The 123,241-nt window shown below is 53.0% G+C and overlaps 2 protein-coding genes across 12 annotated transcripts; both read left to right on the forward strand.

Annotated features, from left to right (window-relative positions):
• Positions 1-32,872: 32,872 nt before the first annotated feature.
• Positions 32,873-97,828, forward strand: MYT1 (myelin transcription factor 1). 8 transcript variants are annotated; one of them, XR_003524899.2, is made up of 24 exons: positions 33,219-33,517; positions 51,006-51,106; positions 59,044-59,098; positions 59,979-60,009; positions 65,541-65,603; positions 66,300-66,544; positions 67,872-68,726; positions 70,480-70,614; positions 71,127-71,217; positions 72,224-72,337; positions 75,111-75,325; positions 76,624-76,811; positions 77,506-77,763; positions 80,321-80,475; positions 81,470-81,532; positions 81,644-81,712; positions 86,368-86,430; positions 86,795-86,878; positions 90,686-90,907; positions 91,974-92,065; positions 92,690-92,793; positions 95,418-95,561; positions 95,906-96,188; positions 96,327-97,828. XR_003524899.2 is itself a non-coding variant. In XM_027623967.2 (23 exons), exons 3-23 carry the CDS (start codon positions 59,044-59,046, stop codon positions 96,044-96,046), a joined length of 3,387 nt encoding a protein of 1,128 aa, XP_027479768.2. In that variant the 5' UTR covers positions 32,873-32,966; positions 51,006-51,106; the 3' UTR covers positions 96,047-97,828. The 8 variants fall into 8 exon arrangements, 7 of the variants coding, with proteins under 7 accessions (XP_027479768.2, XP_027479766.2, XP_027479771.2 ...); XM_027623967.2 differs by lacking the exon at positions 33,219-33,517 and adding an exon at positions 32,873-32,966 and having other exon boundaries at positions 95,906-97,828; XM_027623965.2 differs by having other exon boundaries at positions 95,906-97,828.
• Positions 97,829-107,643: 9,815 nt separating this feature from the next.
• Positions 107,644-117,976, forward strand: PCMTD2 (protein-L-isoaspartate (D-aspartate) O-methyltransferase domain containing 2). 4 transcript variants are annotated; one of them, XM_035728973.1, is made up of 6 exons: positions 107,647-107,771; positions 108,238-108,328; positions 111,620-111,676; positions 112,518-112,848; positions 116,218-116,320; positions 117,767-117,976. In XM_035728973.1, exons 4-6 carry the CDS (start codon positions 112,542-112,544, stop codon positions 117,954-117,956), a joined length of 600 nt encoding a protein of 199 aa, XP_035584866.1. In that variant the 5' UTR covers positions 107,647-107,771; positions 108,238-108,328; positions 111,620-111,676; positions 112,518-112,541; the 3' UTR covers positions 117,957-117,976. The 4 variants fall into 4 exon arrangements, with proteins under 4 accessions (XP_035584864.1, XP_035584866.1, XP_035584865.1 ...); XM_035728972.1 differs by lacking the exon at positions 111,620-111,676; XM_035728974.1 differs by lacking the exon at positions 108,238-108,328 and having other exon boundaries at positions 107,671-107,771; positions 111,617-111,676.
• Positions 117,977-123,241: the final 5,265 nt, after the last annotated feature.

A 123,241-nucleotide genomic window follows, 5' to 3' on the forward strand; every position in this document is an offset into this window, starting at 1 on the left:
GTGTGCATCCTGCCCTGTGTTCACAGCATCTTGCTCACCCTTGCTCATGTGCAGTCACCTGGAGACACTTCCGTGCCCCACGTTGGGTCTGCACGTGGCAGCGGTACATGTCCCTGCTCCTGAGTCTCTGTGCGTCTGGGGGAACATTTCCCAGGGGCTCTACCCCCACTCTCGCCTTCTCTTCAGCCTCTGTGGCCAGTGACCATGGTCCTGCTGTGGAGGAAACCAGCAGGCCAGGTGTCTGCAAGGCTCTGATGCAGGGGGGTAGTTTGGATGCTGGAGGGGGGTTTGAGGAGGGGCTGTGCCTGGGTCTGGGGGAAGCAGTCCAGAGGCAGGGGGAGTGTGGGGAAGGAGGCAGGGCTCAGCTGGGGGGCGTTGGAGCTGGCTCCGGCCTCTCCCTCCAAATCCTTTTCCTCTGTGCAGGTCCTGGTGTTTTGGTCCACAAGTCAGTGTTGGCTGCTGAAGGAAGGGGGCCTCCAGGAGTGGAGGGAGGCACCTCAGCCTGGTGACTCCATCCATGGCTCTGCCCCACACTGGGCCTCCTGCTGATGGGACTGCCCTGGACTCCACTCACCCTTCGGCTCACTGGTACCTCTGCTGGTCCGAGTAACAGACATTGACATTGGCCTATGCATGCACCAGGTCCTAGACTTAGTAGTGGGAGCCGGATTAGGCTGTGACCTAGGTGGGTTGGGCTAGTGCCTCTGTCTAGGGCTTATGGGAGGGGCCTTTTGCTACTGCCCTGGCAGTGGTCAGGAGAATGGGCCGAGGCGGGGAACCCCCAGACCCAGCTGAAGATGGAGCAGAGCCAGGCCAGCCTGGGGATGGGGGATGGAGGAGATGAGGGGCCCAGGGGCCCAGTGTCACAGCCAAAGCTCCGGGTCTATCTTCAGGGTGGCCTCCTGCCCTGACCAGGGTCCCCTTCTTGTACGAGAGTCCCTCCAAGTGCTTCACTGGGGCTCCTTCTCTGTATCGTCCCTGGACCTGTGTCTTCAGGGCTGTGTCTAGAGCCCAGGCCTGGGTGTCCTTCCTTACCTGGCTTCTTCTTGAAGCTCCAGGAGCTGCCAGGTCTTGGAGGACGCTGTGTGCCCCACACCTGCCCTGGGTGAGTCAGCAAGGGCCCAGCTCCTACCCACCTATAGGCTCTCTAGTGGCCACGACAACCCTGTCCAGACAGATCATACCTGGTGTCCACTTTGGGTGTGCTCTCTCAAGAGCCCCATGCCTCCCCACCTGTGACCCTGTGGCCTTCAACATCCCATTTGTGGGAGGGAGGATGACCCGCTGTCCCGGTTTACCTGGGCCTCTCTGAGTTTTAGAACTGGACCTCTGAACTCCAGGAAACCCTTTGGCCCTGGACAGACCATTTATCCGTGGGGCCTGTCAGGGTATTTATGAGAGGGCACTTCCCCTGGAGGGAAGGCTGCCTGGTGTAGCCCATGGGGACCAGGCCTGGGCTCCGCCAGATGACTTTGTGTCCCCCACCTCCACACAGGGCCCAGGCACCTTTCCTAATTCCCTTGACCCGCCTCCTTCTGCTTTATCTGAATGCCCACTGTGGGCCAGGTAACACCACTGGTGTTTTCTTGGCCCACAATGACCCAGGAGGCAGTTACACCCCTAGCCCACTCTGGAGGTGAAAACAGGAGGCTCTGACGGGGCTTCTCCAGCATGAGCTTGCCATCCTAGTGCGACAGGACATGTTTAACTTCCAAAGGGGCTGCTGCCATCAGCATCATCCACAGGAGGGTACCTGGGGGCTGGCCCTGGTATCAACCAACGGCTGCTCCCTCAGGAACCTGGCAGGTGCCGGAGCAGCTGGAAACTCGGGGTCCCTGCTTCCTTCCCAGGGGTCGAGGAGTGTGGCTGTGAGCCAAGCTCACGCTCTCACTGAGGAGATCCTCAGAGCTGCTGGCTCAGGCCATGGAGGTGGGTCCTGCCGGAGGCCTCTGTCCACACCCCCAGGCAGTTGTCTGGAGTGCAGATCTAGAGCCAGCTGTCCTTGCTGTGTGACCCAGGGTGAGGTGCTCAATCTCTCTGAAGCTCCATTTCCTCATTTGTCAAGTTGGGATCATCATTTTCCTGCCTTGCAGTGTGGAGGGGATTAGGCTGAGATGGTGCCGGCCAATGACTCTGCTCATTGCCTGTACAAGTTGGGCCCAGTGCTTGTTGGTGCTGGAAGAAGTCTGCATATTCCTACCTGCCCATGCTGCTCTGGAGCCGGTCTGGGGTTTCAGCCTTGGGCTTGGGCAGCTCAGATGAACACTGGGAACCGATGGTGACCTCACATCGACTGTGAGTGGGACAGGAGGCTGCTAAGGGGCCATGAGCTGCAAGATTCAGGGGAACAGGGCTTCCTGGAGGTGGGTGTGGTGGGGGGATCATCAGCTTGTGCAGGGAACTGGGAAACCAGGAGGCTAGCTCCTGGCCCAAAGCATCTTGAAGCCCCCCTCTCCCAAGAGGCCTTCTCAGATTAGTTCTGTCCAACCCCAAGAGGGGCAGCTATTTTCCCCAAGTCTGGGGTCAAGGGCAGGATCCCCTCCATCTCCCAGGCCAAGGGGGTTCTGAGCAGTGCAGTCCAACCCTGACACCCAGTGGCCAGTTGTGAGCACTGCTGCAGAGAAGACAGGCCCGCTGGAACCCGGACAAGCCCTTTAAGAGGTCCGAGGGGTGGGACCCCAGACTTGGTGACAGGACTGCATGTGGTTCATCCAACACATCTGTGAGCTTCTGTGTGGGGGGCATGTTCCTGAAGATTCAGAGACACGTGGGTCTCACCCCTGGGGTTGATCTTTGTCAGGCTAGTGGCTTGTCTTCGATGGGCCAACGTTGATGGGGTCTTGACAGGTTTCTGAGAGAGGCTGTGTCTTGGCTGTTCTTCCAGGGGTGAGTAGCGGTACCTGGGGAGGGTGGAGGAACATGAGAGGGGGAGTAAACAAGACTGGAGATGGGGAGGGTGAGGCTGAGGGCAGGTGGGGCTGCAGTGAGAACATTAGTGGGTCTCTGTAGGCGTTGGGAGCTACAGGTAGTTTTGCGTCCACATTTGTGTTTCAGAGCAATCATTCTGGCTGCTGGATGGATGCGAGGGTTGAGGGTGGCAGTAGGTGGCCAGCCTCTGAGACGCCAGGCTGGTGGGGGAGTGGGGCCCTTGGAGGGGAACTGTGGGCTCCAGCGCCCTTGAAGACAGAAAGGTGGTGACATCTGATGTTGGGAGACCTGGGTTGGAGCCTCAGCTGCCAGCTGACCTAGGGATGGAACAGGTGCAGAGGGGTCCATGGGGAGGGGCTTACCCTGTCTCAGCTGCCTGGAGAAGTCTTAGTGAAGTCCCTGCCTGATGCTTCAGTCGGCTTTCTTTCCAGCTGGGCAGGGGCAGTGCAGAGCTCTGGCGGCAACACTGGTGGCCAAATCTTACATCTCCAGAGAGCAGAGAAGTGGGTCCAGAGGTATTTTGAGGGTGGGGAGGTGTCTGGGCAGTGGAAGGCTGCCTGGAGCCCGGAGGTACAATAGATGGGGCAGGGGCCTGGGGGCCTGATCAGGGACTTAGCAGCTTGAAAGCCTCCAGAGGTGTCCAGAGGGGCTTTGGGGACTTGATGTTTCTTTTCTTTTCCCTTTTTTAAAGATGACTTATTTATTTGTTTGAGAGAGGGGAGGGGAGAGTGCATGTGAGAGGGGGAAGGGGCAGAGGGAGAGAGGGAGGATCCTTAGGCAGACTCAGCACCGGGTGCCCAGCCAGATGCGGACCTTGACATGGGGCTGATCTCATGACCTGAGCCAAAACCAAGAGTCGGACGCTTAACCGACTGAGCCACCCGGGGTCCCTGGGGACTTGACATTTCTGTGTGATCTGTGTGAAAGTGTCATCCCTACATTGGTGTGGAGCTTCTGTGATGGGCAAGAGAATATGCATGTGTATATGCAGTGTTGTGAGCACGTGTGTAAACTGTGTGTTGTGTGTGCACGTGTGTGGTGTTTATACATAGCATGTCGTGTGTGTGTGTCTGGTGCATACACTGCACGTAATACGTGCGTATGTGTGGTACATACATGGCGTGTGGCGTGTGCGCATGTGTGGTGCATACACGGCATGTGGCATGTGTGTACGTGTGGTGCACAGCCTGTGTGTTGTGTGTGCACATATGTGAGGTGTCTGGGAGTTCTCCTTTCTGCTTCTGCTAGTTTCTTCAGTCCTTCTCTACTTGGCAACCAGACTGATTTTTCTAAAATCCAGTAGGATTATGTCATTTCTCTTTGAAATCCTTTAAAAACTACTCATTAAAATATTTATGAGTGAAATGATGTGATCATGTTTGGGATTTGCTTCAAGATAATCTCGTGAGTGTGGACATAGAATAAACAAAATGGGAGAGGTCTGGAACTGATCTTTGTTAGAGCTCAGTGACAAGCATGGACAATCCTTGTGTTCTTCTCTTTACTTCGGTGTATGCATGAAATTTTGTCAGGATAAACTGTAAGTCAAAAGACTTTGAGGGGCCCCTGGGGGGCTCGGTCGTTAAGCGTCTGCCTTCAGCTCAGGTCATGATCCCGGGATCCTGGGATCGAGCCCCGCATCGGGCTCCCTGCTCTGCGGGAAGACTGCTTCTCCCTCCCCCACTCCCCCTGCTTGTGTTTCCTCTCTCGCTGTGTCTTTCTCTGTCAAATAAATAAATGAAATCTAAAAAAAAAAAAAGACTTTGCAATGTCAAAACAATTACTGGGTGTCCTGTTGGCTCTCCCTTCCAGATTTTCTTTCATTATCTTTGAACTATCTTATAGCTCTATAATTGCAGAAAATTGATAGTAATGCAAATGTTTCTTGTTCACTGAAATGCAAATTAATTTTGTCTGGTGGAAAGCAACTGATGATTGCTCTTTGGTAGTGACCAGTGGTGCATCTACTTACTACAATTCATTGATTGCCTATATATACGTTTGTGGTTGTAGCATTTTATTGGTTTCTTCATCAATGAGTGTTGTGGGTTGAGCTGTGTCCCTTAAAAAGATAATGTTGAAGTCCTAACGCCCAGCATCTGTGAATGTGACCTTATTTGAAAATCAGGTCTTTGCAGATGTGATTAGTTAAGGTGAGGACATACGGGAGTCAAATCCTTATTGGAAGAGGGAAATTTGCACACAAACACAGAAGATACAGCAAGAGTGCCAGGTGGCGCATGATGGAGGCGGAGATTGGGGTGACGTGTGTCTATAAGCCAAGGAACCCTGGAGGCCACAGAAGCTGTAAGAAGGAAGAAAGTGTGCTCAGCTGGAGGCTTTGGAGAGAGTGTGGCCTTGCTCACACTTTGGTTTTGGAGTTCTGCCTCCCAGAGCTGTGAGAGAGTAAAGTTCTGTTGACTGAAGTACCCTGTGCGTGCCCACCCCTCCCAGTCTGCGGCAGTACTTCCATGCTGCTTGCTCTCTCCAGGAGCTCCAAATACAGGGGTCAGGACTCCAGGAAATGAGGTGGGTGGAGGGGAGGTCATGGAGATGAGTTTGTACTTTTTCCTAAAGGCAGTGGGAGGCGTTTGGGAAAAAAAATTACAAAAGACAAAAACCAAATCATTCTAAAAATGTTAAAGAATAAACTTTTTCAGGTAAGATCATGATTCTCACGTCCAAGATTTTGTTTTCTTTTTTAAAAAGATTTCATTTATTTATTAGAGAGAGACAGAGACAGAGAGCACAAGCAGGGGGAGCGGCAGCGGGAGAAGCAGGCTCCCCGCTGAGCAAGGAGCCCGATGTGGGGCTCGATCCCAGGACCCTGGGATCATGACCTGAGCCGAAGGCAGACGCTTGACCAACTGAGCCACCCAGGAGCCCAGATGGTCTTACTTTCATGAGTTCTCACTCCTGGGGTGGAGAACAGGGTGTGCAGCTTCTGCAGATGATGCTGGCAGAGGCCAGCCCACGGGACGGCAGGGGTCATGTGTTGAAGGTGGAGCACTAGCATGTCTGTCCTGGCTTGCTGACACTTTATCAATCAGTCCACAAATGACAGTGAAAGTGGCTCTGGCCTCGTGGCTCCAGATGTGTGTGTGCATTGTGTGCACATGTGTTTGTAGACACAAGGTGGATGCTCCCTGGGACCCATGCCCTGGAGGGTGAACTGCAGGTGCACCGCAGTGTAATACATTGGGGGTGGATACACTCTACTCTGTGCACTGCAAGATGGATGTACTGGGTGTAGTGCAGGGAGGACCCTCTGCAGTGTAGACTCTGTGGTGCAGAAGCAGCCCTGGGAGTGGACAGTGGGGGCCGACTATGTACGCTGCTGTTCTGAGGCACCTGGCTGGGCCAGGAGGCAGGGTGAGGATGGCTGCTGGGGCTGTGGCTGGGCTACCCATCAGATGAGGCTGAAACTCAACCCTGAGCCCAGGTCAGTGTGCCCTGGTGGGCGTCATGTCCTCTCTGACATGCTGCGGGGACCCTTGTCACTCGCTATCTGTCCTCACGGCCCCTCGGCCTGAGCTCTGTCTGTCCCAGTGGAGCCCTGGGAGCCGCAGGGGGGTGTCAGGCCACGTTTCTCCCCGGGGTCGTTGGGTCATTGGTCTTGGTCCACAGCCATGTTGGAAAGAGTCCCTGACACTTGCTTCAATAGCTTCTGTGGAATTGTATTAACCTCAGGACCGCACCCCACTGCCTAGGCAGGTCAGGGCAGGCCTGGCACCCGGGTTTTCTTTATTTTTATTTTTTAAGAGATTTTATTTATTTATCTGAGAGAGAAAGAGAGAGCACGAGTGGGGTGGAGGGGCAGAGGGAGAAGGAGAAGCAGGCCCCTGGGATCATGACCTGAGCTGAAGGCAGATGCTTCACTGACTGAGCCACCCAGGTGCCCCTCTTTCTTTATTTTTAACTGAAGCCTGACAAACACACTGATGCATTCAGATCCAGTGTGTGCCCCTGTGGGCCTTCACGGAGAGCCCTAGATCACACAGAATGTGGCCCCAGAGCAACCCACCCCAGGTTTAATAGGGCCCCCAGCCTGTGTCTCCTCCATCATCTGCCAGAGGGTGGCAGAGTCTCCTCATGTTTGCCCACCCGGACAGGTTCCAGGCATTCTTGGGGGAGGACCCCGTCTGTGGGGTGCTGGGAGTGCCAGAAGCTCCCATTAGACTCTCAGAGGGGCTGGCATCAAAAGGAGGGGGTGACTGTTGCCCCAGCCCGTGATCTCCCAGCACTCAGAATCACTTGGGGGTGGTCCCCAACCCTAGGCCCAGGGTCAGAACCTCTGGGATTGGCTACAGGATTGGGAATCTTAAAAAGTATATATAAATATTTTAATACATTCTTTTTCCTTTTTGGAGGAGGGGAATAAGTTATACATGCAGATGGTTCAAGCAGAAAAATGCACAAGGGAGGGACACAGTAAGGAGGAGCCCTCTCTCCCCTGCTTCTCAGCCACAGAGAGTGATCTGTTCTGCCATCAGTCTCTCACGGGCCCTTCAGGGCAGATCTGTGCTACACACACACACACACACACACACACACACACACACGTGTGAGCACTTCCATGGAGCCTGTCCACGTGGCCCAGTGTCTGCGAGAAGCCCCACATGGTCCACAGAGCTGCTGAGCCATTGTGGATGGATATTCAGGCTGTTTCTGATCTTTTCCTCTTGGATAGTGGTGCCAGTGATGTCTTGTCTTAGGCTGGGTTCCTGGAAGTCCTGGGCAAGAGTGTGCAATTGTAACTTTGAAAGATCTGTTGTCAAGCTGCCCTCCTCAGAGCTGGCCCTAGACCCCCGCCCCGCAGCACTGTGAGGTGCCCCGCCTGCACTCTCCCCGCATGTCTGTGCTAACAAGCCCTTGAATCTTGGCCAGTCTACGGGGTTTGAAAGAGAAGCCCCGTGGTTAGAGATCACATTTCTCCCCTAGCAGTCAAGTTGAACAACTTTTTATATGTTTAAAAATTATAATTTCTCCTTCTTCTATAAATTAATCCTTGACCCATTTTTTTATTGGGTTGTTGGACTTTGTCTTATTGATTTGTACAGCCGTTTTGCACAGTAAATCTTTATCCCTAAGTACTTGCAAATATTTTTCTTCATTGGTCATTTGACTTTTGTCTTTGTTTATAGTAGTTTTGCCTTATAGAAATATTTTTACTACGTGAAGTAGTAAAATTTTTTATAATTTGGGCTTTGTAAGCTCAAAATATTCTTCTTATGCTGTCTTCTAGTACTTCTTTGGTTATATTTAAATATCTGTATCTTTGGTCCATTTAGGATTTATTTTGGTATAAAATCCAAGTTAGAGATCTGTGTCAATTAGGGTCCAGGTAGGAGACACACGTCATCTCCAGCTGGGAAACTGAGGAGAGCTGAATAAGGGGATTAAGATGTGGGCAGAGGGACCACCCGGAGTAAAGTGGGGTCCACACTTGGATCCAAGAGGGCCCAAAGAAGGCCGCCCTACAGGAGCTGAGACCTGTGGGTGAGAATAAACACCTCAGTTCCAATCTCCTGCAGGGCTCCTCAGCCAGGAGGCAGGTGGCTAGCAAGTGCACCATGGCTCTGGGCAGAGGTGGGAGACGAAGTGTCGGATAGGCTGGAGGTTGGGCACGTCCAGCCACAGATGGTGAACCAGGTATTCAGTCAACACATTGACTTGGGAAGGGGGCTTTTGAGGCGCTCCCCAGGGGACTTGGACAGAGCCTCTAGGGTACAAGGTGGGACTGGGGTTAGGAGGCTCTGGAGGCCAAGGGGAAGGGTCTGTGTGGGATGAGCTGGCCATGGGCTGGCGGCCCTCTGGACGGAGCTGTGATCTGCCTCTCCAGCCCCGGGCTGTCTCTGCTGAGCTCGCGGGGCCTCTCTGGGGTGGCGGGAGGGTGATGCTGGACTGTGCGTGGAGCAGAGTCTGCGGGGATGCACAGTGCCGGGGAGGCCATTGGTGTGAACAGGGTCCCCCAACCTCCTCCCAGACGAGGACCCACAGGCCAGCGAGTGCATCGTGTCGCACCTCATTCATTCATCCACTCAGCAAGAGGTCAAGCCCTTGCCAAAACTTATGTTTCTTGACCTAAAATTCTATATTAAAACAATATTAGACTATAAATTGGTGTAGCAAAGTCCCAAACATTGATAATTTTCCTCAGGATGACTGTTTGTACACTTTTGGGGAAAAAAAGCCAAGGGGCGCCTGGCGGCTCAGTCAGTTAAGCATCTGACCCTTGGTTTCAGCTCAGGCCCTGATCTCCGGTTTAGGAGATTGAGCCCCGCGTCAGGCTAAGCGCTCAGCAGAGAGTCTGCTTGAGATTCTCTCCCTCTCCCTCTGCCCCTCCACCCCCTCTCTCAAATAAATAAACAAATACAATCCTAAAAAAAAAAGCCAATTCTTAAAACAGTTGTTTTTGGTGCTTTGCTTTGATAGTTCCTTAAACACTCGCTTTGACTGTTAGAAATCCAGTGCTCAGGTAGGTGGGGTCCCTGTGGGTGGAGCCTGGACTGTGCAGACCTAGGAGAGGGGAGTGGGAGTTTGGGTCCAGCACAGGCTGCCCCAGGAAGGGGCTTGGCTGTCGTCCTGCAGGAGCCGCTGCCGACTGCACCCTGGTGTGGGAGGGGCCAGAGCCACAAGGCCACCAAAGACCAGGGCTGTGGTGTGCGAGGGGTGGCCCCACGGTCCATGGCAGGTCAAAGGGGAAGGTGGGAAGACCAGGAGAGCTGGCAGGATGTTCCTCGTGGGGCACCTGGCAAAAGGGGTCCAGGATCCACAGGATGTCCTGCCCCACAAGGCTGCCAGCCCAAGGGCTGACTGGCTCCGCTAATGGCAGTTGAATTTGGGGAATCCCTAGGGGCCCAGGCAGGTGCAGTGTGGAATGGGCTGAGGGGCTGACCTGCTGCTTGCCTGACCCTGTGGCCCACCACGCGGTTTGCTTGAATGAGGGGGTTTCTAGGATTCTCGGTTTTAAAATCAGGACAGTCTGGGAAAACCTTGGCGAGTCAGCCACCCTGCTTGTATGTCTTTGTTCTTGATGTGGCTGAGCTAATAGGCAGCTGCCCCTGCACCTGAGGGGCTGGAGCCCTGCAGGAAAGAGGGAAAGAAGCCAGGTCAAAGTTTCAAGCTGCTTCCCCTGCCCCAGACCAAGGGAGCCATAGATGTAGAGGGCAACTCTGCTCACCACACTTACCAGCTCACACACGAAGTGTCCAGTCTGGTCCTGCAGCGTACTGCTGGGACTTGGGCCATCTGAGACCCCTCGTTTCCCTGTTCCTGGCAAAATCCTCTGTACACCCTGGATCTTGCCCATCCTGCGATTCCCTTGGTGGCCAGGGCCCGAGTATGTGTGGAAGACAGGGAGGGTTGCCAGGGCTCTGCTCACCTGGAGTGAGGTCATTTCTCCTTGTCTGTACAAGGCTGGACTGCTCTGCATTTTCATGGTAAATTTGTTTTCTGAGCCGTTGTTGAAATTCTGGAGGCAGAGAAAATGCATTTGCTCCATCACCTTTCCGGATGTGACAAGTCCTATAAAATCTATTAAAGCCTTTAATGAAATCCCTGCTCAGAGCTGCTTGGTGAATGAATGTGGAATCAGAATTTAAATTAAAATGTTGTTTTGTAGTCTGGAGGCTTTGCCTGGGAAGAAATCAAAGGGACAGTTCACCTTTCTACCATCGTTCTTAGGCTCCTTGGGTGATTGTGCTTGGTGGCCCTCTGACTGGGTGCTGCGGGGCCTTCCTCTGACCCTTGGTTGGGTACGGCATGGGATGGCGTGGCCTTGGCTGCCCTTATACCCAAGATTGTCCCCACCTCCGGCCCCACAGAAAATGCCATGTAGAGGGAAGGCAAGGTGCACCTGTGGGCCAGGTAGCCATTCAGGACTGGAGATAAATGCATTTACCTACAAGCAGGTGCAGTGTTTGTGTTCAGAGCCCACACTCTGGGGGGACAGACATGGCTGGAAGACGTGTCTGTGGCCCAAAAAGGGAAGAAGCGCAGGAATGGGGGTGTGGAAGGCCTGGTGCGGGTGCAAGGAACCGCACTTGGGAAGGTCTACAAGGAGTCAGTGAGGAGGCGTGGGGGTGTGCGGCCGGGCTGGGGAGGAGGTGCCCTCCCTGCAGGACCCCCTCTCTCCTCCGTGGGCGTCTAAGTCCTGCCCTGTGGACCTCAGACACGCTCAGCAGTCCGTCACTAAGATACAAGCCCAAGGCCTCTCTCCACCTCCCTCTCTTCACGGCCCTGGAGAGGCTGCTACCCTGGGGTCTTCTGCCGGCCTCCCCCCACCCGCACGGCGGCCCAGTGGGACAGACAGGTGCAGACACAGAGATCTTGTACTGCGGTCCTCTGCATGGAGGATAGCCATGGGAAATCACACTCAGGACACCAAAAGGGGCTTTTCTTCCTTATTTTCCAGGTTGGATTCTAAAAAACCCCCAACACATGTCTCAAGCACATAGCAGGGAAGTGCTGTAAGGCGTGAGAGGAGGCTGGGGGAGGAGGGTGGGTCCCGGACGGAGGCCCAGAACCCCACACTGTGGGCAAGGGAAAGCAGGAGCAGGCCCGGGCAGCAAGCTGTGCAGGTTCCGGGGTTGAGGTGCAAAGGGGCAATAGCCGAAGGAAAGTGAGGAGCCCCAGCTGCATGTGGAGGGTTGCACCATTCGCAACCAGCAAGGTTTATTCCCAGAAACATGGAAATGTTTATAAATCAATAAAATCATCACTGCCAAACAGAAACAAAGGGCAATAGGGGTGTGCACGAGTGGGGGAATGGGGAAATGGTTTGGGGGACGCTGTGTGCCGCCTCCATCTCTCCCCAAAACAGTGGCCCTACAGTGCTGAGCTGCACAGGAGAAGCAGGGTACCCACAACCCGTCCTGGGGCAGCCCGCAGTGGGTTTCCTGAGAGTGAAGGGCATGATGCACAGCTGTATGGCATGGAGAATGTTCCAGGCTCAGAGGTCCTTGGGAGCCAGACCCAGGAGAAGCCTCTCCTGCCCTTGAAGACCATCCTGAAGTTCTGTGTCATTGGCTTCCAAATTGGGAACTTGAGTGTGTGGTGCCTCCCGCGTGTCCATGAGTCACTACAGCCCCAAACAGTATGAAAGACACTCAACCTCCCTAGTCACCCAGAAAACATAAGAAGCTGGCAAAACCAAAAACTCAGATACTCTGAGGACAGGTGAGTAGAGGTGAGGTGGTGAACTTTATGCGGTGGCAAGAGAGCGACCAGCATGAACCATGGAGAAACGGATTTGAGGCATCGGCGTCCTCTGTAGCAGCAAGGATCAGCGAGGCAAGCAAGGACACAGGGTCACTGACAATATACATGTCATGACAAAATACTGGGCCCGCGTGTCCCTCACACGTGGTGAGGAAAATCCAGACATGTGGTGTACTCATTCATCATAATTCCACACAGGGGTTAAAACCAGCCGGATCAACTCTGAAACACCTCAAAAATAATGTTGAGCAATAAAAGGAAGCTGCAAAAGGTTTTGCTTGTGATCACATTAATGTAATCTGCAAAGAAGGTTGTGCATTTTTCTTGGATATGTATGTAAACATGCAGAGAGATGACGCAAACCAATTTTAGAGATGCTCCCTCTAGGAAGGATGGTGAAGGCCCAAATGTTTCTCATTGTCTTTGTTTTTGAACAATTTTCATGCTTAAAAAAACCCCTAAAACATATTATGGGAGATGAGATGAAAAGGCAGCATGCCGAAGGGCATTTACCCCCAGGTGGTGGAGGAGTGAGCAGGTGGAGGTGGGGCTGGGCAGAGAGACTCTGAGTGTTCCAGGCAGGATTTTGTAGCAGGAGGAGCTGAAGAGAAGGGAAAGAGTCCAGGACAAAGGCATCTGGAGAGGATCAGGGGTGAGGCAGGTGCTCAGTTTCTGGCCTCAGGGAGGGCTGGTGCCAAGCAAGTCACGTGGTCTCAGAATGACACTTGTGGGGCGCCTGGTGGTTCAGTTGGTTGACCGTTTGCCTTTGGCTCAGGTCATGATCTCCGGGTCCTGGGATCGAGCCCCACATTGGGCTCTCTGCTCAACGGGGAGTCTGCTTCTCCCCCTACCTCTGTTATCGCTTTCTCTCTCTCTGTCTCTCTCAAATAAATAAGTAAACCTTAAAAAAAATGACACTTGTGGGAACCTGGGGTCAGGTGGAGACATGCATCATACCGCAGAATCCGAACAGTAGAGGCAACGTGTGGCCCAAGGAGGGGTCACGTCCTCTCCATCCAGGCTTCTGGGGTCAGGTGGACAGTCAGAATAGGGCTGGGCAGGGAGGCATGGAGTGGAGAGGGCTGGAGGGCTGAAGAATGGCCTCTTGCGCTGAGGCTGAGAGCACGCTTAATCATGCATCACACAGAGAACGTCTCACACAGAGCATTAAAGGCTGGCTCAATCATGGAGCTGTTTCCTGTGGCTCAACAAGTTTGTAATAAACACAGTTAAACTTTTATTTACGGCACAGCTGCTAATTGCACCATAAACATTTTTCATCAAGCAATTGCTGTTTACTCATTTGCCAATCAGCTCATTATCCAACTACCTTTCTCCGCGCTCCCGATATTCCCACTTCCCAAATCCTGCTGTTTGTCATGACTGCCCCTGCAGCTGTCCTCTAGCCCCAGCTCCAAGGCTGTGCCCACCCACTTCCTGGCAGGTCACCCCTCCTCTGCAGCTTGGCAGGCACTCATCTGTCCTGCTGCCCCTGCTCTAGAAGCCTCGTCCCGTCTGTGGACAGCCCTGCTGACCGGTACTGGCTGGTCCTCCTTCTCTGGCTCCTGAACCTTGCAGCCCCCACGACACGCCTTACCTTGTCTCTCTCCTTGCTTTTGTCACAGCCTCTCAGCTTGCTTGGAGGTCTCCAGCCATCTCTCTACAACACTGGGGATTACAGAAAACTGCAACTTGGGATCCCTGAGGTTCATTCCTGTCCTTAAGCCAGCCGTGTCCCTAATACCCAGCTCTTGCTGTGTGCTTGTTGGTGCCCAGGATGGCTTCATCTCCTGGGAGGCTGGTCTCACACCTGTTCATGCCTTTTTTGTGTTCACTCACTCAACACTGAGCACTTCTTGTGTATGGGATGTGCTGGGAACTCTTCCCCCCAGCATTGCAGAAGCCCTCATCCCCTCCTCCCCACGTTCCCTCTGCAGGCTGGCCCCAGAGTGAGCCCACACAGTGGAGCCTGGGCTAGTGGATGGAACAGACTTTACACCCAGCACTCTGGATTCCCTGATGCCTGCCCCGCCAGACAGCAGGCCTAGGGCCTTGGCTTCTGAACTTTCTGAGAGTGACTGGTTAATCTTCTGGGTGGCATTTCTGGAGTCCTCTCTAGTCCCCCTCAGGACAGAGAAACGGGCTGAGCACTTCCTGTGGTCAGAGCCTCCCGAGATATCATTCTGAGGGCCTCCCCTCTATGCTGGGGGTCCAGCCATGTCACATGGTCAAGCTTGGGAGGAGGACATGTTTGCATGGGAGCCTCTTGGGAGGAAAGGGAGAGAGAACTACCCCATCCGACCAACCCTTTCTTTTCTTAGATCCAACACTATTAGAGCCCCTCCGATGGGTTTGAGTGTCCAGGCTAAAACCTGCTGGTAGGAAAGGCCATCAGGGCCCCTCCCCACAGGGGCTCCCTCCAAGGGGGAAGGGCAAGTCCAGGTTCCACACAAGGGCCTGGGGACCTGTGGGCAGTGCACAGGCAATAATGTGGGGAGCCTCAGGCTCATCAGAGTCAGGCGTCCTGGCCTCCCAGCAGCCTGCAGGGAGCGGCGGCAGAGGGCACAGTGTTCCCCGACCAGGGTCCCAGGCCCAGCGTTAGCAGAAATGAGCCCCGACCCAAAACTTAAAGACACAGGCAAAGTTTCACTGGGGTCACAGCTGCAGCTGAAGGGACACATGTTCATAACAAATGTGTCAGACAAGCTCCCTGAACAGTAGCCAAGGACAGTTTTAAAGGGGCTGAGGTGGGAAAGGAGTGATGTATAGGGCGGGAAACCCCAGGGAAGTGGGTGCACAGGCACAGCGACAGAATGCATTTCTTCATACATGGTGGGTTTCATCCGCTGGGCATTAAAATGAGGGGAAAAGTTGGGAAAGGTAAAATTTGGTGACTATCCTGTCTCAGATCCGTTTGAACCGGTCAGGGCTTGCTCCTTGGTCCATGCTTCCCTCTGCAAGAACAGTGGTGACAACCAGCAGGAAGGGAGTGCCCTGGGGTGCCTGGGTGCCTGCTGCAAGCGCCCCGCGGGCCCCACCCCTACCCCAGGCGAGAACCATGCTGCAGGCCTGTGCAGGACACGGGTTCCACAGTGGTACCTAGTGGCCGTGACTGGAGCAGCACTGCCCGCTCAGCGGTGGGACTCCGAGTCTCTCCCAGGGCCAGGGGCAGGAGGGGCCCCCTTTGGGCTGAGTATGCATGTTGGAGGAGGAAGTTTAGGAAGGAAGTCATGGACTTTGTGCTAATCGAGGGTTTGAATACTAATTGCACACAAATCAGCGAAACAGAAGCCCACATCTGGATTTGAATCTTGAGCTGGTGAGGGACCATTATCCCCACTCACCTTCTCAAATGTTTCCTGACCCCTTCTCTTGGGGTCCAGGGGAGGATCTGGACCAGGCCTGCTTTTCAGGTCTCCTGGTCAGGTGGAGAACAAATCTGTCATAGCCACATCAAAGTGGGACAGGCGGGCCCTAGGACACTCTGTCTTTAGGCCTGGGCATAGTACGTGGGGACTGGTATTTGTCAAGTATATCAGCGGACCAGTGGGTTGGGCTGTGTGCAGCCCAGGGACCTGGCAGGATGCCTTGGACCAGCCTGTGGGATCTGCACATGTAGGGGAGTCTGTGGGCCCTGTCTTGTCCTGGGATTGGACACTCTCCGGCTCTGAGTCTGGCCCTTTCTCCCTGTGCCCACCAGCCCCAACTCCAAATCTGGCAGGGGGCTCAGGCTAGGCCTGTGGTCAGGAGACAAAGAGCTGCCCGGGCTGAGGCCCTGGGCAGCTGAGAGGCGTCAGCTTGGGCTGGGGGATGGGCTCCTGACTTCTTGGACAATACCCTTTCCTTCCTTCATACCCCTCACCCCGACTCTGTTTTCAATCAGTTCAATTAGTACAACTTTAAAGCAATTAGAGAGAATTAGCAGCCGGGCTGCTGCAGGCATGTACCCCTGGCCCCACCTGCCCCATCTCCCTTTGTCCCCAGCTGGGCAGCTGCCCTGGTTCTCCTCAAGAGCCAGCTCAGGCCTCACCTTCTCTACAGGGTCTGTAGAGGGGAGGGCAGGCAGCCCCGGGGAGACTCGCAGAGACACGGGTGCTGACACTAGAAGTGGGACAAGTAAGGGGGACAAGGAAATGAAAATCCATGGGGTTGCTTTCAGAGAAGACAAAGAGGGAACATGGGTTCAAAGCTCAACCCCTGAGCCAGGGTGCTGAGTGCGAATTCAACCAGAGCCAGCCCCTCCTCTGTGCACCTCCCCTCCCTCCCCCACCTCCCTCCGCTTCTCCCTCTTCTTCCTCCTTCCTCCCCTCCCTTCCTCCCACTCACTGACCTCCTTGACCTCTCTTGCAGGGAGAGGATTAAACCCTTTCCCTCCCTGTGCTGAGGGCACTGGGTGTTTGTGACTCTCCTGCTCAGATAGCTGCTCCCACTTTTGTGATCTCAGAGGAAGAAAGGGGTGTGCAGCACTTTTCTGGGGAGGGGGAGATGTGCCAGGCTCTGCCTCCACTCTGTGTCCTCCAGGGGGCCCCAGGTGGGACCCCTTGCACTCCTTGGCCAGGTAGGAAGTTGTGCCTCAGAAGGAAACGTCTGTCTGGGGCTCTGGCGTCTGCATTCTGCATACCAGGGCGAGTGGGTGCCCAGCCCTGCTGCCCTGTGTGTGGCAAGGGCCTTCCGAGCTAGCTCCAGAACAGCATGGGGGAGGTGGTTCCTCTGTGCTGCAGAACCTCTGGTCGGAGGCCTGGGCCCCTCTTCCAGGAGGACGGATGGAGCGGGAGCAGGCCAGGTGCAGGCCCGACTTTGCAGACAGAACCCTTTGTACTGGGACCCACCCACCCCTCCCCAAGCCTTCCGGCCCTGCCCCTCCCCACTCCCCCAGCCTCTCAAAGAAGGCCTGTTCTCCAAGCCTCCTCTGGGAGACAACCCCCCCCCCCAAACCAGTGCAGCCTCCCTGAGATGTGTGTGGGCCTCAACAGGGCCCTTCCTTCTTTCACCCACATCCATACTGCTCTGAAACTCTTAGCAGGCCCTGAGCTGGGCGCTGGGTAAGGCAGCCCCACACTGTCCCTCATCCTCTCCCTGAGGAGTTGGATGCCAGGCAAATGGTGGTACAATGACTGTGCCAGTCCATCTGATAAGGCTGCCAGGAGGAGAGGACCAGCAGAGCTCTAAGGACACCAGACCTAATCTGGAAGCTTCCCAGGGAAGGCTCAGCAGGAGGATCCAAGGGGAGGAGCTGGGTGTGGCAAATCCTGGGAGGTGGGAGGGAGCAAAGCTGAATGTGGCTGAGCTCTAGGGAGAGAGGCCTGAGGCCTGAAGGGGGTCTGGCTGGCAGGTGGAGATCTGAAGCAGGGGGAGCAAAGGACTGGGTGGTTGCTGCTGTTGGGGAGGTGCAGGGAGGTGCTGGGTGTGTGTGTGTGTGTGAGGTCCCGTCTGTTCTCCAGTCTGGGAAGGGGCCTGCCTGACTCAGCAGGGATAACCTCATGCCCTCACATGTCATAGGGCCAAGCGAGGAAGGCCCACACAGTCCCCTGTGGATAGCTGAAATGGTCTGGGCAGGTCTCTGCGGGTATTTGCCCCTTGATGGCAGGAGGTGACGGGAACCAGCCCACCTCTACTTGTTAAACTGACACTTGGGTCTAGTCACCCTTGTCTTGCTCTGGCTGTCCCTGGCCATTCCTGGTGGCCTTCACTGGGCTCAGTCACCCTTGGCTCCAGTGCATGCAGGTATCCATGCTCCCTGTCCCCACAGCTGCTACTGAGCAAGTGAGTGTACCTGGGGAGGCCCCCCCCAGGAAGGGGTGCTGAGGTGTACAAGGCACTGGGCTCCTGACTTGCAGATCTCACAATCTAGTAAAATTCCATTAGAAATGGTGGGACCACCCACAGAGCCACTGTGACCCACTAATTCATGTCACTATCAGGTCAAAACAGAAAATGTTTTAGATGTTCCCCCACCTGAAAGGGCATCATCTCAAATCCAGGGTGACTTTTCACAGTTAGAGACAGTTTGCTTCATCAAAACCTCCTTTCTAACCTTGTGTGCCAGTTCCTGGGTTTGGGGGTCTCCCAGTAGAGAGGGGCTGCTTCCTGTGCCCCCCAGCCCCCACTCCACCGAGGGCTTCTGCACAGACACAGGATGAGTCCAGAGGAAGGTGGAGGGGTCCTCAAGTGATGCTTAATGGCCGGGACTTTCTCTCCCCGGGGCTCACTGTTCCCGCTACAAGTTTTCACTTCCTGAAGCAATTTACAGCATAACGGCCCCACACTGCAGGATAAATGTGAAAAACTGCCGAAGACAGTCAAGGGGATGAAGACATTTGGATGCCACCTGCAGAAGGCAAAGTAGCTGCCGGCAACTTGTGGTTGTGGTCTGTGGCCATGGCTCAGGCTCAGATCTGAAGGAGGACACTTGCCCCAGACCCGGCGCCTGTCTCAGGAGGCTCCCCGCCCAACAGGAGAGGCACAAGGAGAGGCACACCTATGCACCCACGGATGGGACAAGGTGCCGGGGGTGGGGGCAAAGGAGAGGGACCCCAGGGTGGGTGTGGTGCAGGGCAAGCCCCTGGAAGGAGGATGCAGCCTGCTCCTTTGGTGATGGACAATTGGAGAGTGTCTTTGCTGTGGCCAGCACGAAGAGAGCCCCCCGTGGGAGTGGGGGACCCAAAGGGCCTTGATCTGGAGGATGCACACTGACCCCCTCAAGGTATGCCTCTGAGCTTGAGAAGAGGCGTGTAGGGCAACATGATGGGCCTTGGGTTGAGAGAGAGGTAGACCACGGTGAGGATGGGCAGGGAGGCCTGGACCTTGTCCATGTCCGCTGCACACCCAACTAGATGGCAGCTGCTGGGGGGCTGGTCCATGCTTTGCCTTCTGGTGGGCGAGGGGCCTGTAGCTCTTATGCTTTCTCCACCTCCAGGCCCCTCCAGCATCCCCAGGGGTTCTGTCACACAGATGTGAGTGCGGACTCAGATATACACGTGCATGCAAAGATGTGCACATATATGTGCACGCATAGACATACAGATGTGCAAACACACAAATGTGCACACGCACAGATGTACAGATACACACAAAGACATGCATGCACACATAGACCCATGCACAGACAGGCGTGCACACACGTGTACACACGCACACACGTGCATGAATAACTGTGCAGTAAACCTGTACAAGATGTGCACATGCAGACATGTAACCACAGATGTCCTCACAGTGCACCGTGCACGCACATGTACACACAAACACACATACATGTGCAGTGAACCTGTACAAGATGTGCACATGCAGACATGTAACCACAGATGTGCTCACAGTGCACCGTGCACACACACATGTACACACACACATGCATGAATAACTGTGCAGTAAACCTGTATAAGATGTGCAAATGCAGACATGAAACCACAGATGTGCTCACAGTGCACCGTGCACACACATGTACACACACACATAAATGTGCAGTGAACCTGTACAAGATGCGCACAGGCAGATGTGTAACCACAGATGTGCTCACAGGTGTGCACACACGTGTACACAGAACACACACACAGCAGCCCCTCTGTGCGGCTCTGCTTTTGCAGCAACTTCTCCCATCTGTGGGTTCTCACTTCGAGACAGCAGAGCTCAGGGATGAGAGTGCAGTCTTTGGAGGCCTGGGTTTGAATTATGACTCTCTTCTCTGGGCCTTAGTTTTCCTGTCTGTGGACTAGGGACACTGGCAGCTCACTCACAGGTTGCTGGAGGGATTCAGTATGCTAGCATGGGCCAGGGGCTGGTGCTGGGCCATCAGCGATGTTAATTATTCCTGTAGGAGCAGTGCCACCCTGGTGTCTGTGCTCTGGGCCCCAGGCGTGGGGTGGGTGGGCTCCTGAAGAAGGGGAGGAGCTCTGTCCGTGTGTGTGGTGGGGGTTCATGGGAGGGCAGGTATCCCTTCCCTGCAGTGGGTTGGCAGTACTGGGTTCAGCCTCACCTGGAGCATGACACCTATGGCCCCCTCCCATGCTATCCTCCTTGGAGCCAGGCCCCTGCTGGGCCAACCCACTCGAGACCCTATATATTCTGAGGGACTTTTGGAAAACTTCTGGTCAAAAAGCCAAGTAACTGGGCAGAGTGGGGTCAGGAGATCCCAGTGAGCTGAACCCTGGTTCAAGGACAAAATCTACTGACCCATGGAGATCTGGCTGGGGTTAGGGGTTCTACCACTCTCAGATGGGCTCTGGGAGCCTACCCACCAAGCCCCTGAGACAACGGATTCACTACAGGTGGCTCTGTTGTCTTGCCCCTCTAGAGTGGCCAGCTGAGGCCACCGTGGTGTCAGGGCAGGAGTCAGCACTGGAGGGTCATGCCCCCGCCCACTGCTGACCTGGCAGCTGGCGTGGCCCCCATCCAGCCCGCTGGGTGCAGCATCCTCATGCACAGCAGCAAGGCGGCTGTCCATGTCCTGGCCTGGCCTGACCTGGCTACTCTTGTTTCTGATCCCAGGGTCATGGTTTTGGCTTTTCCTGCTGAGATGTGGGTGACCCCGAGTGTGGGTCTGCAGACCTCCGGGGGGAGTTGGGAGCAGGCTGTGAGGGAGCCACTTGGTTTGGCGCTACAGAGTTTCCTGTTGTGGGTCATGGCTTCTTTGCTGCTTCTCTCAGCTCCATGAAGGGCACAGAGACCCAGATGGCCCACAGCGAACTGGAAGCCAACTCTTTCCAGAGCAGGCAAGCTGTGTACCTCTCTTACTCTTGTCTTTGTATTCACTCATTCAGGAAACACATAGTGCCCCCACTGTGGAGACCAGGGCAGGCACCATGCTAGGTGTCTGGACGCTGTGGGGAGAGCGGGCAGGCCCTTCCCTGGGGGTGCTGGAGGAAAGGCGGTGCCATGGAGAACTGTCAGGCTGACACATGCACACGACGTCACCCAAACTGGGGAAAGTACGAAGTACCTGGGGTGGCTGGGGGGAGGTGTGTGTCAGCGAGGCTTCTCTGAGGAGGGGAGCAGCCCAAGGAGCCACAGTGCCATGGCTGGAGTGAGGCGTGAGGGTCTCCGTGGGCAGCCACTGCAGGGCCTGAGCTGGACATCACGTGACCTGGCTCGGGTAGAGACCCAGTGGGCCCTCAGTGTGTGTTCAAGAGTGCCCGTGAGGTTCCAGGAGCACTAACCGTCCTGTGGAGCTCAAGTCTCCGTGCGTGAGAGACAGCAACACACACACACCCACACACACACCACCTAGGTCTGTTCCACAGTCAGGGCTGGGACATCCGAGGCAGCTTGGGTTGGTCAGAACTGGTCTTGCTGGGGACTTGGAGGGATGCCCAGGCAGGAGGCTTGCGTGGCTGCGGGGGGGGGGGGGGCGGGGCCCCCAGGTGACCCGGCCAGGCTAAGGACAGGTCCAGAGTGGGCTCTGGCGTTGAGCCAAGAGGAGGATGTGGCCGCCCCAGCCCTGGAGGAGGTGTGGCTCTGAGCTTGGCCGCTGTGCTGCCCAGTCTGCGCCCTTCTGTCCACAGGATGCTGGTGGGCTGCCAGGGGCTTCCAAACCATCGTCCGTCCAGGATGAAGCTGGCGACAGAGGCGGCACTTAGGACCTAAAAGCGCCAGTCACAGGTAAGTCTCCTCCTGCTGGTTTTCCACTTGTGTTCCCCTTCTGCCTGGCACTGGGAGAAAACAGCATTTTTGCAAACATTGAAGATGAATGTCTAGTTGCACAAAGGGGAATGGTGGCAGTTTGCCGGCTGCCTTGTGGGGTCTAATTTAGAGCCTAATGTGGGGTCTGGAGTCTTCTTTGATTTAGAAGCAAGGGTTAGGATATGAGTTTGCAGGCTGCCTTGTGGGGTCTAATTTGGAGCCTAATGTGGGGCCTGGAGTCTTCTTTGATTTAGAAGCAAGGGTTAGGATATGAGTCAGGGCCGGTTGGTTGGGGGGCTCCTTGACAAGCAGTGAGGATGCAGGATGGGGCGTGTGGGGGCGTGTGGACGTCCAGTTGTCTCAGCTGCTTCGACTCGGACCCCAGGACTCTGTGTGTACACAGTGTGCACGCGAGGGCCCTTCCCCTGAGTTTGTGCCTGTGTGCTTCCTGTGAAGTCTGTGGAACATCAGTGCGGTTCCGGGCTTCCCAGTCTATCTTGGCTGATGGAGAGTGCGGTACCACACCCAGGCCTCCATTGTGGCCTGATTCTGTGGACCCCAAAGAAGTCCTTTAACTTTTCTGAGCCCACAGAACAGGTAGAATCACTCTTACCTGAAACGCAGGGACGATTCACTGTGGTAAACAGGTGCCTGCAAGGGGTTCCCTTAATGGTCACTGCTCTTCTTTCAGCCACTGTCCTGACCTCCATTATTGTTCTCTGCAAACCCAAGCCTGCAGTGTTTCCACGGAGATCCCACAGCTGTGTGAAGCTGCGTGAAGCTGCGTGAATGGATGTGCTGTAGCTTCAGGTTCGCGCAGGGTCCACCGCAAGCCCACGCTACTCAGGCACAGGGCTCCCAGCCCTTCCTCCCATGATCCTGCTCATCCCTTGGTGGGGGGGGGGCTATGGCCACCCCTAGCACATGGACATCTCTACAAGGTCACCAGGTTCCCCTGAGGCTGCCCTCCTCCCTGCCTCCTCTCTGGCACCCTGCTCGGGTCTGGTCCGCTCCTCTCTCCCTGCCCCTGCGCCCCGGGCCCGCCCCCCCCGTGGGATTTGCATACAGGTGCCCCTGTCTGGTGCAGCTGAAGGGGTGGGGGTGGGGCTCAGCAGCCCTCGCTGGGAGGGCCGCGGAAAGGGAGCACAGGTGGTGGGACAATGGCCACTAGCAAAGTGGGTTTTATTCCCCTGCCTCCTTCTCGGAGCTGTGGCCTCGCTCCCGGGCCAGTTGTGGGAGGCGGGCTCTTGTGTTGGGAGCGTCTGGGGAGCCCTTGTTCTGCCGTTAGCTCCCTTGGAGGCTTGTGCTCCTTAGTCACTGTCTGAGCTCAGTTCCTTGTTTATAATTGAGTTGGTTGGGGGGCACAGGGTGTGGCCCAGGTATGAACTTGCAAGAAGACTTTGGGGCTCCCTCCACATGGGGTGGGGCTCAGCACATCCATCAATAGACCTTGAGGTCACTGATTGTCTGAAATGTTTTTAATATGAATCCAGCAATTATCTAGCAAATCATCCAACTGTGAAAAGGGTTGGATTTTACAATGTAAATGTCGGACCCGCATCCCAGTTTTGGTGGTGCTGCTTTGGCAATCTTGGCTTTCTAGCACCCTGGAAGCCTTATGGATTCAGGAGTCTAACTCTCCTGGTCTCATGAGGTTCTGGTACCACCTTGGTGAGGGTTTGGGAGGTTCCCATCTCACAGTACCCACTTTCCGGTGACCTCTGGGCCCTCTCCCATAACCTCTCCCACATCTCCTTCCCTCAGCCTGTGCTCCTGGGGTGGAGGGTGGCCTGTACCTCTTTCCTTCCAGACTCAGCGATGCCTGGCATTTGGGTTGGGGCCAATGTTGTTATTCAGGCCTCTGGTTGTGCATGGGGTTGCCTTGCCTGGATGTGTTCAGGGCTCTGTGTGTGTGTGTGTGTGTGTGTGTGTGTGTGTGTGTGTGTGTATGTGTGTTAGGGGTCAAGTAAGCAGGGCGACACAGGGTTCTGGGCTTCAGGGGCATTGTGGATTATTTTCCTGGTGGCCTCAGTGAGCCATGTCCCTAGTGTCCAACTCTGGGTGTAGCCTCTCCCACATGTACTGACCTGCACTAGGAAACCTGATGCATCCATCTCCTATCCCCTATTCACAAACCCCCGCACTCACCCATCCATCCACTAATCCCCATCCACTCATCTACCCACCCATCCACCCCCCTATCTATCCACCTACCCACCCACCCATCCACCTACCGATCCATCCATCCATCCATCCATCCATCTACTCACCCACCCACCCACCCACCCATCCTCCATCCCTCACCCACCCACCCTCTACTCACCCATCTATCTATCCACCCTCCAACCCATCCATGCACTCATGGACGGCAGCGTTGGGGCTCTGAGGGGTGAGGGCTATTGATGGGCTCATTGTAGTCTCATCCAGGAGGTTCAGGACTCTGGTGTGTATGATGGGTGGGAGGGCTGCACAGAATCTGGAAGGTTCCAAGCTGCTCTTACCTGTGAAGGCTAGGATATCTAGAGATTGAATTGGCTTGGGGTCCAGGGAAAGGTGAGGCCTTGGGGCTCTGGGCAGAGCTGCTAGGTCTGGACTGGTTCAGGCAGGCAGCCCTGGGCTGACTCGGCCCAAGCCCTGAGGCCTGTGTTCCCTGTGGTTGTCCTTGTGGATGTGTCCTTCAGGCATCCACCCAGGGGCCCTTCAGACATCCTTGCTTACCTCCTGTCCTTCTGGCTTTGCTCATGTTCCCATCAGATGCTTCCTGCTCACTCCAGGGCTGGGACTAGCAGCTGAGTCTCATCATCCCCTTACCCCCATTCTACCTTTCAGCCTCTAGTGAGACACTTCCTCACCAGAGGCTTTCACTAAGAACCCGTTCCTAGTGAGTTCCCACTTGAGGAAGGCACCACTGAAGCCTCTCTTTGTGGTGAAGAAGCCTCAGCCCTTCTCAGTCACAAATACAAGTCAGGAACAACAATGTTGGCCTTGTAGGGCTCCATGCATGCAGGTGCATGGTACCTAGCATAGATGGAATGTCTCCTGTTCTTCCTTCTCAGGCGCTAGACCTGTGGATCAGGTATCCAGTGGGGACATACTGCCTGGCTCCTTTGGTGGGGTTGGTGTGTTTGTTGGGTTGGCAGGATAGCATGCACCAGGATCTGTCTCCCACTACAAGCTCTGTTGAGGTCCCCAGCTGCCCTTTCCCCCTGCTGGGCTCTGGGGCCCCGTTTGGGGTGGGGGGCTCTGGTCACCTCTGGCCCTCACCCCAGGGCACTGTGTGTGAGACTGGGTGTTGACAGTCCCTTCCCTCCTTTAGTCACTCAGGAAGCTGTTGCTGTCACATCCGGAGTGTGGTGTTGGCCCCTGGCTGGCTCTCAGGCTGCAATACTGGGTGTGGCTGGAACCACCCCAGGGTCAGTCTGTCCTGGGCATCTCAGGACAGTCTTGGGAGGGAGGGCTTCTCCTGAGGTGGCCAGAGGGCCACTCTCAGACCTCAGCCTGTGGCGAGTACCCACTGGCTCCAAGATCCGTTCCTGCTGCGGTGGGGTTGGGACATTCAGGCAAAGGTGTTTCCACTCTGCTGGGGCGCTCCCCTCTCCAAGAACCCACCTTGACATTGTGGGCTGTGCTCTCGTGGGCACTAATAAGCAGACGCCACCAGCCCAGCCTGCCATGGCAACCGCCCACAGCCTCCCTCTCTGTCCGGGCTCCGGGCAGCTTTATCTCTGAGGCCATCTGTTCTGAGCAGAATTCCAGAGCCATTTAAACAGAGCCTGGATCAGGGCAAGGAGCCGAGCCCTCTACCCTCCCACGTGTGTGCACACACTCAGGAACACAGGCACATGTCAGAACACAGCACACACACTTACGCCACACATAGGCACGTGCACGCACAGGCAGATGAGGCATGTTCCCTGCAGGGTGCAAGGACAGCAGAAGGACGAAGTCAGGGGAGGCTTCCACCCCGTGCTTACTTTCTCCTGGGCCCGGGCAGCCTGTCTCCTTCATAGCCCCTCCCTCCCCTTCTCTCTCCTCTCCTCACCTGTCTGTCTGTCCAAGCCCCCCAGATTTCTGCCTATGTCTCTCCTTCGTCCCCACATGGTCTCCTTTTTTGCTTGTCTGCATCTGTCTCTGTGTCCCCTCCCCTTGACCCTGGTCTCCAGCCCCTCCCCACTTCTCCCTCAGTGGGCTGTCCTCTGTCTCTCTCCCAGCAGCTCAGCTGCTCCCTTCTTTTTGCCTTCTCTGTCCTCAGGAGGCTTCCTGTCCAGGTTGGGCCCAGAACAGCTCGGCAGGGCCAGTGGCTTGCTCACACCTTGGGGCTGGACACGTTTGCTCTGCATGCTCCCTTTCCTCCCCTCCTGTGGCCCAGACGGCCGGGGTGGGGGACCATCAGACACTGCTCTCAGCTTCCTGGCTCCCCCAGGGTTTGGGGGAGCCTGGGGAGCCTGCCCACACCTGGCACCACGACCCTCGCTGTCTGGACAGGCAGCACCCAGCCTCTCTGGGACCACTGCAGTTCTTTCTCAGTGCTTGTGCTGTGGTGTGTGGGCCTCTCCCTGCTGGCCTGAGCTCTTGCTAAGTCTTCTGAGAGCTGCCCAGAGACAGGCAGGCAGGGGACCCGAAGGGGCAGACCCGAGGGGCTTCTTGGGCACACATATTGGACGGGGCTCTATTAAAATGCCCCTGGAAACTGGTGCAAGCCTGGACATCCAGTGGCCGTGATCTGAAATGCTTTCCCTGCCTGGGCACCCTGTGGCCCCTGAAGCCCCCGACAGGCCCCAGTGGGCGGACCCCAGTCTTGCTGTTCCTCAGGCATACAATGCTGAAGTCTCAACTAGGACTATACCTGGGTCAGGTCTTTCTTCAGCTAGGGCAGCCGCGCTCAGTGTTGTACTCTGGTCAGAGGGAGGGAGGTGCCGTGGTGGCACAGGGCCCCTGGGGAGAGCTAGGTGCTGTGGACAGCTAGAGCCACATCCTGCCGAGGGAGCTCTCCTCTCCCAGGGAGACTGTAGTCCCTGCGGGCTCTTGTGCTGGTCCCTGAGCACACCTTAAGTGGGGTGGGCTGAGGTGGGTGGTGGAGGGACCTCAGGGACTACCCCTTGCAGCCCCTCAGGCCTTCAGAGAATACATTCTTTGTCTTACCTCACATGGAACTTGTCCAAGTGGCTTCTTCATATGATGGATTATGAGGCTGTTTGGTTTTATTTTATTTTACTTTTAAAAAGATTTTATTTATTGATTTGTCAGAGAGAGAGAGAGAGAGAGAGCGAGAGAGCGAGAGCACAAGCAGGGGTAGCGGCAGAAGCAGGAGAAGCAGACCCCCCCCCCCCCCGGAGCAGGGAGCCCGATGCGGGGCTCGATCCCGGGACCCCGGGACCATGACCTGAGCCGAAGGCAGACGCTGTTTGGAACAGCACCAGTGTCCCCATACTCCTCTCATTGTGACTTTAAATAACCAGTCTCAATTAACTATATCCAAAGAATGCATTTTCCCAAAGTTAGGGAGTCCTAATCAGGTGGTGTCTGTGGTGCTGGGAAGAGGCTTTTAAGGCTTCTGGGGGGTCTCCAAGGTTGAGAGGCCAGAGGGTGTGAGGGGATGGCGGATCATTAGCAATGACCACCAGCCAATGTGTGTGGGCCCCATCGGAGGACCCCCAGGGAAGGTGTCCCTATTGCTCTCCCTTTGCAGATGAGTAAACTGAGCCACAGAAGTGTTAGAGAACTTACCTGAGGTGACTTCTCTGCAAGCACATCTGTCGCTGCAGACGAGGGACAGGGACAGCCTCTAGGGGACCTCCCACTCTGCCCCAGCAGAATCTGTAGCCGCCACCCCTATGTGCCTGTGCTCTGCTTCCAACCTGCGCATTTGCCGCATCTGCCTCTGCTCTCCCCACCTGCCCACACCCTCACCAGACTCTCTCAGCACCACCTCTAACCAGATGACTCACCTTTTATTTCCAGCTTGCTCTTGCCCCTGAGCCTCAGACTGGAGCCCTGGGGACAGCAAAACAGCCGATTCCCACAAACCTGCTCCCTACCAGTTCCCCCTCGCAGGAAGTATGCATTGCCCCCACCCAGGGGCTCAGGCTGCACCCTGGAGTCCCACTCTACGTCCAGACCCTCAGCAGCCCCACCTGGGCACTCTTCCCCTTGGACCACCTGGCTGTCCATTTCTCACCAGTTGACCTTACTGGAGGCTTCACTGGAGTTGTGGAGACGTTCAACCAGTCACAGGGCTGTGAGGGGATAGGGGATCTGCCTGGCTCAAGGACAGTGAAGGTTAACCCCACAACCTATTCCTCCAGCTTGGAAGGCAGCCCCTGAGTGCCCAGCACCCCTGCTGGCCTGAGCAGATAGATGGTCTTCACCACCAACAGGCTTTGCTTAAGGGAGAGTCTGTGAGGACAGACTGGGAATTCCTTTTCTCCAACCCTATCATCTGAAAGGCCAGCTCTGAGGCCTTCTGCTCTAGAGGAATACTCTGGCAGGCATGGGGTTTCATCTGACCCTCTCTCCTTGCAAGGGTCCATGCCTGGGGCCCTTCATGGCCTGGAGAGCCCCACCTGGCCTTAGCTTCCAGGCCTGCCCTAGAGTCAGTGAACCTAAGACCCCTGTTACGGGCCTCAGCTGCCCCACAGTGCACCCAGGCCTCTACCTGTAGGGGGTAGACACCTCCCAGAGCTGAGGATGGGATCTGACTTGCCTTGGGGGTGAATGGGAGCTTCCTCCCAGCATTGGGGAAGTCTGGTGGAGGGCATGGCCAGGTTCGAAGCTGGGAATGTCCAGCCAGGTCCGGTCACTTTTCCAAAGGGCACTGGTGGGCAGTGAAGGGTCATGGACATGGACATGGAATGAGGCAAGAGAGGTTATCCTAGAAAGGACTCCTTCACCCTCCACCCCCACCCCCAACCGCCACCCTGCCCTCCCCACCCCTGGTCTGGGGAGCAGCTGGAGGTCCAAAGCCAAGTTCTTCCCCTTGTCCCTGCAAGTTCCACACCTCCTAACCCTCCACCTCTGAGGGAGTGAGTTTCTGGACCTCCCTTCACCTTCCCCCACCCCTGCCCCCAAGCCTCCCGACCTGGGTGGTGGGTAGTCCATAGTTCAAGGGCACAGAGTTCTGTCCCCTTGGCAGCCATCGTGTTAGGTGGAGGCAAGGACTCCCCAGACCGGATCCCACCCCACCCCACCCAGGCTGGTCTCCCAACCAGGTTTCTGGCCCGACTTTGTCTGGAGTGCGGCAAAGAGAAGGGGAGGGGGGAGGAGGAAGGGGAGGGGGGAGGAGGGGAGAAAGAGTCCGGGGGAGGGGGAAGTGGGAGAGGGGAGGAGGAAGCATCTTTGGGAAGAGCCCCTCCCCTCCCTCATTTGTTTTTCCCCCAGTGAGAGGAGGCTACGCTTTCCCCCACCTGCAGGAGGGGCTCATTGTCTGGGGTCTCCAGGCCCATTGTGTGGGGAAGGGAGCCTCATTGGCAGGGCATCAGTTTGTGATTATCTGCTCCCTGGCCCTGATTGGCTGGATGAGAAGGAGCCTCCACAGGGCCCGGGACACGGAAGTTTGTGTAGCAACTTTTTCCAGCATGATGTGACTGTGTGTCCAGGCTTCGGAGTGAAGGTGTGCCCGCCCAGCCAGGATGACGCTCTGCGGGACCTTCCTGGGTGCGTACCTTACCCCAGCCCTGCACACCCCTTCCTGGGCCTGTTCACACATTTCTGCCAGGACACCAAGGGGACTAATTAGCTGTGTGTCCGTCAGCACTCAGCGTTCTTTTCTGGGCAGCCGAGGAGGCGATAGACATATGCTCCCTCCTGAGTGAGGCCAGGGTCTTTGGCCTGATGCCTCTCCTTCCAGCGGATTGTGTGTCTTGCAGAACTGTCAAGGCTGCCCCGTTTGTGGGCTTGGCTTCAAAGGTTGAAGGTGAGGACAGTGGGTGGGGCTGTTTGTGCCCCGATGCAGGGGCCATGAGGCTCTGGGGGAAGGTGAGGTGGAAGGAAGGCATGTGTGTGACCGATGTGCACCTGAGACTAGCCGTGGTAGAGAGGCTTTGACTGGGACTACTGCTGTTTGCATTCCCAGCACATGCAGAGTTGCTGTGCGTGTGTGTCTGTGTTTGAAACATTAACACAGTGTTAGGGCAAGAGTTAGTGTGTGAGCCCCACAATATCCTCCCAAACAGGTGTGTGTCTGAGAATGTGTGTTCACACAGTGTCAGAGGGCTGGTATGTTTGACGTCCCAGCATAAAACCATCCCACAATAGGGCCCAGAGCATGTGTGTGTGTGTGTGCGTGTATGTGAAAGGCTCACAACCCAGCAAGTGTGAGACAGGCACACAGAGTCAGCCCAGGGTGTTGGTAAGGGGCTCTCGGTTTTGTTTGCTCCATCTGCCAGAGCCTGCCTGGGGCAGCAGCCCCCTCGCACTCAGCTGTCCCTATACAATATTAATGCTGACCATCTCGGCTCCACACACAACGACCCTAATTGTCGTCTGCAGCTTTAAGGCGGGCGCCCATCTGCAGGGAAGCTTTCAGGAGGAAACAAGAAAACTCTCACCCCCAGCTGGTCACCGGAGAAGGTGCCAATTACAGATGCAGAAAGTTTAGACCAAAATTACTTGAAAGAGTTTTTATGAAGCAAATGAACTGACACTTGGAATGTCTGTGTGCAGATTTGCACAAGTAATTACATTTTATTTGAAATGATCTTACCAGCGAAGCAATCATGAAGCCTGCTTCCCCCAATTCCCACAAAGCAATTCCTTAGCAAGTGCCGCAGCACAAGTTTGGTTTTGCAAATCTCCCCCTTTTCTTCCTGTGCAGGGTTCTGGGGACCCTCTAGTCAGAGGCTGTTCCCCTGTGCATCTCCCAAACTTAAAAGTCACATGCAACTTGCCCACAGATTTTTATGAAATAAAGCTTAAAGGAACAATGTACTCCATTCTTAGTTATGGAAAAGAAAATATTTTATGACTAAAAAAATCCTGACAGCTTTTCACCTTGTATCGGAAAGTTTTCGCTTACACCTTGCTGTTGTCACTCGCCGGCACGGCTGGGAGCCTGGGTTTTAAAATCGCTTCTCCCAGCCCAGAGTCCTGACAAGACGTCAGTGTGTGGAGAACAAAGGGCCCAGCTCCGGGGGAGGGAGCGCTGTCCAAAGTGCTGATCAGACCGCAGGCGCGTCCGCACCCACTGCTCAGGCTGGAGCAAGAAGCCAGACCCCAGCAAGTTGCCAGCACAGTCCCTTCCCTGCTCCTTGCCTATAACCCCTCTTTGTTCCCTAGATGGAGTCGGCTAAAGATTTTGAACGTTTACTCATCAAAACCCATCTTCTGAAACGGCTCATTCAACTGTAACCTCCCAGTGGGAGTTCCCGGGGCTTCTCTCCAGGTTCTTGGAATAGGCACCAATTTGAAATTTCCAAGCACATTCAGAAATGCTCACTCAAGCAGCCTCAGGTGGAGCCCGATCCCAACCACCGGAGCTACACTCCTCAGGACGCTGTGCTTGCTCCATGGGGGAGGTGTGCAATGCTGAGAGGCAGAGGTTTGCACAAATACGATTTATGTTACCTGGAAAGCTAATTATGTGCACCAGGTCTGTGTGTTGTCCACATACTGATCTCTCCCTGTTGTCGCTTCTGTTGGTTGTTGTCCCCTAAGTTTGACTGTCACATATCTGAATTAAATACTTTCATGAAACACTGGGTATTGTTGGGGAATACGGCTGATTCAGCACCGGCCCTCCCTTTGATTCTATCTTCCTAGCAGAACAATGGCGTGCAGGGCTGCCTCAGCCTGCAGCCTGCCGATAAGAGTTTAATAGAATTTCTGAATGCCAAAGGTTTGGGATGTAAAATATCCCAGCACTCACAGCGTGTCCGGAGGAGACAGAAAATGGCTTTTCAGGAGAGCTCTCAACTGAATATGTCCTTCTATGCTAATGGATATGAGCTCACAAAAGAATAAAAACAATGGTAGGCAGTCATTGTAGGAGCCTCAAACTGTTCTCATTTGGCTAATTAATATTTCATCCTCAGTTTGACCAGTGAACGCTTGAGTTTATTTCCTTTTACTCAATCTAAAAGATTGCCCTGGGCACATTGTGCATTTTGTTTGTTGAGAAGAACGTGTGTGTGTGTGTGTGTGTGTGTGTGTGCAAGAACCGAACATACTTGCCTTTAGGACGAAGCTCGTTGGTTTGCATGGAATGTAGGCTGTAGCACTGCATGTTAAAAATAATTGCTTGTGGTGAGTTTCAGCTGATTTTCAAAACATGTTTTCTTAGAGGAAGCTAAATGTTCTAAGCCTAATTCATGCTTCTGGTGGCCTGAGCCATTTAGTGCTGATTAAGTTGGAGGGCTTGTGCTCCTGGATAACATAGCAGGAAATGATATTTACTGTGTTGAAATCTCTGCCCTGAACTTTGCGGGGCTGGCCTGCTTCTGTGCTGGTCTTAGACAGCCGCTCGTCACGGGCATCTAAAACCCAGCCTGTGTCCTGTCTCACGGCACAGTTTCTAACAACCTGATGACGATCACGGACACTGGTTTGCCTGATCTATTGGGAGGAAAAGGAAGTTTGGATAGTAAGCAAGAATACCCTGGCTCCTGGGTACTCTTGCTGAGGAGGTTCCTACATGTATTCCTGAAAGTGGAAAACAATTTGGTTGCTTGAAGTGTAGGTGGGCAGTTCCATTGTGTCTGCGATGCAGTTTAAAAAGACTCAAAAAGACAGAGCAGAGAACTTGAGCCGTGTGTTTCCCTCTGGCTGGGATAAACTAACTTAGTGGTTTTGGGCAATAGAGGACTTGTGCCCGAGATCTCACTGAGAGGATTTTATTATTTTAAAATTTAAGCCAAAAAGAGAATGTGTGATAAAAGAAAAATATCTTTTTCCTGATCTTTTCTTTGTGTGTATGACTTTAGTTTTGGGTCTGTGGCCATAGCACCTTTTACGGACTTTAAAAAATATATACCTATCCTTTGAAGTCACTGATACTTGAACATGCAGATGAACCAGTATGCACCCCTCCTGGTTCATCTGAGTAATAAATTCTGCAGTCCGTTCTTTATGATGGTAGGTCATATTCCTAACCACCAATAAATATTGTAAAGTACTTTCGCTGCAGCCGTGCTAACCCAGGGCATCTGTCATTCCGGTTGCTGCTATTAGGAATTATTGGACTGAACCACTGGTGGAGACAGCACAGGGGGGTGAGTATGGCGGTTGTGACGCTCTCTGCCCTTCTGTGTGTTCTGCATAAAAAAAACCCAATCATGCTGCATATTAATTATGATACAGTGTGGGCAAACACAGCCACCTTCTGTGGGCTGATGCTTGGAGCAGGAGACAGGGGCTCTGCCGGCCTGGGCACCTCTCACTTTCCAAGTCAGCAGATCCATCTTTCTGATGCTATACTGTAAATTTATTTCACCTCGGAGAGTAAACAGATATATTGGAGCCCCAAGGGTTCATGGGTAGCGTATTTACAAAGGAGCCTCTCCGCCAGCCCGTGCCACCGCTGCTAATGAGAGCGGTCATTAAGTAAATGAGACGTCGCCTTTAGCTGGCTTAGGAGTCGCACACTAAGGGGAGAAGATATTTAATTGAAACCCGCACACAGGCTTCCCCACATGTGACCGCTGTAAGGGAGGCAGCTGCCTCCCCTCTCCTCCCCCGTCCACCCTGCACCCCCCATGTAAATTTCATGATTGCTTTCCGTGATGTCATTTTGAAGGAGGACAGACAATAGCTGTGGGGAAAGGTAAGTCCATGTTATGCTCTTTCGCTGACAAAGGCAGATATCCAAGTGCTTGGCTCTTCCCCTCGGACCGAGACAGGGAGAGGGCGCGCGAGCAGAGTTAATTTCTAAGATGAAGGCGTTCTTTGCAGGAAAAGCAGGTCTGGGGATGGCTTTTTAAAGCTGCTCTGTTGGACTGAGCCTTTCTTCTCCTGCCGGGTCTGCCCGTGGCTGTTTTCCTTCTCTTCTTCTGTCCCTCCCCTGCTTGTTCACGCGCTTGGCCTCTCCGAGAGTCTAGTGGACATGTAGTGCGTCTGACAGAAAAGACACTGGGGGCTGTGTACCAAGACAAGAAACTTTATGTGCATTTCTGGACGAGGAACACAGATATATCGGCAGCCGTGGGACCCAGCAGCTATGTGGTGGGGGAAAATGCTGCCTCCTTAAGCAGAAGACCTCTCTGGAGCAGGGATCTCAGAGTTGCTACCTCGTGTGAGCCCCCCATCCAAGACACGGAAGAGAGATGGTCATGTGAGCATTTTGTCTTTGCGAGTCACGTATTTCTAAACTTAAGAAACAGCATTTAGGGTGCATGTGTCTGTGGGATAGGCGCACAGAACTAAATACCGGCTGCTCTTCTCAGCTGCTTTTCCTGCGGCGAGGGGGGCCAGCAGTGTGGTTGTTTATAATGTTAATGTAACTGGATTTGTGTATTTAAAACTAGAAATCAGGGTTGGCCAGGAAGATGGTATGAGCTTTGTGCAACATAATGCCGTGGCCTGTGAGATGATGTGTCCGGGGCTGGGGACTTTGCTCTGTCCCTTGGATTCACCTCTTCTTTTGTGAATCAGGAAATAAATACGCCTCGTGTGGCTCTGGTGTCGTGGTGGTGGGTTCTCACCACGAGGGTCCTGCTCACTGTCTCTGAATCACGGAGGGCTGTTGTGGTCTTACTGCCACCTTTGCGTCAGTGGGGCCTCATTCCTGGCCCCGTTGGGTATGTAATTTCTGAAACAAAACCTCTGAGAGGTGTGTCTGGTAGTGGGCAATCCTTTCCCTGTGTCATTCTGATGGTGCTAATGACAGTGATTATTATTATTATTATTATCCTTTCGGGAGGGGGAAGTGAGGGATTTTGCCCCCGGGGGTCTAAATAAGAACGACCACCACCACAACAACCAGAGCTTAGAGAAAGCTGAGGACACCTCTGGGGCTAGTGGCTGAGTGAACAAAAGGCAGGAGGAATGTCGGCACCAACCTGGAGGAGGTGAGCCTCAGTCTTGCTGAGAGGCTTGGACCCTGCCCCTTGAGATGCTGAGGGAGCTTGTCATGCCCTCACTCCAGCCCCGTGCCGGGGTGTCCTTGCCTGGGGCTGGGCGGGCGCTGGGGCGAGGCCCAGGCTCCTGGCCACCAGGGCTCCCTTCCCATTGGTCCTTGGCTGTGATTATCACCTCCTTCCATATGGCCCCGTTAATTCATGGTAAACAAAAGAGTGGGAGAGCAGAGATTGGAGTTCTGTGGTGCCAGTGGGGAAGGTGTCACCAACAGGGCAGGACTCTGCCTGTCTCCCCAGAATTCACTGTGCAGAGGAGGTTGGTCAGGTTTAGAGGTTAGTTTGTTTGCAAAGAGGAGGCTGCAGCTCCGTGACCCCTTCTGTGCTCTGGAGCAGGAGACTGAGGCCCCCGGCACCTGGGTAACCCCCTGATCTCACAGGATGTTGAAGGATCTAGGGGGCTCAGCGGGGGCTGTGAAGAGATTGACGTGGAGGCCTGTCCATCCTGGAACCAGCTGAGCTCTGACTTCCTTGGACCATAGGGCCCAGATGTGGGCCTGGGAACTCACCAGGGCAGAGGAGCTGCTTCTGTCTAAAGTGTAACCCAGGGGGCCTGTGTGACCCTCAGGCATTGGCCGCAGGTCTGGAAGCAGTCCCAGATATTTGGAGCCAATGCTCTGGGCGCTCTTGGAAGATTCTGGGAAAGGCAGCTGTGGCTCACTGCCCTGAGTGTTCCTGTGCCTGAGGGAAGGGAACCTGCGGGCAGAGACTTCAGGGCTGCAGAGTTGCTCCGTCTCCGAGCTGGGGCGGCGGGTCACAGCAGCATTTCCCAGGAAGCCCTGTCAGTGGCCGGAGGCATCAGGGAGAGGCCGCTGGGCACTCAGAGCCACCCCAGGCCTGTGGCAGTGCAGGTTTTGGCTGCGGTTTGGCCAGCTGCCGGGTCCTGGCTGTGGAGGGCACTCTCCCTGGTGCTGCCCAGAGCCCAGGCCCCTCCCCTGCGGGCCCCATTGTCCTCTGGCCTGGGGTCGCTGAGTGGGTGCATGAGGACATGGGTGGCTCTGTGTGAGCATGTGGGGTGGGGGGGATCTGTGCCAATTCTGGTTGGGGAGTGGAGAGTGTGTGTAACACAGAGCTGGGCTGACCACGCTCCTGGTGGTGCCCACACTTGCGCGATGGTTTGCATGGACCAGCACTGGGCAGAGATAGCAGACTGACAGTGTAGCAGAGAAATACCCCCTGGGCCTCCTACCATGGCCTGGATGGCAGTGGGCAGGCTGGTGGGGCTGAGCGCCTCCTGGATAGACTCCGTACAAGAGGCGTGTCTGCTGGGTGAAAAGTGAGCAAGGCCTGGGGCTGCTCAACCCCCACCTGCCTGGGGAAGGTGGGACCAGTAGCGACCAGAACCCCTTGGTCAGCACTGGGCCTGGAGTGGACCAGGAGGCAGGAAGCTGGCCTGGCTGGCAGGGCCGAGGTGAGTCTGCCAGGCAGGCGGGGACTGTCAGTAGTCACCTGATCCTCGGGCAGGCAGGGCACTGGGCAGCCAGTCAAACTTGCACGTTACTCAGGCATGTGGGAAAGATAAACCCAGCTCCTGTCCTGGCCCTGGAAGACCCACCCCAGATCTCGTTTTTGTTGGCTTCAGAGGGGTGCCTGGCTGGGGGCCCCTCCCTCTGCTCCCCCAGCTTCTAGAGCTGCCCTCTCTGCTCTTCCCTTGTGAACTCACTCATGAATAAACCAGAATTTGTTTGTCTACCGATGTAATTTTAACGGGAGTTTTGTGGTGTGAGTTTACAGGAAAATGGTCTTTGGGAGCCAGCAACATTTGGAGATTAGTCAGCCCGAAAAATGCTGTGTTTCCCAGAAGGACTTAGCACAGCTGCCGCAGGTCCTGCCTCCCAGGTGGGCTTTGTACTCCCTGAAGACCCAGGGTCTGTCCTCCTTGGGAGCCCCTGACCAGGGGCCACCGGCTGCCCAGCCCAGAGCGCTTGCTGGAGGCTCCAGGGCGGAATGTCTCCATGTTCTCAGCGTACTTTCTGTCTTTCCCGAATGTCACTTAGGAAAACCTTCAAAACGAAACAAGGGGGACGTTTTTCACCTGACTTAAAATGCTTTTGCTCTCAGGCTTGTATCAAGCTTCACAGAGGAGAGATTAATACTTGCAGTCGGTGTCTTCTTTATCTTCCGCGTTGCTGAGGCTGGCCTTGTGCTGCTTGCACACCTTTCCCTGCGGGCTCACGCGGCTGGGAGCAAAGGCACTTCTCCTGCCCATTGTTTCATCCCTCTTTCACTTTAAAATTTGCACTTAAAAAAATTCAGTGTTATTTCAATCAAATGGAATGAAAATAACTCAGAGGATGGCTCCAATCTGCCCCAGCCTGACTGAGTACCCCTGCCTCTGTGGGGATTAGCCCAACGGTTGGAGGTCGGCAAGCGGGGACAAGTGTCCCAGGCCTGTGGCTGCCTTCGGATGAGCCCTGGGCTCTGGAAGGGGCTGTGGCCTAGGAGCAGGGTTGCGTGGAGGGTGCACGAGGGACAGGCCCTTGAAGGATCTGCTGGCAGGGTCTTCCTGCTTTGCTCAGGGTGGTGGGCAGGGTGCGAACGTATGTGTGACCTAGATGTTGGGAGGAAAAGGGGACGTGCCATATGGTCTGAGTTGCTGACAGATTAGCCTGCCAGGCTCCCACCTCACCCTCACGCCTGGCTTCACACCTTGATCACGTTCGACATCAGGCTGAGGGTGCCGGCAGAAGCCATCTGGGTCTTCTCCTTTTTTCCCATTTTGGGTCTCCGGAGCTCCAGGGCTGCTCCAACTCTGCCTGGGAGGGAGGGGGTCTCAGGTTCTCTCTGCTGGGCAGGAGCTTAGAGCCCCACTGGGCCCTGGTGCCTGCTTTAGAAGACCTCACACGGACAGCAGCAAACGCCTCGGATGTTAAGGCCCTGGGTCGCAGCACACCAGACCCGCAGCTCTGAGGGCCCCGAGGGGCATCCCTGATTCCAAAGCACTTCAGTCTCTACACCCACAGGACTGCTGAATCCTGGCAGGAAGACGGCTTCAGCAGTCAAGCTCCGTGTGCCCAGTGGTTCCCAACGGGAAGGGAAGCCTGTTCTCCAAGAGGGTTTTTGTAGACCCAGAGCATCGCCTGGGACATAAATAAGGAGCTTGGGGACGGGGGTTTCCTGGGGCAGTGACTGTCCCAGGGTTCCCCAGACTTGGGGCTTCAAAGTGACCCGCTCAGTCATGGGACTGCAAACCGAACAGTTAATTGGTTCAATTGTTGTTTTGCACATGGAAAACTCTGGTTTTCCAAACTAAAGAGTGCCTCTTGTTAGTGCTTTTTTATTTTCAAAGATTTTATTTATTTATTTGAGAGACAGAAAGAGAGAGAGAGAGAGAGAGAGAGAGATCACAAGCAGGGGGGCAGAGGCAGAGGGAGAAGCAGACTCCCCATTGAGCAGGGAGCCTGACATGGGGCTCAATCCCAGGACCCTGGGACCATGACCTGAGCTGAAGGCTAATGCTTAGCCGACTGAGCCACCCAGGCTCCCCTTGTTAGTACTTTTTAATGGTCTGACTTTGTTCTGGTGAGATGGTTTCGGTTCTGTGTGATCTATTTTATGTCCATGTAGCCCAGGCCCCAACTCCAGCCTCAGGTGCTTCTTGAGGCCTCATTGAGCACTGAAGCAGGCTAACGGGGAGGGTTCTCCTCCCCCCCCACACACAAACCAGCAGTTTCCACCCTCTGTGAAGGGCTGTGTGCCTGATGCCTTCTCTCATCCAGCAGTTTTGATGCTTCCTAGGAAGGCCACCGAGGCCATTGGAAAAGCTCACAGAGGCCCTGAAGTACTGAAGTCAGGGGTCTAAGTGCTCAGCGCATCAGCCCAGAGGGAGCAGAGAGGTGGATTTGTTATTGGAATTGCATTTGGTGAAGCTTTGTCTCCCCTGGAAGGCTGCTGGAGCATGTCACAAGGGGTCAGCTGTCGACGGCTGGGCCCTGGCTTTGCTTGCCTGGCTGCAAATCCCGTGTTCAGCTCCTAAGTTCAGAACCTGCTGCTGAGTGTGGAGTCCCCTTCATGCAGGCTGCACCTCCGGCATCTGGAGGACCCGAATGTACTCTAGAGTCTGTTCTTGTGATCAGGATGTGTTCCTGGAGAGCACTCTCACAAGCATGTGTGTTAGCATAGGGGGCTGGTTCTTCCCAGCCCTGTTCTGCTCTGTGCCTTCCCAGTGAGGGCCCCCTTCCTGCCCCAAGTCCCTCGGAGGCCAGTCACCTGTGGTCTGTGTGAAGTGTTTAGGTTTTCTCCAAATTCTGTTGAGTGCTGGTTCTCGGTGTGCTGGGCACTGTCCATCCAGACTGGGAAATCAGCACGTGCAACACCCCAACATTTCTGAGCCTAAAAGGTGGGAGGGTGGGCTGTTGCTGGGCAGCACTAGGAGGATGACAGGTGGGTCCCCCCTCCCCCACCCAAAAATTGGGGGCAACTCTGAGCCCGGGAGCTGGGGCTACAGTTAAACTCCCCGGGGAGCAGCTGCCTCCCATCAACTACCTAGGGCTCACCCTTCTTCCCCTAAACAGGAATGCTTCCATTTCCTGCAGAGGGGTGGGGGTGGGGGGTTGGGGGGGCGGGGGGGGGAGTGGGGGATGGAAAAGAGCACTGTTGTCAAAACCATCTCCCCCACCCCCAGGGCTACCTGTGCCTGGCTGGACCGTGCTCTCCCTGGTTTCCTGTCTGGATTCCCAGGTTGGGTGCCTGAGAGCCTTCTCCTCACTGGGATGGACATGAGCAAGGGTAATGGATAGACCCTAAAGGGAGTGCTGAGCAGATTAATTTTATTCTGTTTGTACAAGAGAGCCCGTTCTAGTTGGGTCACCTTCAGGAGCCTAAATAAAGTGTGGTTTCCAGGAAGATGGAAGTGGCCCTTTCTCCACTCCCTGGGCTGGACAGTTCTGACTAAGGAAGGGGTTTCTGGGACTCAGGGACGAGCCACACAGGAACAGAATTCCAGAGAAGGCCCCTCCTGATCCTGGGAGGCCAGTGTGTACCCGGAAGACCCTGGAGACCTACAAGGAAGGTGCCCAGAAACTAGCCCTCTTGGTTCCCAGCCTGTTGGATAAGGCCAGAACCATCCCTGTCCTTTCCCACTGCATTGTTTCCCTCTGTGGACCTCCCCGTGCACCCCAGGACTGAGGCAGGCCACTCTAGATGTACCTGGTCTGAAAGGTGTCTGTGAATTTGGCTCAGTGAGGCAGGCGCACGGGCCAGCCTCACCATCCACACCCTCGTTTCCTGAGCCCTTGGCGTGGCCCAGGCTCCAGATCTTGGAGAGCGCAGTAGGACGGACCTATGATGGGTGGTTGGGTCCCGTGGGGGGGAATTGTGGGGGCCTGGGAGCTGTGAGTGGGTGCCAGGAAATAAGGGGCCCCTCCCCCAGCACCTCTTCTGGCCTGCAGCCTGGCTTGGTCATTGGGTGGGTCAAGGGAAGTGGGAGGGAGCCCCTCACCCCAGTGCCTTCGTGGACACAGTACCTGCACCCATTTCCTTCGGGCTAGTCTCCTGTTCTGTCTGTTTTCCCGTTTTTCCTGTTGTTCTGTCCTCCTGGTGTGGGGAGGGGGAAACACACGGGGCTCCTGGAAGCCGCCTGGCTCCTCATCTGGGGGCAGAGCGTGTGTGCCGAGCCTCTGGGCTCCGAATTTGTTGCCTGTCTTGCCAGCCTGGATGGAGGTGGGGATTGGGGTCACTAGTGAACCCCACTTGGGGTGGGAAGGTTCTTGATGAAATCCTGTGAGCACCCTCGTGGAGCAGGGGGTGAGCAGAGTGGTTTCATCCTGCTGCCTTCGTTCTTGGCTCCGGCCACCACCCATTGTGCCTCTCCCGGGACACTGGGCACCCTGGGGCTGAACACCCTCCCCTCGATCCTGAGCCCCTCCCTCCCCTCCTGGCAGGCTCACTGACAGGCCGCCCCGAGAGCTGTCCTGTGATTTGGAAAGTCATCATTACCGCGGAGCAGTGTAGCTGTTGTTTTTACAGCGTTGGTAAGGTTAAAAGAAATAATAATAATAATAATATAAGAAAGACTCAGCCACAGTCACTGCCTGCAACATACTATTTGCATTTTTTAAGGAAACACTTCTTTGAGACAGCCTGGGTGAAAGGTCACTATTTGCATATAAATGGAAGAGAAAGTGTATGAAGCTGAAAGTTACATCTGTATTATTTTCTCAGCAGTGAGCTGCTGTTGGAGAGATTAAGGGACATGGCTTGGATTTGGCTTTTATAGAATAGAGAAAGTACCAGTGAGGCTGATTTAGAAGCAAAATAATGAGAGAAATGTGCAAAGCTATAGAATTGCCGACTCCCCTGCCCCCACCTCCCCCTTCTCTCATTTTCACCTAAACTCAGCAAAAGCAGGTCTGCTTTGCTCCACTCAGCAAGTCTCCATTTTACTTCTCTCTGAATTCCAGCTTAAAAAAAAGAGGAAAGAAAGAGAGGAAAACTTGCCCTCGTTTTCCTGGGCCCTGACTGTGTTTCCTACCAGAAGGTGGTCCAGTGGGTGGGGTGCTGACACTGCTTCCAAGACTCCCAAAACCCAGGACAAACCCCACTGCAGTTGTGCTTTCTTCCCCGGCACGGCATGGAGCTGAGAAGGGCCCCCAGGCCCATGTGTCTTGCCCCGGGCAGGTGGGGGCCAAGGCTGCTCAGGCCTGGGAGCTGCTGGCGGGTGGGAAATGAGGGGTCTCGAGGGTGCCCCCACCTTCCCTGCAGCCCCTTCCTGAGATTTCCAGGGCCCAGGTGCCACTTCCTTTTGGATTTTCAGGGTTGTTAGACTCTCCCGAGGGCCCACCCTGCCCCACTGTCCCTGGGCTCTCCAGGGGGAAGCCAGGCCGGGGGTGGAGGGGGGGTGAGGGAGTTGGAGCCCTTTGGGCCCAGAAACATTTTAGCCCTTGCAGGCTTCCAGGAGCAGTATTCGGGACTGTGGGAGGTGGAGACATGCCTCTGGAGGGACCTGAGGATCCCCCCTCCTGGGTTCTGGCTTCAACCCCTCCTCACAGAGGCCTCCACTGACCACCTGTTACTGAAATCACACCCCACACCCCGTTATTTTTTAAAATATATTTTAAAACAAGCTCAAGCTCATGGGCACATTTCAAATATAAGACAAAAACCATTTTTCCTGAGCCACTTGAGAGTACGTTTGCCAAGTCTATGCCCATCGCCCAGAACACTTGTTCGGGTGTTTCCAACAAAGAAGGGCTTCTCCTCCAGAATCACGGTCACCTGTGTGGACGTCTGGTCCTCAGACGGTGTTCCGACTCCTCCAGCTGTCTCAAAGGATGGGCTCAGAATCAAACTATGTGTTTGGTCTTCATCACGACATTCACCTTTTGGAAGAATGCTCGTCAGTTTTTTTTTTGTAGAACACCCCTCAGTTTGGGTTTGGTGGCTGTTCCCCGTGACTGGACTTGGCTTATGTGGGGACACTACCCAGGAGTCAGGCTCTTCTCCCTGCATTGGTGCTGTTACTTTGATCACTGGGTTAGATGGCGCTTTTCCCAACATTTCTCGCTGCAATGACACTCTTGGTCCCTTTGCAATTAATTATTTGGGAAGGTACTTTGAAGCCATGGAAATACCTCATTCCCCATCAAGCTACCAATTTACTTATTTTTATTGATACCTGTATTGACTCATGATTTATTTTATCCAGTGGGTTATAATTGTTATTTCAATGCTTGTTGCTGTGGGCCAATGAGGCCACCCAAACTGGCTGTACGTCCCAATGCATCCCTAACACTTTTGAATGCACCCTTGCTCACCCCAGACCTCTGGGGTGCCTTCCTGGCCAGAGCCTAGAGTCCACCCCACAGTACTTTTCCGTGGGAGGACGGGGTGCTGGCTGGGCCTGCAGCCTCTGAGTGGACACGTGCGCACACACACGCACACAGTTACACACATGCAGCCTTGCACCTACATCTGTATTTATTTCTCCATTTTCTCTAGATATCAAAAACCGCAAGTCCACACAGATACCTCCAATACTAATTCCCCCACAGGGTATATTTTAGGTTCTGCCTTTGTCTATGTGTAACTTCTTTTCCCCCAACAGTGAGAAACCTGGTTTCCATCGTCCTTAAAATATATACTTATTTATCAATCCCGTTTCCCTTCTCACCCACCCTTCGTGGGACAGCCCCGCACTCCACTCCAGGCCAGGCCTTCCAGGGGATGCCTTCTCCTCCTGCCTGAGCTCTGACACTAGGGGCACTCACGGGCCCAGTTTGCCCAGGACTGTGGGTCTGTGGGGTGTGCTCCAGGACAGACCAGATGTGATGGAGAGCCTCAAGACTGGGTTCTTCTGCTATTTTCCCTCTGAGCAACCTTCTTATGTTGAACAGCATCTTTGTTCATTTATTTTCACCGTTGGGCCAAGTAGTATGCGCCAGGATTATTTCTTATACGAGTTTTTGTTTTTCTTGTAGATAATCATCCCTGCCCCTCACCCCCTGGCTTCCTTCGTGTCCAGTGGGTGGTATGCTTTAGTGACTATGTGTCTCCTGAAGTATTTTTATTCTACTATTTCCCTTGCTTGATATTTTGCCTGGGCATAGACAGCCCACAGGTTGATTTTCAGCCTTATAGTTTTGGAGTTCTCGCTTCCTTGTTGAGAAACCTGATGCCTTTCCGATGATATTTTTGCTTGTGACCTCTCCCCCATGGAAGCTTCTAGGATCCTCTTGGTATTCCTGGTGTTTTAGAATTTTACTGTGCTCAGCTTGGTTGGAGCGGATCTTTGTTTCGTTGGCTGCTGGGTACTTAATGGGTCTTTTAATCTAAAAATATAATTTCCTTTAGTTCTGGGAAATTATTTTTTATTAGTTAATTCATACTTTTCCCTCCCATTTTTTTGGGTTCTCCTTTTCTGGAACTCTGGAGTCAGGTGTTAGGTCTCACCTAGTTTCCCTCCTTATTAACTTTTCTAGAATACATCTTCAACTCTACCAACGAGGTCTTTTTTTTTTTTTAAGATTTTATTTATTTATTTGACAGAAAGAGACAGCTAGAGAGGGAACACAAGCAGGGGGAGTGGCGGAGGGAGAGAGACCGCTGAGCAGGGAGCCCGATGCGGGGCTCCATCCCAGGACCCAGGGATCATGACCTGAGCCGAAGGCAGACGCTTAACGACTGAGCCACCCAGGAGCCCTCTACCTACCAGGTCTTGTACTGGATTCTTCATGTGGGTTTTACACTTTATTTCTAAATTGGGAAAGACAGACACAGTGGTGTGGAGCCTTCCCACACGACTCCCAATCCGTCTCCGGCTCCCATCACTGGCTGGGCCAGGCCACATCTGCTCTCTCACTGTTCTGGGCTCTGTCCTAGCTCCTGCTTGTTTGCCCACCCCGTGGAGAAGGGAGCTTTTGCTAAGACGTGGACATGTCCATTTGGCACAGGCTCCTAGAGGCACCCCCTCCCCCCCCCAAGGTTCCGGCCCACAGGTGTAGGGAAGGTCTTGGGAACAGGGATCTGGGATGGGGATCTTACTTTGAACTCGGAGAGGTGCTAGACTGCCTTCTGTGGTCCCTGGGAGCCGCGTGACATGGGCCTCTGCCCTCTGAGGGCCTTGTCTTCCTGCCTCCGGAGGTACCGTCTGGACCTCAGGGTTTTGGGTTCAGAGATTCTCTGGGTCTGGAGGGTGGAATTCTGGGCTGTGGTCCCCCAAGTATCTACTGTGACACATGGTTGGTTTTGTGTGGGTCTTAAATTATTTTTACATTTCTATTCTCTTTTCTTGTTGACTTTCTGGGCTTTCCCTTAAGTCTGAGCAGCAGGCGAGAAGGCCTGGGAGCTGAGGGGACAGATGAAGACTGAGATGAAAAGCAGAAATAAATGTTTTTCCTTTTAAATGGCAAGATTTGTTGGTACTCAGTTCCGGGCCCAGCTTTTCAGTGGATACATTCAATTCATGGCTTTGAGGCGATGTGGGGTAGACGGGGATATACACTTTCAAAGTTTTGCTCTGCATAAGGGCCCAGGGAAGCTGAGGAGGCCTGCCCTCTTCAGGGCAGCAGGGCCCCAGGCAGGGGTGGCTGGAGCTTGCCCAGCATGGTGGCCCCAGTGACACGCAGGCAGAGGCAGGACGGGGGGCCCTGTGGTTGGTTAGTTACTGGCCGAGGTTGGCGAGAGATCAGCCGAGCCATAAAGCTGCCTATGCATCCTGACGGCAGAGGTGTATTTGTGTGGTATCTATGCTGATCGAGCAGCACAGAAACTCAGGTCGCGCTCACCAAGCGGCTGGGGGGTGCCCTCCACGGCCTCCAGGGTAAGGTAAGGAGTGGTGTGGGTAGTCCAGGCCAGACCAAGACACAGGCTCACAGAACCCAGGCTGGGAGAACCAAAGGCAACCCACTCAGACCTCCTGCCCTGTGTAAGAGTCTCTTCACTGACCCGTCACTTGCCTCCGGGCCAGGGGCTCGCACATCACAGTGGGAGGCAATTCATCTCTTGTAAGGCAGCTCTTGTCAGTAAATTATTTTCTGATCTGAGCATCCACTTGATGGCCCTCCTAAAGCTACCCGGAACACACAGAATCCTCTGTGCATGGCCCCTGATGTGGGGAGCAGCCCTCACCCACCCTGAGCTCCGGTTTCCTCCGTGACCTGGTGTTTGCCGGAGCACCTGCTCTCCCTTGCCATCTTCATGGTTCACTCCTCTGGGCTGAGGGGGGACACTGCAGAGGGCATCTGACTTATGCAGGCCTCTCTCCTCCATCGAGTTGGTCATCGAAGCCCGGTTGGTGAGCTCTGGTGAGTGAGAGCTCCAGTGGGTCTGGAGACTCACACTGAGGCTCCTTTGTGTATGCCACAGAGAGCATTATTGAAATATAATTCACACGTCATATAATTCACCCATTAGAAGTACACAGTTCAGTGGTCTTAGCATATTGATGGCTGTGCATCTGTCACCACATCTAATTTCAGAACATTTTCGTTACCCCAGAATGAAAACTTGTGCCTATTAACCATGGCTCTCCACTTGCCCCCCTCCCCTGGCCCTCCTGGCAGCGAATCTCCTAACCTACTTTCAGTCTCTGTGGATTTCCCATTTCTGGGAATTTTGCAAATTCCATTCCATAAATATGGAATTGTACAATATGTGGTCCTTGTGTCTGACTTTGAGGTTCATCACATTGTACCATGTATGAGCACTTTAATGCTTTTTTGTTGCCAAACACTAGCCAGTGGCATTTTGTATCATCTATTCAGCATTGGATGCGCACTTTTGGGCTTTTTCCGTTTTTGGACTAGTTCGAATAAAGCTTCGATAAATAGTTGTGTACAAGACTTTGAGTGGACGTATGTTTTCATTTCTCTTGGGTCTGTATCTAGGAGTGGTCATATGGTAATTCTGTTTAATATTTTGAAGAACCGTCGGACTCTTTCCCAAAGTAGTTGTGCCGTTTTGTGTTCCCATTGGCAATGTATGAAGATTTCAGTTTCTCCATATTCTCCCCAGTGCTTGTTGTTGTCTGTTTTTTTTTTTTAATTATAGCCATTTCAGTGGGTGTGAAGTCATATCTCATTGTGGTTTTGTTTAGCATGTCCCTAATGACTAGATGTTGAGCATCTTTTCATGTGCATATTGGCCATTTACATGTTGTCTTTGGAGAAGTGTCTATTCAAATATTTTGCCCATTTTTAAAGTGGGTTATTTGTCTTATGAAGTTTTAAGAGTTTATTATATATTTGCAAATGAATTAGATATATGATTAGATATATGATTTGCAAATATTTTCTCCCAGTCTATGAGTTGTAGTTTCACCTTATTGATGGTGTTGTTTGTCATGCAAAAGTTTTAAACCTTGATGAAATCCAATTTACCCATTTTTTCTTTTATTGCTTATGCTTTCGGTGTCACATGTAAAAAACCACTGCCTAACCCAAAGTCAGGAAGATTTACTCCAATGTTATGTAAGATTTTTAACTTTTACATTTAGATCTGTGATTCATTGTGTGTTAATTTTTGTGTATGGTGTGAGAGGGGCCCAACTTCATTGTTTTGGTTATCCTCTGTTCCTTGAATTGCTATATGAATTTTAGAATCAGTGTGTCAATCTCTGAAAACAAAACAACAGCTGGAGAGGTCAGAAGTGGTCAGATTCTGGAGAGATGCAGCAAATGACAATGGCAGGATTTGGGACCTGGGACAATCCCCAGTGTTCATGCTCGAGGAGCTGATGGCTGAGCCAGGGGAAGGAAAAGCTGGAGTCCTTTGAGAGGCTGATGTTATTAGCAGAGATGGGGTTGGAAGAGGAGTCTGTGAGATGGCGTGGGGAGAGTGAGTGGAGCAGAAGGAGCCTGCACAGTGATGGAGGAGAGGCTCGGGGTGCAGGGGGAAGTGGGGGAGCACCCAGCAGCCAAGGAGGGAGTCAGTGTGTAATGGTGCACAATGGGGGATGTGGCATAGACATTAGTGATGATCTTCCACCTGCCGTTTTGGTGGAGGACTGTAGGCGGAGGCCAGCTGGAGTGGGGAGTGTGGAATAAAGTTAGCAAATTTGAGTTCCTTAAGAAACATGGTTATGCAGGGGGTGGAGATGGAGTGGTAGCAGGGCTGTGGCGTGGAGTCCAGATGGTTTGTGTTCTTTAAACGTGGCTGCCTCAAGCTTGTTGAAGAATTGAAAAGCCCCAGGAAGGGTTCAGTTTAGAAGGAGTGATCAAATACTTGAGAAGAATATGTTGATACCCTAGGCACCATTTAATCAGTAGTGGGAAGGAGGAGATGTAGAGCCCAGATGGAGAGGTTGGCTCAGCTGGCATGCAAGACCTCCCTCCTTATGTTGGGGATAGAACAGGGACAGAGAAGGGCTGGGGCTGAGGGGCTGACATTTCCTACTAAGTGGTGAGAACTTCTGATAACTGTGTATTGGTGCGGGGGGAGCATGGGAGAGCCCAGATGTGGGCTCACTCTGCGTGAAGACCATTCCCCCTTTGCATGCTGGGTGAGGGGCAGGTGATAACAGCCTCTGGCTCCAGAGGCAGGCCGTGGTCACCAGAGACAAAAGACCTAGTGAAGACTCTGAAAACATTTTGACTTTTTGCAATCACCACCTGACCCCTTGCTCAAGCTTCTTGTCCTCTGTTCTTATTTTGGGGGGGGTGGGGGAGGTTTTGAACTGAGGAAGGTGTTAGGCTGTCAGTGCTGAGGCAGGGCTAGAGGGAGAGTGGTCTAGGAACCCACTAGGAGCACATATCATTCTGTGTGGGGCCCTCCAAGAGTTTGTGGGGCTGGGAGTGGGCACAAAACACCCGTGTCTGGAGGGAGAAATGGATGCCAACTGTGGGTCCAAGGGTTTCCAGATGGCCGCCTGGGGGGTCTCCCCAGGTATGGGAAGGAGGGCTTCATGCTGCCTTTTCAGGGGTCTGGCTGGGCTGGTTGCAGGTCTGCAGTGTTCTGAGGTGGGGAGGGTGGGTGTCATTAGTAGACAGACCTGGTTCTAGCCGGGGTCATGGCTCTGACCCAGTGGAGGGAGATGCCAACTGATCTCTCAGGAGAGTCCCCTCCCCGAGACCCACATGTATCTGCTAATAGGCCCTGGTTGCTTTTTGGAGCTTATCTGTCCACTAGTATCCTGTAAAAGTGAGTTTGGGGCCTCTGTGGGGACAGATGCTGGGCAGTATGGAGCAGGCAGGGTGCAGAGGTGTCACTGTCCTTGCCACCTGGTCCTGAGCGGCTTGTTTGCTGTTTGTGTCTATGAGCAGGGTTTCAGAAGAACTCATTGGAGACATAAGAATCCAAGGAAGGAACCTGTCTTGAGGAAAATGTGCTCTTCACTTGCACCTCCTGATAATAAAGGAAGTGATATTCTCATGCCTTCACTACGCACCAGGCACGGGCAGGTCACTTTCTGCACGTGCTCTAAATCCCCAAATGGTTCTTTCCTCCCACTTTATGTGTGGATGAAGAAGGTGACTTGCAGGTCAGGTGTGGGACCAGGAACCAGATCTGCCTTACCCTCTGCCTCTCTGCCACCCTCTGAGTGTTGGCTGGCAGCATGACTTCTAGAAGCGGCATCTTGATGGGACCCCCATGTCTCTGTTCAGGGCCTTCCTCTGGCCTGGGAACTCTAGAGTTGTCTGGTGTGTGGGGGCTGCCACTGTGCAAGCTGGGGTGCTAGTTGCTCAGTACATCCAGACAGGAGTGGTCTTGCCTGTGGTGGGGCCTGGCCACACGCACTACCCAGGGGGGACAAAGAGGTCCCCGTGGGGGTTTCCCAGCAGCGAGAAGCACAGCTGCACTTTACTGGGCTTCTAATAGTGACTATAGTTTGCTGCCAAAAACTTCCCAGGAAAAGGAGGAAATTGCATTAAGGTAAAGCTGGGTCCTCATAAATGGGGTGTGTGCCTTCTTTCACTTGGCTCTACATCCCAGGGGCATGGCACTAAATGCATCACTAGGGTGCTGTTAGGCTCCTTTGGCCAGAGGAGGCAGGAGCTGCTATGTAGAGGTGGTGATGTGGAGCAGATGTTTGGAAGGCCCTAGTGCTTTGCCTGAGCTGATGCTCAGGTCTACTTGCAGACCCCCTGGGCAGGTGAGAGTATCACACAGAAAACCAGAGGTCCCTTCCCAGAGACTTGCCATTCAGCTTGGCTGGCTTCCCTGGGAAGCAGAAGAGACTGAGGGCAGAAAGAACTTGTCCCCCCTCAGCTTCTAGGGCACCCCGCTGGGGTGTGAGGAGGAGGGAACAGTCCTGCTCCTGCCAAGATCTTAGGGTCTTATGTCCTTCCCTCCAGCTGTTAGTGAGCTGTGCTCCAGTTACCTCATAGATTTACAGGTGTTACCCTGACAAGAAACCCTGCCTGGGCCTTGCAGCTCAGCCTCATGTGCAGGGTTCTTCCTGGGAGGTATGTGTAGAAAGTCAACCCCATGTACTTTGCGGCCTCGGGTCTCCCAGCTTCCACTGTCACCAGAGTTGCAAGGGAAACTCTCATCCCCCTATCCAGTGTGATGGGTGATTTTTGTTGGCTCACCTCCTGAATCTCCTCCCTCCCACCTCTGTGGGACCCTTTGTCTTCCAACCTCACGCTGTTTGCAGCATCCTCCTTGTGAGTTCAGGGCAATTCCCCACATTCCCAGCATAGGTTTGGGAGCGTGAATACCCAGTGGGTGCCTGGTCCCATTTGGAGCATGCTGTTGACTGCTGGGCACCCACCCAGGAAGAGCCACACTGCTCACACTTCCTTAGTGGAGGCCAGTCCTCACAGGGTCCCCTGCAGGTGACCCACAGCTCAGTGAGAGGGAGGCACACAGTAGGTGCACACAGTAGGTGTCAAATCCTGGTGGTTTTACTCATTCCTTTGAAGACCTTGCATTAGGCCATCTCCTTGACAACCAATTTGCTTCCTTCTGTGTTTGTGCTCCTTGAGGTCACAGGAGGCCCTTTAATGGGATGGAGATGTTTTCAGACAAGAGGATGCTCTGGCTGGAGCTACAGGGCTGCCTGGGGCAGGAATGGTGGAATTTTAGAAAAACAGCATTTGGAGTGCATGTCAGAAGCATGAAGGGAAGAAAGATAATGGGTATGACAGCACTGTGCTGACCTACCTTCAGCAGAATCCAAACTCACTTCTAAAGAGTAGCAGAGAGCAGAATGCAGGAACACTCATTTCCTGTTTTTATTGTTGGTTACTTAATGACCTTCCTTTGAAACGCTGCAGTTGTAGAAAGCTAGTTGTCATGGAAACAGGGAGTGCCATGCAGGGAATAGGCATTTCTTTGTCATGTCCAGCTGATGCCTTCAGCTTCTGCTTAGACATGTGAATTTATGTGCAGAATTAAATATTAACTGGAGACATTGCCCTGGAGAGAGGCAGAAACAGGGAGAGGAAAGATGGCAGGAACCAGGGCAGAGGGGAGGCAAAGTGTCCGACCTCACCTGACTTGCACCAGTCCCCTCTTGGAGCGGCTGTTAGTGGAAACTGCACCCACTCTGAGGCAGGAAGATGGTACAGGGGTGCAGGGTGCTAGGAGCCTCTGAGGAGCGTCCCAATCAGAGACCGGTTCTCCTTAGAGAGCTCCTGTCCCTTGTCCCTGGAACAGCCATGGGGCCACAACCTTGCACATCTTTCTGGTGGATTCCAGAAAGGGGGCATTGCACAAATCCTGTGGAAAAGAGCAGTCCAAGTTTCTCCATCTTCCTCCCTTGAGCTGCCTTCATTAGGTTTTCTTTTTCTGACCCCTCAGAAAATGAGTTCCGGGGTGAGCTGCTGAGTCAGAGGTGGACACAAGGAGACAAAGCCAGCAACTGCAGGACCTCGAGGCTCCTCCTGGGCAGACGCGGCAAGGTGAGGTGCTTGGAAGGCAGCCCCTTTCCTGCCATTTGCCGCCCCCCCCACCAGGGTCTGGGCAGGGGTCCTTCTCACTTCCAGGCATGGGGCCCAGAGGTGATTTTGGTCTGGTCACCATTATTCTTGAGTAGGTAGAGGGTTAAGTGGGGGCTAGGACCATCAGTCATCTGGTCACGGTAAACTTAAAGGAAGAAAAATGACTCTGGATAGAGTCAATGTGACAGCAGAGTGTCACCTCAGGGCAAGTCCCTGCTCTGGGTCTGGTCACACCTGGGCTGCCTCCATAGCTGAGAATCCTTGGTAGACTTGGCTGCAGGAGCTCATGAGGTCTGTTGACTTTTTTTATTTTCATCTTCCCAAGTGGAGGCAAATGGCACATGCCATCTCATACCGGCCTAGAACTCACTGATGGCCTCGCCAGAGATGCTCCCAAACCCAGGGCATGCCATGTGCTTACAGCCACACCCAACCTCCAATTCTAGAACCTCCCAGGATGCACTCTGGGTGACCCCGGCTTCCCAGGGTCTGGTGACCCTCAGAGGTGGAAGTAGGGATGAAAACAGGCCTTTGGGCATTCCTTTCCAGACCTCAGATTCCAGTCTCTCATTTCCTTCATGTGGAGATGGTCCCCATCAAGGATCCTAGCCATGAGGCAGGGCATGGCCACCCAGATGTGATGGCCCAGGGTGTGGACAGGAAGGGCTAGAAAGTTTGAGGCAGCTAGTTTATTTGAGGATGTTGGTAGTTTCCTTTGAACCTGGTGACTAGGATATTCTTTTTAATGGGTCTCTCCTGGCACCTTGTTAAGCACTTCCACTCCCACTTTTATTCCTGTAGGCTTGTCAGTGTTCTGCCGTGTTGGAGCCTGAGGCAAAAGGAAAAGTCGGTAGTACCAATCCTATCTTTATTTAAATTTTGGGTATTTTATTCATCATGGATTTTTGGCATTAATTTTGTTATTTTGAAATATTGCATTAAACCGTTATCTCAATCACTGAGTTTTTGTTTCCCACCTTAAATTTACACCTGGGTGAATGCCTCATTCATCTCTTCCCAGGGCTGAGCATTCAAACAGAGACTTTGTGACTGAAAGAGTTATCTGGTCTGAGGTCAGGGGCTCTGGATGACATGTCTTGACAATTGTGGGAGGTGTGTGAGGGACAGCGCTGACTGACAAGCTCAGAGGGTGCAGGACCTGCTGTGAGCCGCCTGGTGGCCTGTGCTCAGGCTTTCCCGGCAACAACTGCTCCGTTACAGTCTTCCCTCTAGTTTGGGCAGAGAGGGCCTGAGTTACTGTCCTGAGCAGAGAAGCTAAAAGGACAGAGAAGGAGGGAGGATATACCTTTGACAGGGTGGGTTTCCAGAAGGACTGCAGGGCTGGTCCAGGTGGTATGTGCTCACTGAGCAGGCTAGGGGAGGCCGAAGCAGGGGGCCAGTGGTGGCCATGGGAGAGCAGAACATCACACAGCCAGGGGGACTGACTTTATATGGGGGTTGGTGGGTGATGTGGACCTCCGGGTCTGGAGGGTGATGGGAGCACAGTGCTTACTACCTGCTGCTTCAGCACCAGGCATGTGGAAGTGCTTACTACCTACTGCTTCAGCACCAGGCACGTGGACAGCTCAGAGACGGGCTGTTAGGAGGTGCTTGTGTGTTTGGGGAAAGTGCTGGGCATTGAGCTGTTTATTTTTACTTTTTAACTTGAGAAAAGGAGTAGGCATTGATGGTAGATCCTTAAAGCACTTCTTGACCTTAAGAATGAAACATTTGGGCTCCAATCACGTAATCAATGGAGAACTCTGGATATGAATCCAGGAGAAGGCTGATTGCATGGAGATCTAGCAGTCCTTCCTGACAAGGGAGGGGGTACGACTGTGCATGACCTTTCTGGCCTGCTTCACTGGGTGTGACTAGATTTCTACCCTTGAGTAAGTAGGTAGAAATTCCATTTATGTTGGAGTTTTAAACAGATGGACCCACACATAGCTGCTTTATCAGGGTGTCTACAATATAGCTGTAATTTTTAAAAAAGATTTATTTATTTGAGGGAGAGAGTGCACACGAGTGGGGGGAGGGGCAGAGGCAGAGAGAGAGAATCCTCAAGCAGACTCCCCGCTGAGCATGGACCCCCCCCCCGACTTAAGGCTCAATCCCAGGACCCCTGAGACCATGACCTGAGCTGAAACCAAAAGTCAGATGCTCAACCGACTGAACCACCCAGGTGCCCCTATAGCTGTAATTTTTAAAAATTAATTAATTAATTAATTTTAAATTTCCAGTACAATTAAGATACAGCGTTATATTAGTTTCAGGTGTACAATACAGTGATTCAATAATTCTATACATTACTCAGTGCTCATCACAATAAGTGTGTTCTTCATCTCCATCACCTGTTTCACCCATCTCCCCAACTATGTTCCCTCTGGCAAAAACCAGTTTATTCTCTATAGTTAAGATTCTGGGTTTTTTGTTTGTTTGTCCCCATATAACTATAATTTTTAATTTCGGGGTTTGCGTGAGCCCCAATCCCCTGCTCAGAGATGTTAGGATAACCCCTCCCAAGACATGTGTTAAATAATGCTCCCTGGGGTGTCCTTTCTACAAACCAAGGAAAAGCCTGCTCTATTCAGCTGCCAGTAGGTCAAACAATGGGTGGAATGTCAGCAGAATTTCAGAGACACAGTGGGATGCCCCCCAAAGGGGGACAGAACTATCATTTCAAGGAGCCAGGGGTGCTGTGATGGCAATGGGTGGGGGGCAGGGCTGTGGGCATGCGGTTTAGCCTCACAGATCAGGGAATGGAAAACTGAATGTGTGCAGAGGGTTCCTGAGGTGGTAGGACTCGTACATCTTCGAAGAAGAAGGCTGCTCTTCAGGCTGACCTTGATCCGGCGTGCAGGTATGTGCTCAAAAGAACGGGAAGCCAGGGAGGTTGTGCAGGCAGGCAGCATATGAGACTGGAGATGTGAGGCTCTGAAGGATTCCACTGGAATGCTTGGTGGGGAGAAGCAGCAAGGAACACACTTTAATGCTGCTGCTAAATCCTTCAGTGGTGGGAACATGGGTCTGCTGGAAGGGCTTCCTAGTGGTAGTGTGCGAGTGGGCATTGCCCTTGGCTATGCACACTCAAGACAATACAACAAACCCAGGTTGCTGCTCCTCCCCCACCCTTCCCTCCCCTGGAGAAAGGGGACACTGGCAGATGCTGTTGCTGCCAACGGGGTGGGTAACAGCCAGTTCGCTTCCACTCCTGTTATGTTCCTCTGCCCTCCTCATCCCGCGTCACCCCTTCCTTCTAGGCAGGTTTGCCTGTGGTCTCCTGGGAGTCAGTGGATGCCTCCCTCTCTTTGTCTAGGTCTTCCAGGAGGGAAAACACTGAAACCCGCCCACAGGGACACTATAATCCATATAATCTTGTGGATTTAAAAAATTGTCCTAGGTTCATTCTAATTTTCCAGCTTTGCTAGCTGTTGGAACACATTCTAAATAAAATGGAACACTAACCTGTCTCCTCCTCCAGCCCAGCGCTGAGATGAATGACCCCCATGGTCAGGGGGCCTGGAACCCCCACCCAGCTTCAGGCTCTGGTATTTGTTCAGTCCCTTCTGACTGCTCCTGGCCATATTCCCCAGTTCCAGGACCTCAGAGACATTTCCAAGTATCGCCATTTGTCTGTTGGTCTGCTGTCTGTCCTTACAGAATATGTGCTGGGCAGTGAATGAAGCCCTGTAGGAGAGGCAGTGACCTTGAAAGCATGCCTGGGTCTTCACATTGAGATGAGGACCACAAGGGAAATGAACAGGCACAGAATGGAGAGTGAGGGGGAGAAGGTGGGAAACGGGAGGCACAGGCCTGACTTTCGAGAGGCCGCCCAGGGACGTTTCCTGCTTCCCAGGACTGGAGCACCTCCCACTCTGAGGCCATCACCCCTAAGACACTCAGGTCCTCACTGACTCCCTGAGCCTCCTCACTCCCATCCAGGCTCCCAAGTCTGAACAATGCCCTCCCTCCTGAGCTCTCCCTTAGGGGGAGGACCCTGCCACCTGGCTGCTGAGGCCCGCACGCCTCCTGCTGGGACACTTGCAGGGGCTGTAAAGGCAAGACAGTTTCAGCATGAATTCTGATCTCTGCCCCACCCTTAGCCGTCCATGCAGAAGAGCAGGGACACACAGGGTGGAGAGGAGCTGTGAGGACCTGGGAAGAACCCAGAAGACGTGAGGGAGGGAGAGAGGGAGAGTGTATGAGAGAGAGGGGAGGGGGACCCCTCCAGAGACCACCACGGATGTTCCTGAACTTGGGGGTGGGTTGGGGGGTCAGGAAGCAGAGCCAGCCTTTGAGGGTAAAGGCAAAGATTGGCACAAAGTCTGTTGGGCCTCATCACACACCTTGTGAAAAATCTCGGACTGGGCATTCTTGGACATTGAGAGTCTATCCTGTCTGCTTTCTTCCTGACTGCGTGTCTGGCTTCTGGGCGCGTTTCTGAGAATCCAGACAAATTGCTGGGTTTCAAGGCCTCATAATTACTGCATTTGCTTTTTTGGTCCCCAAGTTTGTAAATGTCCAACTTAGGAACTCAGTTTTGGCAAGGGTGCTACGCAGATGGATCTGAAAAGGGGCTGGTCTTTGTAGAATGATGTTGTGAGAACCATTTATATTTAAAAAGAGCTTACATGATGAATCTTGACTTTATAAAAAAATACAAAACAGAACAAAATAGTAACACCTTCTTGAGTGAGACCCATTATATGGCACTAACAAAGCAAGTTAAAAGGAAGGTTGAAAAGACAATTCTCTCTGGTTAATGGATGTGGCAAAACAGGATGTATTTGCATTTGTAAATGATTCTCCTCCCCATAGTTTTCCTATTGAAGACAGAACTATTGAAATATTAATTAGAGTGAAGTGATGGTTTAAGGAGCACAGGGAAGCTGTAAGACAGGCTCCTGGTGGCAGAATGAAGGTGGCTCACAGAGACAGAGCACAGACGATGCTCTTGAGAGAGATCACTGCCCCACAGTGAGAGTGGGGATTGAGGTTGGCTTGGCTGTGACAAGGGGGCCTTTTCGCCCTGCAGGTGAGAGACCATTCCGTTATTTCTGGGCTGTACAAAAATAAACACGTGATTGGCTTGTGCTCGGAACAAGTGAAGGGTTCTTAAAAATATATCAGTGAAACACTGGGATGTGTCTCATCTTTGCACCGATGAGTGGCCTGTCTTTGTGTGGTGAGGGGCAGAAGGCCCTGGGGAGCTGCTAGGAAGCCAAGTAGTAGCATGATCCCAGGTGATGCTGGGCTGTATGGACATTGGTTCTCCACCTACAACACAGGGAGGGAGGCCATCAGGGAACCCACCTCTGAAGAACTCTCAGCTCTCTGGGCAGGAAAACGACGGACATCGAGTGGAGCTGGTTTTTCCACAGCTCTGCCCAGACGCTTCTGAGGCAGCCACCACTGCTCCTTTCAAACAGCCCAGAAATCAAAGTCTCCCCGCTTCCTTGTTGATGTCCTACATCACCCTCTCACAGATTCATTCTCATATTAAAGAGCTAACCTGTTTTTCCTCCTGTGGTTGAGCTCTCCCCCCCTTTTAAAATCAAAGCTACATGCACTGAAGAGAACTTCTCACTTATTGACCATTTGATGCAGATAAATTGCAAATGGAAAGGTGCTCAGCAAAATGAATGTCACAGCTGTTAGCTTCATCAATGGGAGCTCGTAGTTTGCAAGCAGCGCCCATTACGCATCCCTGCAACCCTCTCTATTCTGTGCTCTTTGAATAATTTATCTGCAGGAAATCCAAATTGCCAAGGCACGCTTTAACCTAGCAGAATGATTGCCAATTTCCTTGGGAAAACTGACAAAAAAAAAAAAAAAAAAAGGCTGTAGATTGCATTTCAGCTGAAAGCAGGCGCCCGGCAATCAGACGCATTAGCTCCATTGTGCGGCCTGCATGGGAAGGCATTGCGCTTGGGCTCAGTGCAGATGACATTTGAAGGCTCATAAATGTAATGAAGTCCCTTTGACACCTGCCCCTCTCTTCACTTTAAATGTGAGTCATTGGTCCACGGGGAACCTCTGCTTTAAAAATAGAGATTATAGTAATTGTCTTCCGTGCTATTGGAAGGCTGTAATAAACGCACAGCTCCTGACACTGTGCTCTGCAGCCTGGGGTCGACAGGTTGCATAAATTACCCCAGGTTTTGATTTTTCTTCCTTAACACATCACATAAATCGTTGTATGTTAGTGCCGCCTGTGGGGGAGGTTCACTTTGCAAATTTTGTCTTCCTAATTGGGGGGATTCCCTTCCTCTCCTTGGTGGGTCTCTGTACCTCAGGGCTCAGACTTGTCTCTTGCAGGTCTCTGGGCTCTAAAGCCCATTTCTGTTGCCCTTCCTTCCTTTCTTCTGCTGCCTGGCCTCGCCTTTGACAAGCCTTGGTTATGGCCTGGGCCAGATGGAATTGCCCCCTCCCCTTCCTGACCACGGACACAGGTGGTGAGCCCTGTGGGGCTCATGTGATGCACAGGACACACCCTGCCAGAAGGAGGCCCCCCCCACCTGGCCTCAGAGACAAGGAGCACTTCAGGGGCCCCACCTACCTCCTACCTCTTCATTACCTATCTGCCCAGCTTTGTCCTGGGTGACATAGGTCCAAGATTCTGTGTGATGATCTGTAGCCCCAGGGGGCATCCCGTTCTTGGGCTTCTCCCTGTGACTCTTGGCCCCAGGCTTCACCCTCCTGAGGGCCCTTCTCTGACTCCCTCATGGGACTTGGTGGACAGTGTTCCCCATGGAAGTTGGTCAGGGGCAGGGAATGTGGGGGTGCACTGATGGGCTCAGGGGGGGGTGGCCAGAGGATGTGAGGGGTCTGCACTGTGTGGGGTGCCCTGTCCCCCTCGGGACACCCCACTCACCCACTCCTGGGAGAAGTGACATCCCTGGGAGGGTGGCCCGTGGGTCCTGCAAGCCCCTTGGCTTGCATTCTTGCCCGAAGCTGGCCTCCACTTGAGACTGCTTCCCATGTCTAGAGCCACACTGTCCAGCACAACGGGCCTGTGGCCAGCTGATCTCAGATGTGCTGTGAGTCCAGGAGCCATGCAAGGTCTCCATGAGTTAGCACAAAACAGCATCCCACTCACAGTGTTTTCTATTGATTACCGTTGAAATGATAATGTTTTGGGTAGATTGGGCTAGGTAAGGGTTAGTATTGAAATCCACGTCACGTGTCCTTTTACATTTGTAATGTGGCTGTCAGGACATTGAAAGCACCGTGCTGACTTGCTCTCTGTTCCCACTGGGTGGTGGTGCCTCCCTTCTGGGAACACACACTCCGTGAGCACGTCCCGTCTCATGTTCGGGACGGTCTGGTGCCCAAGCTCAGGCCGCCTGTCCCTCGGCTCCCTCCGGGATGGCACATGGTAGAAATTGAAGTCATTCCTTTTCTGGACACTCTGTGGAGGCCCGTTCGGGTCCCGTCCGTCTGTTTCTAAGAGGATGATCCTAGTGTGGTGGGGCTAGGGGCCCATGGTGTCTGGGGCCCAGCGGGTGACCTGCCATGAAGCCTGAGCGGTTGGCACCCCCAAGGGAGCAGTGGGGGGTGCTCCTCAGCCAGGAGACCATGTGCCAAGAATCCTACCACCCACGGCAGGTGGGGCAGGGCTCTTGCTTGAGGTTCCTGTGGGGGTGCAAACGTGGGGGCAGTGCGAGGGCCGAGAGCAGGGCGGGGAATAGGGCCAGGAGCCGTGGTCTCCCCCCTGAAGCACCTGCCCCAGGCCTGTTGCCCCGGGTCTCAGGTCTTTTCCTCCTGCGAGCCCACCCCTTGTCTTTCTGTGTCACAGATTCACTGTGGCCAGCTCAGCTGCAGGCCCCGCGCAGCCCTCTGGGGGTGGTTCTGTGTTTGGCCTCCGTTAACATCGCAGTTGTTCTTGCTTGCAGATGAGCTTAGAAAATGAGGATAAGCGGGCTCGTACGCGCTCCAAGGCCCTCCGAGGTGAGTGCCGCCCCCTCCCAGTCGTGAGTCCCAGGTCCTAAAGCAGCAGATGCTGCGTTGCTCAGGAAAGCAGAACCCCACAGTGATGACCAGGCCCTGGGCCCTCCTCCCTTCCTGCCTCCTGCGCACTTGGGGCCCATGGTGTCTGGTGCCTGAGAGGTCTGCTGTGGGGTCCAGACAGACCTGCCTGGGTGGAGGTGAGGAGGCAGACGGCTCCACAGAGTGGGGAAGGCAAAGCTCAGTCAGGAGACACCAGCACGGTGCTCCAATGCTGCCAGGCTTCTGCCAGACTCCTGCCCTCCCAGGATGTCAGTCTTGGTGCTGGAGGGAACTGGCAGTGGGGTGGGTGGATCCCTTGGCCGGCTCCCCTCCCTGACACTGTAAGCACACACAGGACCGCGGCTGCCTGTCCCGTGCACGGAGTGGCCAGAGCGCTGAACTTCTCGGGTGAGCTGCTCAGTTGGACCCCTGTGCATTTTTGCCCCCAGTGGCCCCATCACCAGGGACCAGCTCCTTGGTTCTCTCTGTCCAGCTTTATCTGCTGGGTCAAGTTTCCTGTCGGAAGCTGACTTCCAGCTGCAATTAGAGAACGAGATACTGTTCTGGCCCTGAAGGCTCATAGAGCCGGCATGAGGTGGGGGCGCCTGACCCACTCTGCAGAACCACCAGCCTCTCCGGGGAGTCTGGTGCAAGAATCGGGGGAGAGGTGGCAGCTCACTCCACTGGACTCTGCAGGACATTCCAGGAGGTCAGGAAAGGATGGGGTTCAGTTTTCACTGGGATTGCCTCCGCTTTTTTCCATCTGTGCCATGAGGACAATGTGCCTTTTCAGTTCAGACTCCCACATGTGTTTCCCTGTTTCTCTCTTTCTCTCACCCAGTGCCCCCAGAGCCCACAGGTGCCGACCTCAGGTAAGAAAGGCCTTCTGCTAGCACCCAGCATTGCGCATGCCTGTGACCCCCGAACACCCCAAATGTCCCACACGGGGCACTTTGTGTTGCCCAACTGTACCCCTGAACCCCTTTTCTCCTTGCCATGAGTCCTACTGTCTCACCTTGCCTCTGCCCTCTCCCACCTCTGTCCCGGCCCCACCACGCAGCCAGCCTTGAGACAGGGGCACAGATGTGCTGGCCCCTGGTCACCACCAGGACCTGCCTGTCACCATGGTCCCCAGCCAACAACAAGGTGCTGTATTAGGGGGCTCTCACAAAGGCTTCTGTGTCTGGTGGCCGGAGGCCCCATTTGGCCAGAGATGAGAGAACAGGCTGCCGAGGTCCCTAGTCGTCCATGGACTCCAGGTGCTGACAGTGGTTGGTGTGTTGGTGATCTTGGCAATGGCTGAGCTCTGTGACCTTCCAGATCTAGGTCACATCTCACCAGGGATGAACATCTTGAGGAGGAAGGGAGGACAGCCCACTGCAGGGATTTGCTGGGCCAGGTCAACTTGCCCTCACCTGCTGGCTTCTGTCCTGGGATTGGCCCCTGAGATTGGAGCGGGGGGATGGCCAGAGAGAAAGTCCACCCAGGCTGGTGTGTCAAGGCTGTCCAAGAACCACCCACATGACCTTCGAACTTCAGACTCTGGGGGCCTGGGCTCTTGGTGCTGTTTTGCTTGGACAGTGCTGATGATGTGAGTAACCAACAAGGAAAACCAGCCTCAGATCCCCCTGTGCCAGTGTATTCTGGCTCTAACAGGAAAGGAGAAAGGGAAGTGGTGCTCGTGGAGGGTCCCAGCGTGTCAGGTGGGCATCAGGGGCCCCCTTTAATTGTCACAAATTCCCCACAAGACGAAGCCAGGCTTGGACTGCAGCAGAGCTGACCTGCCAGAGGCTTGTCCTTGGGGGACAGAAGGGCTCTAAGCCCACCTTCTTTCCCACCGAGCACACCACAGAACCCTCAGCCCCCAGCACCCCAAGACAGCTGGCAAGGGCTGCGTCGGTGTGGCGCTCTGTCTGCCCCTGTGGAGGGGCCAAGAGCAGCAACCACACCTCAGTGGGGTTTCTGTGAGCTTCCGGACTTCTAGCTGGGGACACACAGAACATCCCAGTTTCTGAGGGCCCTCTGCCCCCAGCCTGGAGTAACCTTTCGTGTGACACTGCACGCAGCTGGAGCTTCAGGGCTTCCTAATTCTTAGGGGGAAAGATTCTCACCAAACTGAACAAGTCTGCGGCCAGGGCCGTCTCATTCTTCACCAGAGTTGTTGATGGCTGTTTTTTGCCAATCAGGACAATGAGAGGACCCCAGAGTGTCCCAGCGTCCCTCTAACCTCTGAGGCTGTAAGTTGGGGACAGAAGGGAAGGGTCACAGAGGGAGGCTGGATGCCCAGGCTTGTGACGGGTTCTACAATGGCTGTACAGCCCAGTTTTGCTCTCAGGAGGCACCGCCTGGTGGTATTATTACCCCATTGGTGAAGTGGGGAAACCGAGGCTCGGAGGGCCCAAGTTTGAACAGAAGAGCTGGATCATACATGTACTGCTCAAAGCCCCAGCCCAGGTCAGAGGGCAAGAGGGTGAGGGTGGAAAGGCCAGTTGGAAGCTCTGCAGAACATGGTCCCTGGAAGGGAGGCGCCTTCTGACGGGTGGACCAGTGGATGCTCAAAGGGGCCGGGGACACCAGGAGGGGAGAGAAGGCTTCCAGGAGGAGGCGCCACTTCCCCTGGGCATGTAATGTTCAGCAGAGGACATCTTCAGGACAGTGAAGGGGAGGAGGCTGGGCATAGGACTCCAGGAAGCTCTGGGTTTTGGTAACAGCAATTAATTTTGGCAACAGATAAAGTTATGGAGGAACTTGCAAAGGCAGATCCAAAGAGCTTGTTCTCATAAGTTTGAAATAGCAGAAGCAAAAATGACTCTGAAGATAGAATTGTTTTGAAATACTCTCAGATAGGATCCAGCCATGAGAGGATTATGTGAGCACCTTCAGTAATCGTGTGGTCTCAACCGGCTTCCTCGGTAATAGTGAGACTGTTACAATTTTTAATGGAGAAACTAGGGACGAATGCATTGACGTCTAACGTTTTAGCAACAAGGTCTTCAACAATTCCTCAAATTTTGGGGAATGGCTGCTTGGAGTTGAGTGGAGCAGTGTATGCCAAAGAATCGCACATGTCCTGCCTGAAAGGTGCTGGTCACTCCTGTGTCCCCTTTGCTCACTGGCCGTGAGCTACACCCAGGGCTGTGATCTGCGGTGCGCTCGTGGTTCTCACTCCTTAACTGTGCACATCAGCCACAGGGGCACCTTTATGCCGTGAGAATGGGCAGACACCGCAAGCCAGGACGTCTTCCCCAGCTCACCGGTGGCTCTGCCCTGTCCCGGTGAGGCTTACACTGTGGATGCCAGTGCAGGGAGAACATGACCTGGAACAGGATGTCATGATGTTAGATAAACTTATGCACAATCACCGGAAGGGAGAGCCGAGTTAGGGTGACGCTCTCCTGTGGGACTCGCACCATGGATGAGGGACGGTTGCCTCCCTGTCCCAGAATTTGGCCACTGTCCCCTGCCCCAGTTTGTCTTTTCCCCAGCTCGAGCAGGCTCCCAGGAAGCTGCTTGCTCTTGGGGTAGTGGCATGGTGGTTGTTAGGAGCTGAGCTGCGCTGAGCAGGAGGCTGACCAGGAGTAATCAGGGCTCTGATTGCCTTCTCCCACCTCTGGAGCCCACGTTGCTTCTCTGTGCCCTGGATTTAACACCGAGTGCCCAAAAGAAAGCAAACGGACCTGGTGGTTTTTCCTTTGCATCAGTGAATAACCGGTAGACACTTCCATTTGTATCTTAGTCTGGGCCCATCTGCTGCCACACAACCTTGGAGTGGCTCTTTCAGAGGTGTTGGCTAGTGGGAAGGTGAGGCACCTGCCTCCTCTGCAGATGCAAGCCTCCGGACCCCTTGCAGAGCATCTTCAGGGCTGTCTCCAAGTTCGAGGAGAGTTGCCCATCTGTCACACCTGCATCCGGGTTCCCTCACCTGAGGGCCTCCTCTGAGCCAGTGACCAGCTCCTGCCTAGGGCACAGATGGGAATGGAGGAGGGTGCTCCACCTGCCTCTGGTGGGCTGGAGGGAAGTCAGTCCCTTTGAGGGGTGGTAGCTGAGTGCAGGGCTCTGGCCGGGATTTGGTTCTTCCTGGCCTCAGCCTTGACTTCCCTTGACACCTGCTGTTTATGGTTAGATGCCCCAAAGCTGTCACCAGGACCCTGCTCCGTGCTGACTGTGAGCAGGCCCTCTGCAAGCCTCCCTGCCTATGTTCCTGTCTCTGCCACACTCAGGGAACCACACCGGGGAGTTCAGGGAGAAGTCTGGCTGCATCTGCCTCCTCCCCCAGGCTGGAAAGAGGCTCCTGAGGCCTGGAGCTGGTGCTGCTTCTTCACTTTGGCCCTGAGGACCCTGGGGGCACCAGTGATGTCACCCTGGGCGCGCTTGTGGGGGAAACGGTGCGAACCGTGGGGCATTCGGCCAGGTCTCCTGTCGCCGTGGCGTGGAGAGCAGGAGTGCGGGAGCTCCAGCTTCTTTTCCCACAGTGGTCCTCACCTGCTCCAGACGTGTGGGCTCTCGGCCTGTCCTGCTGCCATCTGGGCTGGAGGCCAGGACTCTTGTGAACTGGTGGCTGGAGGTGTGGCTTGGAGCTGGTGACGTGTTTAGGGGCAGTGCCCATGGCCTACAGGGCTCCACAGCAGCTGTTACGTAATTGCCTGGTTAACTCAGTGATTAATCGGCTAATTGGACCTCAGCTTCAAACCCCCAGTAACAAGGACCTTTTGTGAAGAGTCTCAAAGCTAGCTCTTGAGAGAGAGAAAGCAAGCGTGGGGCATCGATTTTAGAATATAGACAGGCCCGGGATAGCAGTAAGTCCTGTCTGTCTGGAAAGGAAATCCACAATAAAATGTGGCATGTCTTCCCTCCCTCCCCCCTTCCTCCCTCCCCCCTCCTCCCTCCCCCCTCCTCCCTCCCCCCTTCCTCCCTCCCCCCTCCTCCCTCCCCCCTTCCTCCCTCCCCCCTTCCTCCCTCCCCCCTTCCTCCCTCCCCCCTCCTCCCTCCCCCCTTCCTCCCTCCCCCTTCCTCCCTCCCCCTTCCTCCCTCCCCCCTTCCTCCCTCCCCCTTCCTCCCTCCCCCCCTTTCTTTTCTCTCTTCCCTTCCTCCTTTCCTTTCTTCCTTTTAAACTCATGAAAACCAGCCCTAAGATCAGCCATGGTGGCCCCAGCTTGGAGGGCTGCAGGGAGACCACTGCTCCCCCCCGCAAAAGCTGCTGTCGAGCTCAGGCTGGGTGGGGCTCTGCCCCCATCGACTGTCCTGTTTCTCTCTGACCCGTCCATGAGTCAGATGAGCCCCACAGTGCACTGCAGTCAGGCCCGTGATCAATTAAATTAGAAACCATCAGGCGTGTCTACACAGAGGTCAAGGGCCTTGCCCCTCCTGGGGTCCACCCTGTTCTTCCCTCGCAGGATCTGGGAGAGCCTGATCTGAGGTGGGGAGCTCAGACCCTGTGGTGCCAGTCCTGTGAAAAACAAGGTCTTCCCATCTTGGGCACCTTGGATGGCCCCTCCAAAGAGGGGGCACCAGTGATGGGAAGAGGTTCTCATGTGTTCTCCCTTTTCTCTGGCATTAGCTTGCCACTCCGGAACAGGAGGTGATGTCCGCTTCTTGTCGTCTGTGGTCTGTGGACGTGCCCAGCAGCCCACAGGATCTTGGCCTTGCATGAAGCTGACTGCAGGATGAGTGGGTTGGGTGGCATGCCCTGTGCCTATGATCAGAAGTTTCCAGAGCTTTCTGTGGTTTGGTTCAGTGGGGAGACAGATGACAGTGGAGGGTGAGGAACTCCTGAGGGCCTCGCCTGCATCCCCGTGCAGCGCCCCCAGCCACGTCTATGGGTGGCCCTTGGGTCATCAGCTCACCTGGCCTCACTTCCCTGTACCAGGCTGTCGGTTCTGGAGGAGGGTTGTAGCGGGGGGCCTGTAGCTTGGGCCAGGCCCGCGTGTCTACATTGAGCCGTTCCTGCCTGGAGGCACCTGCTCACTCTGCCAGGCCAAGGGTGTGCCTGGCAGGGGCTGCAGGCCTCAAAGCACCAGAGATGGTCTGCTTTGCCCTCGGGCCAGCCTCAGGTGCTTGTTCTGGGGGCTCCACAGAGCCTCCTGTTTCCCAGCTGCTTGGAAGCCTGACGGCAGTTTGCTGACACTAGGAAAGACTTATCCACAGAGAAAAGAAGCCATCTAGGAGACACCGATGTTGGAAGTCTTGATCTCATACATACAGATCTTTAATTAAACACACTCATAAAATTGTAATGAGTCATTCGTTTATTTAAATGGGGTAAGATATTTCATTAATTTTTAGTGAATTGCAAGCAGCCATTCTGAGATGCACTGTTTGGAGACAATCTCCTGCTCCCCAGGGTGAGGGTCTGGGGTGGGTGGGTCCTTCCCCCAAGTGACCACCCCTGCTTGCCTCCCCCCAGCTGCCCCACCCCAGGATGTACTGGCTCAGGACACATCCGGGGCAAGTACTCCAGGCACCGCAGGTAAGGAGGTTCCTGGGAGAGAGGTTGGGCTGTGAGGTGTGGGAGCCCCTCTTCCTCTCTGGGCCCTTTTGTAGATCTAGAACCTTTCAACTTTGCCTGAGGCTGCTGAGGCCAACATGGCCATGGTGTGTCATGCCGGGGGTCTCTCTTGGGGGCTGCAAGGCCGGATGAGTCCGTGAGGGAGAGCTCAGAGCAGACCTGCTGCACATTGGGGTGGCCCCAACCATCTGCCATCTGGTCATCACTGTTTTCATCCTGGGGGGGTGGTGGTGGTGGCGGTTTAGCTTGACTGCGGGTGGGTGAGGGTGTGCAGGGTCTGGAGGTGGAGAAGGAAGGGCCCAGGGCATCCTGATGACCTGCTTGGTGGGAGGAAGTGGGCTGGGTCTGACGGAGCGCCAGTGCCCTCCTCTTCCCCACAGGGGGCGCTGGTGTGGCCAGAGCCTCTGACGTTAGGTCTTAGGAGAGAAGAACAAAATGCAATTTAAAGCACATCACGCGTTTTTAATGTGGACAGTTCATGTAAAATGTTAGGCACAAAAACCTGCCTGTCATGAATGTGGGGCTTTTAACTGAGGGATAGTGATGAGAGGTAAAGACAAGCTTTCCCAACAGGGAACGCGGCTGCCGAGGGTGGAGAGTGGGCGGGAGGACCCCCAGGGAGTGTTGACAGGGTGGCCCTGGGCCCCTTCCTCCCAGTTTGCAGAGCTGCCCCCTGGCCAAGAAGAGGAAGCTGGAGGGGGCCCAGGCCGAGCACCTGGCATCCACGCGGAAGTCCCACCCCCTGAAGCTGGCTCTGGACGAGGGTTACAGCGTGGACACCGATGGCAGCGAGGACGCCGAGGTGAAGGACGCCTCTGTTTCAGATGAATCGGAAGGAACTCTGGAGGACGAGGCTGAAATGTCAGGACAGGAGGAGATTCATCGTCCTGAGCCAGCTGAAGGTGCTTTGTGGCTCTTTCTCCCCCGAAATAAAGGGCGCTTAGTGTGGCCCTGGAGAATCGCAGCCTGTGAGTGGGGAGGGGGCCCCATTCCGAGTCAGTGAAAGGGCCGCCGAGGAAGCCCTTCCTGAGAACAAGCGCGGTCTTGTCCTGACATTTGTTGGGGCTTCCTGGAGAGGGGCTGGTACAGGGCGTTTGCGGGGCCTGTGGGCGCATCTCTGTGAACACTGTGTGTGTGAGTGTGGATGTGTGTCTGTGTGCATGGGAAAGATGGATGGACAGATGGACATGGGCTGTGCGTCCGTGCGTCGGGGGAGGGGGTCTCAGACAGACCTCCCCCCCACTTGGCCCCAGGGAAGAGCAGCTGGGGGTGGGGGTGAGGGTGAGGGGTCTGCTTGGCATCAGGTGAGACTGTTTGGGAGCATCCAGGGAAGCCTGGGGTGGGATGGGGAACCGAAGGGATTCCCTGATGCACTTTCTTCCCTGGGGGGGGCACCCAAACTTTGGCAAATGCTGGTGTAAAAGTGGCCCCAGGTTCTGGAGGGAAGTGTCCATGTGCCCCCCAGTCTGGCAGACTTCAGAGTCCTGAGGGTGGGACTGAGGCCTGAGGTCCCAAACCCCCAGGACCCCCAAGGTGCTTGTGTCTTTTGACCTTGCAGGGTCTGAGATGGATTTTTATTTTATTTAGGAGCCAATCCTTAGGGAGAGTCCTCACACTTGCTTCCCTCCTGGGGGGTCTCTGGTTATGCTTGAAGTGGTGTGTGGCCCCATGGGCTCTAGGGAGAAAGGACTAGCTTGCCCGCTTTCTTACAGAGGAGGGAGTTTGGGGTTTGGGCACCAGCCCTGGCTGGTCCCCTCCTGGAATGGGCGGATGGCAAGGCTGGCTCCTGCACCCTAGGGCACCCTTGTCGACCATCCCACAGGGCCTGTGTGCAGTAAGCACCCACTACAACATAGTCATGGCAGTTAAGAGGTATAAATTTGTGTCTTTTAAAAGCATAACTTCGTTTTCTGCTTTGTGTTTGTGAAGCAATTTTTAAAATCCGTTTTATTCTTTAAGTTCCATTTTATGAAATGCAGGTTTACCTGATTTGAGAAAGTAGCCCTAAAGGGGAGGACCATTAATGACAAATATCAGAGTATTTCTCAGCTTCAAACACAGTAGCGGCTCTACTCCTCCCCCTAAAACAAGTTCCCTGCGTCTCCAAGTTCCAGGCGGAGGGGCTGGCACAGCCGACACATTTCCCTGTCCGGGGGGTTTTGTGTTCCCCAGGATGTGTCGGGGCAGGGTGCCCTTGTGCTCTTCCCACATCTTTCTGATTCCGTGCAGGAAGGGCCCCTGCCAAGTCCCACTTCGGACCCAAGCCCATCGGCAGCTCCGCGGGCCCCGCCAAGGGCAGCTACAGCAGCTACCAGGAGATCATCGCCACTTCTCTCCTAAACTTGGGCCAAATTGCTGTAGAGACCCTAGTTGGGGAGGACTTGGGCCAGGTGGCCACGCCGGGCCCAGGTGTTGTGCACCTGGTTCAGGAGGAGGCCGAGGAAGGGGCCACCAGTGACGAGGGGGAGAGGGACGCGTTCCTCCCCCTAGAGGATGCGGAGGGAGTCGCGGGAGTCGCCAGGGAGCGCTCCCAGGAGCTCTGTCCCCAGGCCGTGGAGGGTGTGGCCAGTGAGGAGTCCCGCAAGATGAAAGTCGCCCTGGGTGAGGAGGAGGAGGAGGAGGAGGAGGAGGAGGAGGAAGAGGAAGAGGAGGAAGAGGAGGAAGAGGAGGAGGAGGAGGAGGAGGAGGAGGAGGAGGAGGAGGAGGAGGTAGCCGCTCCTGAGGTCATCTGCCAGGAGGACGCCCCCCTCGCCCCCACCCAGAAGGCCCCCGAACTGCGGCATCCGGCCTCTCCCAGCCCCAAGCCCGAGTACTCTGTCATAGTGGAGGTGCACTCTGATGACGGCAGGGACGAAGACGCGCGCTCCCAGAAGTCTGCGGTCACGGACGAGTCGGAGATGTACGACATGATGACGCGTGGGAACCTGGGCCTCCTGGAGCAGGCTATTGCCCTGAAGGCTGAGCAGGTACAAGCCGTCTGCGAGCCAGGCTGCCCACCCACCGAGCAGGGCCAGCTGGGCCCCGGTGAGCCTGGGAAGGTGGTGAGGCCCCTGGATGCTGCCCGGAAGAACTACTGCAGCAAAGGTAGGGCTGGCGGCTGGGCCCTGCACACCCACCCTTCCGCCCTGCATCCAGAGATGGGGGGCGCCTCCCTGTCCCCACTGGGCATGGAGGAGCAGGCTGAGTGAGAGGCACAGCCAGAGGCCCTTACAGGCTGGAGGCAGGGCTGGCAGGTGCAGACAAAGGACAAACATACACATAGCCACAGACTGGCTGCTGCTGCTGAGGAGATGGGCTCACACTGCTCACATAGGGTGATCCAGAGAGAGAAGCAGAGCTCCAGATCGGAGGAGGGTGGGAGGGACAGTGAGCTGGCTCCAGCAGCACAGCCACAGCCGGAGAGGGGGGTCTGCCTTGGTCATGGAGAGACACAGGCAGACCCTGGGAGGACATATCCGGGTCGTGGAGAGACTCGAGTGAGCTCTGCGGAACCCCAGTTGGTAGGTAGGTGGGGACACAGGGCACAGATTTCCTGGGGATACTCACATGAGACAGGCTTGGGGCAGATACTGAGGGACACAGCTGAGGACATTGTTTCAACCTGGAGGATAGCTGTCAAGGGGACCCCCTTTTAGGGTGGCACAGACGTGGGGGACAGCTGCTTGAGAGTTCGATTCAGACCGGCAAGGTCTTGAGGGGACATAGATGCACAGAGACCCAAGTAAAGGTGACACAATTTAGGGACAGGTGTTGCGGCCTGTGTAGGGTATCAGTCTGCAGGTGGTGGGCTTGGGGCTCACAGATCAGGGCAGACATTGGCGGGACACTGTTGAGGAGTGCATGGCTGGGGGACACAGGCAGAGGGACAGCCCCAGGCCCAGGTGTTTGGGTCACTCGAACCTGTGGGAACAGACGTTGGGGGACCTGCCTTTAGGGATAGAGTTGAGGGCATGGACCCAGGGGACAGAGCCTCAGGGTGAGGCAGACGGCCGCGCTGGAAGCACCGGGCAGTGGGAGAGACAGGGCTCACACCGAGGGACTGATGCAGCGTGAGCCCTAGACAGAGTCCGTGTGGTGGCAACAGCAGTTCAGGAAGCAGGCGTCGGGGAAGGGTTGGTGACGACCCTGCCTGCTGGGTTGGTGAACGTCCAACTTCCTGCCCATTTGAACGTGGAGATGCAGAGCCAGGGGTCCTGCACTTCAGAACCCCCTTGGGTTTGTGCCTTGCCTGGGGTGGGAGTTCTGAGTGTGGCTGTGTGACTTCTGCATTCTCCCAGAGGGGACGGCTCCACACCCAGTAGTGACGTCTCCTGGCGCAGGAGGCTAGATGAGGTCAGCAACTGAGATTTGAGTAGAAATCTCTGCCCATGCATTTATTAGTCACGCGGCTGTTGGCAAGTTAACTTCTTGTCCTCCTCGTTTTGTCAAATCCAAAGGACATGTCCCGGCAAGGAACTTGTCCCATTTTTTGCGACTCTGTGTAGAGGCTGGACCTCTAGGCATGGGGGCTCTTGGAGGCATGACCCCCACACTGAAGCCAGCAGGATTCACACAATATCAACAGGAGCAGGGATAGAGGGCACCGGCTGCCACCTGGGTCCTCCTCTTTCAAATGCCGCACATCCTGTTATATGGGACAATTTTCCATGAGGATGGCTGATGTAGACCAGCTTCCCGAGAACGATCCAGCCCCGGTCCCTCCCGGGCTCTTGGACAGTCTGGCCACTCTCCTCTGGACGGTGTGAATGAAGAACCATGGCTGTCCCGTCCTCCTCCCAACTCGCCACCCACAACGCTGCCTTCTGGCTACTCTAACTGATGCGTCTTGTGTATTTAGATCCCTCAAGAGCTGAGAAGCGCGAGATCAAGTGTCCAACACCAGGCTGTGACGGCACTGGCCACGTTACAGGGCTGTACCCTCACCACCGAAGCCTGTCTGGTTGCCCCCACAAGGATAGGATCCCCCCGGAGAGTGAGTAGCTGCGCAGGTCACCTCTGCTGCTTGGATGGTGTTCACACGGAGGAGGAGTCACCCAGGGCCCTGTCCCTTTCTGATTGGCAGATGCCCAAACTTGAGTCCTACGAGGCTGGGGACGTGGAGTGTGCCCAGTTACCCACCTTGAGACAGCAGCCCGTGTCAGGGCCCCCAGGAGGCCTGCGAGGGAAGAGCCAGCCTCCTGTGCTCCGAAGGGCACAAGGGGAGAGCCTGTCCTCACGTCTAGGCTAGAGGCAGTACTTGTGAACGTGCATTTCAAAGGCAAATCACAGAACAACCAGAGGGTTTGAGGCCAAGTGGGTTTCTGCCCCCAGGGATGCAGGGGGCCATAGTGGGAGGGAGCACAGCCTGACGGGGCTGAGGCTTGCGGGCCCTCCCGGGTTGCTGCTCGAAGCTGACGTCCTCCTTACAAAGTTGCAGACTTCACATGGGGCCCCTACGTCTTCCTTGTTTGGGCTCACCTGCCCCACCCTCTGGTTCTGTTACAGTCTTGGCTATGCATGAGAATGTGCTCAAGTGCCCGACTCCTGGCTGTACTGGTCAAGGCCACGTGAATAGCAACCGCAACACGCACAGAAGGTACTGAGGGGAGCCAGGCATGGCGAGGGCCGTGGTGGGGTGGGCTGGGCCTCATGTGTGTGCCCTGGCTTGGGACGGGTGCCAGGTCAGGGCAGGCCTCTTGGTGGGGGGGTCAGAGGTGTGGTCCCTGTGGGGGGGGTCCTTAGAGACCAGAGGGCAGCTGGAGGGATGGGTATATGCCCTTCAGAGAGGCCTCCTAGCCTTGGGGAAAGCCAGGTGCAGCCTGTGTGTCCTGCGGATGTTTGGGGAGCCTCTGCACACTGACTTTTGCTCATGGCGGGCCTCCGCCGGCCAGGACCAAGCTCTGGGCTAGACTGTGGGTGCCGCGGCCCAGGTAGACGTGAGACTCCTGGGAGGCACTCAGGGTTTAGCTCTCTGCCATCTTGCACAGTGAGAGGTGACCATATTCCCCACGCTTGCCCGGAGTCCCTTGGGTAGCGTGACTGTGATGGGATGTGTCCTTGCAAAGGCTGCTAGAGTTTTGAGGCCCCTTCATTGAGAAGAGGCTAGATTCCTGAGTGGGGTTGCGACTGTCACCTCACCAGCAGTCAGTCAGCCTAATTCTGACGGATGAAGTTGCTCCCCTGATGTCTTAGACGGGGTCCTTTCCTGGGAGGGGCCTGGGCCTCCAGGGTCAGCACCCAGGTTGTGTGGCCTGTGGGGCCCTGGGCTTCCCTGAGTTGGCTGATGGAGCGAGAGCCAGAGACAGGTCCCGAGGGCAGCTCTGGTCAGCCGTGAGGGGAGGGCAGGGAGGTGAGCCGCAGGCCCATTGCCCAGACCTGCCCAGAGGAGGTGCCTTTGCCCAAAGCTGTGAAGGCATTTAGGATATACTTGGTCTTTGTCATTGCTTGGAGTTTCCCCAGACAGAAACTGACTGTGCAGCTGCTGTTTGTGGGCTCGAGGACAGAGTGAGAGAGACACTCTGGCTGGTGCTTCCGGGGTCCCCGGCTTGGACAGGCAGGGTCTGGAGGAGAGGGCTTAGCTGTCCTCTCTGCCTTTTCTCTAGTTTGTCTGGGTGTCCCATTGCTGCTGCTGAAAAATTAGCCAAATCTCATGAGAAGCAACAGCCTCAAACGGGAGATCCTTCCAAGAATAGCTCCAATTCAGACAGGATCCTCAGGTGAGTGAAATGAGCCACAGAACTGAAGGCACCTGCCTCCCAAAATCCTGCAGGGGTCTTCCCAGTGTCTCTGGGACTGCATGTGCCCGTGTGCGTGTGTGTGTGCGCGCGCGTGGGCTGATGCCCTGAGTTGCCCTGGGAACCTCCCAGGGGCGGAGCTGGAGGGTAGTTTCTGGGGCACACAGAACAGAGTCTGACATGAGCTGCACTCACCAGTGTTTCAGTTGTGGCACAGACACCCACGAGGCCGCCCCTGCCTTGCTCTCCCCAAAGGCATCTGATCTCACCGCTTGAGATTGCTCAGGGGTTTGTTTGTGGAGATGCTTGTCCTGTCTCAAGAGAGCAGACTACACCAGCTGAGGGCCACTGCCGTCCAGATGCACCAGGAGCTGCTCCTTCCTGGCTGTCCTATATCTACCCCTCCCTCACCCCGAGGAAGGTCCCTAAACCGAGGGAGAGGAGTGGGTACGTGGGGTGCCCTTCAGAGCATTGCCTGCTTGTGGCCCCAGAGGTTCTGAGGCAGCTGTAGGCACGCATGTGTGTAGACATATGTCAGCAATAAGGGGGCTCCCGAAAGGTCATACAGAATGCATCTGCTTAGCATTCCCGCCACCCATGTGAGTCTCTGAAGTGGGTGCCACAACGAAGGCCCGAGTCTCAGGAACTTGCCCAAGGCTGCAGTTATCGGCTGGGGGACCTGGCACTGGCCCCCCGCCAGCCCACCCTCCGAGTCTTGCTCCTGACAAGCGGGGTGACTCCCTACCTACTGCCCTCACTCGGTGGACAATCTGCTTCCTGTCTCTCGCTCAGGGACTAGGACTCACATAAGTCTACCCCTTCCCCAGTTTTCCAGACCCCAGTCCCATGTCTGCCTCTCAAAGGAGAATGTGGGAGGCAAGGGCCTCCCCTTGTCAGGCAGTCACAAATATGGGCAATAGCACGGACCCTGGTCTGGAGGGAGGCCCACCTCCTTTCACGGCCCACCCAACCCCCTGTCCCTTCCCTGGCATGTGCCTGCTAAGGTCTCAACCAGAGAACCCAGCCACCCACCTGGGTTTGCTCTGCGGGTCCCCCGTGAGGGGCCTCTGGGTGGGGCCAGAGCCGGGGCCTAACCCTCCTGCACTCCCATCCATGGGTGCCTTCAGCCCTGTATGTCCAGTTGGCTCCTTTCCACCTGCTGGCTATTGGGATGGTTGGAAGCTGCTTCTTGCTTCTACCCTATAACTGTTCCTTCTAGCTTCCTGTCCATTACTAATCCAGGTCTTTTCCTGACTTGATCTAAGTCACTGGTAAAATGTCAAACCAGCAGGCAGGTGAGGCCCCCTGAGCTCAGGGTTGGGGGCAAAGAGGCTCCAACATGGTGGCTGTGCTCCTGGGAATGTGACCTCCATTTGTTTGCCTGTGAAAGTGGACAACAGCGTTATCTTGTGGACTTCACAAATATCTCATGAGGCTTGAACAAGATTGTGACATTTTGCCTCCCCAGGCCCTTGGTGACGAGCCTCAAATGGTAGCGATTGAGGCCAGGATGCAGGAGCCTTGTGTTCAGGTTCTGTTTATTCGGTGTGACCACGTTCCTGAGGGTCATGCCCTGGGGTGTGGGGTGAGTCTTTGCAAACCTCTGTTGGCATCACAGATGCTAAGTCTGCTGCGGGATGGAGCCCTGGTCAAGGAAGCCAATGAAACGTGGCACCAATATTAAGTTCAGGGTTCTTTTCTCCCCTGGGCGGTGCCTGAGCACTGTTCCGGAACTTCTTCAGATGCTGCTTGGCCCTCCTTGGGGGGAGAAGGTGCCTGTGCTTGGGGGCATCTGCTTTTCCAAGGTCCAGGCTCAGAGCTGATTTCCTCATGGTTGCGGGGTCTGTCACTGGGCTCCTGTTCTTACAGCACTTGGCATCTTGGAGACCTTACCATCCACTCCTCCTTAATTCTAGGCTGCAGTCATTGCTTGGTTCAGAGTCAGGAGTAAAGAGAGCTGGGGGTGCAGAGGGTCTTCCCAGCCTCTCCTCCTCCTTCCCTTGTTTCTGAGCTGACCATCACAGAAGCCTGCCCACACCTTGTGTGGGGGCCATTCCCCACCTGGCTGGTCTTCCTGCCCTGGCCCCTGTGCCGTCTGGGCTGGTGTCCCTCTGCTACCTCTCATGCATTTACAATGCTGAGCTCTTCCAAGGGCTTCAGTGACAGTGAACGAATGCTTGCAGTGGCCTCTTCACCCCTGCCCTCAACTCTTTCAGCCCCTCTGGGGCTCTTCTCCACCGACTTCAAGCAGAGGATAGTGGAGGGCTGAGCCCCTGGCCCATGAAGAGCTGAGTCGGGCCCTCCCTGAGCCTGGTTCTCAGAAGTACCCATGTCCCCTCTGGATGCCCCATCTCCTTCCTCACTGGGCAGCTGTGTTATTGCACCAGGAGAATTCTGTCTAGGGATGGCTGGCCACTTTCCGAGGGATGCTCCTGTAGGCTTGCTTGCTAAAGGCTCACACTGCTGGTAGCAGAGCTGTCTGAAACATGCCCTCCTAAGTTCTGGGGGAACGTCTTAGGCCCTCCCTCTTCTTCTGGTCTGCAAAGACACATGCCATTGTTTCTTCAAGGCCTCTATTGCCTGCAGGCAGTTCTTTCTCATACAGAGCAGGCCCCAGACACCCATTAGTGGTGGGATACGGGGGAGGGTCTCTGTGCACACAGGGCTCTGAGGGTTTCCTGCCCAGGCTCTAGGATGGGGCTTGGGATCCCTGGGCCTTGTCCTCATGGTTCTGCACCTCTGTCCTGCACCTCAGGCCTATGTGCTTCGTGAAGCAGCTTGAAGTCCCTCCGTATGGAAGCTACCGCCCTAGTGTGGCCCCTGCCACACCCAGGGCCAACCTGGCCAAGGAGCTGGAGAAGTTCTCCAAGGTCACCTTTGACTACGCAAGTTTTGACGCTCAGGTTTTTGGCAAACGCATGCTTGCCCCAAAGATTCAGACCAGCGAAACCTCACCTAAAGCCTTTAAATGTAAGTTGGGGAGATCTACTCCTGGGAGATGTAGGGTTTGAGAGACGGGGGAGGAAGGACCCCCCTCGCCAGAAGCATGTAGGCAATCTCTGCCCCGGGGGTGCCTGGCCATCCCCATGTTTACCATGGTGGCTTTCCCGGAGTCTATATCTTGCCCACGTTACTGCCGCCATGTTCCCCATCAAGCATGATGTATCTCTTCACTATTTGTGAAACAAAACCTAGGTCCTTTATGGTGTGCATGTCCAAAGGCTTAAGAATAGCTTCCCTGATGTGGTCCACCCTGTGGGGGCTCAGACAACCACTATGCTGAGCCTGGTTACCCTGACAGAAGCTATTTGCCTTCCTGCACGTGGACCATCTTTGCTGGATACAGTGTGTTGTGATATTAAGCACAAGCTCTCTGGGTACTTGTTACTAACAAAATGCATTCTGAGAACAACCCTTCCTTGCCTGTTTTGGTCACCGAATATATACCAGTCTGTGGGTTGCAAGCCCATTAGCCCTGGAAACACATATGAAATGGAAAAGCACCCCAATTTACCCATGAGATAGGAACTGGCCTCTCCCAGTGAGTGTTTGGCCCTCAAATGCAGCAGTGAGGAGTTTCTGTCATGTTAATAATGGAAACACTAAGTGATCATGCAGTCGCCAGCTATAGCGTGGACATCTGTCCCACTTGTTCGGTGCCATTATGCACAGGCACCATGTAACACTCACAAGAAGCTCTTCGTAGATCTGGAAATTTACTAGTGATACCATGATATCGGAAATGTCATGCCTGAGCGTTAGTTTATGACTACAATATAATTACTAGAAAAGATAACATTTTATGCCTTCATTGGTCATGTTTGTTTGAATAATAACATGACTTTATTGAAGTGGTATTATGGGGACACCAAAAGTAGCCTTTCGAGATGTTGTGACAAAAACTTTCCTACTTGAATAATATTCTACCCACTCCTACTTACAGAATTCTTTACTCTCTCAGTTAGCATTCACCAATAGACAACTTGTATTTGTTTGATATATCAGAGATGCTGGAGTATCTTTGGAGGGTTTTGCTCTCTCTGCCCAAATTTTAAATGAGCCAGAAATGGCCTCCTGAATGCCCTATGAGAGGGTGAGTAGGAGTGTGCTGCGGGCACCTGTGACGGGGATGAATGACCCTGCCCCAGCCCCCCCCCCATATAGCTGTGCCCTGTGCCCTCCCAGCCATCCCAAAGTTCCCCCCTGTGTCTGTGTGGCCACTTCTCATTCAAGTTCTATATCAGCCTGGTGTTGTTCCCTTTTTGCAGCCAAACCTTTCCCAAAGGCCTCTTCCCCCAGGCACAGCCCCTGCACTTCATCCTCCTCTGCAGGCTTCGACTACGCGCATGATGCCGAGGCTGCACACATGGCCGCCACAGCCATCCTGAACCTCTCCACGCGCTGCTGGGAAATGCCCGAGAACCTCAGCACGAAGCCACAGGACCTGCCCAGCAAGGTTGGTGTGTCTGCTACAAGGAGCCCCTCTGAGGCAGAGACAGGCTGGTGGGACTTACAGTCAGGACCACATGCCCCTGCGTAAAATGTGCTTAGGGACACTCAGTGTCCACTTGACAATTATCATTCTTACCTTTTCTTCCTCTTGGTCATGGCTCATGATGACGAGTCCCCTCTGAGAGCTCTGTGTGCTGTGCCTAAGGAGGACCAAATGGCTGTGCACACGCATATTCCTTCATGTTCTCCTAAGTCTGAGGGTCCAGTTTCCTTGTGTTCTCCTGAGTCTGACGGTCACGCCCACACACGTTCCCACGTGTTCCCCTGAGTCTGAGGGTCATGCGCACACACGTTCCCACGTGTTCCCCTGAGTCTGAGGGTCACGCACACACGCGTGACCTCATCTTCCCCTGAATCTGAGGGTCGAGCACATGTCCTTGTGTGATCATGGTCAGCACGTCTCAAGGTTTTGTGATGTTCGCAAGACCTGAGAGAGAGTGGAGGCCCTCCACATGAATTTCAGGAAGTGGCAAGTCAAGATTCTTGCTTCTCAGAGGTTCTTCTATTCTTGTTTGGCTCTGCTTCCTTCCAAGGGAAACACTGTTCTGGGCTTTCTGTAATGCTGATTTAATGTACCAGAAGGCACACCTGGGAAAGGGTAAAATCGCTAGCATGGATTTTTGCCTCTACAATTGCAGGCTGGGGACATTGAGGTGGATGAGAACGGAACCCTAGACTTGAGCATGCACAAACACCGCAAGCGAGAAAGCGCTTTCCCCAGCAGCAGCAGCCCTGGTGTGAAGTCTCCCGAAGCCTCCCAGCGCCAGAGCAGTACCAGCGCCCCGAGCAGCTCCATGACCTCGCCCCAGTCCAGCCAGGCTTCCCGCCAGGACGAGTGGGATCGACCTCTGGACTACACCAAACCCAGCCGCCAACGAGAAGAGGAGCCCGAGGAGGTGGGTGTGGGGTCTGAGGGCTGGTGTAAAAAGTGCTTACTTCTCCAGGAAGAGCTTCCAGGGTCCTGTCCCTGTCCTCATGGGGCCTTGCTACCTCTAGGAAGCTAGGAATCGGCCTGCCCTCCTGGGGAGTTTTTCACCCTTGGGCCATGCTGTGGTCTTGTCCTGTCTAAGAGAGAAGTTGTCTTCTCACTTCCAAGGATTTGGTGATCATCACCATCGTGGGCCCTTGGAAAACATGGGGAGAAGAGGGCTTCTTTCACATCTCATGGGAAATATTTGGGAATGGCTCCAAATTCCTGGGTTTTGTGGCCTCCCTGAAACCTGCTGTCCAGATAGGGACATCCTGAGTTCTGGCAGCAGTCCCTGCTCAGCATCCACAGGACAAGCCAGCCAGCTGGCTCCTTGGACAGAGGACCCCCTGTGGTGGGCAGTGGCCTGAGTCCCAAGACTAGCACCACCTGGTAAAGAGCAACAAGCCAGGTGTCTTTGTTGGAGCTGCAGTTTGGGGACGGGGGACATCCCTTTCTAACCACTCTACCCTCCTGAGAATGGGACTGATTGAAGGCTCTTCCCCAGAGAGGTGTGCGTCCCGAGTAGCAGAGCCCAGCTGTGAGATGGCACAGACTCCGGGGAGCCTCCACACAGTGTGGGCAGGCCTGCAGCTCCCCTCCCTTCTCCCTCCCTCCCCATCCCTGCCAGCACCCCACCCACCAACCCCAGAAGGGCAGGAGGGCCGGTCCCTGTGGAAGATCCCTCTCTGGGAAACCACCATCCTGCAGTCCAACCCTCCCTCCCCCAGCTCCCTCTACATACCTCGCGTGTGTCTCCACATTATAAAGGAGCAGACTGGGCCCCAGGCTGAGGTCACTTGGCGCAGTGGTGTGGCTATAACTTAGGGTTAGGCCCCAGAAGGGGGACACCTCTCAGACTGAGCCCCGAGTGGAAGGGGCTGGCCCGGGACATGGTCTCCTGGGTCTGTGTGGGTGGTTTTCTCCCTGGTCACTGGGAGCCCAGTCTGAGGCCAGGTGGGGCCCTCCTATGGGGGAGCCACCAGTACAGTGTGCTCTTACCTTGTTCCGGTCCTGCCCCCAGGTTTAAGCCCCCTTCCTGGTGACTGCAGCCCCTCGCTAGGCCCCTCCCTGCCCCTTTCCATGACCCCCAGCTCAGGCTGACATCCCTGGCTGCCTTGCCCCTCCCCTTCCCCTTTCACACACCCTCTGAGCACCCCAAGACTCATGTCATCAGTCTCAGAGGCTGAGACTTCCTTCCCACAGAAGCCTGCCCCCACACTCCTCCCCACCGTCATTCTCCACCCTAGAGCCTCAGCTCACTCCCAGTCCCTTCCTCTCCTCCAGCCCCCTTCTGGGCACAGGTGGGTCACCCCCAGAAATGCCTCCCTCATCCAGGCCTTCCTGGCCCCTCTACCGTGGCCATGGACCCGACTCAGACTCTCCAGCTCTGCCTGAGGCTCCTTGATCCGTCCTGTGTAAGGCTGTGCCCTCACCCTCAGCCTCATCTCCCATCCCATCCTCTGGCAGCAGTCAGGGCGGTGTCCATGGGCCTCTGAGTTGCTCTCCCTGCACTGGAACAGCCCCCTCCCTGTGTTTCTGGGAAGCTGCCATCTACCCTAAAGACCCAGCTAAGGCCAACTTGCTCAGGGGAAGGACCCACTTCCCCTGCCTTGTGCAGTAATAGTATCAGCGGCAGGAATCGCACACCCCCCGACAATGACGAGATTCATTGTCAGTTCCCAAGAGCCTCCGCTGCGCTGGGCTCTGCACTTTGGATCCCCAGAAATCCCGTAAGGGGCTGCCGTTATCTCAAGCTTGAAAGTGTACCATCTGGGCCCAGAGAGGTTGAACACCTTGCTGAGACACACACACATGCTGGCACTGGGATGTGGACCAGGGACCAGCACAGACCCACTTGCAGGGTGTTGACCTTCTCTACTTTTGTCCTTGTTCAACCCTGTGTCCGTAGTATCCTGCCCTCTGCTGGTTCCTGATCCCCTCCAGACCTAGAACTTGAGCTTATGAAGGGCCTGCTGCAGTCGGGGCCTGGCACTGGCTGGGAAGGTGCAGGGGTCACAAGGTCACATTTTCTATGTTATCGCCTTGTGCTCTCATTGTCATAGCATCTCAACAAACCCTTGTTTGGTGCTACTGTCTGTTGAGCCCCGAGGAGCTGCACCGTGTGTAGGTTCTTGTGTCTAGAAGGTGGCCCAGTGGCTGTTAGGTGGAGGTGACCCACACGGCCGAGGCCGTGGGAGGGTGGTGCAGCCGGCCGCACTGGGCAGCACCCAGGCCTCCTCATCCCTGGGGCAGCCGAGCAGCTCTGGCCGAGGTGGGGGAGCACTGTAGCCCCTCAGGGGTGCTGTTTTCTGTGCTTTCTTTTTGGGGGGGGTGTAAGGCTTCCTCCCTCATCCAGAAGGCAGGAGACTCCAGAAAATGTCTCTGCGAACACTGTTCTGAAGGGTCCCTCTCCCTCAGCCCCCGGGTCGGGCGCCCGGCCCCCCGCCAGCCGGTTAAAACGTCTCCCTGCTGGTTTTTTGCAGTCAGAGCCAGCAGCCCATTCTTTTGCTTCTTCTGAAGCAGATGACCAGGAAGTGTCGGAAGAGAGTTTTGAGGAGCGGAAGTATCCTGGGGAAGTTACCCTGACCAACTTTAAGATGAAGTTTCTCTCCAAGGACATAAAGAAGGAGCTGCTCACGTAAGTGCCCACCTGGGCCAATAGGGCTCCCCGAGAACCTTCATTGTCTGGAAGAAAGTGTGCCCTGGTCTGAGTCCCTGATGACCGGATGTGCTCAGCCCCAGGCCTCGTCCCTGCCCCAGCTCAGCTCCAACCGTCCTCTTGGCCGGAGAGGTTGGGCGTCCTGCACGACGACCCTCTTGAGCCCGGCAATGGGTGACAGGTTTCCCGTCACCTCTGCGCTGCACTTGGATCTAACACAACCTTCTAAAGTGTAAGAGCAAGGAAGGGCCTCTGTTCGGGCCACAACAGGACTAGGGCCGAGGGAAGCTGACCCTCTCCTGAGCCACAGCCGTCTGCCCTGGCTCTCAGAGCCCAGGCCTGACGTGCACTCAGTGCCCTCGGCTCTGGCAGCCCAGCCAGCCCCTTTGAGTTGGTCTCCACGGGGTCCAAGCAGATGCCATTGCAGACTGGGGAAGCTGCTGGTAGATAGGAGTCACCCCATGGTTGGATGCCACCCCACAGCCTTTCGGTCAAACCTCCTTGGAGAACTGCTTCTTCTATAGGACTGTGGGAGGCTGTATCTGGCACATGCACCGCCGGGGACCCAGCCTTCCCCTGTGCTCAGTTTGTCCCTGGGGTTCCATTCTCCTTGCTATGAACCAAACCTGTAGCTGACTCTTCCCAGGCTCTGGTCTGGGACCTTATCCTCAGGGAGGGTCATGCCGCTTTAGGAAAGAACTGCCTGTCTACACGTTCATGGGTGCACACACGTGTGCATGCAGAGGCATCCTAGCTTCGAGCTGAGCTTGAATTTGGTTCCTTTTTCCTCCTTGAGTTAAGTTGTGTGGGAGAAGCTTGCAGTCCGAGGACCGAGGGGGGAGGAATCGCCCCTTGGCTCGTGGGTGAGTCAAGAACAAGCGTCAGCCACTCTCCCCGAGTGGGTTCCGCCCGGGGGGCAGGCCTGGCAGGTGTGCCTTGCTCTCTGTTCTGACACTATTTTTCCTTTGTTCAGCTGCCCCACCCCTGGCTGTGATGGCAGTGGCCACATCACCGGGAACTATGCCTCTCACCGCAGGTTCGTCCCTGCTCGGGTCCAGCCTGGCCTGGGTGCTGTGTGGTGGGTCTTCCCCTCCCCTCCTCTGCTCCCTCTCTGGCTCACCCCAGTGTCCCATCTCTTCTCTTTCAGCCTCTCTGGTTGCCCTCTTGCTGACAAGAGCCTCAGAAACCTCATGGCTGCCCATTCTGCTGACCTCAAGTATGTCTGCCCTCCTGGCCTCCCGTCTCTTGGGTGGCTCCCTTGCTCTGTTCTCTCCTTCCATGAGGCCCCAGCCAAAGTCGGCCTTCTCCAGGGCTCCAGCCCCAGGGGAGCCCCTCCCAGCAGGATGGGGCAGAGAGACAGGCCATGGAGGGGCCGACCTGCTTGCCGGGGGCTCCTGCTGCTGCCGCCTGTGTGTCTCTGCTCTGAGTGTTGCTGTCTGCCTGTCCCTTGCTGCAGGCCCCTGTGCTGCCCTTGGCCCTGCCGACTACTCTGAGGACAGAGGGCCGGAGGACCCGCCTCTAGCTGCTGATGGCCCAGCCCACCCTCCCTCTCCCGAGGACCCAGGATGGGGTTGTCTGGGCCTGCTTCTGTCACTGCCCTTGCGGTGTGGGAGAAGCCCAGAGCTGGCCTTGGCTTCTAAGTCTTGCTGCGGTCCAGCGGGCTTCAGGCTGCGCAGCTCTCGCTAAGGGATCTGGGTGCTGACAATGCAAGAGAAAACTCTTTGCCCTGCCCTTCTCCTACGACCCCTGCAGCTGCTTCTGTCTTGGCCCCTGGTGATCCTCCCAGATATGCCTCTCCATGCTCAACCCTTCTCTTTGCGGAGCATCCCCTCTTTCTGCTTTTCCTCCCTGTCCCTAACACACAGGCAGGCCAGGCCCTGTGGGCACCAACTAGCCTGCCTGACCACCCTGCTCAAATGTGATGGAAGCACCTAGAGGTTTCCCAGGTTATCAGTGTCCTCTTGGGGCTGGAGCTGGGGACTGTCATTGCCTTTGGTTTTTATGCATTCGGTTGAGCCACTGTGACCCTGAGCCATGCAGTGCTGACCCTGGGCTCCCAGGCTGAGCAGAGGCTCGGGAAGGAGGTCCTAACTCTGCCCTCTCAGCTCACTCCCTCTCCAGGGGTGTTCGTCCCTGCCTTGAGCCTCCCTACTGGGTGCCACGGAATCTAGGCTCATTCCGTCTGGGGCCAGACAGGAGCCAGGGCCCTAGGGCCTCTAAGATGAGGAGCTGCTGCCGCCAAAGGGGCCTGAGCTGATTTAGAAACAGGGCAGAAAGCTCTAGATCTCTAGAGTGCCCCCATCCTGCCAGCTTCCTCTTTGTCACTCTGGGGAGGCTGTTCTGGTCCCAGCAGCCAGAAGCGTGTCATTGCCCCTTGTTACCAATGGGGCCCTCTGTTCTGGGCAAGGTCCACCACCAGAATCATCCTTCTAGGAGCTAACAGCTTTAACGTAAAACATTTTCTGAGGCTCAGCTCATCATGGCAGATTCACATGCTCACTCAACCACTCCTGTGTCCAGCCCCAGACATCCAGTTGAAACCATCCGTCCTGCAGGCTCAGGACCCTCTTCCCCCACCTCCCGTCCCTTTCCTTCCTCTCTTCTCGTAACGTCTTTCCCATGTTCTTTTTTCCTATTTCCTTTTCCAACTCAACTTGCATTTTAACTGTAATCAGTTTTCATGGTTTTCCAGTTTGAGGGCCGGAATGATTTTAGAGCTCTCAGACATTTCTTCCTGCAGAGCAGGTGCTCAGGGCCTGGTCTGGGTCTGGAAACATGGCCATCTGGGAGGGTTAGTGCTTGTCTACAGCTAAGAGCCTGTGAGGAACCTTAACCCAAAGTGGTTTAGAAATAACAACAGAAGGTCTTGTGTGGAAATAAGTCACTCATCCGCTCTGGCAAGGTCCGGGAAGGTGCCCAGACTACCCCCAAGCTCTTCTCTGGCCCCAGAGGTCTTTCTGTGGGAGTCAACTCTGTCCTCTCGGGCCACAGCGAGGGCTCGGGGTGGATGCAGGCTCTCGGGCCACAGCGAGGGCTCGGGGTGGATGCGGGCAGGCCTCCAACATGGTCCTGGCGTGCTGGTGAGGAAGCTGGCTTCCTCCTCCCTCCTCCTGTCCAGTGGGCATCTTCTAGAGGCTGCTCCTGACCAGCCTTGTGGCGGTGATGGGGGAAGGTGACCTGTCCCCAGAGAGGAAAAGACACTTCATCACTGCCTTGCAAACAGGGCTCCTTTGGTGGCCTCCCTATCAATAACTGGGTGCAGTGACAGCCTCAGATCATGTGTTTTCTGTGCTTTAATCGAATCCCAAGGGCATTTGCTCTTCCCTACCAAGTGCCCAGTGTGGTCAGGGGCTGGGGACACGGCTGCCTTGGGCCACTCAGCCCAGTCTGTGTGTGGGGAGTTGAGGTGCAGGGTGTGTAGCCTGCAAGGGGTGTGATGGGGACTCTGACAGGTGGGGGTGGCAGACTCCCCATGGCACACGGATGGGGCTCTGAGACGAGACCTGGTGTGCGCCATCAAGCTATAGTGTGTCCTTTAGACACAGGATTCTTCCTCTTGCCCAGACAATGCTCTCAGAAGCAGATGGTGGGAGGGTTCCTGCGACTGACCCTGTGGGTCCTCAGGGGCATGAGAGTGGCTGACACAGCCAGTGCCCAGCATGGGTACCTGCTTCTCCAGCCACGTAAACGTCATCTTCTACTGGCCACGTCTTTCGGGAAAAGCCATTGAATTGGGCCTTGGCAAGGAGTACATGTGCCCGCACCCCACCCCCTCCGCCCCGGTCTGGAGAAGGTGTGCCTCAGTGCGCCCCCTTGTGCTGGGGCCTGGCAGGGACCATCCCCATGTGCATGCTCTCTCCTGCCAGCCTTACTCACAGGTGCCACGGGGGCTGCACCAGAGACCAGACCTGCACTTACAGGCATCAAGGCCTGGGGCTGCTGATGCCCTGCCCACCACCTGCAGCACTGAACCTGAGTTCTGTCATGTTTTCCCGAAGCCGAGAAAGAGTGGAGCCCCAGGCGGCCACCTGAGCACCTGCAAACCCGGGAAGGAGAAGCACCCTCCTCAGTCTCTGCACTTAGCCTTCCAGAGAGCAGGAACAGGGCTCCTGCTAGCGCGGGCCATGAGAATGCTTGGCAGGGCACTCTGAGCTGAGGCGGGGGCAGTGAGGCATCAACAGGGCCTTGGCCTCAGCGGAGAGTAGTGTGAGGCATACCATGACATGCCTGAAGGACTTGGTGCCCACAGCAAGGGGCCAACCACTGCAGCTCACACCCTGGGACCCTGGATGATGCAGAGGCACAAAGTGTCCCAGCAGGACCTTTGTACGGGTTGGGGGTTTGTGTGAAAGGAGTGAAGCTCACGTAGAAGGAGGTGGTGTGTGGTTTCTATTAAAATGCAAAAACCTTCTTGCCCTAGACGTGTGTGGGTTGAAATGTGACCACACATGATCAGAGTAGGAGCCATCCTAATCTCACAGGGTTTGAGTTATCCCTAAATCCGACAGGAGGGCGATTGGGCTGGCGGGCCTGGTGGCAGCCCTGCTGGCAGCCCAGGGAGGCTTCCCACGTGTGGCCCGCAGGACAGGATGAAGGGGACGCCTCGAGAAAGACAGTGGGCTTGGAGAAGAAGCTGGTGGGATGGGCATTGTCCCCTCCCATGTTGCCACACCAGCTTTGTGCTTCCTCTGATGGGAACAGGCAGTCCTGGCCTGCTGAGTTCTAGCAGGCAGCCGAAGAGCTGGGGGGGTCCTTTGGCTGTGCCGGCTTCCTCTCCAGCTTCCCGCTGCAAACGCCAGAGGCTGCATTGGCCGGTGGAAGAGGGTGCTGAGGAAGGGCCGTGGGCACAGCACAGGGGCCTAAGTGCCTTAGAGAACTCTATTGACTGAGAGGCAGCGACCTGTGTCCTGTTTCAGCCGATGTGAGTCCCCATAACCCTCTTGGGCCTCGGCTGCCACGGTTTCTTCTCTGTGTGAGGATGAAACCAGAACTGGCAGATGAGTGTTCTGTGAGATCCCAGATGCAAACACCAAGGTCCTGCCAGTCCCACAGGGTTGGAGCTGCGCCCTTCCATGGAACAAGGTACAAAGTGGCAGACCTGCTCCAGAGGTTTCTGGTGGATCCACCTGCAGAATCAGGCACACCTCCCCATTCTGGTACCAGCAGGAACTCACGCACTCTTCCGCCATGGACATTCAGGGAAGAATAATTTAAGAAAACCCATACTTGTGTATTAAAGTGTAATTTTCACCTTCTATGGGATATGTTTGTCAAACATTTTGGACGCATCAAGTTGGGCTTCTGTGTTTTGTGTCCCCCTCCTCACCCTTGGCCAGTGCCTGCCACCGCTGAACAGCCCCTGGATGTGGGACTTCGGCACTCACTGAGAAATCCATCTCTAGGTGACAGCGCTGTGGACGGTGTGTCATGCGTGCTCGGTAGACATCAGTTCATTCGCTCAGATGGTGGCGACCCTCCATGAAAACAACCCTTCTTCCTCCTAATCATGTCAAGGAAGAGGAGCCCATCTTAGATGTTAGGGTTGCCTTTCTGAATGCTGTTTAAAGGCCCATATGTGTTCTGGAACCTTCTAGTCCAGCCTAGAGCCCCATCGAAGGCTGAAATGGGAGCCCATGATTCCTGCAGTGGAGATGTGCTCTTGTCTTGGCCTTCTCGGACCCCTTGGGGAGACCGGGTGGCAACTTTCTGAAGGCCAGGCGTCATGGCAGCAGGCTGGCCAGGACATGCACGCCATTTCTGAGACCAGTGCTGAGGAGGCGGGTGGGACCACTGCGGGGCTGGGCACAGAGGGGGACCTTTCTGGTCAAGTGTCTTCCCTGGCTCTGGTTCCAGCTCCGCTGTCCTCCACAGGTGCCCCACACCCGGCTGTGACGGCTCTGGCCACATAACGGGGAACTACGCCTCACACCGAAGGTGAGCCTGCCGTGCCCCGGGTTACCAGGCCAGACGGAGTGGGATGGGTCTCTTCCTCAGACAAAGTTGCAGTGCCCCAAATAAGACAGTAATGTTGCTGGCAACTGGGGCCTGATTCATCTGTCATCTGAATTGATGTTCCTGAAGCCCGATCAGGTCGCCCTCTGCCACCAGACCTAAAGGGCTCGTGGTGACACCTCCTGCCATCGTCCTCCTGCCCTCGAGAATGCTCCAGGACAGAAGTTCCCTTGGGATCCCCTGGGGGCGGCTGGCCACAGAGCTGGAAGGGATGGGTGGAGCAGATGGGTGTGAAAAGTTGCTGTTCTGGGACCACAGTGGCTTTTTTTCCCTTTTTCAAAACTAGCTTGTCAGGCTGCCCTCGTGCCAAGAAAAGTGGAGCCAGGGTGACACCCACCAAGGACGACAAGGAAGACCCCGAGCTGATGAAGTAAGTTGGTGTCTTGCTGACTCCTGTGGTTGTTTTGCAGAATTGGGATGCTCCTGTATGTTATAATTTTAAAAAAGCTCCTTCTAGACTTCTTTTTCATTAACACAGCTGGTCAATGACCATGCCCATTTTTACCAAAGTTCTCCTACTGTGCATGTGGACACCTATGAAGCTGTGAGCCATGTGTGTTGTTTCAAGGGCACGCACAGGCACTGGCTTCTGTCTGGGTTCCTCAGATCTGGGGGTATTTGATGGGGCCAGGAGAGGCAAAGGGCCCTGCTGCCTGTGCACCTGGGGGGGTCACCTGGGTGAGGGCTCAGGGCATGGAGCAGCCCCACAGGGTGCTCATGGGTATTGAAACCTGCACAGCTGTGGTCTGATGGGAAAGGACAGTTGCAGGAGTCAAGGAGGAGAGGATGGTTAGAAAGATGATCAGTTTTGAATTGTGTGTGTCTGCACAGTCACATACCTTTGCAGGGAGATGGTATGGAAAGGGGGAGCCCCGGAGGGTCACCCTCAACTGGGACCTCGACACTGCTGTGGGGAGGAGCAACGACATCCTGGGCCTTACATGATTGAAGTCCTTGATACCCACCACTGACCGTCTCATGGGGGGTGCCTAACATGTCCTCAGGGGGATTGTGTGTGAACTCTGACCCTGTGAGTGCCCCACTTGGTAGGGGTTGCATCATTGCAAGTTTATGCTTCCAGAAGGGAACTTGCCCCTGAACCCCCTACTTGCCGGTAGGGGCAAGGCTGGGCCACAGGGGCAAACAGAGTGACCCACCATTCAATTTTCCCAGGACTTTCAGAGCTGACAGCGAACAGAACACTGGGTCCTCTTGCCAGCTGAGGAGTGGAAGGGAAGGGTTCTGGCTGCGTCGTGGAGCAAGCCTTAAGGCTGGCTTGGTCAGGGCGTAGCCAGGCAGGTGCACAGAAAGCCCGGCTGCCCTGACTGCGTTGCGTTTGGGCCAAGAGTAGCTGGATGCTCACCCCTGCTGAGGGGAGCAGCCTGGACCAAGAGCCAGTAGCTCCTCCTTGGAGCTCACCCCAGCTGCGCCTAAACATCTGTTTGGCTACAGAGGAGATACCTGATTGACCGGCATCACATCCTTCCAAGGGGCTGGCCCCACCAGCTGTTTGGTGTAAAAAGGCTGTGGCTTGTTTATTTAATTTAGTTTTTACAATAAAACTATAATGTATGCTAACTCAAAAATGCAAAGTATGTGGATGTTGGTGTCATGAATGCAGCCCACTAAATGCTAGGATGGAGGAAGAACATTTACCCTTCTGAGAAGCCATATAAACACAAGCTGCTATGGATGTAGAAAGGATCCTGCTGCAGGGTTATGATAAGTGAATTGTGTTGCATTTGCAAATGATTAAAATCAAGATCAGCATTTTTCAAGTTAACTGGGAAAAATGGTTTTCTTCCTCCTAATGTGCTGTCAACTTTGCTTTTTAAAAAACAAGATTTTTGCGGCCAAGTGGAGAATATGACTTAGAAGCAGGTCAGCATTTACAGGATGGATGAAGTTCCTAATGGCTCCATGGCAAGGCGGCGGGGGGGGGGGGGCGCCCATTTAGCACCTCCCTTTTATAGGGCCTCCTCCCCAGCCATAAACTTTAACTGTATTTATAACTGACTGTCATCTTTAAACAAGTGCAGACCGCAGCAGAAACTTTAATCAGTGCATCAGGTCCTGTCGAGTGATGGGATTTTGTGAGCATGTGCTTGCTCGCTGTGATTGTGGAAGGCTGGGGGAGGAAGAGTTCCCTTTTATGACATCTTGTGTCTGCACCATTTGAGATTAAGTCATGTCAGTACATTGTGGTAAATCCCTTTGGCCAAAACGAAATAACTGGCCATAAAAGTTTGTGGATGTTCCAGTGTGGGGGTTAGGAGCTCAACGCCTGTCGCCTGTGGAGAGCCCCCCACACCCACCACTGTCCCTAGCCACACTGACATCTGACAAAGGAGATGCGCCTCTGACCTTGGGGTCCTGGTGGCCCCCCCCGGCTCACCTGGGAGGTACAGAAGCTGACTGACTTGGCCCCCCACACACTCTTAGTGTGAGGTCACCTGGTAGCTCTGAAGATTTGGACACTGGGTGTGGAGGGGAAGAAAAGCAGTGTTGCTGTCCACATGTCTGAAATCCCCCCAGGAATAAATTCCAGGGAGTCATTCTTGATGAAGAGGGTTAGGGGTTTTGCAAAGAATGTGAGTAAAAGGAACTCAGATTCAACTGTGTGCTGTAACTGTGAAGAGCTGCCTCTCATTTGGTCTTTTGCTCTTGTTCTGTTGGGTGTTCAGACGTGCTTCGGTGTCCGCTGGGACCCCACAGCTGGGCGGTATCCAGGTGTGAGGGGCAGACGTAGAGTGGATCCCCCCAAGTTCCTTGCAGGGCCCGCGGCAGTATCTTCACTCTGGACTGATTGCCGAGATGACCTTGGACCGGCTCAGGGCCATCCTGCATGTCTGAGGCCCACGTGTGTGGGATGAAGAAGAGAGAGGGATGGGCACCAAGAGAGGAGACAAGTGAGGACGGATCCAGGCCAAGGAGGCTAGGAAAATGTCTGCAGTGGCCACCTTGGGGGCAAGGCCACAGTGTAGGGGCAACTTCTGGGCAGCAAGGCCCTGTCCCCTCACCGGCTGCAGCAGGAGCCCCCGGGCGGCCCTTGCCCTCCAAAAGACTTCCTGCCTCTGACTTCCCCACCCCAGAGACCTCTCTCTAAACTGGGGCAACATGTCCCTTTTCAAGGTCCTGTGTGTTTGGCAGGCCTGCAGCCCCTAAAAAGTGGGTAAATACAAATGGCAAATTATATGAGTCTCATTTGCTGGAGGGAGAAAACTGAGAACTTGCAGGTGCAGGATCTCATCCTCGGTCAGTTCTTGGTTCCTAGGTGGTCCTGAGCTCAGATCCCATGATCCTGAAATGTTGGTGCTCAGAAGGTATCACAGGGAGTTCCTGGTCCTGGTCTGTCCTGAAGGCCATGAAGGTGGATGGCCAGAGCCCTCTGCATCAGCCAGTTTTCTGTGGTGCACGGATTCCAATGGCAGCATGAGGGGGATTCACTCTGAACCTTTCTCCAGTTACCTCACCTGTTCCTGGGGCTTGTGTTATTTCCTCAAGGGATTCTCTCCTTGTCCTGGAACAACCTGAACAAAGGAAAATGCCACTCCAACCCAGCCTCGGGCAGGAAGCATGATGGAATGTCTGAACTGAGTCTTTCTTGCATGAGCCCTGTGGCCTGGGTTCTTCCTTCCAGAACACACATTTCAGATGTGGCGAAGCTGGGACATCTATGGACATCATGCCTTGACAGTCTCATTTTAGGATGCTGTAGGGTGATGGGGCCTCTGCTGTCCCCACACTGCATGGCTGCAGGTGCACTTGTGACCTTCTGTGACCCCCAGGGCCCCCGGCACTTTGCTTGGTGCAGTCCCTAGGGTGTGGCCTCCACATTGCTGGGGTGATGTAGACATGATGTGGCAGCAAGGTCTAGGTGTAGACCCAGAGGCTCCAGAGAGCTAGCCCAGGGCCCAGGGGCATCATGGCTCCTGAGGGGTGGGGACAGAGGGTAGCTGCTGACCTTCCAGGGATGCAGGGGGCGAGAGGCTGCGGCTGGAGAGGGAACATGATCCCTGCTGCCTTTGTGTCTGGTTGGGAAGGCTTCAGGAATCACTCGGACAGTGGGAGTTTATCCAGGAGCCCCCAGCAGTCTCAGTGTCTGGCTTGGGAGAGTCTCTGGGCTTCTCCTCCCTCCTCCAGTGCCCTGTGCTCACCTCTGACCTCTCTGTGCCAGGTGCCCTGTTCCAGGCTGTGTGGGGCTTGGTCACATCAGCGGCAAATACGCCTCCCACCGAAGTGCATCTGGCTGCCCACTGGCCGCACGGAGGCAGAAAGAGGGTTCCCTTAATGGCTCACCCTTTTCCTGGAAATCTCTGAAGAACGAGGGGCCTACCTGCCCCACTCCAGGCTGTGATGGCTCTGGCCACGCCAACGGTAGCTTCCTCACTCACAGGAGGTAACTGCCCAGCACGTCCTGCGTTTCATCGGGACCCCAGCCTTGGGCGTGTGAGCAAGTTTCTTCAAGAAGGGCCAGGCTAGGGCTCTGTCGTGGCCTATAGTTTCTCTAGGGAAAAGCAAGGCCCAGAATGGTAGCCGACGGGGGGAAGCCATAGACAGTCTGTGGGGGCGAGATCATGGTGTTTGTGACACGTGTCACCCCATGTGGCTGCTGTCATGAGCCCCCTTCTACAACCCAGGAGAGTCCCTCCAGCAGGAGTGAGCAGAGCCCTGAGTCTGGTGTGTGCATTCTGGAGACAGGCCGCCAGCTTCTCATGAGAGGCTTTGTCGTACCTCGTGCCCCTCCCGCTGGGGCCTCTTCTTTGACCTTTGGGTCTAGGCCTCTGCCTGCTGTGGAAGGGACATGGTGGCAAGAGCCCTCCCTGCCTGGGCTCTCGCTTGCCCCCCAATACCTGCTCCAGGGCTGGGGGGGCCTTGGATCCCCCATTCTCTTCCTCTGTGTGCCAGGCAGCTGAGGTGTTGGCCGAGGTGCAGGGGGTTACCACACAGTCCTTCAGAAACCTCCTTTGTCTTTCTTTTGTTCTGCCCTTGTCTCTCCACCTACAAGATTAATTAGCTCATTCATTCCACAAGCCTTTACTGAGGGTCCACCACACACCAGGCCCTGAGATAGAGCAGAGAACAAGAGTTGATCTAAGCCAGGCGGGTGGGGCACCGACTATAAGCAAACAAATGAGTGAGGTACCTAGGATGGCCAAAGGGGTAGATGCTGTGGGCAGAATAGTGGCAGGGAGGAGTGAGGGAGGCCTCTCTGAGAAAGGGGTAAGGCGCTGGCCCCACACCATCTGGGGATGAACCTTTAGGGCAGTGGCCCGAGCTGGGAAAGCCCTGGGGGCTGGAGCCAGGGAACAGGGAGCAAAAGGAGATAAATGAGAAAGTTCCAAGCCAGGATCCTACCAGGCTGCCAGCCAGTGAGGACTTGGTTTCATTATGATGTGTCATCTTGGCCTGGCCCTTGGTGTGTGACTTTGGACTGGTTTTTGGTGTGTGACCTTTGCTTCCAGCTTATCCGGCTGTCCCAGAGCAACCTTTGCTGGAAAGAAGGGAAAAGTCTCAGGGGATGAGGTTCTCAGCACGAAGTTCAAGACGAGTGATGGTAAGGTTCCTGTAGTTCCTCCAAGTGATCTCTGTGACCTGGGTGAGTGAGCAGTGCTGGTGGAAGGGGTTAAGGAAGCAGAGTCCCTCCTGGACTGAGTCATGGTGGAGACAGACCCCTGGCCTAAGCCGACAGGTCTCCCAGCCTCAGCTCTGAACCCCTGGTTGCCTGGAGTCTGGGCTCCTGGCCCTCAAGTGGCCATGCTTGCTCTAACTTAGGTATTGGTAAGTGTTGGTGTCAGAGAACCCTGCTGGCAGCATCAGAAGCCACGTTCTCGGGGTTTGTGGAGTTGTGAATTCAGTTTCAAGGAAGAGGGAAGCTGAGGAAATTCAGCACCACCTGGAAAACTTCCATCTTTATTTTAGCGATTAATACCTGCCAGAGAGATTTATATCCTCCTATCACCCAGGGTCAGGAGGCAGATGTAGACATAGGGCTACTAGTCTCCAAGCCCGACTGTTCCAGCATGACATGTGGGATATGAGCTGTCCAGCATGCCAGGCCGGTTACCTCTGTTTGGAAAGGGTCCTTTGTTCCACCTAGAAAATAGGCCTCCACTGCACCCCCACATGCTGGCCTGGGCGTAAAGCCAAGAGCCACAACCAAGGTTTTTCTCTGGAGCAGTATTGGAGAATGATGAGGAGATCAAGCAGCTGAACCAGGAGATTCGTGACCTGAATGAGTCCAACTCTGAGATGGAGGCCGCCATGGTGCAGCTGCAGTCCCAGGTGGGTGGCACAACTGTAGTCCCAGGTGCAGTCCCAGGTGGGTGGCCCAGCTGCAGTCCCAGATGGGTGGTGCAGCTGCAGTCCCAGGTGGGTGGCGCTGCTGCAGTCCCAGGTGCAGGCCCAGGTGGGTGGCGCTGCTGCAGTCCCAGGTGCAGGCCCAGGTGGGTGGCGCAGCTGCAGTCCCAGGTGGGTGGCGCTGCTGCAGTCCCAGGTGCAGGCCCAGGTGGGTGGTGCTGCTGCAGTCCCAGGTGCAGGCCCAGGTGGGTGGCGCAGCTGCAGTCCCAGGTGCAGTCCCAGGTGGGTGGCGCAGCTGCAGTCCCAGGTGCAGGCCCAGGTGGGTGGCGCAGCTGCAGTCCCAGGTGCAGGTCCAGGTGGGTGGCACAGCTGCAGTCCCAGGTGCAGTCCCAGGTGCAGGCCCAGGTGGGTGGCGCAGCTGCAGTCCCAGGTGCAGGCCCAGGTGGGTGGTGTTGCCACCCAACCCAAAGGGGTCCTTGTCCTCAGCCTCCTCTTCCATGAGGCAGGAGAGCTGAGCTCGTCAAGGTTGCTGTTAGGCTGAGCTGACCGTGCAGTGCTCAGGGACACTCAGAACAAGCCACACCTGCCAGCTTTGGTAGTTCTTCTAGCAGTAGGGGTCCTGAGGTGCCCATGCTGGGGGTCCCATCAGGGTTAGTGGTCCCGTCAAGGTTGACTGCTGGCCCTGTCAGTAGGAGTATTATCACAGGGTAGGTTCTGAGGGCCTGGCTGGAGCCTGATTCTACCCCAGAGCTGCCGCATAGCAGCTTAGTAACCCGGCAAACCTGTTATCAGTCTGTACCCTGACGTCCTTACTGGTAGAATGGTGATGATAATAGGAATCAACTCTGTGAGGTGGTACGTATTTCTATGGGAAAGTGTCTGACCCCAAAAGAGTCACTATTGTTGTGTGATAGGGTTAGAAATTACTTTAAGTATACGTGTCATATCTCTCTGATTTCCCCCAAATGAACATTGGGCATCAGAAAAAAAAAATGCAATGAGGGCCTTATTTTGAAGAGAAGCCCTGTCTTTAGCTGTTGAGTAGGGGCCAGAGCAAGAGCTGGGGGCACAGTAGGAGTGGCCACACACGGCTCTGGCCCCTCCGGCTGGAGGGACAGAGGGACGAAGAGGTGCCCAGGCCCTGCAGGATCTGAGGGCAGAAAGGGCAGATGGGAAGGTGGGGAGGCCTCTTCCCAGAGGCTGCAGTGTGACACATTAGGGCCCCACGTGTCTTGTTATGCTGTCCCTTCCTCCACTGGCCAAGAGGCTTTTATGCTGACCTCCTGTGACTTGGAAGCCTAGATAAAAATAGCACTTGCCTGTAGAGAACAGGAAGGGTCTTCGTCTGCCATGCACCATCTTCCCCAGGCTCACAGGCAGTAGAAGCAGAGGAGTACTGGGGCATCTCTGGGTGCCGAGACACATCACTGGGTGACCGCCACCCTCTGTCTCTCACTGCTCTCTCTCTTCCCGAAGTAACCTTGGGACAGCACCTCTGATTTCTTTTCTTTTCTTTTTTAATCCTTTCTTTCTTTGCCTTTTTCTTTCTTCTTTCTTTCTTTCTTTCTTTTTTTTTTTTGCTGATTTCCATCTTTTTATTCACTAGGATCTTTTTGGACTGACTCAGAGCCCCCTTTCTTCTAGAGGGAGTTTTGAGTCCTGTGCTCTGCAGAAGGGCTCAGGCAAAGAGAAGGCTGGCCCCTAACTCCTATTCAAACTGTTTTAAGCCAAAGACTTGTCACCAGGTGATGAAGCATGATGTTTCCCAGCCATGTGGTTGGAAGAAAGCACTCCACCCCACGCATTGCCCCCTAAAAGGCAGCTCACCTTTCTGCACCTAGGGGATGGCTCAATGAGTCACACACATTGTGTGAGCTTGCCGCAGCCCAAGGCTCCCTTGAGACGCAGTGAGGTTGGGAGCTGCCCTCCCAAGCAAGTTTTCTCCAGAGCGGGCCCCAGGGCAGGCTCCCCACCTTCCCCACACTGGCTGTGAACCTCTGCATAGGATTGTGCTGACCCTGAGACTCACCTCTCTGATCACCTGAGCTGCCCAGAGCATTCAGGACTGCCCATGACCGTCAGCCCTGTTGTCACTGTCACTGTGAGGGTGTGCTGGAGGGGTCATCGACTGGCTCCACTCAGCTAGGAGTTGCAGAGGGAGAAGCAGTTGCCTGTTCTGCTTGCCTTCCATAGCTTTATTAAGGTATTTTGTTGGTCTTTCTGATGGGGGGAAGACCCAAAGGTGGCCAGACACCCCACAAAGTGGATGCAGTATTCCCATTACAGACAAGGAAGAAGAAACATGGTGAACTTAACTGCACAGCTAGTGGTGGGCTGGGATTTGAGCCCAGGGTGCTTTGGAGTCTGTGTTCCTCCCTGACCCTGCAGGACAGATGTGGCACAGAAGGCTATGACCCCACACAGCCCCTGGCTCAGTCACTGCATCCCTTCTTCCATCCAGGGACCAGGGTCCCTGCCTCTTCACCCTCTCCCAGAGAGACCTGAAGTGTGGCACAGTTAGCCTGCTGGGTGTGTCCTAGGAGGACCTGAGGGATGTGGTCCATGGGACTCCCATGGCAGGAGGCATTTTCCTTCTCGGTCTGGTGCAGATCTCCTCCATGGAGAAGAGCCTAAAGAACATTGAGGAGGAGAACAAGCTCATCGAGGAGCAGAATGAAGCCCTGTTTCTGGAGCTGTCGGGCCTGAGCCAGGCCCTCATCCAAAGTCTTGCCAACATCCGCCTTCCGCACATGGTAAGCAGGATGTGGCCCTGCGGGCACACAGCTAAGCTGGTAGCTGACCCCCAGGACTCTGGGGAAGGTGAGGAGGGCAGGGCACCCCTCTGCCACAAGGGCCCCGATCCAGGTGCTTTGCCTGGCAGGCTGCTGGCCGTGGCGGCTCTAGATCTCCTGAAGAGCTTAGGAATCCACAGCAGAATACTCATGGTTGTTTCAGCCCGAGGGTGCCAGTGGTGCCCCTGGTAGGTGTGGGCTTGTCTCCGGGGGCGTTCTATGTTCATCCGTAGATTTCTGTGGCTTCTGAAAATCATGGGTCCCATTGCATGGTTGGAGATTACTAACCCGGTTCTGTTCTCCAGGAGCCAATATGTGAGCAGAATTTTGATGCCTACGTGAGCACCCTCACTGACATGTATTCCAACCAGGAGTGCTACCAGAACCCCGAGAACAAGGACCTCCTGGAGAGCATCAAACGGGCTGTGAGGGGCATCCAGGTCTAGACCTCATCATCCAGAAGCCACCCCGCCAATCGGGACACCTGGGGCACCCCGACTTGGCTCCATCGTTTACCTCCCTTGCCCTGCCCCCGCAGTGGAGATTCCCAACTTGCAGTGACTAGTTGGCAGCCCAGGGCGGCCTCAGGTGGGCTTATCCAAAGGGGTGCCTGGAAATCCGTGTCTTTCTTGTTGCGCTTGCCAGGCTGGAGGTCTCGACCTCCCCACACAAGTGCAGGGCAAGGCACGGCGTATTACAAAGTGATTTATTTTTGTTTTTTGAAAGAAATCTGAAGAGCAGCTCAAAGTCTCCAGTGGAAGCTCATGGACAAGGTTCTCAGGGAAGTTTTGGAGTTTGCAACCACAGTATTCCTTTGTCTGTCGAGGCTGGGAGGGTAGCCGTGGGCACGGGGCGGGTGGTGCGTGTGACAGTGTCAGCCTGGAGCATGCACCCCAGGGTGCGCGTCTGCTCGGTGAGGTCAATGTGGCAAGTGTGTTTTCTGTTTTCATTTAATTCAGTTTTGTCTTAAGGATGGAATAAAGCACTGTTCCAGAGGGTTAGAAATAGACCTACAGCCCATGGTCAACTTGAGGACTCTAACCTGGGATGCCCCTGGACGTTCCACATGAAAGCACCTCACACATCTAGGGGTAGCTGGCACCCCCAGCCTGCACAGGCATGTACAGCTTGGGGTCATGCTCCCTCCCTCTTGGGGCTGCAGCCTTCGGATCCAGGTCTGGGTCAGGGCCAGGGTCTCTGGCTCTCTGTGTGTCCACCCGTGCCTGTGACCTGTCACTGCCGCATTACCCAGGTCACGGCCGAGCTCGACTGAGGTGGGGACGGCGTCAGCAAGGTCAGGGAATAAATTCCTAATTCGGAGACCACCAAGATTCATTTCTTTTTAGATCCATTCAAGATGCGAAAAAAATTGTAATAGAAAGTGTTAAACACAATGTTCCTAACATGTAAATAGAGTCCAAATCGATTGTGACTACAATTCCAAGTTAGTATTTAAACGTAGAGAAATTGCACTTCCTGGAAGAAATAAAAAAGTAGTTAGTTTAATTATTCTGTAAATTATTTAATTTTGTCAAGATGTAAGTATTTATATTCGCAACCTCTTATGTTAACATTTGCTATTTATTTAACATTTTTATTTATTAATTTTGTACTATTTCAACTAGACCCCACACCAGGACACCATGAGAGGGAAATCAATGAAATCAAAGCAAAATTAATGATTGGACTATGAGATAGGCCACAAAAAAAATCTTGCTGTAACTTCTATATATAGAAGTCTTCTTATAATTTTGATGCAACCAACTTATTTTTTATATATTTTGTTATTTATTCTTTTAATAATGGAATTTTTAAAAAAGTATTTTGTAACTGAGGAATTTTGATAATTTGGGGATATTTTTCCCTGGGTCCAATGGAAAGAAAGACTTTTTGGTTTTCTTTACCCCTTTGGTTCCTTTTGTTTCAGGTATGGACAACAGCAAATGGAATTCTGTATTTATTATTTATTTACGTGTAGCGCAGATGTGTGTGCTCTGGCGTGTTTCTCGTGTTGCGTCTGTGTGCTGGTTCTTGATGGCTGAGTCATGCTGCTGAGAAGGAGTGCTGGCCACAGGCAGCACCGAGCAGTCCCCACTCACAGGCTCCCTGTCCCTCTGACAGCTCCAATACTGTGATCCCCTTCCTCAGGAAACGCGTGGAACCCACAGCACAGCACTTCTCGGTGTGTTTGCAGGGTGATTTCCTAATAAAAGTCCACTCTGACTGTGCACGGGAGCAGTGTGTGCTGTGACGTCGGTCTCTGTCACCTTCTTGGGGACTCTTCCATCTGGGGCTCTTCTTGATACCACGTGTGGAACCAACATCTTTCCCCCAGGGTGTGGTTCTAGGAAGTCTAAGTCACAGTGCCCTGCCCCTCCCCACGTGACTGGGCATGTGCAATGCACCACTTTCCCTTGGGCTCAGAGAGAAGTCTTCCCATTGGGGTTGTCAGACCGGGTGGGGTGGTGGGGGTGGTGGGGTTGTGGGCTGGAATGGGGGTTGCCACAGGCTGTCTCTTCGGGCCACAAGGAGGAAGCCGTCTGCAGTAGGAGAGAGTCTGGACATTCTGGAGGGAGGCAGAGCTGAGAGATGGGGAGATTACAGTGGAGGTGGAAGGAGGGTGATCCTTTCAGAGCTCCTGGATCCAGCTGTACTTGAAGGCTGCCCACCTTCGTAGCTTCCCAGTTATGTGGGGCATGAACTCCCCCTCCCCCTCTTCTCCTCCCCCCACCCTTCTTCTTTTCCTTGTTGCTTAAACTCTTGTGTTTGGTTTTTTGGTCTTGCTGTGGCAGCTCACTGTTTTCAGACTTCAGTGTCGGGTGGAGCTCTAGCTCTCCCAGGGTGAGACTTAGGTTTGCATATTCAACCTGATCTGTCAACCCCTTTGACCTCCCTGGGAATCTGGCCCTGAAGTCCAACCTGGAGCTCCCATCTGACCTGACAAAGGAAAATTCTTAGACATTCGGAGCCTCATTTCCAAACCATGTCTGAGTCAAACAGGGTCCAGGACACCTGGGGGCATCTGGTGTGTTTGGAGGGCAGTTGGCCCTGAGGAGAGCTGCCCAGGGACCTTTGCTGCACCCCAGACCCACGTCCCCACCCCTGCTCCCCGCCGTCTTTGCCTCTCTCTTTTGCCTCTGTCTACAGTGGTCCGGCCTCTGAAGCCTGGCCTCTTCTGGGAAACTTCTATGGCTCCCTCCCCCTCTCCTCCACTAGGCCCTCTTTTCATCTGCCTGTCGCCCCTTCCTGGTTTCTGCCCCACCCTGCCCCTGCCCCTGTGGATGCTGTCCCCATGTGTGCTCCTCAGAGGCTGCCCCAGTCCACATCCTGGCCTCCCTCCCCTGAGTCAACATCCCTACAGCTCATGTCTGCCACGTGCGGAGAACCGCCGCACTGTCTCCCGAACCTGCTTTTCCCAGTTCTAGCACTTTCTGGGACTCCACTTGGACATCCCACAGACCACAGGACATGTACCCAGGTGACCACATTAGCCCACTGGCTGCTCCCATCCTGGCCCTCCCTGGGCCCAGCCAGATACCTGCTGTCACCCGGCTGAAGAGATCATGGCCACATGCAAGCTACCAAGAGGGGCCATCACACGGATGTCAACGTCACCACAGAACACCCATTGGGCGGTGGGTGCCGCCCTAATGAGGGCAGTGTGTGACTTGAGGAAAAACAGGCTATTATTTGGGTTACGTGTCTAGCTGTGCAGGGATGCATGTATTATGGCTCCAGCCATGCCCTGTCTACCATAGGGGGCAGTGTGGACATGGTAACTGCTGAGCTCCAAGGGAGCCCCTCCCACTAACTGAGGTGTCTGCTTGGGCTGGTTCTGGCTCCTGAGGGCTGGCCACTCTGTGCAGCAGCTTCCTGAGCCAGTATAGGTCTTAGGGGCACACCAGGAGCCCCACAGAATTGGAGGAGCTGGTACCGTCTCAGCCCTGTGGGGTCATCCCCAGTCCGCCACTTCCAGGATGAGGGGTCTATTTGGAGGGGCAGGGAAGCCCACAGAGCCACCCTGCTTCCCATGTGGGATCGTGGGAGTGGATGTAGAGGAGGAAAGTACAGCTCCCTCCCCAGCACCCTGCCAGCGAACACCCCCTCATGGACCCACCCATCGCTGTTCATAGGGTACCTTCTGCCAAATTGGACACATTTCTGCCCGTGTCTTTCACACACTGTCAAAAATGTTTTCCTTGTATTTAATTCTGTTGCGGTTCTCTCTGTAGAAGTTGTCAAAATAGCAAAGGAGAAACCTGGTGCTGTTTATGTAAAGACAGTAAGGATTCCACCCGAGGCCCACCTGCTGTATCGTGAAGACCAAGCAGAAGTGCTTTGAAGTCCCACACCATGCCCCCTGGGCTACTGCTTGAGACCCAAGCAGAGCTCGATAATCCAAGATGCTATCAGGCACCAAACCTGGAAGGGCTCAGTCAGTCACAGCCGAGGCACCCCACACAAAACCCTACCTGGCCCAGCCCTGAGCAGGTACAGGAGAGAAGTAATGACCTCTGAACACCATGGTGCAGGCACTAGGATTGTCTCCATCATACAGCCCAGGAAACTGAGACCCAGGAGGCTGCTCAGGGTCACACACAGGATTGGCTATGCAGCCAGGATTTACACCAGGCCTCTGGCCCCTGGGGTCTGTTCTCCTCAGGAAGAGGAAGGGGTGCCAGCTCAGCTGAGCTCCATGGAGCAGTCAGACCCAGTGGGCACGGAGGAGTCAGAGGAGAAGGTAGGAGGCACCAGGAAGAATCTGTCCAGGCGCAGTGTGGACAGACAAGTCTCCCAGTCTTGGGAGAGTTGGCCTGGCAGACACCACTTCCTTCTGGGAAGCTCTGACCATTCCTTAAGGTAGCTGGGACCAGATACAGACTCTGAAGCCTCCTTGAGGTGGAGACAGGTTCTCCAGCGATTTTCTGGCTCCTCCTGCCTGCAGGGCTAAGCAGGGTGGACCATGTCCCTGTGGGGGCCTCTCCTTGCCCTCATCCGCTGGGCTGGGCTGTCACTAGAGCTGGCCAGGGGTTTCCCACAGGACAGTTAGGCTTGTCCAAGATCCCTTTTCTAGACTCCTAAAGGCAGTTTCTTCCCCTGAATACATTTTTAGTCAGTAACAGAAAGGACTAAGACGTGGTCCTTGTACTGGGACCACGGTCTCCAGAACATTCCTGATCATTCCTTAGCCACTACCACATTTGTACCCTCATGCTGTTCCCATAGGTTATGACAGCGAGCTGCCTGGCTCCATCCCAGGTGCTGGCCCTCTGTGATTTCTGCCAAGTTGAGGTCTGAGGTGGGGCCTGAAAGCAGGTTTGGGATGACTGGGAGAGACCCCCAATCACATTTCCTTCATGCAGTGCTGAATCTGGCGGGGGGGCCTTTCTGGAGTTTGGAACCCCTTGACAGTGAGAAATTATGTGTGCATGTGTGGGGGAGGGGGGATCTTTTTCCTAATCCAAACCCTCCCATATTCTTGAGCAGTGGGGAAACTTCCTGACTCACAGTCCCAAAGTGTCCTATGAATATGACACTCATAATGGCCACGGGCTAGGGACCATCATTTGCACTGACTAGGCCCTGAGAAGTTGACTCTCTCTGCTGCAGTTTCCTTATCAGCACAGAAAGAGGGGCATATGAAGTGAGACATGTGCATTCACCACAGTGGAGACTGGGGCATTCTGAAACAGCTGAAACATTTGGATGCTGCCACTCCCCACCAGCTCAGGGTCCCTGGGAAGCTACCTCAGAGGCATCAGTAAGAGGGGCCTGTGATGACGGTGGTCTGCTTCAGGCCTCAAGGGCTCACCCCATTCCCTAGACACCACCAACTCACCCCACAACCATGTGGGGGGGGGTGTCCTGGGGCAGCTTGCAACAGTGTCATGATGCCCAATGGCCCCCCGCATTGGTATGGGGGGAGGGGCTGATGCTGCTGCCCTGCATGTTGAGACCCTCAGTCAGGACTGGTGACCTTCAAACATTGTTCAAGCACTCACACCCTTTACATGGAGTGTCACAAAGAGCCGCTGTGCTATTCTGGCCAAGGTAGAGGGTCAGAACTGGTGTGGCCCAAGGGAGATGCTCAGCACGTTTGGGAAATCTCAGCAGATGTTCCCTCAGAGAGTCTCTAGCTACCTCCCTCCCCAGCTATGTACAGAGCCTAGGAGACCACATGGGGAGACTCAGCCAAGTACAGGATGTGTGTTCCGTGGTGGGGCGGGGGGGAGGGGGTGGCAGACAGGGAATGTATCTGCACGGGGTGGCTGCATGGACGAGAGGTAGGGGTGTTGGGCAAGTCCCCTTCGTGGGGGCTCCTGGTTTTGGACACAGTAGCTCTTTCTGAGTCCAGGGCCATCTCATAGCTGGGGACTGTAGGCAGGTCACTTCTAGCTTCTGTGCTTCAGCTTCCTTCTCTGTAAAGGAGTCCACAACACATCTACTGAAGGAGGGAGGGAGAGAGGGTAGAAAGCGTTGGCCAAGGCCCCAGGTCATGTACCATCTCCTGACACTCTGAGGACACCCTTGAACTCACCTCCCCTTTCCTGCATCTCCCCATTTATATGAGCCACCACTCCCAGCTCCAAGGTCTGCCTCTGGTGTGTTGCCAAGCCACCTGACGTGTGACCACAGCTGCCAGGTAAGGCCTGGGTTTGTAGGCACCACCCAGGGCCCTCCTGTTTGCACCCCTAAGTCTAGGTGCCCAAGGAGCGGGTACATCTGCTGTTCCCACCTCTGCTAGCAACTGGTCTGGCCTGCCAAGTTCTGGAGTTTGGTCTTCCCAGACTGGCCTCTCTTCTCTAAGGCTGCTGCCCACTCTCGCTCTCCCCTCAAGCCTTTCCTCTTGTAAGTTACGAGCTAGGGAGGAGAGTCTGAGGGGCTGGCCAAGGGGGAGGGGACCCTGGAACCCTAGGACTCACAGCCTAAGAAATGTGGTGGTGGCGCCTGGGTGACTCAGTTGGGTAAGCCTCTGACTCTTGGTTTCGGCTCAGGTCGTGGTCTCAGGGTGGTGAGACTGAGCCCCGCGTTGAGCTTGCTTAAGATTCTCTCTCTCCCTCTCCCTCTGCCCCTCCCCCCCCTCCATCTCTAAAGAAAAGAAATGTGGGTGTCAGCTCCTCTTCCATCCCAGGTACCCTGTGGGCAGGCCTCTGGACCCTGGTCTGACACTACTTCTTTGTGTCCTATGTATATAAAATACACACACACAGACACACACACACAGGAAGTGGGGTGGGGGGGGATTTATTTTGTGGGATTGGCTCACTCAGTAGTGGTGGCTAAATCTGATACCTGCAGAGCATGGGGCAGGCTGGAGACCTGGGAAGAGCTGATGCTGCAGTCTGGTGTCCAAAGGCCGTCTGGAGGCAGAATTCCTCATTCCCTGGGGAATGTTATTAGGCTTTGCTCTTAGTGCCTCAAGTGCTTGGATAAGACCCACCCACATTATGGAGGGTAATTTGCTTTACTCCATGTTTGCTGATTTAAATGTTAATCACATCCAAAAAATATCCTCCGAGGAACATCTAGACTGGTGTTTGACCAAACATTTGGGCACCATAGCCTAGCCAAATGGACACACAAAATTAGCCATCACAGAACTCTTCCCACGCATTACTAACTTTTTATTAAAGTGGTTTGTTTTAAGACAAGAAATTATTTTTTAGATTCCCTTCTCAATCATTTTATGATACAAATACACTGGAGTTCACCAATACTTTCAGATAACATCAAACTGCGCTCACCTGCAGAGTAGGAATAGCAGAGAAGTGTGAGGCATGTCTGAGAACTGGCTAATTCCACTTGCTGCCTACAAATGGCTTATGAGGAGGAAGAATGATTTCTTCCCTTTTTGGAGGATGGTTTGGAGCCTCTCAATGCAACCACGGCCTGGGGCGACGCCTGGTGGTCATTGTGGCCACTTGTAATCTGCCATCCTCCTACTCTTGATTCCTTTGTTTGTAAAATATCTTTGTTCTCTGGGTGTTTTAAATTTTTCCTCTTTATCATCGGTTTTGAGCAATTTGATTATATTGTGCCTTGGTACTTTTCTTCATGTTCCTGTGCTTGGGGTTCATTGAGGGTTAGGGTTTTCATCAAGTTAGGAAAGATCCAGCATTTTCTCCACTATTTCTTTTCATCCCAGCTTATGTCCCTTCTTTCTGCGACAGTCATTACATGTGTGTCAGGCCACACGAGGTTGCCCCACAGGCGCCATTGATGCTGTTAATTTATTCTCTTTTCTCTTCACATATTATTTGGGGTAGTTCCTGCTGCTGTGTCTTCAACCCTTTCTTCAGCAACATCCAATCTGCTGCTAATACCATTTACTGTATTTTTCAACTCAGACACTGTAATTTTTATTTCTGGAAGTTATATTTGGGTCTCTTTATGTAACCTTTGTGTCTGCACTTAACTCCTTGTTTTACCTCCTTCTTTATATTCCTGACAATTTTAGATTGGATGCCAGACATTGTAAATTTTACCTTGTTGAGTGTTGGGCATTTTGTATTCTTGTAAATATTCTTGAGCTTTGCTCTGGGACACAGTGGCCAGGAAATATTTGGATCCTTTCAGATCTGTTTCTGATATGTTAGGTGGGGTTTGAGCAGTGATCAGTCTGGGGTGAGCTGTAACTCACTCCCGAGGCAAGACCCTTCTGCGTACTCTTCCAACTGTTCCATGAACCAGGAGTTTTTCCAGTGTGGCTGCTGGTAACCGACACCACTCTCTGCCTCGTGCAACCATGGCAGTGTGACCCTTTTGGACAGTTCTTTCCCTGGCTTTGGGTTGTTTCTGCACACACACATATGCGGATCAGTTCTCTACTGAACACTTGATGGGGAGTGGCTGCAGGTTCCCAAGTCCTCTCTGTAAATTTCTCCCCACCTGTACTCTGCCCTGGGACTTCCAGCCACCTTGCTCTGCGTGGGATCCCCCTGCCTGCCCTGCAGCCTGAAGACACTAGCAGTGGTGAGATGAGGCAACTGTAAGGGCTCAGCCCGTTGGTTTCTCGTCTCTCAGGAGTCACTGAGCTCTGTTGCACAATGTCCAGGTTCTGAGAACTGTTGCCTCACATATTAGTCCATTTCTTGGTTGTCTCAGGCATGAGAGCAAGTTCAGTCCATCTTGGTCAGAGTTTCAGAGTTTCTTGGCACATTTCAGTTAGAGATGATGAAAAAAATTCTGGAGATGAATAGTGGTGATGGTTGCACAACAACAAGAAATGTACTTAATGCCATTGAACTGTACACTTAAAAGTGGCTAAAATGGTAAATTTTATGTTATCTATATATTACCACAATAAAAAACATTTTTTTAAAGGGCTATCTTAACTAAAGGAAGTCTTCATACTGCACTTTGAAGATAACAACACAACCCACTGCATGCAGCTCCAGCCACAAGTACCCAGGTACACCCTGACCTCAGGCCTCTGCACGACCTTCCCTTTGCCTTGGGACTCCTCCTCCAGATATGCCAACCACGAGCGGCCCACACATCCCCAACCCAAGCCCATACCCTTCAGTTATTCTTCCCAACACCTGTTAGAGACACCCCCCAGCCCCCCATGGTGTGCATCCCACTCACGGAACAAGGCATACAAGCTCATCCAATTCTGGGTGTGTCTGGTGGCCTTTGGCAGGGCACTGACACCTCCATTTGACAGACAGGGAAACTGAGTGGATTGGATGTTGTCAGGAAGCAGGGACATCTCAATAAGTGATTATCTGTTAGAAGGGCAGGGCAGAGGGAGGCTCATCTGTAACTGATGAAAGAGCAGGGGTCGCTGCTATTGGCTGGAAGAGAGCTTGTCTGAATTTCTGTGGGTGACTCAGGGAGCTTGTTTTGGTCTGTGCTTGGGCACGATTATGACATTTTGTCTCACTGTATCACAATGGAGTGCCTCTGCAAGATGGTCCATGTCCAACAGGAGAATCCATGGCCTTGCTGTGAGCGCCAGGCCAGCTCCCAATGTCAGAGACCGCTCTTCTCATTCTCAGAGATCATATTAGTATCTACGTTACGGAAATAACCCATGTAAAGTGCTTACTGTGACACTCTACAAAGATTAATACTGATGGTATATGGATGGTGGAGCTGACATGGGGGGTGGGGGAAATCACCTTGGAGAGGCAAGCAGATGGGTCTTAAGGGAAGGTCTAGAGGCCTGATGTGATCAGACCGTGCTTTAGGAAGACCATTTGGCAGAGCCCAGGGAGGGAGGGGTGGTGAGAGGGTACGCAGGTCAGTGAAGACGTTATCCTGGTGAGAGGTGAGAGATACAGGGATTAGACAGGGTGGAGTATATGGAGGGTGTAGACAGTGGCGAGAGGGCCAAGGATGGCTCTAGGACCTCTGTAATTTGAAACTGTCACAGATAAGCAAAGGTACGCAGGTAGGAAGGACTCTGAGAGTCAGTGTCAAGGTCAGGAGATTGGTGGCAAGCCCTTTCCTCCACAGCAGCAGTGCTTGTAGCTGTTTGTAGATGGGGTGGCTTCTAAGACTGTGTTCAAAGAAAGGGTTCTGTTGCTAAAAGGTCATATGGAAAACCACAGGTGAGGTTGGGCTGAAGCGAAAGGAAGACTGGGGTAGAATTTCACAAAGTTTACTGGGTAGGCCGGGCAGGCAGTTCACAAAGGGACATGTGGCATGCAGGTGGCAGAAGGGGACAGGTCCCAGGCTGACTGGGGCTGGTGAGGGGAGGCAGCATCGAGGACCTGGACACAGAACCACAAGGTCACTTTTGAGATGCAGAATGATCTTGACTGATGTCCAGCGAAGGTATCTCAGACTGTTCTCACACGGAGGGCAGCCTGAGCAGGGGCCATGTGCCTGGTCAACATCTAAAGCATGATGCTGTCGAGCACAACTTCCCTGTTTTGAGATCGGGTCCAACTTCAACCCTCAGGGGCTTGGCCTCCTATGTGGCGTCCCACAAGGCACCGAGGCTTAGGTTGGTCTGCTTCACTAGGACAACCCTGACTCACCTTGAGACAAACAAAGCAGACACACTCCTACTCTGCACTCTCTGTGTGGGACACACATGTGGGTGCACACATACCTTGGCTCCTCCAGGTCTGTAGGATCTGCAACCACATCCTCTTGCCACCCAGCACATCACCCACCCAGCAGTGTTCTCCTCCTAGAGGTAGGGTTCTCCTCCTTCCTCCCGTGGAGTCAGGAAGTTCATATCTGCATAACGTTCCTTTTTATAGTATTCCTATTCATATTATTCAAAAACAGTTCTCTTTGCTAGGACCCAAAGAAATTGTACCAGTCCGCCCCCTTGCCCAAACTCCATCATCTTCTAGGAACGAAAACCTTGAGAATCCACGATGGTGGGTCTTTGTGTCATTTGAGATGTCTCCAATTGTCTGTTGTGGAGACTACTATGGCTTCACGGTTCACTTTGTGGGGCAGAGCTTAGATGGGGTCTACTCGAACTCCGTGTTTCTCTGCTGAGGGCCGGAAGGGAGGTGAAGCGTCTGCCCAGACTCAGGTGTAGGAGGTGGCAGCCTACTGAAGCCGAGTAGGGGTGGGGGGCTGCTTGCTACGGCTTCCTTTCAGATGTGTACAGGGCGGGTGGGTCCTGCCCACTTCCGCTCTCCCTGGTCTGCAGCCATTGGACCCTCTCTTGGCACGGTTGGATCCTTCTTGTCCTACGCACCTTAGCTCGAATGTCCCTTCCGTGTCACCCAGGCCAGAGTAGCCACTTCCCTGAGTTACTGTCCATCACACAGGGTTTTCGTAACCCTTCCTCGCTTGGTCCCGGCTCTGGGTGGTGCGTGGAAGTCATAACCCTCACCTGCTGCTGTTATTTGACCCCTGCCCCTCCAATACCCCCGAAGAGTGCAGGGCCGGCCCTGCGTCTCTGTCCTTTCACGCGCCTCGCGGTCAGTCCGCGGTGGGGGGGGGGGGGGGGCGGAGGGCGGGGGAGTCGCGGGCAGGGACCTCACCGGGGCCCACCAGCAGCGCCGTTGCCCCTTTAAGCGCCAGGCCCGGGCGCACGCGCAGTCAGGCCGTTGCGCGCACAGGCGCAGTGGGGCGGCGGATGTTTACGGCGGCAGAGGTCGGGGAGGCGCAGCCGGGCCGCGGACGGGCGAGGGGCGCCCGAGGAGCTCCAGGTCGCGGCTTAGGCAGCCCGATCTCGCGGGCCGGCCGAGCCCGGAGGTAGAGCCGCCACCGCCGCCGCCCTCGGCCCAGCCTTTGGCGGGCGGCGGCGTCTCCCCACGGACCCCTCCCTCCTGTCTACCCTCCCTTCCCCCGGTCCCGAGCGCCTGGACCCTTCCTCCGGGGGGCGTCCCCCTCCGTTCCGGCGTCCTCCCATCCTCTCCCCGCCTAACCCCCTTCATTTCCCCCAACCGGCGACTCCCCCCCCTTCCGCCCCGCCTGGCGTTCCCCCTTCCTCCCTTCTCCCCACCAGCGTTCCTCAGCCCCCCCTCCCCGCGTCTCCCCCTCCCGCCCCCGGGGTTCCCCCTCCTGCGTCTCTCCCCCCAATCCCCCAACCCACCCAGGGCGCCTCTCCTCCAAGAACGTGTCCCCTTTCCCCTGCTGCGCTCCGCTGGGGGGTTGTCCCGGGTGCGCCCTGTGGTTTGCCCTCCAGCGTTCCAGAGCCTCCCGGAGGTCTCTCTTCTAGTGCCCGTTGCTTGCACCCTTGGATGTACTTGACTCTACAGACATGCAGTTTGTCCCTAGCTTACTAAGTAGGAAACGTTTGCAGTTCTGAGGCAAGTCAAGACTTATCAACGTTTAAAACAAATTCTACCTTGGACCTTTTCAGAAGGTGACAGTCTAGGGGCACCCGGCTGACTCAGTCGGGTGATCAGTCTTGATCTTGGGGTTGTGAGTTCAAGCCCCATGTTGAATGTAGAGATTACTCTCTAAACGAACAAACAAACAAAAAGAACCATAAAGATATTTGCCCTTCCAAGCCTTGGGGATATTAAGAATTGGCACAGAACCCTGGGACTTAACTTCAGGCGTCTGAAAAAGGTCTATAGTTGGGGAAGAAGAACTTGGCTGGGCTTGGTGCCCGTGTTCCGTTTTTTTCCATGGGATGTGCCTCCCAAGTTGATGTGTGCTCTAGCGTTTCCCCTCAGAAAAGTTACCTAAATCTTTGCCTATCCCCTTTGTTCATCACGAGCCTGTAATAGTTTTCTTCTTTCTTTTGGCAGAGGAGTGGCCGAAGTAAACAACTCCGTTTTGGGTGTTGAGTAGACTGTCAATCAAGAATTAGTGAAGCCAGGTTTCTGCAAACAACTCAGAACTTGTGGCTGGGCTTGGGTGAAATAGAGCTTTAGAGGTGGAATGAGAGGGGACCTCTGAGGTGATGGGGTCAGTGCCTAGGCCTCCTGGCCCCACCTCAGCTTGTACCTAACCTGGGACATCCCTGGGGGTGACAGGCTGTCGAGGTTCTAAGAACAGTTCAGTATTTGGAATTCTAGTTGTTAGAAAGCTTTTCTGTGTTTAGTAGAAATTATTTTCATCTAATGTGTTCCACGGATCCAGCTTTTATCAGCTCCAGGAATAGTATATACATGGCAGCCTTTCAAGTATTTGAAAAAAATCCCTCTATATGTATTCCTAGCAAGTGTTCTAGTTTTTAAGATAAGTGTTTCTTTCATTATTCTGCCAGCAGGAGGTGTGGTTTGCTTCTGTTTTCTTTTAACCAATGTGGTTGGACCGGCCCCTGTGGTTATTATGATTGCAAGACACCTTTCAGCAACAACCATCAGGAAACTGAAAAAAATAAAGGTTTATTACTTACAGAACCTGGAAATTTTATAGCATACCTGGGGCCACACAGTGAGACGGGGAAGAGAGAGCTCTAGGGAGCATAGGCCTGGGTTTCTGCTTGTATTGGGGTTGAGTGTGGGAGCCTAGGACTTCTCAGGCTTGCTCTTTATTGGGGAGTATAAAACAAAAGAGGGAATGTAAAGCATGGGAAGAGAAAAGACAAGTGGCCCTAAAGGTCTGTTAGGGAAATCAACTAAGATCTGATCTCAAACAAAGGCCTGGTTCTTCATGGAGTTGAGTGACAGGAGGCAAAGTGTATATTCCTCACCAATCAAAACTTAAGTCAGGCCCTTGCATTACAAAAAAGACAAACCTTTCAGGGCTGACACCACAGGGTCCTTTCCCCCAGCCCTTTTTCCACATAAAATTACCTTGTCCATATTTCCATTAAGAAGTGATATCAGGTTGGAATATGGCCCTCCGTGTGGAGTCTGACAAACCCAGTGTAGATTGGAACTGCACACCCCCATTATCGTGGCCTCAGGCTGTGTTGACCCAGCTATGGCCTCCTTGGCTGTCCGTCATGAGACCCTCCCATGCCTGTTGCTGCTTAGCTGTCTTCCTCACTGTGTTCTGGCAGTTGGTTTTGGAGCATTATGAGACTAAGGAGGTCCTGTTGGCGTTACCCCAGAGTAGTGACCTATATTGGGGATTGCAAAGTATAATCAAGTACAGCATCCAGAAATGATTTCTCATTACTTTGAACAATTGGATTTGACTAGATTATAGGTCCATATTTGGTTTGGCAAGGATATCTTTGAATCTGTTGTTGGTGTTTTTGGGTGGTCTTATGACCAGTCACAGGGGTGGTCAGGAATAAGCAGTGATTGTATCCACTGTGAGGGAGTGGTAGATGACCAGACAAAGTTAATATTCTCAACCCTGTAGATGGTCACACGCATCCTACCAGCGGCAACAGGGGGTTACCGCATAGTTATGTAGCCTGTCATTTGGGGCAAAGATTACCAACATGTTGTGTTAAAGAATGTTTTCCCTTTGAGAATTTGAGGACATAAGCCTTTGGCTAGACAGTCCTGGGTTTGAATTCTAGCCTTCTCTTCATGCACTGGTGTGTGATCATGAGCAAAATAGCTGCTCGGTCCCAATTTGCCTCAGTATGTTGTGAAGTTAACATGAACTCCTGTGACGGGCGGGTGGTGCCTGTAAAGATTGTAGCTCTTTTTACTAAAATGCTAGCTTTTGTATATGAATAAACTTTCAGAGTGAGGCGAAGTTGGAAATAAGTGATAGATTACATAGTAGAAAATAAAATGTGTCCAATATCTAGTTAGTGTTTGCTTTCTGAAGTTAGAATGATGGTATTGAGCTAGAATGGTAGAACATTAGGAACAGAATTAGATCCACCATGAAAGATGCGTGGTTTCCAGCCCTTTTCCTAAATAGACCTTTAGGCAGCAAACGCAACTCCACTTTTAAGCAGTGACCTAAATTATAAGATGACTGTCCTAGACTTGGGATGTAGACTGTAGCCTCAGAACTAAGTGGCTTATTGAAGATTAAACTTGACCTCATTAGCACTTTATCCAGTCGGCTAAGTTCACTGACTGTGGACCATAACCTTACTAGGGCTCCAAAACATCTTGAAATGGCGTGAAAAGCTAGTAATTGGACCATCCTGGTGATGTGGAAAGTATAATATTCAGCTCTAAAATCTTGATGATGAAGATGAACTGTTCCAACCGTGAAATGTTAGAGCATTTATACTAAGCCCTGTGTTTTACATATTTTGTGTATTTGTTGTGAGAGCTGAAGATTTATCATGTGTTCATTTATTTTTATTCCTGGGAAAACCTCTCCCACCACAATTGCCAGTAGTGTGCACGGGATATGTGTATGGAATCTCTTCCCTCAGTATTTATGCTTCTCATTCTGCTGTTAGAAATCCAGAGGATTGTGAGGGGGAAAGCAAGGATAAACTTTGTAATAATAAATATAGTAAAATATGTAAAAATAATATAGTATGTTATTATGGAAGTTGTCCTGAATCAGAAAATGTATCAGTCTTTGTGAAGTCTGGTGTTTTTTGTTTTTTCCCAACAATTTACATCAGATGTTTTGTAAAACATTACCATTTTGTGTGAAGTAAAATCATTCTTTCCGAAAGAGTTACATGGGGTAGGTATAAAATTGGAGAAGATATTTTTATGGTCATGAAGATGAGGTCCATGTGAATTAGATGGAGGCACATTGTATGTTAGCAGGTGGCTCAGAAGGGTTCACACTGTTGCTTTTTCTTCTTGAAAGCAGTTGGGAAGAAGGTAAGCAATGTACCTTTTATTGTTAAAGAGGTAGAAAGGTTGTGTAAAATATACTTTCAAAGGGGGTGTAGGAGTTCTTGGAGCAGCTGTAGCCTGAAAACAGATTTTGTATTTGTTACAATAAAATGTCCTATCGTGTAAGAGTTTTGTTAGTGGTATTTTTGCCTGAAATTTGTACATCCGAATATCCAAATGAACGGGTTGAATGGATTCCTTGACCCGATGTGTATGTGGGGGTGTAGAGTTGTTGGGTAAAATTTAGGACACCAGTTAATTTTGAATTTCAAATAAACAATAACTTTATAGTATTTGTTGTTTATCTTTATTTGATTTTTTTGCTTTTAAAGATTTATCAAAAGTGATCTGTAGCGCTTGAAATATTCAAAGAGAAGTTGATATTAGTGTGATTTTCTAGACATATCTGTATTCTTTTTATGCTTATATCCATTGACTTTGCCATATGTGAATATATCCCTGTTAAGGCAGATAATTTTAATCCTAAATACCCGATTTTGTAGATTGACGACTTAAAATACTGAGTTCCTACTTTAATGATGTTTTCAGTTGTCAAATACACATTAGGTACCTCAAGTTCATTTGAATTCATTTGATATTGTAAATTACAAACTTCTGGATGGATATAATGGAATTTCATATTTAACTTTTTTTTTTCCTTCTGAATTTAGCGGGGGTGGGGTGGGGTAGGTGGGTGCTGACCAAATATATTCCATCTGTGGTATTTTCAGAATTCAGAATTTGAAATTGGCATGTTATTAGAACTTTAACTGCTGTGCTCTTACCTTTAATGTAAATAGCTCTTTAAAAACATTTTTAATTGCAGTGTTGCCTAAGAGAGATCTTGAAGATGGGAGGTGCTGTGAGTGCTGGTGAAGACAATGATGAGCTAATAGACAATTTGAAAGAAGCACAGTACATCCGGACTGAGCTGGTCGAGCAGGCTTTCCGAGCTATTGATCGTGCAGATTATTATCTTGAAGAATTTAAAGAAAATGCTTATAAAGACCTGGCTTGGAAGCATGGCAACATCCACCTCTCGGCTCCGTGCATCTACTCGGAAGTGATGGAGGCCCTGGACTTGCAGCCGGGGCTCTCCTTCTTGAACCTGGGCAGCGGCACTGGCTACCTCAGCTCCATGGTGGGGCTCATTCTAGGTAAGTCTGGACAGAGTGGGGCAGAGCACCATCTGTCTCATGGTGCAGGAGAAGAGAGTCTGCTGGCAGTGTCGTCTGATTGCCTTCTGAGCAGTTGTCCGCTGTGGTTTATACATAGTCATTGGGTGGGCTGGTGAAGGGAGGGCTCCAAGTTTTCTGGAGGGACCCCTTCTGTTCCCTACCCCCTCCCACCTGTACCTCCACTGTCTGCTCAGCACACCCTCCTTCTGGATAACAGAGGACCAAGAGGGTTGTGTAAATCGGAGCCTTACAGTGATTTCTTGTTTAATACGATCACCCGGCCTGCTTTGTCACTCTGTCTATAAACTGAGACTGAAGTTAAAGTTCTTCCAAGCAGTTTTGGTTTGTTTTGTTTTAACGCTCAAAGAGTTAATGCCTGCAAATTGTTCTTTGTAAATGAATTCCAGGGATGGGAAGGATTTCACAGGTTTTGTCTCTTTTCCCAAATAAGTTGTGAGACTACACATGGGGATTGGCATTTTTGTTATTGAAAGAACAGTATCAGATAATTGAGGGTTTAGGTGTCTGTTTTCACTCTGAGATAGAACAGTTTTGCCAGAGGAGTAACAGGGGCTGACCTGTCCTTTTAAAAATTTCTCTGAAGAGGAAGTAGGGCTGGGGCTGCTGTAGCATCTGTGAGGGAGGGTGGCATCCAGACTACAGGTGCACCACAACATTGTTTCCTTGTGGTTGTTACAGAAAATCTTAGCAGTGACAGTTGATTTTTGTGGGTATGGAATGAAGTTTTTGGTTCTTTATAAGTTCATAGACTTCGGAATTTGGTGAAGTTTTGAGACTGATCATTTAACTTAGGCTATAGATTGCTATCCTCAGATTTTTAGGTTTGTTTTTTAAAGCTAAAAGCTTTTTGAACTTAATTTGTTTCGGATTAAGCCTGCTTTGTGAAGAGCCCAGGTGATGTATCATTCTGGAATTAGTGAAAGGTAATTCAGTGGAGCAGAGAAATTGGGGGAGCTAAGGATGAGATGCTCTTGGCAGAGAGGGGGCTAGGATATCAAATTGACTAGGTTAGAAATGCTTTTGAAAAGAACTGAGATGCTCAGTTCTTACAGTAAGCCTGAGGTGACCTGTTGCACTTGACATTCCCTAGAAATTATAAACAGCTTCTCTTCTCTGAGTCCCCTGTTTGCTGGGAATGTAATTAGACGGTGGGGTGGGGAGAGATCTAAAGGAAGGGAAGCTTTTTTGGGGGTTGCAGTGGATACTTTGTACTGCTGTGATGTATTTGAAGGAGGTGAATGGAGAGTTTCCTTTCACGGATAGACATCTTGCATTTGCAGGGAGGAGGCTGCACGCACTGGCTGATATCTCTGGATACCACGTGTTCTGGGCCTCCCTCTCCAGTTTACTCAGCCTTTAATGTTGTTTCATGCACATCACTCCAGAGCTGAAGACCATTTTGGCTTCCCATTGCCTGCAGATGGGAGGTCTGGAGTCTTTCATCTGACTCTTTTTTAAACCCAACTGCCTTTCTGCCTGGCCCTGAACTTTATCCCTTTTCTGCTGCACTCCTGTGCAGCTAACCTGAAGTGCTGTGTGATTAGGGAGTGGAGTGCCCTCCTGCGGCGGGGGAAGGGGGGGGGCTTGCGGTCTGGCTTCAGTGCCATGCCCTTGATGTCTCAGTCCTGACTCCTCCCGTGCCCTCCCTCCCCTCTTAGTCATCTTTTTATTGGGGTGAGTCAGGGGCTCTGTGTTATTACTGTATTTGGTGTTAAGCTTCTTGGGGGTAGGAACTATGTCCTGGATCCTTTATGAGAATTAACTGCTTAATAGGTTTTGATAAAGGGTGAGGGGCTAATGAAACTATGATGAGTGGGAAAGTAAAGGTTTTCTTGGTTTCTGGCACGTGCTGCTAGCCAGAGGGCAGTGGGATGGAAGTCAGTGACTTGGCAGAGGGTCTTGAAATTAGGTAATTTGGATTTGATGTTGTAAATAGTGAAAATGTGACTTCTCAGGTAGGGTGTGTTTTAATGAGAATGTTTTAGCAGCAGCAGATGTTGAGAGAAGAGAGCCTCAGGTGAGCTGTCCAGGTCGAGGAGAGGGAAGCCTTGGCCTGGGGTGGGTGTCGTGCTGTCGGGGGACCAGGTAAGCCCAAGTGCAAAATATCAAGATGTGGGTACACAGATGGTTGCTTATTTTCCAGTATTTCTGTTGGACTGTAGGGTTAAGTGCTGCACTGTGACTTCAGTATATCTGTCTAGTAAATAAAGTTTTACATGCCCTGTTGATTTTCACATGGAGACATTTAAAAAAATGGCTGTGTAAGTTAACCTGTAGTAAATGAACAAGGTTGAGGTGTGGAGCTTGGTGAATTTTTATGTAAGTATTCACCTTCGTGCAGGCACCACCCAGAACAAGGTACGGAGTAGAACCAGCACCCCAGAAGCTCTCATGCTGTCCCTCCCCCTCCAGAAAGGAGAGCACCCTTTTGTTCTCCATCGTCACAAATAAGTGTTGCCTGTTTTTGACCTTCATATAAATGAATTCCCACAGCAGAGAGAATCACCTAAGCTGTCTGTGTCAATAGATCTCATCTAAAGGCAGCTTTATACAGAGGGAACACCTTTATTGTTAAGTGGGCTTGTAACTTTTCTTACAGCTTTATTTCCAATTATTGATAAATTTCCTTTGATATAAAAAATGTTTCATTGTGACTTGGTTATAGTTTTATTTGTTTATTTTGTTTGAGAGAGAGAGAGAGCACATGCACGTGTGTGAGTGGGGGAAGGGGCAGGGGTAGAGGATGCGAGAGAATCTGCAGCGGACTCCATGCTGAGCACAGAGCCTGACTTGGGGCTCAGTCCCATGACCCTGAGATGATGACCTGAGCTGAAATTAAGAGTCGGACATTCAACCGACTGAGCCACTCAGGCACCACTGTTAAAAACAGTTTTATTTTAATGAGGATCGAAAGCTATTTGTGTCCATGTCTGAGTGTTTGGGCGACCTTTTGGAACACAGTCCTGAGTCCAGTTTCATTTGGAAATAACGTTTTTCTTTTTTAATTCATTAGTGAGATCTTGAATTCTTGGTTGCAGATCTTGGCCTTTTTTACATCTTTGAGAGCAGAGCGACCCAGGCTTTAGAAAGCTGTGACATGGGTAGTGTCAAAGAAACAAGTATTTACAATGTGGTGAGCATAGTCTACCCTGCATATTTAAAGATTAGCTTGGGTGATTTAGGTCCAATAATGTGATAAGACCTCAAAACCTTGTGAATTTTTTCATGTAACTATACATGCTAAATCTGGTGCATTGTAGTTGATAAAATAAAGAGTAAGAGTTCTTGCGCTAGTTCTAAAAGTTTTCTTATTCTGGAACATTTTAGGTCCTTTTGGTGTGAACCATGGAGTTGAACTCCATTCGGATGTAATAGAATATGCAAAGCAGAAGCTGGACTTCTTCATTAGAACCAGTGACAGCTTTGACAAGTAAGATCAAATACTACCCTTGGGTTGCTGTGTGAAATATAATTTAAACTTTTGATTAGATGGGAGACATAAGTTCATTAGCGTTCATATACCAGCAAACATGATTCAACTTTGGGAGGAGAATCAGGGGTATGTGCATAGTTGTTCTAATTATTTTTTAAATATTTTGTGCTTTTGAGGGCTTTAGGTTTTTTAACTATATACCAGGGAAAGGTAATTTTTCACCAATATAATAAGAGAAGGAAATAGAATGTTCATTTTGCCCAGTTTTCATGTTTCCAACACAGATAACAATTTATCACCTAATGGTTTCTAAAACAGAATTGTTGCATTTGTCTTTAAATAGTATATATAACTACCTCTTGCCATTTTTTTAAAAAAAGGTTTTATTTATTTATTTGACAGAGAAATAGCGAGAGCAGGAACACAGGCAGGGGGAGTGGGAGAGGGAGAAGCAGGCTCCCTGCCCGATGCGGGGCTCGATCCCAGGACCCTGGGATCATGACCTGAGCTGAAGGCAGACGCTTAACCGACTGAGCCACCCAGGCGCCCCTCTCTTTCCATTTTTAAATAAGGCATTAAAGTTCTTACTTTAGGGTTTAACATTTTTAGAAACACCAGATGTAGTTTTCTTTCATTTTACTTGTTTTTATATTTTATTTTTTTAAAGATTTATTTATTTGAGAGAGAGAGAGAGAGAGAGCGTGTGCATGTGCACACAAGTGTGGGGGAGGGTCAGAGGGAGAGGGAATCTCAGGCGGACTCCACACTGAGTGTGGAGCCTGATGAGAACTGGGCTCAATCTCACGACCCTGAGATCATGACCCGAGCTGAAACCAAGAGTGGGACATTTAACCGACGGAACCACACAGGTGCCCCTCATTTCACTTGGTTTTAGTAGATCTTTTTTTTTTTAAAGATTTCATTCTTTTCTTTTTTTTTTTAAGATTTTATTTATTTATTTGAGAGAGAGAGAATGAGAGATAGAGAGCATGAGAGGGAAGAGGGTCAGAGGGAGAAGCAGACTCCCTGCTGAGCAGGGAGCCCGATGTGGGACTCGATTCCGGGACTCCAGGATCATCACCTGAGCCGAAGGCAGTCGCTTAACCAACTGAGCCACCCAGGCGCCCGGTTTTAGTAGATCTTAAATAAGGTAATGTTTTATAAAAACAGAGCAAAGACAGTGATGATTGGAGGTTAGATGATTTAAGTCTATATTATGTTTATGACATTCACTTTCATAATATATTGTTTGGAATTTCTAGGGTTCTGTTTATGAATAATATTCTTTTTGGAGGTCTGACTTCCATCTTCTGGCTCTGTCAGTTGTATTATGTCATTATAAGGTTGTTCAAGGAAAACATAACCTGTGGTTAGTGTAGACTTACTATAGAGACTTGCTATAATGTGATATATTCAGTTACAGAAAACATTTTTTGCTTTTAGATTTGACTTCTGTGAACCTTCCTTTGTTACTGGCAATTGCCTGGAGATTTCTCCAGATTGTTCTCAGTACGATCGTGTGTACTGTGGGGCTGGTGTGCAGAAAGAGCATGAAGAGTACATGAAGAGTCTTCTCAAAGTAGGGGGCATCCTTGTCATGCCACTGGAAGAGAAGGTCAGACCCCTCTCCTAACTGACATGCTTAACTGTTGGCCAAAGTCTGTTCCAAGAAGTTTCCATATATTTTTCCTTGTATTCCTCATGACAACTCCTTCTGTTTCACAAATGAGGACACAGGCAGGGACAGGTCATAAAGACAGCCTAGCTTGGGCCAGGGCCTGACTCAGGTAGGCACCTAGAGCCTGCACTGTAAGCCCTTACCCTCATCTCCGTCTGTCTCCTCCTCTCTCCCACCTCCCCCCCCTCCTCCACAGCTATTCCAGTATGCTTATTCTGTTGTTAGAATTATTTGTAAAAATCATTAGAGTAGTTGTCTTCTAATTGTTAAATTCTGTGACTGCGAGCATTATACAGGAATCCCTTCCTTAGGTGGAATCTTGGCTCAGTCTGTTGTTGGGTCGTGCATGTTTCTGTACATTGTAGCTGTTGTGCTTCATTGAGAAAAACAAGTTGTAATAAACAAGCAGATTAATCAAACCTGAATTGGTCATCAGGGAGAATGTCTCAGTCACAAAGAACTAGGAAAAATGGAAATGATAAAAATTAGGAGATTGTGCATTTTTGTGCAATTTTCTGCAATTTAAATATGTTAGCATTTATTTTGTTTAAAAAGGAATCATTCATCGTTGAAAATCCAGAACATGTGAAAATTAAGAAAAATTGCTCACAGTCCTCACCTTAAGCACTGTTAGTGTATGATTCCTGTAGTTTGTACCCTTTTCCAAGAAGGTCATTGTGCATACGGTTTTATTTAATTGATGAGATGATTTTAAGCCATTTAACATTCCGTATCATCCTATTGAGTGCTTACATAGTAACCTGTGGAATTGTTGACCATAGTGTATCCTCTGGCTCCTGGAAATGGAAATGTTTATTTGGATCTCCATTTAAGATTTATGCCTTGTATTTGGTTGATCTTTCTCTCTCTCTCTCTTTTTTTTTTTTTTTAAAGATTTTATTTTTGAGTCATCTCTGCACCCAGCGTGGGGCTTAAACTCATGACCCCAAGAGCAAGAGCTGCATGCTCTACTCACTGATTGAGACAGCCTGGCACCCAGGGTTGATATACCGCTTAAGTGTTTTTTATCTGTAACTTCTTTTTTTCTTTTTTTTACTTTTTCCTTGTAATGTACTTGTTGAAGAAACCAGGTGATTTGTCTTACAGGGTTTCCTATAGCCTGGATTTGGAGATTACATATCTCTGTGGTGATGTTTTACATATTCTTTCTGCTCCCTATTTTCATCATAAATTGTTAGTTGGATCTAAAGACTTGCTTAGTTTCCAGGTGGACTTAATTTGGCGGGGGAGGGGTGCAAGAATACTTACCATGTGTTACAGGGTACATTCATATGTAGGCGCATCATGCCTGTGGTCTCTTTCTCCGATGGTAGCAGTGCGATTGTGGTCCTGGTCCATTATTTCGTTAAGGGTCGCAGAACCATACGTTCTGATTCCATCATTTCTCTTCATTTAGTACCTCAAATACTTTTTTCTTTTTAATTTTAATTCCAGTATAGTTAACATACAGTGTTATATTAGCTTCAGGGGTATGATGAAGTGATTCAGCACTTCATACACCACCCAGTGCTCATCAGCATAAGTGTACTCTTAATCCCCTCACCTATTTCCCCCGTCGCCCTACCCACTTCCTCTTTGGTGACCTTCAGTTTGTTCTTTAAGAGTCTGTTTTTTGGTTTGTCTCTTTTTTTTCTATGTTCAATTGTTGTGTTTCTTAAATTCCACATATGAGTGAAATCATATGGTATTTGTCTTTCTCTGACTGGCTTATTTTGCTTAGCATAGTACTCTCTAGTTCCATCCATGTCATTGCAAATGGCAGATTTCATTCTTCTTTATGGCCAAATAATATTCCATCGTGTATATATATGCTGTATCTTCTTTATCCATTCATCTATCCATGGACACTTGGATTGCTTCCATATCTTGGCTATTGTAAATAATGCTGCAGTAGACATCAGGGTGCACGTATCCCTTTGAATTAATGTTTTCATATTTTCTGAATAAATACTTAGTAGTGCAATGCTGAATTGTAGGGTAGCTCTATTTTTAACTGTTTGAGGACCCTCCATACTGTTTTCCAGAGTGGCTGCACCAGTTTGCATTCCCACCAGTGGCGCAGGAGGGTTCTTTTTTCTCACGTCCTCACCAGCGCTTGTTCCTGTGTTGTTGATTTTAGCCATTCTGACAGGTGTGAGGTGGTATCTCATTGTGGGTTTTTTTTTTTAAAGATTTATTTATTTATTTTAGAGAGAGAGGGAGAGCATGAGTAGGATGAGCAGAGGAGAGGAAGAGAGAATCTCATGCAGACTCCGTGCTGAATGTGGGGCTTGATGCGGGGCTCCGTCTCACGACCCCGAGATCATGACCTGAGCTGAAACCAGGTGTTGGACGCTCAACCAGCTGAGCCGCCCAGGCTTTTGTGCTTTTGATTTCCATTTCCCTGATGATGAGTGATATTGAGCATCTTTTCATGTGTGTGTTTACCATCTGGATTCTTTGGAGAAATATCTGTTCATGTCTTCTGCCCATTTTTAAATTGGATTATTTGGTTTTTGGGCATTGAGTTGTATAAGTTGTTTACGTAATTTAGATACTAACCTTTTATCGGATATGTCATTTGCAAATATCTTCTCCCATTCAGTAGGTTGTCTTTTAGTTTTATTGGTGGTTTACTTTGCTGTGCAGAAGCTTTCTATTTTGATGTAGTCCCAACAGTTTATTTTTGCTTTTGTTTCCTTTGCCTCAAGGAACCTATCTGGAAGAATGTTGCTACAACCGATGTCAGGGACATTACTGCCTGTGCGTGCCCTCTTGTAGGATTTTTATGGCTTTAGGTGTCACATTAGGGCCTTAATCCATTTTATGTCTTTGTGTCGTCTTCAGTTTCTTTCATCAGTGTTTTATAAATTTCAGAGTAGAGGTGTTTCACCTCCTTTTTAAGTCTATTTCTAGATATTTCATTATTTTTGGAGCGGTTATAAATGGGGTTGTTTTCTTAATTTCTCTTTCTGCTGCATCATTGTTAGTGTATAGAAATGCAGTGGATTTCTGCACGTTGATTTTGTATCTTGCAACTTTATAGTACCTGGAATACTTACATAAAGAGAAACCCCCTCATCAGTTATTTGGTTACCCCAAGTACACTTTATAAGGAGAGGCTGGATAAATTCTGATTCCTAAGCTTTATTTATTAGTTTCCTCAATCATCTGGTTCTCTAGCATCTCTTGAAGGTGGTGACTAATAAGTTTTTATTTGGTTTCTAGTGGTGGTGTGCATTCATGGATACAGACATACTTAAAATTTTAATCATTGTATGATTCTTACTGAAGCTTAAAATACCCCATCTTGGCCAACGGGCATCTCTTCAGTTTGGCTTCTGGGCTCTGATATACCCTCAGTAGTCTTTGATGGTTTTATTACTCTCTGGTAAGAAAAGATGTTCCACACTCATTTGGTGTATTTTTTACCACGAAGTTGGAATTAACCATTTCTGAGGATCTCTGTTAATTTTAAGTTCAGTGGGAATCGGTGTTTAGGGAACACAGGTGGGCCTTTGTCGGAACTAACCTTTAATAATAGGTTAGTTTTTTACAGTGGAATTCTGGAACTAGGAAGCCACCCCCATACATACATATGTTTTTGTTGGTTTGGCTTTTGGACATAAAACACACCATGGGTTTATATTGGTACTTCCGGCTCAAAGTCAGGACTAGAGGGTTTTTCTGACTTCTTCCGTCTTAAATCAGCATTACCTGTGTTCCACGCCGGAAGGCCTGCTCCCTGACTGTCCTTAGATTGCCCTTTTATTCCCCTGGGGATGTACACATTCATGTGTTTGAAAGTCATTGGAAATAATGCTTCCCTGTGAGGTTATACTGCCAGGCAGACTTACAGCTCTTTTGTTTCAGTTTTTAGGAATTGCCATATTAGGTTTTATAACTTTGTTAAATATTTACAAGGTTCCAAGATCTAAATAATGAATACTCACAGAATTTTTTTCCAGGTAGGTTGCCTCCACTTCACCTGTAGGTAACCACTTTGTCTTTAGTTTATCTGTTTACTCAAAAAAATACATAAGCAAACCCACTTTTTTCATAACTTTACTTCGGTGAAGATACGCACATTTTTTTTCCATTCCGTGTATTCATCCAGACATATGAAATAGGAATGGATAGTTTAGGTGTTATCATTGCTTATTGTTCATTTTAAGTATTTGATATTTGGTATACGTGGAAATTCTTTTCTGTCCCAATTTTTTGTACTTAAAAATGTTTTTTGTTGGTGTATGAAAATGTGGTTGTTTGATGGGCATTTGGGTTCTTTCCACCCTTCTGCTGTTTACAAGCAGTACTGCTGTGAAGAGGGTGTGCATAGACATGTTTGTGGATATTCTTAATCTTTGTCTACACCCAAGACCTCTTCCAGGTGCAGTCTCAAAAGCAGAAGTGCTTGATCAGAGACTCGGTATTTTAACTTTGGCCAACTGCCTTTTGGGAGAGGAGCCACGCATGCCCTTGCTGACAGTCCCACCTGCTTATTGCTGTCATCATTGTGGATAGCAGGGCTACATGTCCCTATTTTTGCTCTTCTTTCTCAGGTTATTGTTTTAAATACATCTTTATTTAAATTGTTATTTCTTTTTTTAAGATTTCGTTTATTTATTTGACAGAGAGACACAGCTAGAGAGGGAACACAAGCAGGGGGAGTGGGAGAGGGAGAAGCAGGCTCCCGGCTGAGCAGGGAGCCCAATGCGGGGCTCGATCCCAGGACCCTGGGATCATGACCTGAGCTGAAGGCAGACGCTTAACGACTGAGCCACCCAGGTGCCCCAAATTGTTATTATTTTTTAAAGGATTGATTTATTTGAGAGAGAGAGAGAGAGAGAGAGGGCTTGTGCCGGGTGGGGGGTGGTGAGGGGGGTGGGGGGAGGGGCAGAGGGAGAGGGAGAATCCTGGACTCGCTGCTGAGTGCACCTGATCAAGGCTCTCTATCTGAAATCAAGAGTTGGCCGCTTAACCAACTGAGCCATCCAGGCACCCCTTGACTTAAATTATTTTAGAAATCTTTGTTGTATCAGAAAAATACGTCAGACCTTTTATTGGAATTGTGTTATGTGTATATTAATTTGAGGATCGTAGACATATTTTCAGTATCCATCTCCTTGTCTGGGGAACATGGAATATGGATTTATAGTTTTCCTGAACAGTTCACATGTTATTTACCGATTGTATTTAGATATTTGATGTTCATTATGACTAGAACTTCTCCTTAAAAA

This window comes from Zalophus californianus, chromosome 8, assembly GCF_009762305.2.
Source record: "Zalophus californianus isolate mZalCal1 chromosome 8, mZalCal1.pri.v2, whole genome shotgun sequence".
Taxonomy (NCBI): Eukaryota; Metazoa; Chordata; class Mammalia; order Carnivora; family Otariidae; genus Zalophus; species Zalophus californianus.

Excerpts from the sequence above, each read along its gene's own strand:
- MYT1 (XM_027623967.2), top strand. The coding sequence starts at position 59,044 with ATGAGCTTAGAAAATGAGGATAAGCGGGCTCGTACGCGCTCCAAGGCC. Across the intron at positions 76,812-77,505 it reads CACAGGACCTGCCCAGCAAG|GCTGGGGACATTGAGGTGGA; the intron begins GTTGGTGTGTCT and ends CTACAATTGCAG. Across the intron at positions 80,476-81,469 it reads ATAAAGAAGGAGCTGCTCAC|CTGCCCCACCCCTGGCTGTG; the intron begins GTAAGTGCCCAC and ends TCCTTTGTTCAG.
- PCMTD2 (XM_035728971.1), top strand. The coding sequence starts at position 112,542 with ATGGGAGGTGCTGTGAGTGCTGGTGAAGACAATGATGAGCTAATAGAC. Across the intron at positions 112,849-116,217 it reads CATGGTGGGGCTCATTCTAG|GTCCTTTTGGTGTGAACCAT; the intron begins GTAAGTCTGGAC and ends GGAACATTTTAG. Across the intron at positions 116,321-117,766 it reads ACCAGTGACAGCTTTGACAA|ATTTGACTTCTGTGAACCTT; the intron begins GTAAGATCAAAT and ends TTTTGCTTTTAG.